This window comes from Lytechinus variegatus, chromosome 1, assembly GCF_018143015.1.
Source record: "Lytechinus variegatus isolate NC3 chromosome 1, Lvar_3.0, whole genome shotgun sequence".
Lineage (NCBI taxonomy): Eukaryota > Metazoa > Echinodermata > Echinoidea > Temnopleuroida > Toxopneustidae > Lytechinus > Lytechinus variegatus.
Window position 1 is genome coordinate 25488512 of NC_054740.1, and position 144179 is coordinate 25632690.

The window sequence follows — 144179 nt, forward strand, 5'->3', positions numbered from 1 at the left end:
ATATGGCTGAAAAAAATTCCGGCCCCCCCTATTGGTGAAGGCTGGATCCGCCCCTGCCTCTTGGTCTAACCACAAATTGTTAAAACAATGGTATAATTCCACATGTCCAGGAGGAATAAAACTTTGTTTATCATGACCATGAGGAGAAAATTGAAATATTTCATATTTCATATAATAAAATACAAAAGAAATAGTGAGTGGGTGATGTCATCAGTCCCCTCATTTGCATACCGATCAGGATGTGCATATAACTGTCAAAAGTTAGGTTCTAAATGGAAAAATAAGTGGTTTACTTCAGGAGCTGAAAGGTTGCTAGGAAAGTTATGTTGCTAGGCAACAATTTCTGAGAAATGCTAAGTTGTTTTTAGTAATTCTTCTTACAATATATAGTGGATCTATCCTTTAAAAATAAGAAATAAAACCTGATAATTTAAATTAATGAGTAAAAATCAGTATGATAAATATTCAATAAGTATTTAAAATGGGCGTGGCTTATTCAAGGCTGGTTTACATGGTGATGCTACACATTACAGCATTTTTAATGCCCAATTCCGAAAAATTCAGAAAATTTCCTTTAATTTGATGTATGATTTTGCTTTGATCCAGCCTGGGGGATTAAAGTCAAGAAATATAGCCACTTTTTGGCTTCTGGCCGCACTCCTATATCTACTGGTGTATATTGCTATTTCATCGGTACGGTATACCCATTTGTTGTGTGTCCGGACAGGTTGTGTTGTCCGGACGATCAATTTTAGAAAGTCATTTGGAAAAAATTACAAGCAAAGTTTCATCAATTTTTAGTACAAAATGTTAGGAAATATTATAGAGAACAAAATAGAAGATGATTAAAACTATTGAATTCATATTTTTAGTGTAATCCAAGGACAAAAAAGGAGGCTTCAAAAATATAAAGTGTCCGGACACCCGACCCCCGTCGTCGTCCTACGGAAAAAAAATATTCGCGCCCGGCGCATGCGCGCACAGACATGCGATATTTTTGCTCGCAATTAAGGCTAAGCGCAGGCGCAGGCTAGCTCCGTCGACTGTTGTGACTTGTTATGATAGCGATATGAATCAGGTGTCTGCTTTCTCAGCTCTCTCCTGGTCGCATAACAACAATATTATTGCCAAAGATACTACAGTTACAGGGATTAAGCAACACAAAGTTTCAGCAAAAGCTCAACTGCATACTCTTCTTACTCTCACCCCAGTACCCACGTGTCCGAGGACAGAGCTACGGCGTAGCACACAGGCCCGAGTGCAAAGCCAAAGGCAGCCGGCAGAGCTCGGAGCCGGCTTAGGCTCCTTATGTTATGAGCTGAGCTGAGTGAGGGGCACTGGGAGTGAGTGGGAGGATCGAGGATTCGATTGGAGCTAGCTGGATCTGGAGCTGGAGATTGGAGAGTGCAGTGGTGGAACTTGGAAGCTTGGCTTTGACTTTGCCTGGCTCAACACAGCACTGACAATTGGCCTAAGCTAGGTATGTGACTAAAAAAATGAAAATCATCAGATATGATTTTTTTTGGTATCATTTGAAAGCTCTTAAAAAGACCTTTCAAATGATACCAAGAACTCTAATTTTCATAAAGAAATTATAAAGTTATTCCAGTTTAAGTCGCACATATTGTGGTCATTGTCTTATAATGTAAAGTCAATGGACGGATAGAACAAATTTTGTGACCATTTTGTGACCATTCTGAACCCATGTCTTCAACAGGCTCTATGTCTTTTTAGCCTTATGAAGTAATTTAGGTATAGGCCTAATGGAAAGGTGAAAGAAGGCTCAATTGATGTGTAATCATTTCATCTTGTAATTTTTCTTCTTATGTGTAAAATAAGTTCTTCTAATTGATTCTAATTAATTATGTAAATTACTCAAAATTCACAATTACTCGCCTCTTTTTTTGCCAAATTATTCCAAGTATCAAGAGGGATAAAAATTAAGCTTTAATATGTTCAATTCAGTTTTCAATGCATTTCTTACATTGTATTACAAAGGCCCTGTTTGAGCTCTCTGTTTTTAAAGAAAAATAAATGAATTCAAATTAATAGTTGAAGCCAAAAGAAAAGGAAAAGTATGGTCTATTTCTTTCAAAACAAAACAAAAAACAACCAGGAAAACAGATATCAAAGCTCCAAACAAAAAACAGACACCAAAGCTCAAAACAAACACTAAAAACAAGAGAAACAAAAGTGATACAAAAACTTGTACCAATCCCATCCCATTTTCCAGTTTAAAACACAACCCCCACCTGCACCCCTAATGAAAAAAAAGAAAAGGAAATTTAAAAAAATAAATTTATAAAATAGAAAAAAAATCATAAATACAGGAGTAAGACCCATCTGGAAATGAAATATTCTTTCCTCTGAGTTTTCATGTATTTTCTTACATGAGTGAAAAAAAATATACAAAAAAATAAACAACATAGTTCGTTAATTTTAATTTTAAAAAAATCAACATTTAAGATATTCCCCTTTCAAAAGCAAATTCAGTCTCCAAATAATGAAGCATGACCAAAACCAAAAAACAATTGAAAAAATAAATACAAAAATCTAAAAAAGAAACAATAAATTTGAAAAAAAAAAATAAACATAATTTTTATATTTTAATTAAAAAGTAAACATTTAAGATATTCCCATTTCAAAAGCAAATCCAGTCTCTGAGCCGGTGCGCCCATGCAAGGGCTCCAGGTGACACTGCACTCGTCATGATGGTTGCGTAGCACACAACTCTCGCGGCAGTTTGCTATTTCTGACAATCAATTTTGAGGAAGTAAAAAACAAATGATGGGATGTTTAGATTCGATTTATATTCACAACACACCTAGAAAAATATATGAACAAGCTGTTAAAATAGGTTTAAAAACTGTCAAAACTTTCCTTCAGGGCCGGTCACGATGGTAAAGACAACATTAGACTTTCACATGATCCAAATCCATCTTCCATGTGTCCGATCTTCAAAATTTGACATCGGGGTGAAGGGGAATTTTCTCAGCTACAGTGCCGCTCACGGTAAACTTGACACTACGGTTTATCGCGGTTTATCGCGGGGGCGCGTACGCGTTTAACTTCGATCACCACAGGCCATCGTACATTTTCATATAGCGCCAGCTACGTTGAAATTTCGTAAATTCTACTGGCGTTTCCTTGCGCGCACGCGGTACCGCAGTGTTGATCGTATGTGACTGTACGTGTTCATGTATGCAAGTGACATTGCATTTTTCGGAAAGTAATGATCTTTTAGCTGTTTTGAATATTACTTTTGATTCTCATGTAACTTTTATTTTTATTGTTGATTAATGATCATAATTATAGATTTTCAATGATTGATTTGGTAATGTGATCGGAGGTGCAAGTTATTGGGGTTTTAAAAATAGTTGCTTCAGCCGTTGTTTTGAGTCATGTTGGGAATGATGCGGGCTTGAAATGTTCATGGTCACTAGAATAATCATTGCGGCACCATGATGATACTGCGAATTCATCTTTTTTTCAAGTTTGACAATGTTTCAATTAATGTTTTACCCATTTTTTTACATTTAGTTTTTAATCATTTTTAAATACATAAAATATCATTTGAGAACAAATACATGATTCATGTTTTTGTCAAAGTCTTAGGCCTACATCGTTTTCTTTCTCAATTATTTCAAGCTCTCTTTATCATCTTTTTTTTGTTTCTTTCGTTCCTTCATCCCTTTTTGTTCTTACTTTCATTCCTTATTTTCCTTTCTTTTCTTATTTCATTTCGTTCCTCCCTCTATTCCATTTTAGCTCTTTCTTGCTTCCTTTCACCCTTTCCTTCCTACATGTAGGTGCCTTTTTGGCTGTCCATCCTACTTTTTATAGTTTTCTTGTCTTCCCTTTTCATTTTTTTGTTTAAATTCTTCCTTTCTTTCTTACTCTCATTTTCCCTTTCTTATTTTTCTTTTCTTTGTTCATTCATTCTTTCTTTCATTCTCCCCTTTTTTTCATGATTGTGTATTGGCTTATTTCGTTCCCCTAGAAGTTTTCAATGATCCTACGTATATACAATAACATGAATTTCCGATCATGACACAAGATTTAACTGTTATTATTATTATTAGAGAGATGTATCATTTCATTTGTCAATTTCATACTGTACATGTATTTATTATTTTTTGACTTCCACTACTTCGTTTATTGCCTGTTTCCAGACTTCGTTCTCCTCGGAGTTTCCAATGATCCCGCGAATTATCAATGCATTCCCGAGAATTCCCGAGTTGGTGACAAACTTCAATTTAAAGAGATAATAATAATCATTACAATTTATACAGAAATTATTATTAATATCATCACACGAGATATGTATTCTTTCGTTCTTCAATGTCTATAGAATTCCATTGCGTCGTTTATTGCGTCTTTGCAAACTTCGTTCAACTCGGAGTTTTCAAATATCCCGCGCTTAATAAATAAATTCCCCAGAATGACAAGATGACTCGGAGACAAACTTTGATTACAAGTTACAATAATCATGATAATCATTATTATCAGATACAATTACAGATATAACTCTTATTTTGATTATTACAAGACAAGGGCCGCGGAACGAGTAGGGAGAAGATGGCTTCAGCCCCCTTTGTTTTTAATAAACCATGTACAAAAACGTAAAAATGTCCATGAAGTTGTGATTTTTTGCATGGTCAGACCCCCCCCCTTTGCCTCGGCCCCCACTTTGATACCCGTCCCGCTGCCCCTGCTAAAGGCATGAATTATTTCGTCTGCCAGTGTCATACATTTATCTATTTTGTTTAATTCCATTTCTTTGTTAGTGGTGTATTAGCAGACTTCGTTCTCCTCGGAAATTTCAATGATCCCGCGCATAAACAATGAATTCCCGAGAATTCCCAAGTTGGTTACAAACTTCGATTAAGAGAGATAATTATCATCATTACAATTACAGGAATTATTACTATTATTATCATCACACGAGATATGTATTGTTTCGTTCTTCAATGTCTATAGCATTCCATTGCTTCGTTTATTGCGTATTTGCAAACTTCGTTCAACTTGGAGTTTTCAATTATATATCCCGCGCATAATAAATTAATTCCCCAGAATAACAAGATTTACTGACTCGGAGTCAAACTTTGATTACAAGTTACGACAATCATTATCATCAGATACAATTACAGTAATTACTCTTATTTTAATTATTACAAGACAAGGGGCGCGGAAGGGGGGGGGCGATGGCTTCAGCCCCTTTTGTTTTTAGTAAACCGTGTACAAAAACGTAAAAATGTCCATTGATTTTTTGCGTGGTCAGACCCCCAGCCCCTTTGCCTCTGCCCCACTTTGATATCCATCCCGCTGCCCCTGCTAAAGGCATGAATTATTTCGTCTGTCAGTGTCATAAGTGTACATTTATCTATTTTTGTTTAATTCCATTTCTTCAGTGGTGTATTAGGGCAAGTCCAAGAAAAGGTCACCCTAGAAGGCAAAATTTCATCTTTAATTTAAGAAGTTATCTTTGGTGGGGTAAGAAAGCCCAAATGTTAAATTTTAAAATTTAATTAAGAAAAATCTGATAATATGCATGTTTATGCTAATTAGGGGCACCTAATTTGCATAATTGGTAAAATGGGCGTTACGTATGGGACAATTATAAAAACTCATAGAAAATAAAAACAAAACTTGTGAGATTTAGTCATAGGTGGGACATGGACCCCCTAACATCTTATTACTTTTGGGGGAAAAATGTGATGTCATCTAATTAATTATGCAAATTAGGTCTTGTCCAAGGATGGAATGTCCCATACGTAACATTTTGAGGATGTTTTTTTAAGTTATTTCTCATAATACAATACTTGCATTGTTGCATCTCTGGGAAGTTCTAATTTATAAAGTATGAAAATGTTATACCCAAAAAAGTTTCAAAAATAGAGTTTACTTTTTAATTAAAAGTTAATTAAAAAATTGTTACGTATGGGACAACATGTTACGTATGGGACATTTACACACAATGTCAATGGGGAGATTTGTGTACAAAGTGAATGGAGAAAAAAAATTCAAGAGTGCTCTAAAAAAGTGATTATTTACCTTTTCTTTAGTTTTTAAAGACTGATTTGTTATGAATACTGATTAATGAAAACAATTGAAGTGAAAAAATTGTGAAAATGGAAAAATATGAATAAAATAAAAAACAATAGAAATACATAAGAAATTCATTAAACCATGAAAAACAAGGGAAAAAAATGTTGAAATGGCTAATTTCCTTTTCAGTCATATCAAATATGTCTCAATAGAACATTTTAAAAGATAGAAACTCTTTTGTTATTTCCATATTTTAAATTATTTCAATTTGTTGAATTATGGGGGAAATTGTGTACGTTCTCTATGGGGACAAAATGTCCCATACGTAACTGTCCCATACGTAACATGTCATTAATTTGTTTAATTAGAGTCTGTAATTAGAGGGATTTGGCTTATGACATGAAACTTGCCTTAGATATACTAGAGTATTGTGACTTCTATCACACTAAGTTACAAGTTGTCAAATGAAATACTTTCAGAGAATTCTCAACTTGAAAAAATTGTTTTAAAAATAGTCTTTTTTCTGCGTCCCATACGTAACGGCCCATCTTTTCTCTCTAAAAGGTCAAGGTCGAGGTCATGTGCCACCATTTTTTCCATGATTATTCTTCTCCTAGATGTCTACCATCATGAGGGTATTCAATCTAATCAAAGTCAAATAACACTATTTTTCAGGTCATTGAAGCCTCTGAAATGTCCCATACGTAACGCGCGCGAATTCTTGGACTTGCCCATTAGCAGACTTCGTTCTCCTCGGAGTTTTCAATGATCCCGCGCATAATCGATGAATTCCCGAGAATTCCCGAGTTGGTGACAAACTTCGATTTAAAGAGATAATTATAATCATTACAATTACAGGAATTATTACTATTATTATCATCACACGAGATATATTGTTTCGTTCTTCAATGTCTATAGAATTCCATTGCGTCGTTTATTGCGTATTTGCAAACTTCGTTCAACTCGGAGTTTTCAAATATCCCGCGCTTAATAAATGAATTCCCCAGAATGACAAGATGACTCGGAGACAAACTTTGATTGCAAGTTACAATAATCATTATCATCAGATACAATTACAGTAATAACTCTTATTTTGATTATTACAAGGGCCGCGGAACGGGTAGGGAGAAGATGGCTTCAGCCCCCTTTGTTTTTAATAAATCGTGTACAAAAACGTAAAAATGTCCATGAAGTTGTGTGATTTTTTGCATGGTCAGACCCCCCCCCTTTGCCTCGGCCACCACTTTGATACCCGTCCCGCTGCCCCTGCTAAAGGCATGAATTATTTCATCTGCCAGTGTCATACATTTATCTATTTTGTTTAATTCCATTTCTTTGTTAGTGGTGTATTAGCAGACTTCGTTCTCCTCGGAAATTTCAATGATCCCGCGCATAAACAATGAATTCCCGAGAATTCCCAAGTTGGTTACAAACTTCGATTAAGAGAGATAATTATCATCATTACAATTACAGGAATTATTACTATCATTATCATCACACGAGATATGTATTCTTTCGTTCTTCAATGTCTATAGCATTCCATTGCTTCGTTTATTGCGTATTTGCAAACTTCGTTCAACTTGGAGTTTTCAATTATCCCGCGCATAATAAACTAATTCCCCAGAATGACAAGATTTACTGACTCGGAGTCAAACTTTGATTACAAGTTACAACAATCATTATCATCAGATACAATTACAGTAATCACTCTTATTTTTAGACAAGGGGCGAGGAAGGGGGGGGGCGATGGCTTAGCCCCCTTTGTTTTTAGTAAACCGTGTACAAAAAACGTAAAAATGTCCTTAAAGTATTGATTTTTTGCGTGGTCAGACCCCCCCACCTCGTTTGCCTCTGCCCCCACTTTGATATCCATCCCGCTGCCCCTGCTAAAGGCATGAATTATTTCGTCTGTCAGTGTCATACGTGTACATTTATCTATTTTGTTTATTTCCATTTCTTCATTAGTGGTGTATTAGCAGACTTCGTTCTCCTCGGAGTTTTCAATGATCCCGCGCATAATCGATGAATTCCCGAGAATTCCCGAGTTGGTGACAAACTTCGATTGAAAGAGATAATTATAATCATTACAATTACAGGAATTATTACTATTAATATCATCACACGAGATATATTGTTTCGTTCTTCAATGTCTATAGAATTCCATGTCGTCGTTTATTGCGTATTTGGAAACTTCGTATAACTCGGAGTTTCAATTATCCCGCGCATAATAAATGAATTCCCCAGAATGACAAGATTTACTGACTCGGAGACAAACTTTAATTACAAGTTACAACAATCATTATCATCAGATACAATTACAGTAATTACTCTGATTTTAATTAGACAAGGGCCGCGAAAGGAGGGGGGGGGGGGCGATGGCTTCAGCCCCCTTTGTTTTTATTAAACCGTGTACAAAAACGTAAAAATGTCCATAAAGTATTGATTCTTTGCGTGGTCAGACCCCCCCCCCTTGCCTCGGCCCCCACTTTGATATCCGTCCCGCTGCCCCTGCTAAAGGCATGTATTATTTCGTCTGTCAGTGTCATTCATTTATCTATTTAAATGAGATCTCACAAAAATCGAAAATAAAATAAAATCAATAACAAGCATACAAATAAAGATAGGGCCTAAATAAGGCAGTATGGAAGACAATTATGTTTCATATTAAGCATTAAATATATCAGCGATAATATTAGTATTATAGCGGGTTTGCCCTTAACCATTTGGCATATTTTCCAAGTATATGCAAAATAGGAGTGATGATGTAGATGGACTGTTTGTGCAACATGCCTGATTAATGGAATATCAATTCAAAATCATTTTTATTCACATGCAAAAAGGCAAACATGAATAAGGTGCAAACATTTGACATAAATGAGGCAAAATGTGTATAGAGTAAAGGAAGTCTAAGAAAATAAATTATTGATCAAGTAGGAAGCCTCCAAGGCGAATTTTTTATGTCATGAAAATAAGGAACATTGAGTAACTCCCCTACCCAAAGATAATAATAGGTTCAAATGAATTAATAATGCGAGCGCGAAGCACTAGCAGAATGCACAAATTAGTGTCAGTTTGTAGGGGTAATCAAACTTGCATTTAGCGAGTTCAATGAATGTTAAGAAGCGAATAAAGGGCGATTATATAAGAAATGTCTTATATAATGAAATGGCACATCTTGGTCATTGCAAAACTAGGAATGTAGTGTACATATACGAGGGTAACAAAATAGAATACATGATTAAATTTAGGGAGAATTCATGCAGCGCAGGCCATGCCCAAATCATGCATGGGCACTAAAATCAAACCCTCGAGCTCCATCTAGCTACATGTACGGTATATCTACGTACGTCTGTGCACTTCAACTGTGTACGTATAGCATGCACGTACACGGTGTGTAGATTCTAATATACGCGCATACGATTTCACCTAATTAGTATTCATATTTTCTATTTATAGATAGAGCGCGTATACACAGCTTCGCATGCTTGATGCATACCAGATGCATACACACACGATACACTCGATAGAAAAAACACTATACGTGTAATACATACTAGTCATGCTAGTAGTAGTATTGCATGTGGAGCACACTCGCGCAGGGTCAAGTTGTTGATACTCGATCCCCCCCCCTCATTATGATCACTCGGGTTTTGTCGCCTTTTGAATATTATTTCAAAGTTTTAGATTCATTTGACAGAATATGATCAATTCTATGACTGACTTTACGACGTATTTCGGACACAACGGAATGGGTATCCCCCCCCCCCCGGCTGCTGCTGTCATATTTGAGTGACGCTTTGTTACTTTTGTTTCATTTGCATGCATTTCTTCGATATGATTTAATATTTTGTTAAAATGTTTGCTATGCTTATTTATGGTCTGATCGATCGGCCGAATAGTCCGAAATGTTGATTTTTGTTTTGTTTCATTCGACACAAACCTACTATGATTGATTCTCTTTTTCATGACGGAATGTGGAATTATATATAGATGGATATTAAGAATTTTGCGTCGATATATATACACACCCCAGCCGTACTCTAGCTGAAAATGTATTAAAGAGAGAGAGAGGGGGGGGGGGGGGTATATAGAGTGACTGTGCAATATCTTGCGTTTTCTAGGAACATTTCTAAATTTTCCTCCTCTCTTTCTTACTATCCTTTTGTTCTCATTTCTTTCTTCATTATTCTCCTTAATTTCCTTCGTTGTTTTCTTTTTCTATCCCTTTCAACTTTTAAACTCGTTTTCTCGTTTCCCTATATTTCTCTGAATCGACCTCTTTCTATCTTTTCGTTATCGTTCCTTTTTCCTTTTCTTTCTCTTCTTCTCCCCTTTTCCATATTTCTCATCCTTCTTTTTCTATCCCACTTTTCCCCTTTCCTATGTGTCTATCCATTATCCAAATTTACTATGAACTATCTCGTTTGACCATTGATCATAAACCATTCATACCTCATAATAGTCTGCTTTTTGATAAAGAAACACGGTTCATGTTGTTTGCCCCCCCCCTCCCCCTCCTGTTTCCTGTATTTTGTCAATTTTTGGAATATATAATCACCGTCATGCAGGTCCTTAGATATTCTATGTACATCAATTTGTATTTTCCCCCTTCCCTGTTTCTTCATATCACCTTTCCCCCTTAATACGTACGGCTTCCTGGTCTTTCTTCTATCATTTCCCTGTTAATCTTGATATGGTAATACGTATTTCCCACTAGTCTTTCAGTATTTATTTGATATATAATTGTGATTTTGATTGTACAATATCTATTATTATATTCTCAATAATCATGATAATCCAACTGTTATGGTTGCAATGAGTTAATAATTCAATTGAAATTCCAAATGAATTATAGGAAAATACATGCAGCAGGCTGAAAAGAACAACATTTAAATACGGAATTAAAGAAAATAAGAAAATCGATGATGATTAGGAAGTCATGGAAGGGGGAAGAGGAGTGCCGGTGCTGAAACAAGATTTTCCTTTGTGTATTATTTGATTTTTTATACACAAATCTCTCTGGTAAGTATAAAGTGAAAGAAATGTGACATTTCGAAAGTCAAATTTACTTCAGCAGCCCCAATAAAAAAAAAAATCGTTCCCAGGGCCCTGGGAAGAGTAAACCATGTCTGCAATCTTTGAGAAAAGTTGAAAGTAATATAAAATGATATCATTTTTAAGGCATTCCAATTAACAAAATAAAAGAAAAACATGACTGAAACTACACACTAGCACAAATGATCGAAAAATTTGCTGAACAAATTAATGTAAATCAATTATACTAGGCGTTTAAAATCCTAAAACACACGCATGTGAAAAAAGCAGAAAAATAACAAAACATGAAGGTGAAAATTGAAACGATGAAAAACTGAGTATGAGTGAAAAATAAACATAAAAATAAAAATAAGCATACGAATTATGAGAGAATATTAAAGTAAAATTAAACAATTTAATTTAAAGCAATTCCAAAATAATGATCGAAAAACGGTACTTGAAATGAGAAAAAAATACTGAAAATGAAAAACAAAGACCTACCTTGTGAATGAAAGAAAAAACACATGCATCGGAAAAGAAAAATAAATTTGCAAATATATTTCTGGGAAATATAGGAGAGGGAATAGTACTATACCAGCGGATTCTGAAAATGATCAAAGAAAAATAAGATACTTCGGTTAAGGTTTTCTAAATTAACGATATAAAAAGGAAAGAAAAATACTGAATTCCGTAATGTAATCAGACATTGGTTCATCCAATTGTAATATTTCTTCAAGATCAATACATTTAAAATAAAGGTATACCAAGTGGTTGTGTGTCCGGACAGGTTGGGTGTCAGGACACATGACTTTTCCTTACAATTTCTAAAAGTTTACAAGCAACGTCTTCGATTTTTTTTAAACACAGAATGTAAGAAAATAATATAGAGAACAAACATTTATGGAGATAAGCACTACTCAACCTTTATTTTTGGCTTATTCTTGAGATAAAAAGAAACAAGTCTTCATTTTTGTCAGGTGTCCGGACACCCAACCTCCCATCCTAATGCAAATCATATTGGGTGAAGGAATTGACATTACGTTAAGAAACAATCATATAATATTCAAGATATGCGAATGTTAACATATTCATAAACAAAAATATCATTGCTATAATAAAACACAAATATGATATTCAATGTTCGGGAAAGAAAATAGCTGAGGGGAAACGAAATTCTATACATGAATAAAATAAAAAGAAAATAACAATTCAAACAAATCACGTATCAGGGTGACCAGACGTCCCGTATTTTCCGGGATTGTCCCGTATTTTGCTCCTGTGTCCCGGCGTCCCGACAAACCCTTCCCGGGACGCCTATTTGTCCCGTATTTCAATATTGAACAAAATGTAGTTAATACATTTAAAAGTGACGAACTTTCATTAAATAACCAGCAGCTGACGAAGCAGGGACAACAATTAAATCGATATTTACTGTAAACTTTTGCAAGTTCTGCGGTGATTTCTTGCTAACCCAATGCATTGCAAACGAACTGGTCTCCTGCCTGTGTGTGGCAGGCTACTAGCTATGACATGTAGGATCGAAGCAAATTCTCAATGGTGAAACAGTCTCACATGATAAACAGTTTTTCCACTAAAATAATCACAAAATCGGGGGAAATTCTTATAATTATGCTATGGATTCTAAGATTAGTGATTTGGAGATGTAATCGGAGGAACAAGTTATTGAGTTTTTATAGATCTAGTTGTTTCAGCTTTCGTTTTGAGTCTTGGTGTGCACGCGATGCCGCGATGTAGTTTTATTTTTAACTATAATGTTTCACTTTGAAATTTTATTCATTTCTAAAACATTTTATTTTTTAAATTTTAAAAATTTAAAAAACACCAAATGAAATTATTATTTTTATTAGATGATTGGATTTTTTGTTTACTTGAAGTTTGAACTTTTCTCTTTTTCTTTTCTGCTTGCCCTTTTTTGTTCCATCTATCTTTATTTCCAATACCATACTTTATCCGTATTATTTATTTTGTAATAATCTGTATATTCATGAAGACATGCCCAGAACTGTTCACCAGAATACCGGGGGGGGGGGGGGGGTAATGCAAATCTTTGAAGTTCAATAACTTAGTTATTTGTTATCCGATTCTAATGAAATTTTCAGCATTTTGCTCTGAACTTTATTCTATTCATCTAAATCTAAATATTTTCAGCCTACCAGCGATAAACAGCTAAGCCTTGTCCATGATTTTATAGCGGATGTTGTTCACTATCCAATGGTAGTGACCTCCGCCAAGTATACTTTTAAGGTAATTTACCAGAACTCTACTTGGCTTGAACTCAGGCCCTACGATGGATCATTACTTTTTTGTCTTAACCGGGACGTGAGACCAGGGACGTCCCTGGTTCGACGATGGGGACTGACCAGGCATGCACAGATTCCACAAAAACTGGATATTATAAGGTAAGCCAAGAAACAACACGAAGGCCTATCATGAAAATCATCGGACAGGCCTTTGCAAGGTCACTTTTATTCTTTCTACACATTCTGTTGCCCTAGATTACAAATTCCATTGCAGGAATGGATCAAAGGGGGGGGGGGCACACCCCTTAATTTTGAAGGAAAAAGTATACTCCCATTCGAGTGCAAAACTGCGTTCACTTGGGACGGAGGACGTTGCCCCTCCCTTCTATCTTTGTTGAGCTTGTCATTTTTTAAGGGATTTTTTCGGGAGACGAAAATAAAAATGATCTTTATCTAAAGGACAAGTCCACCACAACAAAAGTTGATATGAATAAAAAGAGAAAATTTAAACAAGCACAGCACAGAAAATGTCATTGAAGTCGGATGTTAAAGAAAGTTGTGGCATTTTATAGTTTCACTTAATTTTACAAAACAATTATCTTGGTCGATATGCAAATGAGAAGACTGATGACGTCATCCACTCACTATTTTTGTTTATCATTGTATGAAATTTGAAATATTTTACTTTTCCTCATTGTCAACAGAAACAATCAATTCCTCTCTGAAGATGTGGAGTTAGCATTGTTAATACTATAAGGTTGGTCCTTATTTTAAAATCTGCTTTAAAATAAAATATTGTATAATTCAAACAAAAAACAATGATGAACATCATCGACCTGCGTTGCCCGCATATAGGTTAGAATACTTTAATTGGGCATAGCCCGCCGGTATAATGCCTCGCTGCATGACCAAAGGGTCAGCTATTCATAACATGGAAGTTACTTTATAACCCAATTTTAAAAGGGAAAGTGGGTCATAGTAATAAGGAGCATAAGTAATAAGGTCTGATATTCATAATGCAAAATGAATCATTTATAATCGACCATGAGGGCCACCACTCCTAAGAATAATCAATAAAGAGGGTCACTGCTCATAATACTAAAAGAGGGGCGCTATATACGGAATTTTTATTTAGTCCAACTAATTCGTCAAATTACCAACTCGTCTAATAGAAATTTTTCTACCATCGCATGGTATAATTGCCATTTCGTCTAATAACCAGTTGGTCCAAAAGCCATTCAGTCTTTATACCAATTGGTCTAAAGTGTTTAATGGGCAAAATGAATGGAAATCAAACGGGTATTATACCAACTGGTCATGAGACGCAATGGTGATTAGACGAAGTGTTGATAGCACATAATGGTTATTTGACCTATAGGCCTAATGGTTGTTGGAAGTAATATTAATGGACGTTAGTAGATGTGTTGCAGTGGACAGATCGGCAATTTACCTCCTTTGAAAACTCGATTTCATGACCTGACAAACCGGACATTCTAAACACTTAGTTTTGGTCGTAAATTCTTATTTTCAAAGGTTTAGACCCCAAAACAGGAACATTCTATATACTTACTGTAAATATGAATAGGATTGATATCTTGATGCAAGTGGGAAGCCTATAAGCTGACTTTTTTTTAAATGTGATATGAAAATTTGAGAGTTTAAGCGCCTTTAAATAAGGAACACACTGAGTAATCCCCCTCCCCCCCCAAAAAAAAAATATGCTCAAATAAAATGCGAGCGCGAAGCACGAGCAGAAACTATTGATATGTTGACAAGTGTTTCTGAAGAGCAGAATCTTCTGAGGGACGCACCTTAGATACCGGGGGGGGGGGGGGGGCTGGTAGTTTGGGTTTAAGCATTTTTTTCCTTTGAGTAAATTTCTTATTCCGTTGCGACAATTTGTTTTTGCCACTTTCAGATGATTTACCAGTGGACCATTTTTTGTCTCACCTGCGAAGCAGAGTGAGACTATGGGCGCCGCTTTTCCGACGGCGACGGCGTCAGCAACATCAAATCTTAACCTGAGGTTAAGTTTTTAAATGACGTCATAACTTAGAAAGTAGTATATGAACCTAGTTAATAAAACTTGGCCATAAGGTTAATCAAGTATTACTGAACATCCTATTAGAGTTTCATGTCACATGACCAAGGTCAAAGGTCATTTAGGGTCAATGAACTTAGACCATCTGCAGTCAGGTATTTTGGTGCATCAGGGTTTCAGCACAAATTATCTGTTCGAAATAGGTCTGAATTTAGAGACTAATTATATGAAATAATGTATTGTCATTTGCTCCCGTACAATATTGTAAAAGGCCAAGGCCATGTAAAGATTGGCGGCGGAAGCCCATAGGGGGGTTCACCTAAAATTTTGGGATGGACACAGGTAAAAAAAAAATAGGGATAAAGGGTTATCAACAGTTTTTTTTAGGGGGACGCCCCCTCTCCACTTGAGATTATGGGGGGAGGACAGGACCTGCATATAAGCTTGATATCAAACTATCTCTCCTGCAAATTGGTGTTCACATATTCGTAACGTAATGAACCATCTAATGGCCCCAAACTCCTTTGACTTTTTTGAGGGGGAAGGAGAGTAATTTAGACAAATTTCGTCTATTAGAAAGATAGATATTCCATGTTGGAGTAATATTGAGGGCTTCAATTACGTCTTCAAAGGTCAAATAAACGAAATGCATTTTATGGGAAAGCAAAACTAATTTTTGCATATTAGTAGGAGTTGTGGTCGAATGAGTAGTAGTAGTAGTGGTGGTAGTAGTATCGGGAGTAGTTAAGTACACATGCAATTTAAAAATATCTTTGTTTAAAGTACCAGTTTTCCCTGTGACCCCCCCCCCCCCGGCAAATACCAAGATCACAGGGGGTATCAACCCTTCCCCAGCGGGAGACAAGGGCTATTCAAAAATGGCACATCAGAGTAATTAAAATACGGCGCGCAAAGCATGTCGGACAGGCGTATGTAAAGATCACAGGAATTTGTTGATTAAAATTCATTAAAATGTTTGTATATCAAAATATAAATGATAGAAACGATGTCATTGACTTTTTTTTTTGATGAGCAACGGTTTAGCAAGTGAATGAATTTGGGTCTGTAAGGTCAAAAATCCACCGCTGTGACAGCTTACAGCTCATTTGACAGTGTTTGAAAACTGTATATAGCTGAAAATACTATTTTAAGGTATATTCAGCTAATTTTAGATCAATGTCAAGGTCAAAAGATAAAGATGTGATTTTATGTATCATTTGGATATTAAACAACAACCTGAAAGGAACATGAATTACATTTATCAGCTTAAAATCATAAATTTTGTGTTGAAATGACAATTAAGTGAAAGTCGGTGTAAACAACCATTAACGATGAGATACTGGCGTATTAAAGATTGAAGTATCCCATGAAAATATAGGTTTGTCTATCAGTATACAGAAATTGGTGTTGCTCCTCGTTGGGACGAGGGGTGATCCGTGAACTTGAACTTGGCAACTTTTAGAAAAATCCAACACCCTACAAGAAAACAATGCGCACGTTTGGGACAATTTTTTGTATGTCTGTTGAGCAAGTTATAGTCTTCAAATACGCATAATATTGGGCTCTAAGCTAATTGAATTTGGAAAAAAAAATCACTGACTTGGACGCTTAACACCATTTTCGGCGACCTCGTGAGCAATAACGGCTGGTCAGATCCGTGCCGTAATATACTGTGCATGTTAAGACTAAAAAGTTCTTCCACTTTACAGAAAATAAGAACTCTACCTCATCAAACTTGGTTGCAACAGTCAATCAAAAATAGTAATTTTTTTAAACTTGGTTGTTTGGCCACGCATTGGTTTCTAAGGGAGGCCGTATCTTAGCAACCATTTGACCTTGGGGCAAAATATTTCAGATTTTTCCGTCAGACACTTGGGGGAACATTTGGTGCGAGTTTAAAGAAAATCGAAGGGGGTCGGGTGACAAATTGTCTGAAAATTGGTTGATTTGACGTGGATTGACCCATTCATGTAGGAGTCCAGAGTTAGGGGTAAAGGTTAGTCAGTTTTATTGTTAAAAAATACATGTACATGTATGTTAGTAAATGTGAGTTGTACTTTCTTTACATGGTGCAAATAGGTATATAATATATACAGCCAGGGTATACAGTGTATGTATATATTCCATCAAGACCAAAATGGGCAAGGATAATTATGCAGGGAGACAGAAGACTAGAATAAAAAAAAAACACCATTCAACACACAGAAGAAATTAAAAGAAAATACATGTACACTACAGTCATAGACCACCAAACGTTTTTATCACCAACAATGCTCACTGCCTGGGAAATTGTTCAAAGAATGGTACCACTACATATACATGTAAGATCTAGAGATCTACATACATGTACAAGAGCACTAGAACTATACAAATCAGAACATAAAAAATAAAAATACATGGATACATATAATACTAGGCCTAATAGTAATAAGATTGATAATGGCAAAATATTTTTTTCAAGCAGATGCTATAAATAGAAACATACATGTACATGAAGCAAAAGATAAAATACATGTACAATGTAGATGTACATGTAATTAGACCTAGATTATTCAAGTTATTAATATATTAAGAATGGAAATGAAGATTTTTGTTATATAAACCAACGATCTTTGTGCAATTCACGAACAGTTGGACACTGCCTCTGGAGCAGGCAATACCAAACTCAACGGAGCCTCTATAACTCTATGGTCCGCCCGCAGACACGGGGGCGGCATGCACGGCCGGCCGGAGCCTACAAACACTCTCGTAGCGGCACTCAATCACTCAGTCAGCCACTGTCACTCACAGGCCTGCACCGTAAAACTCACCCAAATGCGGCCACAAACAAGTGTCATCACGTTTCAATCTAAAACTGGAGAAAACAAAAATCACAAATCTTCGCAAAGAAACATGAAAGGTTAAATGAATATTACAAAAAAAAATAAAGTCAGAAAATACAAGGTAGAGAAAGGAGTGTAATCGCAGGGAGCTAGCGCCGTCCGCACCCGCAGAATGAATCATGCTTGCATAGCATTGCTTCTTGCCGCGTTGGCCGCGCCGGTGCATGCCGCGCACTGCACCTTGCTTGCTAGCTTAGCGCTTGCATTGGCACGGCGGCGCGGCTGAGGCGCACCGATCAATTTATTGCGCAAAATTAACCACGTAGTAGTACAGCCTGAGCTCGCAAATGTTCAGCGTAGGGGCGCTCTTCCACTTTATGAAATGGACCATTGAAATAATCACCGGCCGTGTGCCTCACGCTCTTACATGTTGAACGCGGTTAGCTCATGACTACCCGCGCTCGTTACACGTTTTCCCGCGACGTAGTGTCAAGTTTACCGTGAGCGGCACTGTACGTCATCAGCGAAAATAAGCCAAATTGGCGAGAAACTGCCAAATCTACACCCATTTAAAGCCACCCCTTACAGAGCAACCCAAACTCGTTCTGAAACCGTTGCCGGGGCCACGGTATTGAGATCACATCGCGCGATAGTCACATACCTACCTAAGCCCTAAGGCTAAGACTAAGTAAGTAGGCCTAAACCTACATCTGCACGGTTTCAGTTTATGTCATGTATGTAGTACCGTAGTCTAGTTTTGGGCAATCCTGTATTTTAGGGGTCTAAATTATTTTAGGTTGCAAACGTCTAACTTCAGTTCAGGCCACTCATTCAATGAACAAGGTTATAATATAACCTTGTTCTCACTTATATCTCCATGTGTGGCAAAATAAGGGTGGCAATGTTTGGCTTATTTTCTCTTTTTCTTTGGGGCAAATGCTTGATTTTTTTACACTGACAGTTTCCATTACACCTATTATTCATACAACTTGACTCTTATTTAAATTTGATTCTTTAAATTATTTTTTTCTTAATTAAAAATAGAGATCAAAAAATGGAAATTTTCTTGCCATATTACTTTCCACCAATAGAGGGCGTACCAAAAAATATGCCAAAAATTCAAGTTTTTAAGCGCTCTGGTGAATACAAAAATTATTCCCAAGTTACTAATGAAAAATAAATTGCAACTGTATGGAAATTAGTAATGTTGGTCACAAAAGTGATTTTTTAATGATTTTTAAAGTGTGTGCTCTGTACAACATTGGCATACCATAGTCCTACCTGTAGATTCCCCACAGGCAGGGTGGTAGCAGTGAACAAGTGGTTCAGGCAACAGCTCCACGACCGTTGTTAACGGTAGTTCAGTAGTGCGTATGTACGTGCCGGGTATGGCGGGCCGTTAATGCCATTATTATCATGATTATAGCCTAGGACTTTATTTAGGCATTATTATTTCTTCATTCTATAACCCCCCCCGCCATAATGCTGGTTACCGTTGGTTTGATATATACTCTTCATCCTTCACCCATAAGTGCTCAGATATATATCCCTAGCTATTATGCCCGAATAATAAAACCAAGGCGTGCTGCATGACATGAAGTTCAGACTTAGAAAAGGCAAAACTTCTTAATGACTTCTTTTCAAGCGTTTTTGTTATTGAAAATTTGTACTGTATGCCGGATGTAAATTGGCATTACTCTGGTCCACCACTATCAGATGTAATTATTACTAGAGAAAAGGTAGAAAAGAAAGTTCTCAAACTGAATGGAAGCAAATCTCCAGGTCCAGACGAAATGCATCCAAGACTGTTGAAGGAAACTGCACGTTCTATTTCTGTTCCACTACAAATTATCTTTGAGAAGTCATTTGATGAAGGCATGCTTCCCGGTAATTGGAAAGTCGGAAACATAACTCCGCTTCACAAAAAGGGAAGCAAGAAGAACATTGAAAACTATAGACCAATAAGTTTAACTTCAGTGGTTGGAAAACTAATGGAAAGTCTAATTAGGGATATTGTGATGCAACATCTGATGGATCATTGTTTACGTTCAAACTGTTAACATGGATTTACTCCCAATTGGTCCTGTATGACACAACTTTTATGTGCAATGGAATAAATAACAGGCAAACATGATGCTGGAATTCCTATTGATGTCATTTATTTAGAGTTTTGTAAAGCATTTGACTCTGTTCCGCATGAGAGACTTCTCAAGAAATTAATGTCATATGGTATAGTTGGAAAATTACATGCTTGGATAAGAGCCTTTGTAACAGGAAGGGAACAGAGAGTGACTATTAACGGTGAGAGTTCTGATTGGAGTCAAGTAAGCAGCAGAATTCCGCAAGGGAGCGTGTTAGGACCCATTCTCTTTGTCATCTTTATAAATGATCTACCTAATATTTTGGACAATTCTGTGTATATTTCTGCTGACGATAACAAAATCATCGGCGATGTTAGCTCTGATGTTAAAAGACTCTTCAAGCAGATCTTACTCATGCTGTCGAATGGAGTGAAACCTGGCAACTTAAATTTAATAAACTAAGAAATGCAAGGTTCTACATATTGGAAAGAACAATTCAAAAAGTGTTTATACTATGAATGGAGATGAATTAGAACCATGTAAGCAGGAGAAAGATCTTGGTGTTATCATGGATGAAGAGCTCAATTTTCACCAACATGTCTCAGCAGCTGTTTTGAAAGCTAACCAAATACTTGGAATAATACACAGGACTTTTTCTCAAATAACCCCTGAAATATTTCCAATTTTGTGTGTATCTCTGGTTCGACCTCATCTGGAATATGGGAACATTTTATGGCATGTGAGATTCAAAATGGATGCAGACAAAGTAGAGAAGGTGCAAAGGAGAGCTACTCGCATGATTCCTGGTCTCCAGAGCTTACCGTATGAACTACGTCTAGAGAGACTAAACCTTCACTCACTGTTTTACAGAAGACGAAGAGGAGATATGATTACTGTGTATAAACTGTTAAATGGAAAGTTTGGGATCTCGAGTGACACATTTTTCACACCAGCAATCCATTCAGCAACTAGAGGTCACTAGTTCAAGCTCTTCACAGGACGATCTCGGTTGGAACTAAGGAGCAAATTTTTTAGTCAAAGAGTAATTTCTGACTGGAACAAACTGCCTACAGAAGTAGTGGAGGCAAAATCAGTGGAAATGTTTAAACATCTGTTGGATAAATTTTGGTGGGGGGAAAGATTTAAAACCTCCCTCCATTTCTCAACGCACGTAAAGTTTCACAAGTTTAAACTGTTTAGACCGTCAATTACTAGAAGTAAAGATCGGAAAATCTACAGAAGTCCTTCATTTCCGTACCTGATGTGATGATGTGATGTGATTATATTTCTTCATATTGCATACCCCCCGGCCCCCAGCCATGACTAGTCCCGGGTCACGTGACACCCCGACGGCTTTAGGTATACCGTTATTCTATTTCTATACCACCCCCCCTATATATCGGATGATGCCCCATTGGTAAATATACAACTTAACATCTACTACATAGGCGTGTAGCTGTATACTAGTAGTCCTATAAGTATAACTGCTCGCCATACCCGGCAGGTACGTACGCACAACTGAACTACCGTTAACAGCGGTCGTGGAGCTGTTGCCTGAAGTTAGCAACCTAAAATAATTTAGACCCCTAAAATACAGGATTGCCAAGTTTTGTACTACTAGTAGGCCTACTACATGTACTTCACTAGAAAGTCTACTAGGCCTAAATTGTAGTAAAGTTAGAGTGAAAAATGATCTGTTTCGCAGGAGTTTTATATATTTTTTTTCTTTTCTTTCAGTCCTGTATTAGACTTATGTTAAATTTAACATGTTTAATTCGTTAGAGAGGTCTAGTCTCAACTAAGAAAAGGCAGGGTTGGCAATTTTTAATTCATTATTGTTTTTAATTAAGAAAATCGGATATACCGGTAATACTTACATGTAGTCTTGAGGACTCCATGATGATGTCTTTTAAAAAAAATGACATATACATGATATACTTCTTCATCATGGAGTCTTGAATCCCTTCCCATGGGTTCAAAGCATCTCGTGTGCGAAGGAATATCAGTCGTATGCACGCGACACACACAACGCTTCTTAAAGATTCTGGGCTTTTGCCCACATAAAAATAAAATATTACCTATGATTTTATATATCACATTCTGCTGTGACACTTACCGAATCATTTAGATCCTTCCGTGACTTCTCCTTGAAGTTTCCTTTAAAAAACATGTATATTTTCTTGATCTTTAGTGAAGATTTTACGGAGGGCGTGCGATTTATATTCATATCAAAGACACGACAAGTGAAAGACTAGACACCTACAGTATTTTACACGCAAATCGACGCAAGGCATTACGCGAAGTCCGTGAAGTGTCCAATCTTTTCATTCTATAGACTTTGGGATTCCGTATACGTTGTGGAGGGGCCGAAACACTAACAGTCATACACACGTATACCGGGAGAAGGTCCTACCTTATTCTTTTGTGTGTTAAGCACTGCTCTATCGCGACACGTCTGCCCTTTTCAGCCGTCGGTCGTGAAGTGAAGATTTAGTGTATATAGCCTATAGACCGAGCTGTATGACGTGACTCCCGCTTGTTTTATCATGTGACCATTGTCACGTGATTACCTGTCGTCTGCTAATATGCCCTGACACTAAAATATTATTGACTTTTGTTAAAGCTTGTACTGCTGGTTTCTTTCCAGGCATGTATATTATTTTCATTTGTTTTATTAGTCATCTTTTTAAATTAATTGCAAATAAGTGTTATCATCACCAATAATAATCTTTAATTATGTTTTTGAAGGTATTTCATTTATTGGTGCCCATAATTAGTAAATTAATCATAAGGATTGCACATTCAAAGAATTTAGATACAGTTATCAAATTACCGAGGAGCTGAATCAAGGTTGTGAAATCATTAGCGCCACCAACGGGCTTCCTTGTATTTCCGTAGAAGAGACAAGCGAAGTCACTTTCGAGGCCGAGGTAAGCGAAATTTGCTTTTTTTAATGATCATTATTTTAAAATTATTTTCATATTTGTTTAATGTATTGCTACTTACCGGCAAGAGCCCCGGTGCGTAGCGAGAAGGAGTTTCGGCAAATATTACTTCAGCAATGAAGCGATGTTTGCCGACTACTTCGAAATCCAGGGTCAAACACAGTCCATTGTACTAACCTCGTACAATGTGTGAGTGTTCCCATATAGCCTTAAGAGAAGCAAGTAAATACAGATGGATTCCCCTTGGAAATCCATCTTTTTTATTAAAAATCAGGTAATTGGTCGTGATTTTATTAATCTCTACACCTTCCTACACCTAATGCGTAGGAAGATTACGATTCATAACAAAATGGCCGATTGAGACTGGGGTAGAAGGAGAGAACTTTTCGTTTTTTTGAGGTTCCAGTTTGTGCCCAGATGTCAGGAAACTGCCACTCGTTAGACCTTCATCCATATAATCATGGTAAGTGCATAATTTCTATTTTCACAATTCATTTGGAGAAATATTTAGACCATAAATCACGCTAGTCCCGTGAGTATGGTCAAATGCACGGTAAGCCCCTGAGCTGGGTTACGTTTTCATCTGTACACTGCCAGTGGTGTTTTGTGTGGTTTGATTTGAGATTTTATCGTGGAAATCATCGAAATGTCTTCTAAATCAGCTCAACCATGCAAACAACATTTCAAGGAGGAATATTGCAAACGATGGGAGTGTATCATTGTGTCAAAGAGGGACCAGTTCAATGCGAGATGAACACTTTGTGAATGTGATTTTTCTGTGAGCCATGGAGGTGCGAAGAATGACATTCAAACACACTTGAAATTAAAAAGCACAAGTCACAGGAGGTAGGGAGTTCTGGTTCACTTTGATGGGTTTAAGTTCATTGTAGAGTGTTCAGTCTTCAACACAAATGTTTACGTGTGGGGCGCAAATGTAAGAAGTGATCGAACTTTGCCATTGTGCATGCAATGCATATTTATTTCACATGGTCAAAATACTTATTTGGGGGATAAGAATACTGAAAATGCAAAATACAACTTGGCAGCTCTGCTTCAGACAAAGATCAAAGGTCAGGGAATAATTTTGCTTTGCAAATTTGAATGGCATTTTTTGGCATTAGAAAAAAGCCCTCAACTATCAATGTACAGTCCTATGTAAAAATGTGCTATGTAAAAGACTTAATGCATACATCAGTCTTTCAAAAATGTGGAGCAAATTGCGATGCGACACCAGAAAAATTAGTCCATGAAGGTCATCTAAAGCAGTGCTTTTCAACCTTTTGTACTCGAGGACCACTTTGGCTCTCAAAATTTTTTCGAGGCCCACATGTACCTGCCAACATTTTAAGAAAGCGATATGACTACTTGTCTCGACTCAAAGATAGACAATAATTATAATGGGCATATTAGTGCATATACTTTCAGTAGCCCGGCCTTTGAGCCCCTCCTCCAAACATACAACCATGACAACATAAATTAATAACAAGAATGCTGAATACCTTCATTTGATTTACATCACTGCCAATCATGATGAATCCAAATTTAATGTATTCAGGGTCATATTTTCTTACAGTTTCAGTCAGAGACTTTTCAATTTGTTTCCTCCCTTGCCCTTTTAAAATCGCTTTTAAAAAAAGGTCCATTTTGATGAAAGTATGTTTTCGTGAAATTTGAACACAACCCTGATGCACGTTCGAAACAAACAGTTCAAGAACTAACTGCATTTGCAAAGTTCTGGTAAATGGGCGACAATTGACTAAATTCTACACAATATGCATACAGTGTACATGATGAGGTTCACATCAAAGTTGGATCGAAACCATCATAATGTGTACATGCATGTTGCAACATGCATAAAGCATGCTTTAACTTTGTTTGACCCACGTAGACCGATCAAACGTAACATATTCGAACTGTCGGACAGGTCCAGGTCTGCGAGCTTCTTGCGGCCCACCGTTTGAGAAGCGCTGATCTAAAGTCTTGCAAGACTATTCTGTTACAACTGTTTTACCGTCTAGTCTTTTCAACAAAAACCATTAGGTTACCATTTCATTATGATGTGTTTTTGGGGTGCCTCCAGATCGAGGTTACATGTTGTCATTTCCAGGCTTATTAACTCTGCAACCGTTAAACACATTTACCGGTAAATAGAACCTCCCTTCACACCAATGTAATACCTGGTACTCAAATGGGAGGATGAAAAGGAGTTATTTTTTTAAGGATTTCAGGAGATATCTGAGATTTTTTGGGATGTTAGTTGTTACATAAGTTACGGCAATTACAACATGTTTGGATACGATTCTGTAACATAGCAATGAAGATCCCAATATTTTCTCTTTTATGGGTGAGACACAGTCAGCAGTATATGACCTATGAAACATTACAAGTTTCACGAGAAAATGAAAGAGTCCTTTTACACATTTTCCGTTAGCGCCCCGGGTGGGTGTTTCATAAAGCTGTTCGTAAGTTAAGAGCGACTTTGAGAACGATTGGTGTTCCTTTCTTAATATGGGCAAAACCCTCGCCAATGAACGTTTTTGTGTACATATTATTTACCCCAAGAAAGGATCACCAGTCATTTTTAAAGTTGCTCTTAATTTACGAACAGCTTTATGAAACGGCCCCCTGGACCATAAAGTGTGACCACAATGCAGACTTTTAATTAATATGCATTTGCTTCTTTTCTTCAGATTGACGAACAAGCAAGAAGATGACGGATTTGTGGTCTGCTGTTCTTATATTCTTCATTGCAGTAGGCCTAAGTCTTTTGCAAGTAAGGTCATTTCACATTTTTTCTTGTGGCAAAACTCAAAATAGAAATAAATGTTCACTGGATTTGATCGGTGCCAAGGTTGGACAGCCAATCTTCAATCTTCTATGTTACTATGACAACATAACTGTTATGAAGTAGAATAAGAGAATAATATTGAGATGTTTCTGTGAGGATATTTGATGTACATGCAATGCAGTCCATGTATATTGGCCTCTCATCATGTCTCATTTAGCAATTTATCATTTCTAACTGCTGATAAAAGAAACACAAATACGAATCCTGCCCTCCCTCTTCCGAAGACAAAAAAAGAAGAAGATAAAAGCAGACATGATCTTTTTCTCCTGCGGATCCGCAGATTTTGAAAACCTGGTAATAAAATTAGGGCTTTATTACAGAGATGCCCACATCCTGGCATTTTGCCTGATTTTAGGCTCTGACAATTTCCCATTTCAGGCATTTTTTTGTTTACTCTGTATTGTACAGTATATATGGAGCTTTATTTGTTTCCTTTTTTAGGCCCACTTAGAAAAATTTACTAGCATCCCTACCAGTGGAGGACTGTGACCCGGAGGAGACAAAGCATTAGAGGGGCACATCATTGCTCACAAACAATATCGTGCCCCTCTTCATATGCCATTGAACTTAATGTCAACCCTTGTTCATGTTCGTATATACTTGTGTGTAAAAGTTTGACATTGTTTTCTTCCCTTCACCCTTCACCTCCTTTTTCATAATTTACAAGTTCCCCCACCCTCAGTTTACATTGAAATCAATCAACATAATACATATCCCAATATTTTTGTGTGTTTTATCGGTCATTCTATTTTCTCTTTATGTAGCATTATCCCCTTAATTATATTTCTGAACCTCGAGTGCAATATTTAATCTTACTTTTATGTTCTTATTATATTTTGTTAATTCGTAGTTATATAATTTAATGTATTTTTCCTTTTTTCTGTTAACTTTGTATGTGTCAGTCTTCGGACTGTTTTACAATGTCTTTCATAATAAACCGAATTGAATTGAATGAATTGAATCATTATCTCCTCTGGGTCACGGTCCGCCACTGAATTGATTTTGTTTGGGAAGGGGAACTCCCCAAAGCCACCGCCAAGCGGTGCTATTAGTGTGATCATGGTGCTATTAACACAGAGCTCTATGGTGTAATCCATCACAAGCAGCTCAGGATGCTGTTTTGTCCTGTATCTCAAAATTTGAACACATTCTTGTGAAAATATTCATCTTTTTATACAGTGTAATAAACAATAAAAAAGGAAAACGTGATGAAAATTTCCATAATCTTAAATGCATTATTCATTTTTTTGGTCAAACCTAAGTAGAGAAAAAGTTCAGCAGTAGTTATGCTTTTTAGTGTTGGTCTATTCAAAGTCTTTGTAGCCATTATTAATTGGTATTTCATTCATACAGTGTATGTGGGAAAATCTTTACATTCTATTAAAAGCAAATGAAAATTTCAACTGTGCACAATGAAAATGCGATAGGTGATTGATTTTGAGATAATATAAAAAAAATATATTCAACCGGGGTAAGGCCACTAGTCATAAGGACCAATAATCATAATACCCTCTGGTCATAAGGACATCTGTTGATAATGTGTAAGTTCCTATACCCGAAGGTTTGCTAGTCTTAATGGGGAAATTGGTTTCATAAATTCAGGACCATAAGTCATGAGGTCCAATATTCATAATGCAAGATGAGGGACATTTAATTAATCCTTTGTATCATTTGAAAATAGTGACCAGGGAGATTAAATTCCAATTGACTTTGAGGTGTGTCCCATATTTTTACTACCCAAATCTGGTCACCCTGGTACAAATATGAATTTCATTTTATGATGCACTGACGGAAACAACCCTCAGTTCATGTATGTGTACAGCGTATCTAAACACCTGCACTGACCACACAGAAACGTTTGTAGCGCTAACAATGCACTAACAGAGGCCCTGTTACAACTGGCAATGTACCAGCGATGCCTGATGTTACAACAATGCATTACTTACACTTTACTGTTTTGACTTCACAATCCAAAAGATGTGACTGGGCTCACTGTTAGCGCTCTGTTAGGCTAACAACATTTCTGTGCGGGCGGCGCTGAATGTTTGGAGTTAATAAGACACTTGAAAAATACAGCCCTGTTTGACTATTAATTTTTTTTTAGTTGACTGAATGTGGTCCTCGCTTTTGGCATATACCAGATCCTAGTCTAGGTGTGGAATGTCCACGAACTCCAAATTTTGGGTAAGTTAGACCTCATAAATATTTTCTATTCTGGAAAGGGCATACTTTGATTATACAAGGCTCCACATTAACTTTTTTTGGTGGTGGCCCGTTCGGGCCACCAAAACCTTCAAATAATTTTTTTTGGTGGCCCAGCAGTAAAGTTTGGTGGCCCGAAAATTATAAAGAAAAACATTAATTAAAATGAATAAAACAAACTTCTGAAATATTCTCCAGTCACTACCACTATTCTTTGTACATCTTGTATGTAAATCATGCTTGCTGTTATTTTACTTTGCTTATTTTGTGGTAATTTATAAATTGTTCTATCATTGTAAATATGAATGAGTGATAGAGAATAAAAGATTTGTATTGTTCCCAGGTTGTGTGGACTTTTAATCTCCATATAGACACACACTCATAATGGTAAATTAAATGAATAGCGCATATAGCAAACTCAGATAGATTTACAAAACAATGATTTTTCCTTTCTTCCTTTTTGACCGTAAAACCTAGATTAAATGCATGCCCCAAATCCAGATTATTTTCTCTTTTCCAGCATATTATAGCAGGTGAAAATCACAGAAAAATATGCTGCAGAATAAAAACAATGTATAAAAGGGGGAAATAAACAAAAATAATTTTTAGAATAGTATATTGAAAAAAAAGAAAACAAAAATTGTAAAATGAATAAGTGAAATGAAACAAAAGAAAAAATTAAGAAAGAAAAAACAAAGAACAGGAAAAAAAAATTGAGAAAAAAAAAGAAAATGTAAGAAAAATGAATACGACAAAATTATAAAAAAATGGGGAAAATTATTATTCGGTAGAAACATATTCTTTAATCAGGCATATTCAATGGGAAGGGGTATAAATGGTTTAATCACTGTAAAAAAAATGAAAGAAAAAAATAAGAAAACGGCAAAAGTTATCTGAAAAAAAACAGTGATAGAATTCCTTCCCTATATTTGACAAAATAATGGAAAAATTCACATTTCATATCAATGAAATGCCTTCCAAAAGTATTTACTTCCTTAAGAGTGGTTTAAGAAGTCATTGAACAAGAAAGAAAGAAAGAAAGAAAGAAGCTGTCTATTTATTTTTGGCTAGAAGAGACAAAGCTTCGAAAGAAACCAAACATCAACATACATACAAATGCACATGTGGGACTATGATGTACTCACCTATGTGTTTTATGTGTATTAATGCATTTACAGTCTTTTTTTAGTCAAAAGAGAGGTCATAATTCCTCTTTTTAATGCTTGCAAATAATCAGGTTTCAGTAATATGGACTGTAGAAGGGCATTTCATTGGTGTAAAATGAAACTTTGACGTAGATTTTCAAAGTTCTGGGGAAGATTTCTTAGCATAACATTTCGTATCGAAGCTCCCTGAGTCTGAATAGTCTGCTAGCGCATAGCTGGCTGCAGTGGTTTCATGCATGCATGCAAAGCTCAGCCAGACAGCCGGCGCGGCCGGCTGAATAATAGTTACTGTATGCTAGCGGTAGGCCTACATACAGTCATGAATATGCAATCTTTTTGTGTGTGTATTTGTGTGTAGATTAACAAAAAAGGCGCATGACGAATTGGCTTGCAAGTTGAACTGTAGAAAGTTGATAAATGCATGCAAAATCGGGAAAAAAATTGCGCCACTTTGAAAATTATTGGTTGCCCGATTCGGGCCACCAAAACTTAACATTTTTCAATAATGGTTGCCAGAGATGAATTTTTGGTGCCCTGGGCAACCGGGCCACCGCTAATGTCGAGCCTTGGATTGAATGGAAATCAAGTATAGGAACTGATTTATAAATTCATATGGCAGATTCTGTCTGTACCATTCATACCATAGGACAGTGCTGTAAAGTTTGGTTTGTTAAATGTCTGTATTAGAAAAGAATTTACAATTTGAGTTCCTTAATTATATGAATAGGTTTTCAGTAGCATTTGTAGCTTAAACTTTAAAGGTGACCCCAAATTTTCTCCTGCGACTGTTCTTCGGTGTCTTCAATTTTTCTCAAGACATGATACACTTTTTGGTAACATGCATGGTAGGAAAATGATTTTGATATTTTAGGGGCTATTATTTTGCTACATTATAGTGATTGCCAAGTTCAAGGGCCATATCTTTCATTTCAAAGGCTACTTTTTTTGCTCAACAAGCAGTTATGTGGTAAAATTAATATTATTTTGAGCATTGTACGTAGGGTATTGATTTCTTTTAATGTTCCCGATTATCATATAAAGCTGATCTTAGGGAAACTTTAGAAAAGATGATCACCCCAAAGCATTCCATTTGTGCAATTTTTTATTGACTAATACATAAGGGCAAAACGTTACCGTGATAACATAATTAGGATTAAGGCGAGTGTCTAGTCTGGGGTCGAGTTTATATTCGGTTTGAAATTAGTAGTAACTTTTTCTAGGATTCAAATTAAAGATCATTGCTAATTCAATCAAAATTGCATAGCAATGGGCAGCTCTAACCTTAAAAAGCTCAGTGGTCAGCTATTCATCATCTCTGAGTTTGAACCACCATAACGTTGAAAATTTTTCTGGCAGGCATGGCCTCTATGTTTCGTACACGCTGCTGCACTGGACCATCTACATGTATACATGCACAGTGTGCTGTTAGATCCCGTACATGTTAAACCTTGGGCATTTGTTATTATTGCCTATCATTTTTTGTAAAAAGTTGAGGTTATCTCGTATTTTATTATACATTTGGAAGAGAAATAATATGTTATACATCTTTTTCCATCAGAAGCACATTTTTCTTGTTTTGGCGAAGTTACATGTAATTCATCCCTAATAATGTGCAGATTTTCAACATGATCAACTTTTACTAGAGCAAGTACATGTACATGTATCATGGAATCCACTTTCTTGTTTCCTATTTTTATTGTTTTACATAATGCATCCTCTCCTATTATTCAGAGAATACTGTGATAAGTTTGGCTCAGGGCGGATTAAAGAATGTTCCCCATGCAGCATTGAACAGTTGAAGGACCAGAGAATATCACACCCTGAGGACTGCGCAAATGTACCATGTCCTTACCGCTGTCCAGAAGAAATCAGCGACAGAAGTGCATCAGCTCCATTCAATAGCTGTGATGTAACAACAGCTTCCCCAACTACCCTCGGTATGCATCTACATTCCTTATATCATTTTTGTAAAGATTTAAGACTTAACATGCAATTCTGTAGAATTGACTGAATGGAATTGAATTGAAATCATGGTTTTCACAACCTGGCATGCAGCGATCCAAACTAACATCCCAAATGATAGAACTTACAAATTAAAATAAATATAAAAGCAAATCATAGTTTATAAATGATTCTATGATGTTTATTTTATAAAGAAGTGTATTATTATTCCTGTGATATTTAGCTGTAAAATGAGACCAAAATCAAAGTTCTGACCTCATGAAAACCAAAGTTATGCATGTTTCAAGTTTCTAATCCTAGATACATAACCATTTTGATAGCTCATTTTCCATTTATGATTTGGATATATCTGATATTTCCAATTCTTTTTAATATCAACCTGGTCTGACACCACGCAGTCTACTCAGAAGAACAGTTATGAAAAAAATTTTCATTTGAAAAAAATAAAAATTACATGTATATGAAGTGAAAATTAAGACCATCGTGGCATTAGACTTTTAATAAAATATAGACAACATATAATTGAGAATTAGACTATAAAGGTATCAGACCAAATGAAATGTAAAATTTGATAATAATTGTAGACGAAATTAATTTAGCCTGTGTAGTAGCTATAGATATACTGCGTACATATAAAGTGAATATAATCCAGAGGGATCAGTTACGTTATATTTTATGAAAAAATAGCCAGCATGACAAGTTTACAAGTGTGCATGTCATGTTAATAAAAATATTGTATTTGATATGTTTAATATTCTTCAGATTTAACTACTGTAGCTCCATCCACAACAACCAAGGGAACATCGACCCAAACGACTGTATCTGGGATTACTACCTCCGTTTCTTCAACAACGCAAAGTCCCACTGGTACGCTGTTATTTTTCACTTGAAAGCATCTTGATGAAATAAAAGAAAACAATCAATTCAAGTTTAAATCAAGTGTATCTTGATTTTGATTATTATATTGGAATTGACAACAAAAAAAATGGCGGAGTGTTTTATGTTCCTCTGAACTTTTTGACTTTCAATTGTTCCCAAATTCTTTCATGTCATAAAAATCATGTTTGTTTCATTCATATCTGATCAAGATAAATTGTATTTTTTTTTTATTAAAACTGAGATAAAAAAAAATTAAACAAATCTACTGTGAGGACTGAGGACTTCTGAGATGAATATTTAAAAAACAAACAAAAACAAAAAATGTTATTTTTAAAGCAACATTGCCAGTAATGGAATCGCCAGAGTAAAATGCAAATTAATGATTTCAAACTGTCATAACTTCATTATTTTGTACTAAATTTTGATTATTTTTGTTGGAATCTTGCTCCAATCTGTCTATCCTCTCGACATTAAAATTGATTTTCCCTTCAGATGAATTAAAAGATTTGTTTATAAATTGGGATTCTCCCTCATTTAAAAAAATTACAAGTACTTTGTTTCACCTTCATCCATGAAATATTAAATTTCAGCTCAACTCTCTGGACTTGAATCATTTCCTTTCTCATAGTCCCTTTCCTAAAGATAACTATTATTCAATGTTCATATATTTTTAAGGATCATTTACAGCTAGCTTGTTTGTTTTTTATTAATATCTTAGCCTTTCCTCATCTTATGTTTATTTATTTTGATTACCTAAGCAGTCTTGCCTTTTTAAGTACCGGTAGACATTTCTTATCTCAGTATAATACAAATGTCACCGTGTTTTACTGTTTGAAATACGTAATTATCAAAACCAACGACCAATTAAGCCATTAGGCTGTGACTCATGTTTTTGATAAACCTTGAATTGATTGATTGAACCAAACAATTTCAATGTCCAAAGTGGCTCATGCATGCATATTGGAGCAAATATGATTCGATTATGTTTGTGATTACAAGGTCAAAGAGGTCATGGCTCATTGCCACTCTAACATTATTGATCCAGGCTATTTACCAAATATACTCACCAATCCTCAAATTGGCAAGAATCCTACCTCGAGTATATCTTGAAAAAATAAAGTGTGATGCAGAATTATAGAATTTCTATAGAGCAAAGGTATGAAGCAACTGGAGCATTTGATTTTGCTGATTATTGCTCATTGTGGGATAAATCTCCATTCTGCACCGCTAGCTTTTAATTCCACTTGGTGGCCATTGTTAAAGAGGGAGCGAACTGTGTGTGGTCTCTCATTCACTGTCTGTTATAAAAAGCTAGTCGTAAAATAATGAATTATTAGGTAATTATTAATACAGAAAAAATGTACATGTACACGGATTAGCTTTCAATTTTACAATTCCAGAGAAGCTTAATTATTTTAACCCTATCTAGGCCGGGGGGGGGGGCCTCGGAGGCCCCCCTCAACAAATCGCGCGATATTTTCGCCGTGCGAAATTTTTTGACCGCGCCACTCGCTGAGTTTTTACTTTCAAGTCTAGCGCAACTTTTGAGACCAATTTTGCGTCACCCGGGTACGTGGTTCCGAAATTATGCAACATTATGTAAGTGCATGTCAGACCGAAAATTGCTCAAAAACGTGATTTCGTGTACAAAGTCAATGCAAATTGTGTTTTCAACCAAAATTCATAAATGTATGATTATTTTTAGTTTTGCTAGTCTAAATGTATTCATTTTATGATTTTTATGATCACAGAAGAGTCCTCAACAAATTTCATTGAAAAAACAATGAAAAACAAAAGGTCAAAAAAACATAGAAATACATAAGAAATTGCAAAAAACAATATAATACATAAGAAAATGATTTGATATCACAATTTTTTTCATGTACTCTTGCTAAGGACACCACAAAGAGTGTCTATACCAAAAATTAGTACATTTGGAGCTTTATTTAGGGAGTTAGAGGAAAAAGTATGATTTTGCATACTAATTACGCATAAATTAGCATAATCACTTAATAGCGATTCGCATGAAATAAATTACTATACAATCTTGTAGATTATGTCCCAGACAACCCGCGTGCCAATTTTCGGCACGATCGCGCGGTCGACGCCCAAGATCTTAGGGGGGGGCCTCCCAGGCCATAGGAACTCCCAAAATACCCCGGCCTAGATAGGGTTAAGGGAAAATGTACCCGTTAACCTACTTGGTAAACAAATAGTTATGGTACATGTATTGCATTATTAAAGGTCAAGTCCACCTCAGAAAAATGGTGATTTGAATCAATAGAGAAAAATCAGTCAAGCACAATGCTGAAAATTTCATCAAAATTGGATGTGAAATAAGAAAGTTATGACATTTCAAAGTTTCACTTATTTTCAACAAAATAGTTATATGAACGAGCCAGTTACATCCAAATGAGAGAGTCGATGAGTCACTCACTCACTATTTCTGTTGTTTTTTATTGTTTGAATTATACAATATTTCAATTTTTACGACTTTGACAATTAGGACCTCCTTGCCTGAAGCACAGAATGTTAAAATAATGGAATTCCACGTGTCCAGGTAGGAATGAAACTTCATTTCACATGACAATGACGAGAAAATAAAAGTATTTCATATTTCATATAATAAAATACAAAAGAAATAGTGAGTGAGCGATGTCATCAGTTCTTCATTTGCATACCGACCGAGATGTGTATATATTAAACTGTTTTGTGAAATGAAGCGATTCAAAATACCATAACTTTCTTATTTTACATCCGATTTTGATGAAATTTTCATTGTTATCCTCGGATTTTTTTCTCTTTTTATTCAAATCAAGTTTTTGTTGGGGTGGATTTGTCCTTTAATGTTTTGATTAGTGAATCAGTGTGTTATCATTCCAATGGGTCTAAATTAAAAGACTACCGGTACACTGCTTAGAATGTTGCATAAGGGGTTAGCAACCTGGCCAGATTTGGGTAATTAAGGGTGTCAGGTTGCTACTGTGTCGTGTCTGCTTTAATAATATTTTGCAGTTATGAATTGATAACAATAGCCTTTATCCGGTTGATATCAGACCAGACAAAAGTGAATTCTGATAATGAAACAATAAAAGTAAATATTCGATCTGGCAGATTTAACAGCATCTAGGCATAATAACAAGTACGGCCAAGATCAAATGGATAAATCATATACCACGGTTCACTCGTGCAGTTTTTAGACACTTTATTGAAAGAATGTGTAATGTATAAATAGCCAAGGAAAAGGCATAACTTCAATCTTGAACCCATCTATGTTTGAAACTCGTTCAGCATTAATTTTTTGTTTGCTGGTCAACGCCAAGCTGGTATAAAACCAGCTACCTAGGAAACATTTTACGTCTAGGTTAATCAGTCATAATGGCTGACCTTATGGACGACAGGTATTACTCTTGGGCCTTTTTTTTTATCAAAGTGGAGACAATGGCAGAGTGGGGATTCGAACTCACAACCTTGCGATTGTGAGTCCAATGTCCTAAACAACTTGACCACACGACCCGTGTGTGTTTAGTAGTGTACATTTACAGAAGTACATGTACATATTGTAAATAAAATGTACTTTATTTATTGTTTTTATTCAGATGACTCTTCATTGTCACCCGGACATATACATGCTATCCTCTGGCCGATACTAATACTATTGTTTGCAGTCTTATTTTCAATCATCTGTGCAGTAATTTGTGTCAGAAAATGCAAGAAGAATCATATTGTTACGTCACCATCAAATGAGCCGATGATAGGTAAGGTGCAGGAATGTTACTGAAGACTGTTTCATTTCATTTTCATTTTATTTCATTCCATTTCCATTTCATTTCATTTCATTTGATTACCGTATATCATTTCATTTCCTTTTCCACTTCCACATCCACAAAGAAAATACAATAAACAGTATGTTATAAAATATTTGTTTTTTATATAATAAAATAAATAGATATGTATATAAATTTTTATATAATAAAATAAACAGTATGTTATAAAATATTTGTTTTTTATATCTTTTAAGAGATATTTGAAAAAAAAGCATCTCTAATTACAAGAAAATCAATGATTAAAGTTGTATTTTCTGTGACAAATCAATTAAAAAGATTACAGAGGTTGCCACTATGAGCATAGCTTGACTGCATGACAACCCTGATCTGATTATCACCCAGGGAATCTACTCCACATTGTCATTTTGAGGTTTCCATAATATTTGTTTGAAAGCCATTACCATGAATACCTCGTTGATTGGCCTTGTTGCCATGGAAATTTCTTGTGTGTTTTTTTTCCATGTGTCATGTGTGAAGAAATATTCAACACCTGAAATGGCACATTTCATAGAACTTGTGAAAAGAATGAAATCATTTTTTTTTGGGTCTCATTTCTCTTATGCTGTTTTCTAATCAGCTGAGATAAGCATTGAGATGACTCCGCCTCACACGCCACTAAGTCCTGAATTTGTACCCGGACCATCATCTGTAACCATTAGGTCAACAGAGCCTGACCTGTTTGCAAAGCTGGATTGTGCCTGTGGAGATGCTGCTGTTCCAGTAGGACCATCAGGGGCTATTCTTCCAGACTTGCTGCCATCCACAAGGTATGGTATCACTGTAGGCACCCAGGATCATGAAGGCTTTCATCAAAAATACCATGAGATGATTAAAACAGCAGACACCGTCAATGATGTTGAGGGGTGCACTTTTACTCTACAAGATCTAAAAACCCATATAGAGAATAATTCTCAGGATTTTCAGACCCTCAGAGTCACTTTTAACCATGTTGAGGATGCAGCTTTTCGTAGAGCGATGAGCAGGCTTCTTAGAGTTGCTAGCCTCCATAATGAAATTGGACTGTCATTTTTGGAGGATATCATCACCATTGACAGTGAGAGGAGAGCAGGGAATAGTTTGAAGTTACATGTGATACTGAGTGAGCTCATAGGATGTCATTCAACTGTTCCTGACTTTGTTGAAGAAATCGTACAAAAAATAAGTTCAATTCATGAGGATTGCTTACCTTGTAGGCATTTAGTGTGTCAAATATCAAAGAATTCTTTGGTGACTACTGTTTGATGCAGATTATCAAGGTTATTGTAATGATATCAACTTCAAATAGCAGTCTCCATAGAATTTGTTATAATACCATATTATAGGGGACGTGTTCAAGCCATTTTTGTCTCGCCCACCAGAGGTGAAGGCGAGACTTAGGGATCCAAATGTTGTCCGTCCATCACAAATTTAATGACACATAACTCCACAACCGTAAGTCGCTTTTCAACCAAACTTGGATGGTAGATGGTCTTGGGGGACCTGCATGTTATGCTGCAGTTGGAGGTCATATGATAAGGTCAAAGGTCATTTTTAGGTCAACGTTAAAGTTTACATGAAAGACTCTCTTATGACAACTGACTCCGCAACCGTGAGTCACTTTTCAACAAAATTTGGATGGTAGATGTACTTAGGCAACCTGCGTCTTTTTCTGCAGTGGGAGGTCACATGGTAAGTTCAAAGGTCATTTTGAGGTCAACATTAAAGTATGCGAGCAAAGCTCTTATGACAAGTGTTATTCCATCCCAGTTATATCACAATGAAGTTTCGATACAATTCTGTTGCGTGCCCTCGCAAATCACGATGTTTCTGGTTATTTTCTTAAGTGGGCGAGACACAAAATTGCTTTCGCCTTGTTCTAATGTAGAAACATTATATATGACAGGGGTGTGAGAGTTCAGTTTTTTGTTTGTTTTGATTTTCAGCTTAATTTCAGCTTTTTTTTTGCTTTCCTCTGTACAAAAAGAAAGGGAGCTCGTTCTAGTTCAGACTTTTTCACCACTCCTTTAGCTGTTCTCAGATCTTTTTATTTGTGACCACTCACACCCCTGATATGATGATTAATAACAGCATTGCAAAACAGTCACTCTTGGAAATGATTTAAAGCATTTTATTAGACCTGATTTCATGCCATGCATGCCAAGTGCTCACCATGGATGCATTTGATAAAAAAGTTTTGTCAGTTATTTTTTCTTAGACTCATTATCGCTCAGCCAATCAGATGGAAGGATTTTCAGTAGCTTGTAACATTGTCTGGTGAAACATGGGATGTATGATTCATTCTCAGTTATTCTCTTCCTATACAAATTTATTTAACCCTATAGCCCGGGCTTTTCAACTTCAGATCACGGCTGTTGATTGCTCAATCGCAACCGAAATTGGCATAGGGTTTTATGCATCATCCATTTTTAATAATGTACATGTAATTCATCTATCTCTGTATTATTGTATTTTGGGTACTGCAGTGTATATAACACACACTTATATAACCATATATAATCATATATAATAAACCATAACCATATATAACACACACTTATATAACCATAAACCTTAACTTGTCTTATGCAATTAACAGCGCTTTGTATCCTCTGGAAAAAGCGCTATATAAATCCAATTATTATTATTATTAATATTATTATATTCATGGAATAAACTTAAATTGAATTAATATCATTCTAAGAATGAAAAAAAAGTATAGTGATCATACACCCTATCATATCCTAATCACTTCCTGCTTTATATCAAAGAGAATTCACCTTTTTTGTCTTTCAATTTTTGTCTCGCCTGCATAGCAGAGAGAGACTATAGGCTCCGCTTTTCCGACGGCGGCGGCGGCGTCAACATCAAATCTTAACCTGAGGTTAAGTTTTTGAAATGACATCATAACTTAGAAAGTATATGGACCTAGTTCATGAAACTTGGCCATAAGGTTAATCAAGTATTACTGAACATCCTATCAGAGTTTCATATCGCATGACCAAGGTCAAAGGTCATTTAGGGTCAATGAACTTAGACCATGTTGCAGGAATCAACATTGAAATGTTAACCTGAGGTTAAGTTTTTGAAATGTCATCATAACTTAGAAAATACATGGACCTAGTTCATGAAACTTTGACATAAGGTTAATCAAGTATCACTGAACATCCTGCGTGAGTTTTACGTCACATGACCAAGGTCAAAGGTCATTTAGGGTCAATGAACTTTGGCCGAATTGGGGGTATCTGTTGAATTCTCATCATAACTTTGAAAGTTTATGGATCTGATTCATAAAACGTGGAAATAACCATGTATCACTGAACATCTTGTGTGAGTTATGGTAGTTTTCAAAGTCAGCACTGCTGCTATGTTGAATCGCGTGATGCAGGCGAGACGGCCAGAGGCATTCCACTTGTTCTATTTATGTGTTTGTATCTCTGTATCGACAAGCTATATGATGTAATAGTGTGTTTACTTTTTATGGGGAGGAAATGTTCATGTTTAATGACTTTTTTAATTGCTTTGTCCAGTGCGATATTGCTTTCATATGAGTTGCATACAGTATGTCTTGCTTAACCAGCTAGTCTTAGTGAAAGTTACTAGTCTTTAATACTTTTTGTGTCTGCTCAAGAAAGGTATAGTACCGACTCTTCATAGTATTACTCCTTTGTTTTTCTCTTTTTTAAAGTAATGGGTCACCTAGGCTTAATGTGCCTCAAAGCAATGGGGGCTAAAAATGTGTTCTCTCTGTACGTTCTTATGTGAAATGCTTTTGTGAGCTTGTTTCAAGGTCGAAGGGAACTTCAGGCTTGAGAAGTCAGTTGCCGAGACTTGGAGCAATCAGCTTGATGTTTTGCACCATGGCGAGATTTAAACTTCAGAAGATAAGTGTATAGCAGTTTTAACAGTCGTAATAGATATATCATGGCAGGGTGCTATATAACTTTTGAGAAGCACTTGCCTCGTCAATTTTTAAATAGTTGTAATATACTTGCCCGAAAAAAAACATGAAAATAGTTTTACCTCTTTAAGAGAATGTACATATATTTCAGTTTTATAAACCATTGACCTTTTACTCTCTTTTGACATGAAATGATCTGCCTTGTTATTGCATTTCTTTTTCCAAAGTGATTTTATCTTGCCTGCCATGACCAAAATTAGGGTCAATGTCATATCGACCCTTTGGTTGTCATTTTACTGTGAATGTTAGGATTTTGCTTACCCATTTCGGGCAAGTAGTTTTGGTCTTTACTTCAAAACACTTGCCCGACTCTAACTTTTACTTGCCCCTGGCAATCGGGCAAGTGCTTATGTAGCACCCTTGTCATGGGATTGGGTGGTAGTAATGATCACCAATTGAAAGCATACAAAATCCAATATTAATTGGGTTTAACAGATAAAAGTATAGGCTGACATTGAAAATCTAAGCTGTAGAGACCCACTTTTCACATATTTCTGTGATATGTTATAAGTGAAGCCCAGCAAAAGAAATTGTGTCCTTAAAGCCTGTGTATAGCTTGGTAAAGGGTCAATAATGTGATTGATAATCGAATATCATCTAATATGACAGTCTTACTGAAGCGTAGAGACCGTTAGATATTTTTCCAACTGCACTTCTCTGAGAAAATTTCAAATATTTAAATCTTGGATATATAGCGCCCTCTCTCGGCGATGCTTGTTTTGAATTTAAAAAATTGGCATTCAAGCACTTATCTTATAAATTTAGTGATTAGATATCCAAAAGTTACAGACAAAGAACATATCTTAAAAGTTTCAGCCCATTCCATGATTTGGAATAGGATTTAATTGAAAGACAAAAACACACAGATATTTTAATTTGATCGGGTGACCCGATCAAGTTAAATTTCCATGTAAAATCGCAAAATCTATCCTGTAAAACACATTTTCATTTTATATCCTCCACATCATAACTGTTATAGGGCATATCCATTCATATTAGCTAGCAATGAATTGGAATAGTGATAGGTGCATTTTGGTGGATTTACCAAAACTATACACAAGCTTTAAATCACTTAGTGCTTAAAGGGGAAGTTCACCCTGAAAAAAACTTTGTTGTAAAAATAGCAGAAAAAATAGTAAAAAATATTGGTAAAGGTTTGAGGAAAATCTGTTAAAGAATAAGAAAGTTATTAGAGTTCAAAGTTTTGGATTTGTGACGTCATAAACGAGCAGCTGCCCCATGTGTTATGTAATATTAAATGCATGAATTTCAAATTTTATACGGTTGCTGATTACTTAATTTTGTTTTCTATTCATGATCGGATGTGAAGTGATTTGTCTATTGATATACAAAAGGTACAATAAAAACCATTTTCAATTTTCTGAGAAAATGACATTTTATTGATTTTTTACCATTTGCTATGTAGGAATGCTGCTCGCATATGACGTCACAAATCAAATAATTGAAATTCTAATAACTTTTTAATTATTTGATGATTTTTTCTCAAACCTTCGTTAATATTTTTCATTATTTTTTCTGCTATTTTTACAATAAACTTTTTGTCAGGGTGAACTTCCCCTTTAAAAAAACTAAAGGTAGTCTATGTATATATCTGGAAATACCATCTTTATTTCCTCACATATGCTATATGTGTTCTAAGACACAAAATGATAAAATTGTGGTTTGCGTTGTACTTGTAGCTTTTCATTTTCAATAATGGTTGTATGTAGGTTTTTTTTTTTAAACCTCTAATACATGTACTCAAACCGGGGTTGGGCTCAATTACAATTGCGTAATTAATTACATTTATTCGAGTAATTGTAATTGAAATTTTTGAAGAAAAAGTAATTGTAATTGAAGAAAGTAATTGAGCCCAAACCCTGACTCAAACACATGTCTCATCTTGGTTGAAAGAATATTTTTAATTGGCTATTCGTAAAGCTAGCCTATTCCTTTAGTTAAGCTGTTCAGCTGATTCTTTAGCTATTTTTGTTTTTTATTTTCAGCTTTACGGGTTCTTTGTAAAAAAAAAAGTATTGCAATATCAGCTATTTTCCCTTGTATTGGTCATTCTTACTGTACCTCTGATAAAATGGTCAGCCAAATATTTCAACATGTATGTACAAATGAGAAGTATCTAAGTAATGTTAATAGAATATGAGCAATTGCCCAGTACTTTGCAAAATACAATGTACTTGTATGCAGCCATGTTATTTTTTCCCAAAGCAACACTTGTACATGCACCATCTATACTTATCTGTTTTGGCGATTTAACAGTGTACTTGGTTCTTAGCTTTACACGTAGATACTTTTAATGTTGGTTTGATATTTATACCTATTTACATGTAGAATTTAGGAGATAATGTAAATCTCATGTATGATAACAATGCAACAGTTTAGTTTGTAGAAAAACACTTTCTCTTGGTATTGTTACCTGCAGTGAATACTTCAGGTTAAGTTTGAAACAAGTCCGTGTTCATTTAAAATACGTCAAAGGCGTAGTACCTAATAATTACCGGTAGGGTTATTACCTAGTGCTCATATATTAGTGCGTTCTCACTTAACTCAAGCTCGTGGATCAGACTGGCCTCGCGAGTCAGCCTTGGTTCATGGGGTCTTCTCCCTCGCGTTCACATTTAGCCCCAGCTTGAGAAGCAGACTCGCCTCGTTTGTCAATTACCCACAATTCTCAGCAATGAATATGTAAACAAACTATGGCGCGCGTTTGCCTTGAAAATTAATCATATACCAGTAGTACAGTGCCATGACTTGCATGCACATAACTTGTGGGAAGCAGTTTCACAATACACAATTCGCAAGGTATGGGACTGTGCATAAACTCAAGTGTACTCTTGACGGATTGCGTGCGTCTAAAATCAAAACTCAAATAAAGGGTGCAAGATACACCGGAAGTTTGCAATCAATTGCCGGGGTAAACTCGGCTTTCTGTCCACACTGCAAAAAATTGCTGTGTCTCCCCCAGCTTGTGGGTCAGATCCTACCTTTTTGCTGGGGCAGAAAAGGCGAGTCACACTCGCCTCGTGGGGCTGATAATTTCCGTTCACTTGGGGAAAAAGGGCGGGTTAGACTCCCCTCTCAGGTCTAAATCGCATGCTGGGGCTAACTGAGAATGCGGTATAAGATAAACGGCTTAGCCAATTCTCGCATACAGGAAAAGGTTTAGACTTGAACATAAATGACATTTTAATGAACTGAAAATGATTTTGAAGAGAATTCAGTTAGATGACCACCATTACGTATAAATGAAAAATATGCCAAATTGTACCAGTAGAAAAGATTTACATGAATAGAGCAAATGATGCACAGTACTGTGGTATCTTTTGTATCAGATACTGCTTCATGATGCCAAATGCTAATTTATTTGTATACGCCTGTCCTAGACTGGGAAGTATTATAACATCACGCTGGGTGTTCGTCTGTCCGCCTGTCCGTCCGTCCGCCTGTCCGTCCGTTAACTTTTTCTTGTAAACGCGATAACTTTAGTTTAACTTAACCTTGGCTTATAATTTGGTTTGTGTGATACTAGCATGGACCTTAGCCTATTCATTTTCAGGTCAAAACGTCAAGGTGACAGTGACGTTTTCATCTTACCCTTCTGAAGACCTTGTAAACGTGATAACTTAAGTTTAACTTAACCAATAATTTGTTTTTTAAAATACTAGTGTGGATCCCAGGAAGCCTATTGATTTTTAAGGTCAAAAGGAAATAACACAGATATTGATTTTGTTATTCGGTCAAGTCGCCACCTTTCACTTTTCTTGCTTGACCAAGAACTCCATTTTCCATGTTACAGGTGGGCGTATTATGTGCTTGCCCTAGCGACACTCTTGTTAATTCATGTATTTAGTAATTAATTCATTTATTTTATTTGTTAATTTTACCTCTTGCATGAAATGCTAGACTTGCTGACATAATACTCATTCATTGATTAACAGTTTTATTCTTTTTACATCAAGCCTTCATTCATTTCTATTCGGATCTACATTGTACTAGTTATCCATTTATTGCCAGGTTAGCATGTTTGTTTGCATATTATTCATTATTATCATTGACTCTTGCCAAACTTTTCTGTGAAATGAGACAAATTACCTTGAACATTTTAGCGAGTCAACTCTATGTATTTGATGCAATAATAGAAATATTTTTTCAGGCATTCTAAAAGTACTTTGTCATAGTAGATGTACCATGTTTGATGTGTGCTTAAAGCCCAGTATTTGTACCCATTAATTGGTGAAAAACCCCAATATACTACTTGGAAGAGCATTTCATGATATCAACAAGAGAATCCCTCATTGGACCAATAAAGGTGTTGTTGAATGATATTTTTCGGTGTAAGAAAACTATAAATGTTTTTTATTTAATTATTTTTATTTTTTACATATAATTGATAATTATTATATTCAAATATTTCAGTAAGCTGATTGTGATGTGACGTACATTTCATTGGTGGTTCACATGTCAGGGGAGTTTTTTTAATTGTAGATTTAAGCAAATATTTTGCACATAATTATAGATAACTGTGTGGTCTATTTTGATAGTAGATTTTATCACCCTTACAAATTATTAATCGATACATTTAACCAGCTTAAAAGCTCAATATTTCATGAAATGAAATAATCTTGAAGTGTAAAGAGGCTTGTAAGAATTTGAAAGGTCAGTGAAGTGATATGTGTGCTAAAACATGTGTGACGCAATACTATCAAGTGCTATTCAGGCGCGGATCCAGGGGGAGGGGGGCAAGCCGGCCCCCCCTATTTTTTACAACCAAAAAAATGTCCTTTTAACTTCGAGAAATGCTGAAAAAGAGAAAGAAAAATACGAAGGAGGTATTACACCCATGTTTAATTAACGGCCTCGTAAAAAAAAATTATATTGAAATCTCATTCTCAGGCCTTGTTTGTAGTACTAGAGTTGTTCCTCAATACTGGTACTTATATTACAGGTATGCTGTGTAATAATGAGGGGAAATCAAATGCTCTTTTTACTTTTTTCTTTAGATAAAAACCTATTTAGGCTTTAAGATACATGTCTGTTTCATTCCAATGACTCGTAGCTTTCACTCCATGCATAAAGGGTTTGAATGATTGAATCTAATAGGGGGGGGGGGGTAGCTATTTGTTCCCTCCACTATCAAACTTCATCTGTCTTGTAAAACGTTGAAGGTTTTGTCTACATCTAGACTCGGAGGAAACCTCCAGAGGGTCAGAAAATTGCCAAGCTGTATGCATGTGCCAGCCATAATATTAGTTTAAAGGTAAATGCTAGTTTTGGTAACGATATCAAAATGAGTTCGTACAGAATCCAATGAAATGACTACCAAAGTGTCTGTTTCTATAAATAAAGCGCATGTGCCAAAGGATTCTTGAAGAAATTGTGTAATTCCTGAGAAATCAGCAAATAAGCACAGGATTCGGGTAGAGCGTCGGGCCCGACGCCCTAATACATTGTCCCATGTGCCCGTATCTGTGTTGGGGATCTTCGGTGTGAACATTTTTCAGCGTAGATTTCAAGATTTCACAAAGTTCAGTTAATGTAACTGTACCAGATCTAGATCCTCGATGATATACTGACAATTAAGCCTTGTTTTACAGACTTTCTCATGAAATCAGTGTTTACTGCAACTACTGGAATTTCTCTTTAACAATCATCTATTATTTAGTTTTTTTAATGTACAGAGTTGAATATGATTATATGGAGTTTTATTGGACAAACTCTGCTTGATTGTCTGTTTGTTTTTTGTACAAGAGTGCATTCTTGAGCTGATGTCCATTCCATGTAACTACGAGTCTTGACAATTTTTGTTGGACTTTTTTTTGCTGCAATACAATGTTAATGTGTGCCATCTATGTAACAATTCTTTTGGCTTTTGTTTAGAGGAGATAAAGTGAATCGGGAATTTAGTCATATTTGTATTTTGAGAGTACTGAGTGGTATTTAAAGTATGTATTTGCTTTATTTTGCTAGCATCATGAGTGAGTTTAATATAGCCAGGGTGTTGGAAGATGAATGTCAGTGATTGACAGTATTCAGTCTCTTTTATGTTCAGTGTTTAGCTTTTTTTTTTTATTCCAGGATTTAGATGTGAAACTTGTTATTATTGTTTCATGACAATTGCTCCTGCGACAATTGCTCCTACTGAAAATGCACACTTTGAGCCAAATAAAAACTTGAGCTTCAAACCTTTGTCAACATTAATCCTAGTCTTAGATGATTCAGAATTAAAAAAAAAAAACCTGATTATAACCATATCCCTCACTTTTATACAGAGAAATTTGTGGAGGAGCAGTTGTCGTAAAAGCAACCCTCTGTTACCCCATGGATTACCCTTAAGCTTGATATTAGACAGTGTGGACTGATTACATATCTTTCAATTCAATTTTTCCTTTCTAATTTTATCTTTCTAATTTCATCTTTTAACTTTGTATATATTAAGATACTGTTACAGTACGTATGTTAATAGAAGAGTTTACATTGTATCTCCATTTGATATTCCTGAAAAGGACTAGATTTTCCACAAGTCTCTGGTAGCTCTGATAAGAACTGTTGTTGACAGTATGCCTATATTGTGTTCATTATGATAAATCTTGAACAAAACATATATGTATATTTCAAGCTGAATGGAATCGATGTCCAATGGATTAGTCAGTTGGTCAGCCAGTAGATGAATGAGAAGTAATGATTGGTCAGCTGGATGGCCATTAGATGAATGAGAAGTTGTGATTGGTCAGCTGGATGACCAGTAGATGAATGAGAAGTTGCGATTGGTCAGCTGGATGGCCATTAGATGAATGAGAAGTTGTGATTGGTCAGCTGGATGGCCAAACATAATAAGATACCTTAAATAAATACCTTAAACTTTAAGCCAGGTTTAGCCTTGAACTTTAGCATTTGGATCTGATTCAGCATCTTATCAATTCTGAACCTCTATCTTTTTTTGCATAGAGTGTAATAATGAGATTAAAGTCATACCAATATTTTGAATGTGTGCATTATTGATTTTAACTGGCTGAAAAAGCAAATTCTATTACAGAACCAAGTTCTTAACACTTATCCAGTTATTAACCTAGACATTAGTATTTCACCAGAACAAATTATTGCAAATCTATTGTGTAGTACATTTTAAGGCACATTTTTATACTCGTAAAGCAATAGAATATTGTAGGATTGAAAACCTGTTTCAGGAATATATTTTTTATGGTGTCGATTCACGGTAGCGATGTGCCCTGCTTCAGGGGAATCTATCTATAGAAAACTATTAGAACAACTGTATTAATTGAAATACAAGAGAAAAATTGTGGTCCTTTCAGCGGCTTCTTAAATGCAAAATTGTAAGATTCAGTAAAACTTAGATTTGTTCAATTAACTTTTTATGTAATTCATGTTAATTTCAGGCTTGAGTACCCATGGGATATCAGGGTCACCGTCTTACAAAGATACGATTGATCCGATCAACCTCAATTATATGGCAATCCATCAGTAGCGTAATTTTTTCTTCAGGAAATTAGCACAATGTCAGTTGTAAAGAAAGAGGAGCCCAGTGATTTTCAGTATAACAATTAATGTAGGAGTATACAGTACATCTTCATCTAGAAAACATCTTGAATAAACAGGCACTTCAAATGTTGGCGTTCTGGCTTTCAATAGTTGATCTGATCAATCATAACTCTTTGTAAGACAGGACCCAAGAATATAAAGTCTCCTGACTAACTACTACTGCAAAGTACTACACTATTTAGACAAATATGAAATAGCTATCTAAAAAACCCTTTATAACTGTATTTCCAAATGTGTGAATATCCTATTAATTGTGATGCATCTTTAATACCGATATTTTATTCCGATATTCCGATTCCCTGTATCTGTTTTCTGTGCTTGATGTATGACATCAAATGTAAATATGTCGTAGTAGTTTTTTATCATAAGTGATATTTTATATCAGAGAAAATCAGTGATGCCTTCAAATTCATTAAAAAGAATATCAATAAATTGTAGTGTAGACTTTAATTTTTACATTAAAGTGTTTGAGTTTTCATTTTAGAGTGAATCAACATTAATTAAAGGGAAGTTCACCCTGAAGAAGAGTTTGTTTTAAAAATATTGGAAAAAATAATAACAATTGGTGATGGTTTTGAAGAAAATCCATTTAAGATGAAGAAAGTTATCAGAATTATAAGTTTTGGATTTGTGGCATCATATACGATCAGCTGCTCCATATGTTATTTAATAGAAGATGCATAAGTTTCAATTCAATTTGTTAATGGCTTGAGATGACTTATCTTTTTCCTTTTTAGGAACGGGTGTGAAATTATTTGTCTATTGATATACGGAAGGTATAGTCAAAACCATTTTCAATTTTTTGAGAAACTGACATTTCATTGAATTGTTTAACCATATGTTACGAAGGGAAATTGCTTGCATATGGCGTCACAAATTAAATAATTAATATTCTATTAATTTTTTAAAAATTCCTTGATGGATTTTTATAAAAACCTTCAGCAATATTTTTTGTATTATTTTTTTTATTTCTATTTTTACAACAAACTTTTTGTCTGGGTGAACTTACCCTTGAAGGACCATATATTTGTCATTTTCCAGTGGGAGGAGTGAATTCAGGGCCATGTACCATGAAGCTTAGCAATCGATCATAGGACGGATATCTACGATTGATTGCATTGATTACGGTGTATGATCAATCATAGATATCAGCCTTATGATCAATTGCAAAGCTTCATGTTACGGGGTCCAGGGCTGAAAATACACGGCCTTGTCTTAATGGAGAAACTTACATCAGGGACCAGTAACATGAAGCTTAGCGATTGATCATGGGATTGATTTCTACAATTGATTGTATTGATTAATGTGTATGATCAATAATAACATCAGCCTTATGATCAATCACTAGAATTTGTATTACAGGGCCAAGGAGTGGGATTGTTGAATGGACGCATGTTGTGGTTTATAGCTTTGAACAAGTTATTTCCATGTTATGTAGACATTTATTACTTCGGTGTTATCAAATCTTCTTGAACCCAAGCCAGCCAGGGGGCAGACCCTAATTGAAACTATTATCAACAAGGGGGTCTTCATACAAGACTAGCACATATATATAAGACTTTCTCTTCCAATTCGGCCTTTCATAAACGGGTCATTGTAGGCTACGCATTCAGACTTCTTTTAACTGCATATTTTTCAAAATGCACATGGGAAACATGAATGCTTTATTACTTTTTACTTTCAAATCTTGGCATATTTTGAGACCAAAATTTGCTTTGTTTTGGCAAGCAGTTCTGAACTGCAACAGCTGGTACTTGCATAGTGGACCACAAATTGATCAAAAATGTGATTTCATGTATAAATCCAACACATAATTTTTTCAGTAACTATTCAAAAGCGTGTCATTTTCCCACTTTTCATTGTTTTGAATCGATCAATGTCATGCGCTTATTGAATCAATGTCCCTGACAAATTTTATTTGAATACAATGAAAACAATAGCTAAAAAAGAAATAAAATAGAAATTGAGATTTAGATCACATTCTCAGAGAGAATTTAAACAAGATAGTGTTATGGCTTTGTTTATGCTTATGTGATGTTAAAACATTAAAATGTATAAACTAGTGTAATTCATTATGAATTAAAAATTGAATGTGTCAGATTATTCTACTAGTCAATAATACATTTAAGGAGGTGTTGCTGTTTTTGTCACGATTGGCACAGTGGCTGGTTCTGTTAGATTAATCAATGATACAATCTTTTTTCAACCTTCCCCCATTTACTTGATTACGTTGAAAAAATATGTAAAAAGGGCACTTAAACAATTTCAGTGAATATAGAGTAAGAGAAATAACAATTGGGAACTGGCTGTCTGCCTCTGTTCAAAGTATCCTAAAGTGCCCTTTCCTATGCTTTATATTATTTTTTAGTATGGGAATTTTCATACAGAAAAAATGGCTTTGTCGGGGGGGGGGGGGGGGGGGGAAGATATTTTAAGGGTTTAAAAAAAAATTACATGAAGGGTATCAGTGCCTTGTAGACTCTTCAACAATGCATGAATATATTCAATAAAAAGAAAATGCACTTTTTAGGTTTTGATACAAGATTTTTATACATTTATTTACATTCATTTATATCAAAATATAATATTACGGGTACTGATTCTTCGTTGAAATAAAAATGACAATCATTCAGCATCCAACTGTTGGTTTTAATATTTGACCAACTTACTTATGTCTACCCAGTATTTATCAGAGCTCTAAATATTATTACAGTGCGCAACAAACGTTCCCACTTCATTTTTAAGAAAGAACAAATGTTTATAATTCCTATTTCTGGCGTAAAATATATGATGCAACATTATGTGCTGTACTAAAGAAACTTATCTATAATAAACATAATGTATTTTGTATCGTGCAGCTTTTATATGAATTTATTCAGCTGTGCTTGTTCAGAGCTCTGTACCTAAATCTACACAGATAATTTTCGTAACTAAAGAGATATGATTTTAATTTTGATTTGAAGAGAGTCATTAATAATAATGTATATATTAATGACAAATATTTGATTTGATTAATCAGTTTATATATTTTTAACTTCTTATGAGTCTCTGATCTGTTTTTTTATTATAATGGAAACTATCAACAGCAAAAACACCAGACTAAAAATAAATTTTGCAGTATCTGAAATCATTTTCCTAGTTGAAAAACACCAGCATTATACTAATACTGTATATCAAAATTGTATGAAACAAATATACATACAGAAGAAAAAGATATACTTTCTAGCAGTCTATCACAAAATGAATGCCCCCCCCCCCCGTTACAGGCTCTGATTTGAATACAATGAATTAGTGAAAAATTGCCGGTGGGGGGGGGGGGTAACAAAGAAAGGAAGGAGAATAAAACATTTCATAATGTTAGAAATATTAAGTTCCCATTTACATGCCAATTAAAGAAAAATCATTCACATATTCTAATATATTTCATCACAAGGATAATCACTGCAAACTTCTTGCACAAGAGCCTCTCTATGAAACAAGAAAACACACATGCATCATCACATACACCTGCTGTCTACCAGTACTCAAGGTGTTTCTTTATATTGTATTGCATATCTATAACCCTGTGGTTTAACTATCACCCTGTCTACATATTTTTGCAATGCATATAAAGCACAAGCTGTTCCCACATTTCATTGGTACCAGACAGCAATTTTATTGTCCTACAACTTTTGGGCCTTTTTATCTTTCTGTACTACAAATAATTCATTTTGGAGTCTTTGAATTATGTTAAAAGACTTTGACTTGTATTTTGTTCAAAGTCTTGCCTCAATTTTTATCACAAAAGAAAATGTTCATGTCAAGTTTACTGCCTACATGTATATTGGAATTTGAACCCGCCATCTTGCCATCATCTCATTGCACACTGCCGACGAAAATGCTCGAGTGGTTACAATATCGTTGCTAAGTAATTAATAGCTTTACGATCTATGTTTATGAATGATCATAATGTGTAGTCTTTGACTAAATAAACTCCTTTCTGACAGGTAAGTAAAATTCTTAGGGGAAAAAATTGCTGCCACGTTACACAAAGACTACTGGAGCGACAATTGGGGAGAATTCACCTTACATTAGATGATATATATATATAAAAATGATTTCAAATAACACTTGTAATATCTAATACCCTGCCACTCTTGATTGTCCATAAAATACTTTGTATTGTGCATCATGGATTGTTTACAGGTCAAGAAACAAAATAAGTCGTCAACCGAAGAACCCAAAGAGAAATATTCCGAATCCTATAGCGATGATGAGATTAGCAAGCATGACACGATACCAGAAGGGGGTCTCCTCGAGTGATGTCATTCGTTTGATCTCTTCCTCACTGGGTTGATCAGCTGCCTTGCCTAAGGTAATCCCACATAGGATACCACAGGCTCGACGTGCACATGAAGGATCATTCACTTTCACTGTATTTAAAAAGATATGTAATAATGATAATAATAATAGGCATTTGTATAGCGCCATCTATCTAGAAATATTCTATTCCGAGGCGCGTTATTATTATTACCCCGGCTTTAGCTCAAGCTGCCTTTCAGCACTCTGGCGTTCAAGGAATTAATCCTGCCGGGTACCCATTCACCTCACCTGGGTCGAGTGCAGCACAATGAGGATAACTTTCTTGCTGAAGGAAATTACGGCATGGCTGGGATTCAAACCCACGACCCTCTGCATCAAAGGCAGAAGACTTATCCACTGGACCATAACAAGGAAATGATGGCTTGTTAATTCCATGAATGTGCAAATTTCAAAAAGTTGAGTTGTTCATTTGAAACAGACCAGTCTTGAAGGAAATTGAAGCAATGGTTCTATAATTTGAAATTGGATCTCTCTCTTTTTAAAGGTCAATTCCATCTCAGAAAAATGTTGATTTGAATCAATAGAGAAAAATCAGAGAAGCATAATGATGAAAACTTCATCCAAATCAGATGAAATCTAAGAAAGTTATGACATTTTAAAGTTTCGCTTATTTTCCACAAAATAGTTATATGCACAATTTAGTCACATGCAAATGAGAGAATTGATGATTTCCTTCACTATTTCTATTTTTTTTATTGTTTAATTTATACAATTGTTCATTTTAACAGATTTGATAATAAGGACCAACTTGACTGAACCATAAAATGTTAAACTGTGGTAATTCAACATGTTCAGGGCAAAATAAAACTTTGTTTCACAGGACATTGAGGAAAGATTAGAATATTTCATATTTCATATAATAAAATACAAAATAGTGAATGAGTGATGTCATCAGTTCCCTCATTTGCATACTGACCAGGATGTGCATATAACTATTTTGTGAAATTAAGCAAAAATTGAAAATGTCATAACTTTCTTATTTTCCATCCGAGTTTTATAAAATTTTCAGTGTTGTGTTTGTTTGATTTTTCTCTTTTTATTCAAATCAACTTTTTGTTGGACTAGACTTGTCCTTTAAGCACACAAGTAGATGATTGGGATTATGTTGAAGACTGTCATACAAGATATAACACAGTGCAATGCACTTCAATTCAAAATAGCTTTAAAGTACATCAAACTTTTTCTCTCCAGTGGAGAATATGAGTATTAGATTTATATCTGGTGAATGTGATTGACTTTTTAAAAAAGCATTCAGTATTAAGTTCCCTTTCTCCGGTGGTTGATGGGAAAACTCAATTTAGATCTTGCAATTGTGATTAACTTTGGAAAAAAGTGCAGTATTGATTTCTTTTTCTCCGGCAGTTAATAGAATAATTAGGTTTTTATCCTTGATTTTTGACAAATCATGTGGAAAGATTATTCACTGTTATATTGTGTTATAACATATTTGGTAGTATATAGCAATAATAGATACAACAAATTTATACAAATAATCATTGATCATTCTAATCAATCATCATTTTAATGATTAAAAACATAAATTTAGAAGTTTTAACTATTTTTCAAAATTACTTTTATAAAAAAAAAAGAAAAAAGAAAGAAGCATGATTACCATCTTCAAGATCTAGTTGATCACGACTTGCTGGTGTGTCTACAGGCTTATAGGAGTCATCCATTGGTTGTCTGGGTAATTTGCTGTGCCTTGTCCACCATGTTAAACGTACCAGCTGTAGGGAGCAGCAAAAATAATACAAGTAATACTTTGATAAGTGTGGGGATAAGTGATAATGAAGAGTATCTAATTAGGAGGATAGAATATTTAACTGTTTTTTACAAAGCATTTTATTTTTTATTTTTACCATACCGGGTATGTTAAAAAAAACAAAATGTGGAAAATGGAATATGGTTATACTTTATACAGTCTTGGAATTATATGTACACCTATATATCTCACTTTTTATTATTCATTATTCACCATTGTTTATTTGACCCTATAAATGTTTATCAATATTCTTTAAGAAAATGTCTTTTTGCTTAGAATTGCTTCAGAAAAAACAGGAGATAACAAAGGCTTGAATACTGATATTTGAATATTAGGTCTATTATTTGTATTATTATTACACTAGGTAGGCCTATATGCGTGTGACTCATTCTTTATATTGTTTCAATATCCAATTGTTTAATCAAGCCTATACATTCTCAGTCTGTTTTCATTTTCAGAAGTTATCTGACCAGACATATCCTAGTAAATTTGTTTTCACTAACGAGAAGCAGATTCAGGATTAGGGGAGGGAGCACTATAAATTAAGGACCAAATTTTTCTTTATAAAACTCCAGCAAAAAAAACATATATATATACAGGAAAAGGTCATCACTACAATCACAAAAAAGGAAACAGCCCATCACTCAAATAATCTCCCTCCTTGACTGGTGGGGGGGGGGGGTCAAATTCATTTTACACCCTTTTCGATTGTCACAAATGTCACAGTTTCCTGCATGCAGGCTAGGAAGGGGCAGGCCCCCAGATCGGTTATTTTGACTATTCAATTCTTTTTAAGACATACCTTTTCACTTCGGATTGGTTCAGTAAAGAGACTAATGATGACAATGACGATGAGTGTGATGGTGAAGAGGACAGTGGCAAAGTAAAGGTAGTGGAAGTTAGAGACGATGCTTGGTCTGTTGTCTGTCTGACCACATCCTGGCGCAGTGAAGGTGTAGTCCAGGATCATACGGATGACACCAACCACTACTCCCGCTAGCAGACCAAAAAATGCACCCTGTCAACAATGATTATTAATATAGAGAAAAATTGAGAATATGATAATTAATATCATAACCAACCACTACTCCCCGGTGCTAGCAGACCAAATTGTAGAATATGATATAAAAGTGGAGAAATGATAGTTGATATAATAACCAGCCCGCTAGCAGAACTGGGGCCCGTTGCAGAAAGAGTCGCAATCGATTGCAACTCTATCATGCGCAACTTGATTTTCAACCAATCAACAGCGCGCATTTGGGACTTGCGATTGATTTTTGGGCTTGTGTTTAAACGCAACTCTTTCTGCAACGGGCCCCAGAAAATGCACCCTGTCAACAATGAAAATAAATATACCCCCAAAAATGAGAATATGATAATTAGTAACACAATCAACCACTACACCCTTTGGCAGACGAAATAATTAAGAGGAAACATTATGATACAAGATGGAGAATATAAGTAGTAATCTATATAATAACTAACCATAACACCTGCTAGGTGAAATTTAAATGATTAAGATAAAATTGATGAGTAAAAAAAAGGAGTTGACATAATAGAAGTAAAGATGAATAAAATACGTAGGTAAGACTTAAAAGACAGAAGAGAATTCTCTTTGCAATCTGTCGTACCTTTTCAGTAACTCGTTCCCAAAACATGCCCCCTACAAAGACTGCAAAGATGGGAGGGGTTAAATATGACGCCATAGCTTGGATGTAGACGAAGAGCTGTCCGGTCCCTGAGGCTTGAATTAGAGGAAGCCACAAGATAGCTATGATGGCCATCACACCTGTACAGGCACTACACAGATAATTGTTTTAAAAGGAAAAAAAAAACAATACAATTTTAAAGCTATCCAAATCAAAGGAAGCATTAAAAAAAGCTGAACAATTTTCAAAGGGTGAATAAGAGGGGGCCATAATATTGCTCTGATAACCACAAATATGATCTTGTTAACATAATAATAATAATAATAATAATGATAATAATAATAATTATAATGATAATAACAATATAATAATAATAATAACAATGATAATAACAATAATAATAATAGTAATAAAAATAATAATAGTAATGATAATAATAATAAAAATATGATGATAGTAATAATAACAACAACAACAATAATAATAATTATAATAATGCTAATGATAATAATAAAACAAAAATAAACCTCTAAGAACAAAGAATATGTGTACTGGGTATAATATAGCTAGAAAACATCCAGTAAAGAACAACTGATACGTGCACTACACATAAAATAATATAAAGACTTCATAAGGATAAACATCAGTGCGACACTGTGATATACACATTATCATTTCAAAATTCAAGTGAATGTAATGCATTTGTTCCCTCCGGAGGAATGCACACAAACTGATTCTACAAGCTATAAGATAGACACGTTATTATAATTCAGAAATCTCCACATTTCCTCCAGATTCAATCTTAGTGCAAATTCTCTCTACATGTCTTTTTATGGAGTTTTAGACATTGTAATAGATTTATCATGAAAAAAAATGTTATTTCAAATGAACAGCATTATCAGAATATTACCGTCCAACGATTAAGAGTTCTGTCTCCTTGGCAACAGGTCTAATCTTGGTCCATATATCCATTGTGAAGAGAGTACTTAAACTATTGAACACTGACGTCAGAGTACTCATCAAGGCAGCAAGCATAGCCCCAAACATTAACCCTTTTAATCCTGACAAGCAAAGAAAGGTAAATGTAAATGGAGAAATATCGTACATGTATCATAGTTGCGGGTCAGTGGTTTCATAAACACAGGGTCCATAAGTGCGCGGGGGTCTAGAAACTGTTCCATTTTGTCAAGCAAATGCATCCAGTATTAATACTATTGTTTTTGTTAATGAGTACCGTTTTACCTATTATGTGTATCTTGAATTGATTTCTCAATTAGGTTTCGAAAATTGATTATAAATCTTATATGTAATGTATTGCAGTATAAAAACTAATCAAATGAAAATTGATATGAAATTCAGAAATAATACAAAGCATCTTTCTTGTGATCGTCAATCTTTAAATGCTTATATCAGAGGAATGCACTCGTTCAGTATAGGCTGTATAGCTGGCTGACATGAGTCAAAACATAGTTTCTTTCATGTTTTTTTTTTATTATTCTTTCAATCCTTATTTATTAGAACGAAATTAATTGACAAAATCCTGAATAATTTTTTTGGGGATTTCTACTGCATCCATTGAAACAAAACTTGTCAAAATGTAATATGAAAATGCGTGTATTTCAAACAAATATCAAAATAGACAACTGAAGTAACATTTATATTGCAACTAAAATATCAAACCACATTGGTAATGGTTCATCCAATGTAGCAAGAGATCATAGACTCATTATCAGAAATAATGATCTTTAAAATATGAGAGTACCAATCCATGGATGATTTACAGTAAGTAAATTCAATTCTCTTCTTAAGAGATTCATTGTTATCCTTGCAATTTTTAGTTCTACGATGCATACTTTATAAAAAAAAAATGATGTCTGCATATGTGTAGGGGAAGGCGGGGTAAGTTGTGACACTTTTTGCATTTTGCATGTTAGAATTAATATGACTAGTAATATTGTAGAAATAAGTACCTCGCTTTTAACCCTAAATCTCCCGGGGTATTTTGATTCTTGTCATTCCCGGGGGGGGGGGGGGGGGCCATTATGGCCCCCCTTAAGATCTCGGCCGCCGATCGCGCGAGCGACGCAAAAATTTGCACGCTGGTAGTGTGCGATGTAATCTACAAGGCTGTATGGTAAAATTTTCCAAAATAATGAGATTTTATTTTATATGAATTAATTATGCTAATTTATGCATAAATCATACTTTTTGCTCTAATTCACTAAATAAAGCTCCTAGAATGCTAATTTTTGGTAAAAATTTTCTTTGTAGCATTCTTAACAATCGTAATTCAAAAAAACTTTGGTTTAGAAATAAATTTCTTATGTATTTTATTGTTTTATGAATTTCTTATGTATTTCTTTGTTTTTTCACTTTTTGTTTTTTATTGTTTTTTCAATGGAAATTGTTCCAGACATAATTCTGATCATAAACAAGGCAAAATTAATTAAGTTTAATCAGTAAAAGTAGAAATAATGAAACATTTATGAATTTTGGCTAAATACGCAATTTGCATTGGATTTGTACATGAAATCACGTTTATGAGCAATTTTGGGTCTGACATGCACTTGCATAATGTTGCGTAATGTCGTAACCGCGTACCCGGGCGTCACAAATTTGGTCTCAAAATTTGCGCGAGACTTGAATGTAAAAAGTCAGTGAGCTGCGAGGTGAAAAAATTTCGCGCAGCAGATATATCGCGAAAATTGTTGAGGGGGGCCATTATGGCCCCCCCCGGGAGTATTAGGGTTAAATTTGATTCTTTGGAAATGTTTTTCACCTACATATAACTTTCTACCCCCACACTGAAAGTCATCGAGGCCTTTGAAAAAAAACGATGTCAAAAGGCTCAACTTGCCCATATAATTCTATACATTTCTTATGCATTCATCATGCAAAAAAACTATGACAAGAATGAGAATCCATGCCTGGGTTAACAATATTGTTCTTATTTCTATAATATATTCAAAGACGTGTTTTGGTAAAAAGCACTTATCTATTTCACACCCTTTTTTACTTTTTTGGCTGAAATTTGTATTTTTCCCTCTAAAAAAGTACTTTTTGTTCAAAGTTGGAAATAAAGTGGTTGAGTTAAGGGTTATGCAATGGGTCATCAAGACATGACCCCACAACAATGTCTGACTCATTCATTATTAGCCTGGGGGTGGTGGCTCAACTTGCCCCTATGCTAAACTTACCCCGCCTTCCCTTATACTATTCCAATTGTATTTTTGGAATCTATAAAATCAATTACCTGTAGGCATGAGCCTTAATACCAGTCGTGGATAAGCAATGTCTGTACATCCATTTGGATTTCCACAAACTTCTATACAAGAGTCAGGGTCAATGCATGCGACTTCATCTAAAAATATAACATAAAAGAAATCGAAAATCTATTCTAAATGGACTTTTTGAACATCTCTTAACTTTATAATCAATAAATTGATAGAATTATTGTGTAAGTAATATTTGTTATGTGTGTTGAAATTAAAAGTTAAGGCTTGACTCATTAAAGACTGCAGTTGTCTTGTTTTGTCTTCACCAAAATTACAAGGGTTGAATACTACCTGTCCTGCAATGTCTCATAATTTCAAGCCATATCTCTCACAGGTAATGTCCCTCTCCTGATTTCTGTCACAATAAATCTATTATTTTTGTATCCATTTGTTTATATTTTCTTTAAAAATTTATTGCAATGTAAGAGAATTTCACTCAAATAAAAAATACATATAAAGAAGACAAATCGTATAATTTTCAACTAAAAATGAGGTATGTTTACATATTCCAAGTGATTTTTTTATAATTCATCTGATCTCTCATACATACCGATATATACTAATTATGATTATCATAATGATCATGATTACAATGAAAGTGGCGCCATAGTGAATATAATATGATGCTCTATTTCTTAAAAATATTTTTGCCATAAAGGATTGAGCAAACAATGAATATAAGTATAATATACATACCAGGCCACAATGCTCGGCTGACCATGCCCGGATAGATCATGAGAAGAAGAGGTAAGACTTTGAGGTAGCTCGCAAACACGGTACCAGCTTTGGTTTGAGTAAAATTCTTGGTAGACATTGATCGCTGTACAAGAAACTGAAAGTCGGAAGAAAGGAGAACAATCAGAATCATGAAAGAACCGGGGGTCGTTTCATAAAGATGTTCGTAAGTTAAGAGCGACTTTTAGAACGACTGGTGATCCTTTCCTGGGGTAAATGATATTCAACATGCTCATTGGTGATTATTTAGTGCCTAGGAAAGGATCTGCGTTCTTGGAGTCGCTCTTAAATGCGATCAGCTTTATGAAACACTGAGGTTTCTCAGTCGATATCAGTACTAATTATGAAGAATTCAATGCTTCACTTTTTTATTTTGATGATTTTCTATCTAACTTTTAAAGGGGAAGTTCACCCTGAAGAAAACTTTGTTGCAAAAATAGCAGAAAAATAGTATAAAATATTGGTGAAGGTTTGAGGAAAATCCGTTAAAGAGTAAGAAAGTTATTAGAGCTCAAAGTTTTTGATTTGTGACGTCATAAACGAGCAGCTGCCCCATGTGTCAGTAATATAAAATGCATGAATTTCAAATTTTGCATGGTTCCTGATGACTTAATTTTGTTTTCTATTCATGATTGGGTGTGAAATGATTTGTCTATTGATATACAAAAGGTACAGTGAAAACCATTTTCAATTTTCTTAGAAAATGACATTTCATTGATTTTTTACCATTCGCTGTGTAGGAATGCTGCTCGCATATGACGTCACAAATCAAATAATTGAAATTCTAATAACTTTTTAATAATTTGATGAATTTTTCTCAAACCTTCGGCAATATTTTTTATTATTTTTTCTGCTATTTTTACAATAAAGTTTTTGTCAGGGTGAACAGCGAACAGCAAAACTTGACAAAGCGTCCACATTTAAATATTATAGCACCCCACGCTCACCATAGCTCACCCACACACTTTTCATTTAAGTGCACTTTTACTTGGTGTAATGGGAGTAATGAAGATGAAATGCACTTTGTGCGAGGGATCGTACCGCACGTACCACCCACCATATACACACTCACGCACATCTCCGCACACACGCTCATATGGATTTTCCTCACATAGGAAAACACACACACCTGATACTTGACTGAAAAAATACACTTGCATGCTTTATCTTCATCAAAACAGTATACCCATCTACACTACACCTATCCTACAGCGACACTCATCACACACCCTCACTCACACCCACAAACATAAGCTTTTTGTTGTGACACTCACAACACCAACGTCCTTCCCATGTAGACTCCAGTCCAGAAAGTAATATGTTTTTATCTATAATAAGTTCTTATTTTGATATCAATACATACATCCCGCCACACGCACACCTCACAACACTCTCACGCACATTAACCCATATATACTCCTTTTCTCTTTCGATTATTACGTCTTCTCTGGCTGGATTAAACGCTTGGAACGATTTAACATTTACAATCAATTTCACAATTCACTTGTCTTTTCGTTCATTTTTATCCTTTCCAGATGATAAAAAAAATCCCACTCCACTATGCTCTAGTCAACATCTCAGTTTCATGAAAAAACACACAAAAACAATCTCTTATCCGGCCCCCTCCCCCGAAAATGCATTTGCACAACTTTTCCTTCGCTATCTTTTATTTCCAGTTGATACTACGACCTCTAAAAATATACGGCCATCCACATTATTTTCATACATATCTCAGGTTGTGGAAAATATTATACCATGAACATAAAAAAAGATACCTACTTGATTAGTACAAAAATACTGAGCCGAGAGTAAGAAGATCCCAATCACGCCAGGCCACGGGTAATCGCCCGCATCAGCAGCTCGGAAGATATGCCATGCATTCTCTGTTGGTATACCACAGCTGCTAGCATTGTGAGGGTTAAGAGCCATTTCTTCAAGGGTAGAATTGGGAATGGCATGCATGTAGGCCTGATAAAGACCCCCAAATCCACCTATTTCCACCATAGCTAAAATGTGAGAATAAAACGCGAGGAAAAGGTATTAAAAGAATGAGACATTCACGAAGAGTAATTTTTAATTTTCTTGAATTTGAAATAGTATAGAGACCAGAATTTACCCCTTCCTCCCCTTTCCTTCTCTTTCTACCATTTAGTAATATATATTTCCTATATTTTATAATTTTATTTTTAGAAATTAAGACGTCAGGTCAGCTCCTTCGTTTGCAAGCGCCTGGATACGCCGTCTTGAATCTATCCTGTTTCTGTAAGAGAACGAAGCAATCGACCTACAAATTATTTTAAGCGATACTTGTCGTAAAATAACAAATCTACAGGTATTACCAGGATATGTCATTCCAAAAATTGTGACTTTAAGGAAGTTCTCGATAGATCCCGAGGTAGACTTTCTGGGACCCTAAACCACTTAAACAGTTTTACCTATAAGTTTACAAGAAAGAAACCCAAAAAGAAGCACTTTGAATTCGTTGTGTTACATGACAGACATGGGAAGGAAACCGTGTTCATCAGACTTTATACATTATCCAACATTGAGCGACGGACATGCTGGAGGTATGTCTACAATTCGTACGATATTCAGTTGGGATATAGAAGTAATAAGTGAGAGCTGAATTTGTTAACTTCAAACAATAATTTTGAGCTTAACATTGTTCAGTCGAATTGCATGAATATTTCTAGCTGAAACCTGATAAATATCAACATGCTAAATTTAGTTTGAGTTGAAACTCACCGATAAAGAAAAGAATGAAGCCTCCAATGATCATGATAAATGATTGTAAAGCATCAGTATAGATGACTGCAGTAAGACCACCAGCCATGGTATAAGCAACGGTCATCGCAAGTAAGAGAATGAGAGATAAGTACAGATTCCAACCAAGTACTTGCTGTATGATCACAATACCAGCATACATCTCAGACTGAAATGAAATATGTAGAGAGCTTATAATCTATTCAATATATCTGGACGATGTCCTTAAAGGAAAAGTCCACCCAAACATAAAATTGAGTTAAATAAAAAGAGAAAAATCAAACAAGCGTAACACTGAAAAGTTCATAAAAATCGGATGTAAAATAAGAAAGTTATGACACTTTAAAGTTTCGCTATTTCACAAAACAGTTATATGCACATCCTGGCTGGTATGTAAATGAGGAGACTATGACGTCATCCACTCACTATTTCTTTTAATTAATTTCATTTAGTGTTTTGGTATACTGACTTCTAAGTGAGATTTTGCACGAGCAGACGATTTCATAAACGTGATGAATAATATAGTTTGACTCTCGCGACTGAACAATTAAAGTTATATGTGCTCCTTCACTCAATATGAATTTAACTGTGGACTGTTTTATGAAACGAATACCATCGATTTTCAATTACTAACACGCTATCATTCAATCACATAAACTGATTTCAATAACTTATTTTACTGCCAATTAAAAACTGTACAAAATCCCTTTATATCTCAAAAGAGTGTGACTTACCGCGAGAGTTGTAACAATTGTGAAGACGATCGATACGACTGATAAACATATTCTCAATCGAGAGCCACCGAATCGAAGCTGAAGATATTCAGGAACAGTGATGACCTGCAAGGGAGCGATACGTCATGTCAAACTTAATAATCAAGTTTGCTATAAAAAAAAAGTTGTAAAAAGTACCTAATTTGTCTTCTATATAGAAAAAATGTCAATAAAAGCTAGTACAGTAATTACTTTGCCTTAATTGGCATGTCAAATTTTCATATTTTAATCTTGCACATCAATGTGCCAAAAAGGGAAACGAAAGGCTATTTTTGTTGCACATTAAGCAGTCTATGCTACCGAATATCCTGAAATTTGAATCATCGTGCTATAGAATTTCTATTGTTCAAGAAGGCAAATTATTTATGAGACGATAATGATCAACGTCATACAATCCCTATTTTTAGCACTACTATCTTCATCATAATGGCCAGACATCATTATCATCATCATCATCATCATGATCATCATCATCATCACCATGATCATCATCATCATCATCATCACCATCATTACCATCATCATCATCATCATCATCATCATCATAATTATCATCATCATCATCATCATCACCATCATCATCATCATCATCACCATCATCATCACCACCATCATCATCATCATCATAATTATCATCATCATCAAATTATCATCATCATCATCATCACCATCATCATCATCATAATTATCATCATCATCATAATTATCATCATCATCATCATCATCATCATCATCATAATTATCATCATCATCATCATCATCATCACCATCATCATCATCATCACCACCATCATCATCACCACCATCATCAAAATTATCATCACCATCATCATCATCATTATCATCACCATCATCATCACCATCATCATCATCATAATTATCATCATCATCATCATCACCATTATCATCATCATCATCATCACCATCATCACCATCATCAACATCTTCATCATCATCACCATCATCATCATCATCATCATCACCATCATCTTCCACATTTTCCTCCTCATCAAAATCATTATCGACCTCATCCTCCTCCTCCTCATCATCGAAAACTTTAATCATCGTCAACTTATCCCGGGGGGGGGGGGGGGCACTTCCATTCACGAGTGGATACCATGCGCGACCATGGGGTCTCAAAAAGCACCCTAAACACGTAATTTCCATATTCTGAAAATGCACCCCTTAACGAGTATTGGCGTGTGAAACCCTACCCTTAATAAGACAGTATTGGAAACAAAACGATACTCTTGGCAAATATTCCCTGAAATTAACCCCTAAACAAGTACAGGAATGTTTTATTGTTACGGTCCTTCGGTCGTTGGCTTTACCTTATTTGGTTTAGTACGACCCCCACCTTTTACACCTCGCGCAAATTCGACCCTAAACACGTAATTTTCCTAGCGAAATAGATACTCCTTTTTTCATTATTTTTGTGTTTTTGACACCCTTATCACGTTACGTACGTAACGTGCCCTATCGTGAAAAGGACATCCTTTTTACGTGTTTTTTTGGTCGCGCATGGTATCCACTCGTCAATGTAAGTGGCCCCCCCCCGGGCAACTTATTCCTCATTACCACCACCATCATCATCATTATCACCGCCACCACCACCACCATCCTCATCCTCCTCTTCATCATCAAAATCATAATAATCTTACTCCTCAGAATAATCATGAACATAAATTTTGTACCTCCTGCTAGTCTCATGTTTCGTGTTTCTCAACGTGTTATCCATAGACACTCAATGCTTACCCCACATGCTATGTAGATCGGCATAAAGATGTATCCCAGTAACAATAAACAGAAAAGACCCTGAAATAAGATTTAAGACCAAAATAACAAAAGAAAAAAGGAATCAATAAAGTGACATGTATAGGGTTTTGGTAGGTCGGTAGGACCTTTATTTAGAATACACGAAGTACTATGAAGCCCCTACATTGATTCACAATAACCGGTGTGTTGGCTCAGTTGGTAGAACGTCCTCCTAGCAGGGAGTTCAAACCTCGGCCGCGTCAGATTGGAGTTGCTGCTACCCTGTTTGGCGTTCAACGATTAAAGGGATAGATCCTCGTCGATCTGGCGGTGCACAGCGGCTGCCGGGCCCACGATCAATTGGGCAAAGCAAATTTTCGGAGTATTTCATGGTTCATTTCATGTCTATTTCGAACAATAAATCATGGATGGATTGGAACGTTCAGAACTTATTAGGCGATCATAATAATATAGCCTAGAGCTATATTTGACAAGGTTACACAAGCCGCTGTGTGGTTATTTACGGAGCCTGAAAAATGCCTACCGAGCCTTTGAAGTGCAATCGACTTGACGACATGGCGAGATATTTTACCACGTCGACTTCGTAGCCTCATTGTGTCGACATGTTGGGATACGTTTTCTTGCCAAGTCGACTTTTATAAAGTACTATGCCAACATGTTGAGATATCATCTCGCCATGTTATTGCTTTTTATAATTCGACTTGGCGAGATAACACATCTCACCATGTCGACATTCAGGTAATAATGCTATATTGTAAGTCGACATAGTAAAATATCTCACCATGTCGTCTAGTCGACTGCACTTCAGAGGCAATAGTTATTGGTGTGTTTATGCGTATATAGATCATCTTGAACGACTATGGGCGGGGGGGGGGGGGGTCGGATGTTTAATCCAATAAAGTATGCTTTAAAAATCAGACGTAATGTGCTTCCCAGCCAATCGCAATCAAGAATAGACGGAAGATCATTCCATTCTGTCAGATGACAAATATTGAAATGCTACCAGGTGTCTTTAGAGACTTTAGGTTAAGTCGAGAAACCTGGTACCTGCAGGCTACTCTTTAAAAAATTGTTGTAAATTTCTGTAAAAATAAAACTCATCTCATATTGTTTTCCCCACACAATGGAAATATTATCTACGAATAGCAAAAGATGGTAGGCCGATACAGAAGAATTTTTTCCCATTTGTAGATTTTGTTTAAAAAAATGTACGGAGTATAAAAAAAAAGACGTTGGCTTTCCTGCATTCTAAGGAAATGTGGATTTTTTGGTCGTATTAAGGAGTTATAAAAAATATAAAAAAAAAATTTCGAAAATGACTCTTCAAAATAATGACGTGGTAAATATCCGAACAAATTGAATATCATCTTGAAACGTAATTTTAATACAGTTTGACTAATTTTGCGGGTCGGACACCTAATCAACAGCACAATCGTTTACTTTACTACTAAACCTTTATTTAAAGTGTAGATTAAAGGGAAATATGAACTTACAGAAAACTCATATGAGATGACAGCTATGCCGTTATTTGCTGCGGTCCCACTGAGTCCAATAAAATGGATGCTACCGATGTTGCTTACGTATAGAGACAGGCCAACCTGAATAAATTTACAATAATTTACAAGACAAATGTCACTTAAACCTATATTAATGTATTAACATAACATCTGGTCAAAGGGATGCGTACATTTATATAATTTATTTTCTCCAGCCAATCACATATTTCATAACCAACTACAATGCCTGTATTGTTGAGTGTCATAGCATGCAACATTTGGCCAGTTTTGAGTGGGATATGACTTGTGTGACTAGAAATTTTGTCATTTTCGAGATATGCGACTCAATCTTTAAATTTGGGACAGCTAGAGTCCTATTTATAGAAATACCGAGGGGATGAAGAGGATGAAGAGAATGAAAATAAAATGGAAGACGAATTGCATCAATGAAACGGAAAAGTGATATTGTTGCTTAATAAATCATGTTAACCTTGTCAGAGAGGGAGAAAGCTCAGTGAATTACACTGCTCCTTCATGTTCATGTCCCTTCTAAAATGAGGACATCCACGAGAGAAGGAATTTAGATTGGGATGACGTACAAGGGGTTTGCGCAATCAATCACAGACAAGCAAGTACTTTGACATGATATACAAGGAAGAGAACGTGTGTGAGGGCGTGTGTGTGAGAGAGAATGAGAAAAACAGAGATAGTATAGTATTTATTTTTCCGATCAAGAATACATTAAAAAAAGACAAATACATACATATATAAGAGAGAAACAAGAAAATGGAATCGGCTGGATAACCCATATCCAGCTGTGACAGGCACGACACTGCTGGTCTTCCATGGGGTCCAGAAAAGAAGCTAATTAGAACTGTTATTTACAAGCAAAAAAAAAATAGAAAGATATGAGTGTACACGAGTAATCTATATAATCTAAGCGACAAAAGACATGATCATAACTATGCTAGCAATATAATGAAAAGGTGATGTTAATAACATTATGATTACACATAATTAATATAAATAAACAAAAATCAGATGAGAAAAATAAGGGGGAACCCTGACAACCCCCCCCCCCCGGGACAGAATGGGCCTATAAACAGAGACAGATACTTGATTACAAATTTTGTTAAAAGCTGCATGAAAAGTTCAAGCTTGTTTCTTTTACAGAAGGAGATTTAGAAGAAGGGGAAGATGATTACAAACAAGGGGGAGCGGAGCAGATAGACAAAGAGGGAGAGAGAGGGAGGGAGAGAGGGAGGGGGGGGGGGAGAAGGGACGGAGAGAGAAAAAATAAGTAGAAAGGAAGATGTCCGTGATTGCTGACCCATTGACGTAGAGCGATGCGCCTCTATATTGCGATATTTTTAGAAATGTAACGGGATACTGTTTTCCAATCTTACTGATCGAGACATGGAGTTTATCGTCATTGGTATGGGTGCTGTGCCGGGTGCTGTGTTGTGATTAATATCTCACATAAATTAGGCTCACTCGAATAGATGCCATAGTCAAGATAGTGCATGTGTTTGGAATTTGAAATGTTCCATACATACTAATATACCAAAGGAGACATAAATCTCCATCGAAAAGTCAGAAATGAAGACGTACGAATGAAACGATATGACAATGTTGTTTGTAGGTTTGTTTTGTATTTGTTGTTTTTGGAGCGGTTGCCATGATGAGAAATAGAGGCCGATTTATGAATATTGATTGATTTTGATTCTCTTTATAGTACTAGAATTCTGCATCTCATCAAAATCAAATGACTCTATTATTATAGTATTCGTTATAATCATCATTATCATCGTCACCATAATCTTTATGATGATAATGATTTATCAATACTACTCTCTTTCTCTCTCTCTCTATATATATAAGTATATAATTACGAAAATCACCATCGACATAATTATGAAACTTACCAGCCACCAGCTCATACTCTTTCCCGCCAGGAAATATCCCGTGGTTGTCCCCCTATTCGCCTTCCATGCTGACTACATTCAGATATTGAAAAGAGAGGGGAAAATACAAAACACGTAAATTAGATTGAAATATCAAAAGGACCAATACTTAGACCAAATTGTTATAGATTAAGGAAATTTAGATGCACAAGACCCAGTGTTAAGACGATAGGGATTTTCACACTAAGATGCATTCAAGAACATATAAAATGCATTTTCAAATGCCTAGCTTTGATGACAAAGATCAGCCGAGAAGTCTTTGTCGAAAATTGGTGAAACAAAACAGCACTTTCTTCTTGAATTCTGGACAAACTACACTTTATCAATTTTCTTAGCTCCGAAACTTAGGACGAAGCTGCTGGTCCGGTTCCGGTAGACCAAGATCTGTCAGCCGTCTTTTTCAATACGTTTTATATAATGTTCTTGAATCTGTTGTGCGTCGCAGTGCTAAATTCCCTAATTATGAGATGTAACCAAAAGGAATATAGGAGCGGATGAAGACCACTCGATCTTTTATCAACCTACCCTGGGAGCACTTATTTGATAAGGACATTCAACAAAATTATGAGACCTCAGGAGTCCCAGGAATATAATAACCATTAAGATTCAACCCTTTGAAAAAAAAAAATTACACCCATAGACGTTGTGAGTTTCTTGCGACGTCCCAGACTAGTGAAGGAAAACGTATTCGTGTTGGTAGATATGATCATTCGCTATATGTATTTCTGAATTCAAAGAGGTATTGTTATCATTGGACAAATAAAAAGAAAGGGTTGATAATTTCACCGGGGAACCTCCCACTTCCCTCGTCCCTGCATGATTTCATCAACCAGATTCGCTACTAAATAAGATGATTTTAAAAATTGTAATATAAATGGGCGTTCAATCTATATAGTCCGGTGTCATATTATTGCTTCCATACTGTAAAATAAAAACAAAATAAATTCGGTCCAAAAAAAGGGAAAATGAAGATTGGGAGGCAAAGAATATCGAATTAAGTGGAGGTGTTCTGGGGAATATTGGAGTTTTACTAGTTCTAGTGTGTATATGACTATGTACGAAGGTGAGGTTCCAAATTCTGGAGTCTTATTCCCGCCAAAGGTCTTTTGCCATTGAGCAGTAATATTATGTACATTGTTCTGATTCTGTGGCGTATATGAGTTTGAGGGGACACGACGTAGTATATGGGGCGATAAAGTTGCGAGCGAGGGAAAATTTTGACCTCTTTAAGAACGAAATCTAATTTTATGTTATGTTTTTACCTAATCATAAAATAATATAATATTTTCTTTTTTTCTCGGTCACTATTAATCTAATCATAGACCAAACGATTATAGACGATCTAGGATTATACAAAGTGGGATGAGAAGTCTTAAATCAAATAGAAAGTGAGCAAAGTTGGTGTAGACTTCACTCGAGATAAGGGTCTGAATGTGCAGCCTACTATGCCTCGTGTACTGAAGGCCCTCACAGCAAGTTTTGTCATGTTTGTATGTGCTAGTCTTTGCATGGAGACACATTTTGCTGATCAAAGTTTCAATCAGGGTCTGTGCCTGCAGACTAGGTGTATAGACCAAGTGGCAATAACTGATGAGGTGTATAATGTGTGCGTGTGGGGGGGGGGAAGAAGTGGGAAGGGCTTACAATCATGTTGTATGTGTGTTAGTGTAGTCTGTGGTCATGAACATGATGATGGTCAGATCGTTCCGTTTGATTGTACATCAATAGGATGCAAGAGCAATTGTATCAAAATTTAGAACCCCCTCTATATTTTGTATGTAATCATTATTATTTAGCAGTGACGTGGAAAAATATTGCCTTCCTTTAGAGGTGTGCGTAGGACAGTGACGTGTGATGTGCGTGTAGAGTTTGTAATAATTATTGTGTATATACGTATACATGTCTAGATTAGCTTCCAGAATAAAGATTTGTTTTCTTTGAGTGTGGTCTGTTTTTGGTGTTTGTGTATTCAAGGGGGGGGGGGGTATAGTGTGGAGAAGGGAAGGGGGTACGTACGCATTCACTAGGGGGGTGGGTTTTAGGTCATAGAATTTGACATATTCTTCTCTTAATTTGCTTTTGGGCTGTTGCATTTGAAAATGCTTTCATTGCCAATAAAGTTTGCCAATATGGTTTTTATTGTTTACTCGAATTTTCGACGGTCCTCCGTCTTCTTCAGGAGATAGATATACATTCTGCATATTCAAAATCATATATATATAGAAACATGTATCCAAGGTTTCCTACATTTGTTTTATGTACAGCACTTTATTCATGTAGAAAATACTTGTATGTCGATCGTTTTTTAATGTATACACACATCACGGATTTTCGGGGATCCAACATAAATGACAATTATTAGTATCATTCATTGTAATGACATAATAGCTTGGAATGAAGTTCAAAAACGATCCCAATGCAGATTATGTTCAGAGCTCCCTGCATCTAATCCTTCGTTCTCTCTCTGTCTGTCCTATTATAGCGTGGGTCTTATTATGAATGCCAAACCACCTGGCACGTAATTGAATTATCATTTTTAATACATGCCACGCATCGGTCTATTTCAATTCACCCTTTACCCTACTACCTGAACTGATCTTTTATCACTAAAAAAAAAAATTGGATATTAATATTTGATACAACCTTCAACAACTGGCGAATTTAATAAGAATAATGGCACACAGCAAAAACTGGTGTTAATCGGTGTACATGGCTAGAGGACCACACCAGTTTTTTTACACCGGTGTTAAGGTGTTAAATTGGTGGTGTTAGTTTTACACACATAGGTGTTGTTTCAACACCATTGGTTGTCAATATAGATACACTATTTGGTGTTATGTTCAATCTCTAGGGTGTAGTTTTAACACCTCAGGGTGTGGTCCTCTATTAACATCAACTGGTGTCAGTTTCAATACCACAGTTTTTACAGTGCACTGTTCGGTGTGACGATCTCGATGTAATATCAAATCATGTAATTTCATATCGATCGCGTCACTGTGATGAAATGATGAACAGAATTGATGAACAGAAAAAAAGGTGGTTATTTCTCAGATTAAACTCGTACAAAACATCATACGTGCTCGATCGCCAAATTCAGCGTATTTGGTTTAATGTATTCTAAATAATTTTCAAGTACCATTAATTATTTCCTACATTATTACAGAAAATCACCAGACACTCATCATTATGGATCTCCATCAAGTACGATTAATGGGGTCGGATTAATCTTGTCATACCTTATGGTAAATCAAAACACAGTCATTCATTTAAATAATAAATCAGTGCGGCATGAATTTACAAATGAACAAATAAAAAACACAGATATTCCACAGGATTTTGTGATAATTATAAGTCGATCATGATCAGCCGGCAAGACCAGACGAGACCGATCAAGGACATTTAATTACGTTATGTTCATACCATCGGTCGGTTTGTTGTTGGTTTCGTTGGTGTAACTCGATCATAACACACCATTCCCAGGAAATAAAGTGAATGGCCAGGCAATTATTAGTTCTAGTAATCACTACAAAATATTCAAAGCCTACTGGCGGTTTCTGCTTTTATAAATCTACAGAAACACTTGACGGCTCGTGGCTAAACTCTTTTGTACAATTGTAGTCATGAGTGGTATTTGGTCTCAATTGAAAGCTCGTATAGGTGTGCAGTGGGCGTTGTCCTGTATGCTAATCCGGGAAGCAAAGAAATGCTTTTAGATTTTGAAGTCAGAGAAAACCGACTTTCTAATGACTTTCACATCGGTCCCAGTACTTTGGGTCTTATTCATGTGGCTGCATATATGTCAGCGAATGAAATGGTTTTAAAGAGTGAAACTATCATGAGTGTTATCTAAATATGTTTCTTATCAAAGAATACGCGGCTATATATACACCATAACTTTGTAGTCTTCTGAGTTTGATCCGCTTTATAAAAAAATTGTCCTTACTCTCTCCATCCTCCTCGAAATCCGTTTCCTCTCTCTTCTTCTTTGCATTGACGCCTACAGGCGACTATGCTATTCTTCCTCGAGATCTTCTTCTCCTTCTTCTTCTTCAAGCTTTTGTATTAGATTTAATTCTTCTTTTTCTTCTCCCTCATCTTCTCATACAACTACTACTACTATACTACTACTACTACTACTACTACTACTACTACTACTACTACTACTACTACTACTACTACTACTACTACTACTTGTGGTAAAATGTACCACAGTCTGGGGCACGCGCGACTGCTCCCTACATACATATAGTACTGTGGGATGGGTTGGAAAATAGAGGATACATGCACATGTACTATGGGTGTGTGCACACAACAATAGACCCAAACCCCCAAGCCCTGTGCATTCATCCATGCTTGGGTGCACAACTCAGCAAGGCTGCATTGTCAGGCCAGCTAAGGGATAAAATCATCACTTGGAGAGTCGACATGAGCGAGACGAGGACGTCTGTTTTACAACACATCAACCTTTGCTTCGCCCGTTCGCTCTTCGAGCCCGGGGGGGCCACTTCCATTCACGAGTGGAAACCATGCGCGACCATGGGGTCTCGAAAAGCACCCTAAACACGTAATTTCCATATTCTGAAAATGCACCCCTTAACAAGTATTGGAAACAAAACGAAACTCTTGGCAAATATTCCCTGAAATGAACCCCTAAACAAGTACAGGAATGTTTTATTCTTACGGGTCCTTCGCTCGTCTGCTTTACCTTATTTGGTTTAGTACGACCCCACCTTCTACACCTCGCGCAAATCGGACTCTAAACACGAAGTGTTGGGGCAAAAAGGACATCCTTTATAAAACATTTTAATTTTGTTTTATCATCCCCGCAAATTCGACCCTAAACACGTAATCTTCCTAGCGAATTAGATACCCTTTTTTCATTATTTTTGAGTTTTTGATACCCTTTTCACGTTACGTACGTAACGTGCCCTGTCGTGAAAAAGACATCCTTTTTACGTGTTTTTTTGGTCGCGCATGGTATCCACTCGTCAATGTAAGTGCCCCCCCCCCCGGGTCTTCGAGTTTATCTACAACATGCTACTTACCTTCATTACAAGCTGCAACGTGCTCTAAAATATACATCAAGAATACTTCACATCTCAGCAAACATCCACATAGTCTACTAGTTTCTTTGGCCTGCTTTTTGGTTTCCTATTATTTTCACCGTGCCTGGCACCAACTTTTGTCTGGTAAGTATATCTATACTTCCCTCCTGTTAACCCCCTTTCCTTCCTTCCCAACAGGTTAATCCCATACCTAATATTCTCATAATTTTACCACAGGCGACTATGCTATTCTTCCTCGAGATCTTCTTCTCCTTCTTCTTCTTCAGGCTTTTGTATTAGATTTAATTCTTCTTTTTCTTCTTCCTCATCTTCTCATACAACTACTACTACTATACTACTACTACTACTACTACTACTACTACTACTACTACTACTACTACTACTACTACTACTACTACTACTACTACTACTACTACTACTACTACTACTACTACTACTACTACTACTACTACTACTACTACTACTACTACTACTACTACTACTACTACTACTACTACTACTGCTACTACTACTACTATATATAGCAACAACAACAACTACTACTATACTACTACTACTACTACTACTACTACTACTACTACTACTACTAATACTAATACTACTACTACTTCTACTACTGCTACTACTATACTACTATAGCAACAACAACTACTACTATACTACTACTACTACTACTACTACTACTACTACTACTACTACTACTACTACTACTACTCTACTACTACTATACTACTACTACTACTACTACTACTACTACTACTACTACTACTACTACTACTATTACTACTACTACTACTACTACTGCTGCTGCTACTACTACTACTACACTACTACTATTACACTACTACTATTACACTACTACTACTACCACTACTACTACTACTACTACTACAACTACGTATACATGCTACTACAAGTTCAAATATACCCAGGATACCGTCGACGACCTTTCTGCTGCTATGTTTACTTACCCAGATACCTAGAGCAAGGACGACAATGAAATGGATAACGATGACGACTATGTCAGCGGTCTTGAGGGCGGCTCCATCGACTTCCATTTCTGATTGAGATAATATATCCAAATCCAAATACTCTTTTCAGTGATAGCAATGAATGAATGAATGAATCCCGGGTAGGCCTAATCCTGGTATAGTCCCGATGATGCCACGTGGATATATATCAACACCAGTATTTTTATTGATGCAGGCGCGAGCAGGCTGGCAAGAAGTCAAGGTCCTAGTTATTGTGCTGGAATTTCCCGCTTTAAAAAAGGAGATTGTTCGGAAAGATGCGATATCAATTTGTCAGTCTACTGCTCGGTGTGAGCGCGATCAATGCCACATGACATGAATTCACATTCCGTCGAGAACTACTAACGACATTCGTACAATAATATCAGTTCATTTTACAGTGAATGGAAACAGAGTCACAGTCGGTATCAAAGCGGGGGATTATTTTCCCCTATCATGCTTGAGCAGCTTCAATTCACCATTCATCTTCGATATTAAAATGCGCAACGATGGGTGTTTCGGAGGAGCATCGATTTCTAGTGCGGTGATTGGTCAGTTCGGGGGGTCATGTGGGGGTATATTACGTCTAGTGGTCTGGCATTCTATATAGGATAGGTCTCCGTGTCTGAAAAATCAGTACAGTATGTCACTTGAGAATAAACAGCGCAATCATAATTCTGCTCACAATGGTGATGCATTTTATGACCAGGAGCCGCGGAACGGTTTTCAAAGTGAGGGGCTGAGCCAAAAGTGTGTGTGTGTGTGTGTGGAAGGGGGGGGGGGCTGACCATGCTAAAATCACAATCATATGATAAATTTTACGTTTTTGTACACGGTTTTGGAAAAAAGTGGGGGGGGGGGGGGCTGAAGCCCCCCAACCCCCCGGTTCCGCGGCGGCCCCTGATAATGACTGACTTTAGCCATGGTTATATTACAAAATTAATGTTTTAGTTAGATCACCGAAAATTAGTCTACCACTATTCCAATACATGGACAATAAATTGAAAGGTATTGTACAGGATTAACTTTGCGCTTTACATGAAAAAAAAATATTCAGTTGTCGGATACAAACAAGATACTAGTAGTCGGCCTGCATTTTTTCCTTCTCTTTTTGATGTATTCACAAAAGCATGAGACAATTAACGGAGCTGAGCATTTCAATCTTTGTCTGTAGCTATCTTTATCCAATAAAATACATTTTTTAACGGAAATAAAAAAAAAATATTTTCTCGAGAGAATGAGCTAAAGATACGAAGTAATGCAAAAAAAAATTGAATTGAACACTACACTTTATGGGATAATCGAGTTTAGCCTGGCTTCATGGGGAAATAGCACAAGTAAAGTTCACAAATATATATAGCGCTAGGGCAGATATGCATTTAAAATATGAAATCGTTCTAAGAAGAGAATGCAAAAGAGAGGTACAAAGTCGTTTAGCTATAATTTATGTTGCCCCTTTAAAACAATTGAGGAATAAATATAAATAGGAAAAGAAGGGGTCGTTATAAAGGCCTAAATAAATAAATTTTTATTTTATATGATTATTATTACTTACATGTACATGTATATCTATGTAAATTATTCTATTATGTAATCGTCACAATTTGTAATTATTTCATTTATTTTCGTATATCTTTATATTCATTATGATTACTGTGTTTGATATATTGAATTTTCAATAAATGCAGAAACACCTGCAAAAAAAAATAATAAAAAATAAATAAATGCAATGACCTATTGAGATGCATGAGATATTGTGCAAAAGAAAAGAAAGTTGCGACGAACCGGTCATGATCAGTACAGGGGCTGCGGAACGGTGGGGAGGGGGTGACCTGTTACTTGTAAAAAAAAACCGGGGCCTGTTGCATAAATAAATTTTAAAGTAATTAAAAAACACTATGGCAAATAAAACAGTACTTTGACAAATTTACGTCATTGACACTTAACAGATAGAAAAACTCAATAAATAAAAATAACAAAATTAAAACAAAAAATGCCAGAGTTTTTCTTTTATGCAATCACTGATTTTAAGATAATCATGCCATTCAGATACGTGTATAGATCAGTGTAAGTGAGAGCGGGGCTAATCTGCCCAGGGGCAAGTCCGCCAACCACGTGATTTTCCACTTTGCTGTGACTGGATGGAGGTTTTTTTTAAATTTTGTAATCTTCATCTGCCCAAAGGTAGCCATATACCTTAACGAGTGGTCATCTGCTTGGGAATTCCAGAAAAATTACGTCGACTCGTCCATTTCGAAGCCATTATGTAGAAAATATTTTTTTTTTCTGCTTGGGAATTCCAGAAAAATTACGTCGACTCGTCCATTTCGAAGCCATTATGTAGAAAATATTTTTTATAGACACTCTTGAATGCTGTTATAATATTTAAATATTTATTTTGTTAGAAAGGTGTGATATTTGCTTACTGAAAATACTTCAAAATATGTTGTACATTTTACGAAAAACAAGAGAAAAGAAGATGGCTAACACCGGGCTAACTCGCTTCTATAGCGATGGAGCAGGTCCGCCAGCGGCATACCGTGGGTCGAGGCAGGGGGGGGGGAGGGGCATCAGCAACATTTTGAGTCACTTATACTGGTATACTGACCTTTCATTTCATTTAGGTTTTATTTCCACAAATCCGTTATGTTACAAAACTTTGATAATTTACATAACTAAGCTGAGCAACCATTACACACGTAGACTATATAAGTATAAATAGCAAGCATTCTTAATAAATACATATTAAAGGGAAGTTCACCCTGACAAAAAGTTTATTGTAAAAATAGCAGAAAAAATAATAAAAAATATTGCCGAAGGTTTGAGAAAAATTCATCAAATAATTAAAAAGTTATTAGAATTTCAATTATTTGATTTGTGACGTCATATGCGAGCAGCATTCCTACATAGCGAATGGTAAAAAATCAATGAAATGTCATTTTCTCAGAAAATTGAAAATGGTTTTCACTGTAACTTTTGTATATCAATAGACAAATCATTTCACACCCGATCATGAAAAGAAACAAAATTAAGTCATCAGGAACCATACAAAATTTGAAATTCATACATTTTATATTACATAACACATGGGGCAGCTGCTCGTTTATGACGTCACAAATCCAAAATTTTGAACTCGAATAACTTTCTTACTCTTTAACGGATTTTCCTCAAACCTTCACCAATATTTTTTACTATTTTTTCTGCTATTTTCACAACAAAGTTTTCTTCAGGGTGAACTTCCCCTTTAATACATGTTTGAGTACATAAAACGGAAAAGTGGAGGAAACCTTAGAAGCAGAATGCTTGTAGATAAGGTTCCCTTTTTTATACATTACTTTTGATATAAATAATAATACACGTGACAACATTTTATAAATCAAATTACACCGACAAAAACAACACAACACAGAAACGTGACAAAAGAAAGAAACGAAGAAATAAAAGAACAAAAGAAATAAAGCAAGCAGCTGCCATCCAACAGAATTTAAAGCCTGTGTATAGCTTTGGTAAAGGGTCAATAATGTGATTGATAATCGAATATCATCTAATATGACAGTCTTACTGAAGCGTAGAGACCGTTAGATATTTTTCCAACTGCACTTCTCTGAGAAAATGTCAAATATTCAAATCTTGGATATATAGCGCCCTCTCTCAGCGATGCTTGTTTTAAATTAAAAAATGGGCATTCAAGCATTTATCTTATAAATTTAGTGATTAGATATCCAAAAGTTACAGACAAAGAACATATCTTGAAAGTTTCAGCCCAATCCATGATTTGGAATAGGATTTAATTGAAAGACAAAAACACACAGATATTTTAATTTGATCGGGTGACCCGATCAAGTTAAATTTCCATGTAAAATCGCAAAATTTATCCTGTAAAACACATTTTCATTTCATATCCTCCACATCATAACTGTTATAGGGCATATCCATTCATATTAGCTAGCAATGAATTGGAATAGTGATAGGTGCATTTTGGTGGATTTTACCAAAACTATACACAAGCTTTAAGAAAGTTCTTGATAAGCTCTGTGGACAAAAAAAAACTATAGAGCATGCCAATAAAAAGCAATTTCAGTTTGTTTCATTATATGGAAGAAGAAGGTTTGCTTTCAAGTGATGTTTGAAAATATTATAATTTTGTAGTTGCTTAAGTCATATCCAAGGAATTCCAATAAAACTGGACCAGTATATACTATCGTCCTTTTCCTAAGTACTGTTCTCAACCTATGCAAGTGAAAGAATGACGACTGTCGGGTAGGATAAGTATGCAAATGTTGATTCGTTAATATTATTAGTATCCAACACCTCTGACCAACTTGAAGTTTTGAGTTTCTCTTTTAAATTATCAATTTTAGGAACCGTAAATTTCCTTATCATTTTTAAAGGAGGAGGCAGTTTTATAATAATAATCAACATTTATAAAGCGCTTAATACGCGTTGTTTCTAAGCGCTGGATACATAGACAAAAATTGCAAGTAACAGAATACAGAATAATATACACTTAAAGACTACAAAAACTTAAGGAAAATGCATGAAAAATACATGGAATAACAAAACAGATTACTGATTAAAAAGGTATGTTTTCAAGCTAATCTTAAATGTGGAAATTGTTGGAGAGTCACGAACGTAGACCGGGAGAGCATTCCAAAGCCTAGGAGCACATACGGCGAAGGCACGATCACCGTAGCGGGTGCGGGTTCGAGGACCATGAGAAAGTTGAAGATGGATAGATGAGGATGAGCGAAGTCGGATAGAAGTAGGGGTTTTAGGTGAGATGAGTGCTTTGATGTACGCTGGAGAGAGTCCATGAAGAGCCTTGTAAGTGATGAGTAAAACCTTGAATTTGATGCGTTGAGGGATGGAGAGCCAATGAAGAGAGCGAAGAATCGGTGTAATGTGTTCACGCTTTCTGGTGCATGTGATAAGACGGGCTGAAGCATTCTGGATACGTTGGAGTTTGTTCAGCTGTGATGAAGGTAAGTCCACTAATAAACTATTACAATAGTCGATGTGAGATGTGACGAAAGCGTTTACAAGGCGCTTAGTGGAACTTATGTCTAAGTACTTACGCAGCTTCCCAATTCTATGAATTCCATATGCAGCATTCTTACATGTTTTCTGGATGTGCTGCTTCATAGAAAGGGCATTATCTATAGTCACCCCAAGATCCCTGGAAGACTTCGAAGGCACAATAGCAGTTCCGTCAATCACCAAGTCGGGAAGCTCACTAGATCTTCGGAACGCAGACGTCACGTGTAGAAGTTCAGTCTTAGCCCCATTCAACTTGAGATTGTTGCCGTTTGCCCAGTCCTTCACATCGTTAATACATTGCTCTAGTGTCACAATCCCAGAGGCTGTTTCGTCCTTCTTGAGAACAACATACAACTGTGTGTCGTCTGCATACAGCATATGGTCAACTCCTCTATGTGAGTTTATTACATCACTCAGTGGACTTGTGTAGAGGATAAAGTCTAGCGGTCCCATAACAGATCCCTGTGGGACTCCCCATTCCAGTGGAAAAGCATCAGACTCAACTCTGTTAATAATTGTAACTTGAGTACGGCCCTTCAAATATGACGTAAGCCACTGTAAGACGACTCCATCAAAGCCATACCTATCATGGAAACGGCGAATCATCTTTCCATGGTCGATGGCATCAAAGGCGGACGAGAAGTCCAGCAAAATTAGAATAGCTTCACATCCTTCATCTACAGCAAGCAATAAGTCATTAGTGACCTTCAAAAGAGCAGACTCAGTCGAATGGTACTGACGATAAGCAGACTGCATCCTCGGATATAAGCCATGATCGTCTAGATAAGTTCTTATCTGGGAAGCAACGATCTTCTCAAGAATCTTTGCTATGAAGGCCTGGTTTGCAATAGGTCTATAGTTATTGAAATCCTGTCTATCCAGTGATTCCTTTTTCAACAGAGGAATTACGTGAGATACCTTGAATGCTGATGGTACTTCACCTGAAGACAAGGAAAGGTTGATTAGTTCAGTAACAAAAGACAGAAGCTCATCTGTGCACGTTTTCATAAGCCACGTCGGTAATGGGTCTAGTTGACATGATTTGGAAGGACTCTCACGAATGACCTTTAACACATCACTTTCTGATACAGGAACAAAGGTTGTGAAGGTATGTGCCGTTTCACGATCATCACAATCCAAATGATGACAAGTAACACCTTGGAAATTCTCGACTATAGTCTTAATCTTTTTATGAAAAAATCGACCAAATGCATTAGCCAATTTTTCATCTGACTCGTAGTCTGGTAAGAGTTGCTGTGATCTAGGGCAGGTGAGTTTCTGTACAAACTGAAAAAGGTGCTTGGTATCACACTTAGCAATTTCATCCGTCAGATACTGCGATTTCGACTTTGACAAGATATCATTGTAGGATGAACATTTCTCTTTGTACAGTTGTCGATCCGCTTCTAGACCAGAAGCTCTCAGTTTTCGCTCAGCTCGCCGCTTTACTCGTTTCGCTTCATCAACTTCACTGGTGTACCAAGGTGCTTTAGGTCTTACTGTGATTAGAGTAGATTGCTCAGGTGCATACTCGTCAATCAGCTCCTTTAGAACAGTGTTATATTGTTCAGCCATTTCTGATGCATCTTTAGCTTCTGAAAGGGTAGATAGAGAAGCATGTAGATCCATCTTGAACTTACTCAAGTCAATGTCTCGAAGTTTCCGACAAGTAATACGCTTTTTCACATGCTTAGGACGTGCAAAACGTAGAGTGGTCACAACAGCAGAATGGTCAGAGGGCAGTCCTGAAACAATGTCAGTGTCCTGAATAGGATGGTCAGACTTCTTGGAAATCAAGAGATCGAGAGTATGACCAGCCTCATGGGTTGCTACTCCAACATGCTGATGAAGATCCCAGACATCCATAATATCGAAGAATGTTTTCGTGTCCTTGCCATCTCTGTCGTCAACATGTATATTGAAATCTCCCATGAAGATGACTTGGCGTTGATCAATCATAACAGATTCCAATAATGAAGAAAACTCGGTCACGAAGTCGTCATACGAATTTCTGTTTCTTGACGATGAGGGTGGCCTATAAATTGCCAGCGTCCTAAACGTTACCGACGATGAGATGCGAACCAAAATGTCCATATGCTCAAAAGACGGGAATTTCTCTGAGGTGATTTCAGTGATTTCCAAAGATGAACGGTAGACTATACATATCCCACCACCACGGGAACTGCGATGTTCATGTACGACATTAAAGTCTGGGAGAGTAGTGGTGATATCAGCGATTATGCTGTTATCGCGTGCGTCGCCTCTTAACCAAGACTCTGTCACAATAAGGAGGTCCAACTGGCTGTTTATGATCAAATCACAGATCATCGTTGTCTTATTATTCATGGATCGAGCATTCCAGTGTCCAATTCTTAGACCATTTGATAGACTGGTTCGAGAAGTAACCTCTTTCCGTGGTACCTCCTGTGGCTGAGTCAGGTAAATCAGATTTGGATTTAGACGAGAACCATTTACTCTTCGTACCGAGCGATGGCATGATTGATGGTAGTCTGGACTTGAGACTAAGACTGGAATTGAGTGAGGATTACTCAGAAGTCTCAAATCATCATCATAATGGGGAAGCACCGGAGCGGTTCTTTGAGCTTTTGTAGTACCTTAAAAAACTATCAATTTCGCAGTAAACTGGACAATTGTCCGAAATATCAGAGAGTATAATTCCTGATTCTACCTTAACGTGATCAATATTTACAAATATATTATCAATAAGAGAACAAGAGTGTGACGATAACCGTGGAGGTTTTGATATTGCAGAAATAAATGAGTATGAAAGCAATGTGTCCAAAAAGTCACGAGCGAATTGATTGTCTTTACATTTTACCATGTCAACATTATAATCACACATTAAGATACAATATTTATTTTGAAGGAGAGGATGAACAAGTAAGTGCTGGATTTCAAGTAGAAATTCGGGGTGACTAGAAGATGGTGGGCGATAAATGGTTCCAACAATAATGTTCTTCTTGTTTTCAAGAACTATTTCAATGAAGACTGTTTCCATAGTTTCATTCATGATATTGAGGTCACTAAGTTCATTAAAGTTAAAATGATCAGGAACGTACATTGCAACACCCCCTCCCCTCTTATTGACACGATTATTAAAGTATGAGATTATGATGTGATAGAGAGTATAATGAGTGAGGCTTGTCATGCAACCATGTTTCCGTAAGGCCGATAATGAAATTACTGGCATCAATGTTGTCCAGCAGTAAGGTTAAATATTCAAAGTTTTTACTTAAACTTCGGATATTCAAATTCAAGAAATGCATATCGTCTTTTATAATACTTTTATGCATACGGGTAAATTGATTTTGAGTATAGTATTTAGACTCATTTATAGCGTGAATATCATTGGGATCAAAATCAAACAGCATTTCATCAAATTTCTTATTAATGTTTTCAGAGATCTAATTTTCATATGCAGTATCACATAAAGGATTATGACCTTAAATAGAGTCATGTTAAAGATTGTGCCATTCATATGTATCTAACTGATCAATAATGCGAGCGCTGAGCGCGAGCTGAAAATCTGTGATATTCATGCAGACCTAATAAGGGACATTATAAGCAAATTTTTGTAATCATAATACGTACCTGTTTCGCTACACAAACAATGCGAGCACGAAGCGCGATAAGAGCTGAATTTTTTGTATTTATTTACCCAAACAGGGAAATTTTGGCTCGGTGTAAAAATGGCAGAGGTAAAAATGGCAGAGGTAAAAATGGCAAAGGTAAAAATGGCAGAGGTAAAAATGGCAGAGGTAAAAATGGCAAAGGTAAAAATGGCAAAGGTAAAAATGGCAGAGGTAAAAATGGCAGAGGTAAAAATGGCAAAGGTAAAAATGGCAGAGGTAAAAATGGGAGAGGTATGACAGAGGTATAAATGACCAGTGTTAAACCCCCATGCAAAAAAATCCAAAAGCCTCTCCATGTACAGTATATTTAATAAGAAATGTTTTGAGAAGAAAATTAGAATGCTAATGTTGAACTAATGGAAAGGGTAACATTTTAAAATCATACTGTAGATCTTCTGCACCAAATCGAGTTGAGTTGAGTTCTTATTTGTTTCCTCGACTTTCATGCACGGCCTTCATGTCAAATCGCTCCTCTGATATTCAAATTTGAAGCACACTTTGGATCTCAATTATTGTACTTGTCTTAATTCATTAAAGGAAAAAATCACCCTGACATAAACTTAAATTTATTGTAAAAATAATAGAAAATAATTAAAACAATATTGGTGAGGGTTTTAGGGAATGCATGAAAAGCTATTAGAATTTTATATTTTAATGGTGGCGTCATTTGCGAGCAGTCTATCTCCACATATGGTGTAATGAAAAATATCAATAAAATGTCATTAAAAAAAATGAAAATGGTTTTATCGTACCTTAAGTATATCAACATAAAAAATCATTTCACATCCGCCCCTGAAAGATTTTTTTAGCAATCAGGACCGACTGATTAAAAAATTGAGAAGTATACATTTTGGTGCATACGGGGCAGCTGTTTGTATATGACGTCACAGATAAAAGAATAAGATTTATAATAACTTTCTTAATCTTCGATGGGTTTTCCTCAAACGTTCACCAATATATTTTTCTCCTATTTTTACAGTAAACCATTTGTCAGGGTGAACTTCTCCTTCAAAACAGGTCGATAGAATGATACCTCTGCCTCTGCCATTTTAACCTCTGCCATTATTACCTGTTATTATTACCTCTGCCATTTTTACCTCTGCCATTTTTACCTCTGCCATTTTTACCTCTGCCATTATTACCTCTGCCATTTTTACCTCTGCCATTTTTACCTCTGCCATTATTACCTCTGCCATTTTTACCTCTGCCATTATTACCTCTGCCATTTTTACCTCTGCCATTTTTACCTCTGCCATTATTACCTCTGCCATTTTTACCTCTGCCATTTTTACCTCTGCCATTATTACCTCTGCCATTTTTACCTCTGCCATTATTACCTCTACCATTTTTACCTCTGCCATTTTTACCTGGCACCGAAACTTTAAGGACTATTTTTAGTAATCAAATAAGAGTATACATAATCTCACCACAGTCATCTAACTTGAATGCCAAACGCTAGCTGATTTTATTAGAATTACATCTACACACATGATCAGAGCACTTATTTGTAGTAATTGTAATCATGATTATCATATGCATCTCACTAATCACATATTGCGAGCGCGAAGCGCGAGATGAACATTTAGGAAATTAAGGCCTGAAGAGGGGGATTCTAAGGCTTGTAGGAATTCATTAAGATCATACTTATTTCACTAACTGAACGATGCGAGCGCAAAGCGCGAGCTGAATTTTTTATATTTAGATCAGAAAAAGAGACATTTTAGGGACTGATTTTAGGAATTCATGAAGAGCAGACATAATCTCACAAATCCACTAATGCGAACGTAAGCACAAACAGGAACTGTTTTTTATGCAGACCTTAAAATAGGGCAATCACTTTAATAGTCATGTAAAAGAAGCATACGTCACTACATAAAACAATAACAACTCGAAGTGCGATTAAATATATTTGGTGTATATTGACTTGAAAACTGGGGGGCGTTTCATCAACATTTTCGTCCGACAAGTTGTCAGATCTGACATCTTTCCTTGATTCTGATTGGCTGAGAAGCACTGTTACTATGGTAACTGTCGGATAAAACACGACTTGTTGGATAAAACGTCCGACAAGTCCTTTCATGAAACGCTCCCCAGTACATCAGGGGAGCGTTTCATGAAAGGACTTGTCGGACGTTTCATCCGACAAGTCCCATTTTATCCGACAGTTACCATAGGAACAGTGCCTCTCGGCCAATACATCAGGGGAGCGTTTCATGAAAGGACTTGTCGGACGTTTCATCCGACAAGTCCCATTTTATCCGACAGTTACCATAGGAACAGTGCCTCTCGGCCAATACATCAGGGGAGCGTTTCATGAAAGGACTTGTCGGACGTTTCATCCGACAAGTCCCATTTTATCCTACAGTTACCATAGGAACAGTGCCTCTCGGCCAATCATAATCAAGGAAAGATGTCAGATCTGCCAACTTGTCAGACAAAAATGTTGATGAAACGGTCCCCTGGATACATCTCGTTAAACAGACAATGCAAGCACTAGGAATGATAAACACATAGGTCCAGTCTGAGCCAATTATGTTTCATAAAGTTATGAATTTTTTTTATGTCAACATAACATAATATAACATAATTATCATAATTTACAATAATTTCTCTTCCCACCACCAGACTGCGTTTCTCTCCCTTTCTCCCTCTTATTCTCCGTTTTTTTTTTTTGGGGGGGCAGCCGATGGGGGGGGGGCACGTGCTCCCAATGCCCCCGTTGTTACACCACTGAGGACCGCCCCACTTATATCTACATAATAGACCCAGGTAAGGCTACAAAAATATCCTCATAAACATGACATGGAATTAGTATGATAAAATAAGGATAACTTCTCATAGATTATCGAACTAGAAGTCGTTGTTGTTCCAATTTGAAAAAAAAAAGTTTGATGTCTTCGAACACATCAGTTTATTTCATATATCACTGTTTTTCCCTAAGGGTGAACCTGGCCCAGGGTGAGGCAAGTTCGCCCTGGCCCAGGATTGGGCAGGTTCGCCCTGCAGCGAAAATTTTCTGAAGGCCCATTTTTGCCAAAACCGTATATTGTCTTCGTCGAAAATATCTTCATACATCCTATATAGCCCGACCTTCCTCGGGCCTAAAAAAATGACGCCATAGAGATGTATACTAATTGCGTTATTAGTATATATCTCTATGTGACGATTCTAGAAGAGCGCAAAAAAGGGGGCGGACTCGCCCCGCTCTCCCCTACATGCATCAGGCCTCGGGTTTTCATTTTTAAAATTTTTGTACACGTTTATTGAAAAGTGGGAAGGGGGGGGGGGGTCCGCATCCCCACATCCCCGGGTCCACAGGCCCAGGGGCGGATCCAGCGTTCGCCAATAGGGGGGGGGGCCCGGAATTTTTTCAGCCATATTTTCCCCAATCGGCCGCTCGAATATGATTTTTGCCGGGATTTTTTGTTTCTTTGAAGGGGTAGTCCTAATGGTCATTTTTTAAGCTTTAATCTTATGAAACATAAATATGTAATACCATAACCCTTATTTATATAATGCGAGCGCGAAGCGCGAGCTAAATTTTTTAGAAATCTTATGTACTTTTTCATAAAATTTTGAACATTCTCGGAAATGTTTGTTTTCCTGAAAAAAAAAGATGTGTATGCAAGTTTATGCGAACGTAAAGAGCGAGCAGAAATGAAGTGATGGAAAAGGTACTGTTAAATACTTGCTTGCAATTAGCCATTAAGACGTTACATATTTTTAAAAATCAAATAATGCGAGCGCGAAGTGCGAGCCGAAAGTTTTTGACATTTTTACCTAAGGAATGGAAATTCTTAGCACTTTTTGTAACTTAACAGAATAGGTATATAATCAAACATGCGAGCACAAAGCGTGAGCAAAAATGTCGATATTTAGACCTACTGAACAAGACACTCTTAAATTAGTTTTGTAAATTATGAGTAAGTGGGGATCTTCCTTACATTAATAATGCAAGCGCAGAGCGCGAGCAGAAAATTTTTGTATATATACGTTTTGAACTGCTCGAAATTGTACCTGTTATGGACTGCTTGCTTTTAACCCTGAAGACGTTACATATTTTAACATTCAAATATTGCGAGCGCGAAGTGCGAGCTGAACATTTTTGACCTTTTTTTACCTGAATAATGTAAATTCTAAGCACTTTTTGTAATCTTGGAAGGACTCTATGTATATAAGCTAAACATTATTGATGCGAGCGCGAAGGAGCGGAAAAATTCTGGAAACTCTAATCATGTTTTGTAAAATCATGAAAAGGATAAGTTATTATCAATTTTCATACATTAATAATCCGAGCGCAAAGCGCGAGCATACACTTTTTGATATTGTGATCTGAAACTGGATAATGATTTAAATAGAGAACAATCTGCGTATCTGAATAAACGTGTGTTTTAGATTTCCACCCAGAATTTGGGTGTTCTAAGTACCTTTCTTATCATGAAAATCAAAAAAGCGAGCGCAAAGCGCGAGCTAAAAATATATGATATTCCGATCTAACAAAGGGTCAATTTAAGCTCTGTATTGCAAACACTTTGTGGGAAAATTGTGATGGATCACAGTTTAAAAAGTGCTGATGTATTTTATTATTATTACTTTGAGTTTTTACATAGGACCGGGACATATTCTATAAGGGCATTATGTCATCATATGAAAATGATGACTATATCTTCCTATTTCTCTTCCTAAGCATGAGAGCGCGAAATCTGTCAATATTATGGCCTGAAAACTGGACATTTAAAGCACTTTTGTAATTATGCATAAGATGCATGACAATATCTGTCAATGCGAGCGGATATCGCGAGCCGAAATTTTTGATAAACTGTCATGTAGTTTGATTTAGAATTAATATTGGGATGTACATAACTCACTAATCAAAATGCTAGCGTGCAGCGCTAGCTGATACGTTTTGACAATCTGACCTTTATAGGGATATTTTGAGAACTTTATGGAATACAGGAAAATAATAGGGACCTGACAAATCAAATTTTGCGAGCGCGCAGCGCAAGCAGAAATGATAATATTCAGACCATGACACAGACATTTTTACAGAGCACTTTTCTAAAAATCAATCAACAAAATAATGAAAGTTCAAAATTTTACATCCTAACAAATAGATTTTTCAAAAAAATATTTTCAAAGTCTTCCCCTCATGTTATTTTATTCATTCATGTTTCTCCTTTTATGTTTGCCTTTCTTCTTTTCCTTTCCTTTTCTTTTTTTGCTTTCTTTTTCCCTTTTTTTCTTTTTTTTTTGCTCCGCCAATGGGGGGGGGGCGGGCCCCTCGGCCCCCTGGATATGCACAGGCCCATGTAGTCCTTACGATGATGATGAATCATCATCACCATTAAAGGACAAGTCCATCCCAGCAAAAAGTTGATATGAATAAAAAGAGAAAAATCTAATAAGCACAACACTGAAAACTTCATCAAAATCGAATGTAATTTCGGTATGCAAAGTAAAGAACTAATGACATCACCCATTCACTATTTCTTTTGCATCTTATTATATTAGATATTCTAATTTTGGCATTGTCCTGTGGAACAAAGTTTCTTTTCGCTGAGCATGTGGAATTACCATTGTTTAACATTTTATGGTTCAGTCAAGTTGGTCTTTATTGTCAAATCTGTCAATATTTATAATTCTAACAATACAAAAACAAGAGCGAGTTAGGGACATCATCGATGTATGTGATTAAATTGTGCGTATAACTATTATGTGAAAAATAAGTAAAATTTAAAATGTCATAATCTTCTTATTTTACATCTGATTTGATGAAGTTTTCAGCATTTTGATTGTCTGATTTTTCTCTATTGATTTAAATCAACATAATAATTATTTCTGAGGACCACAGCTCGACTTCAAAATAATGCTTGGCGCCAACTGCGTTCTGTAATTGTAAGTTGGCGCGCTCTCAATTTTATTTACAAAACAACAAAGCATTCGATGCCAGGCGTGACATAGCGGGGAATACCCGGGCCGGGACTGAAATCATCTTTTCACTCCAGAAGATACTTTGTCTTTGAGTCCTCAAATCAAGATAAACACGAGGAGAAAGGCCTGCATTCATTTTTTTGAATAAGCTAGAATAATCGTGCGACGAAGGTGATGGAGACCGAATTCAAGAGAGATTTATGTGGCGCTGAAGATCTGCTTCAATCGTTTCCTCTTCACCGTGCATGTCGTGATGGGGATCTCTGTGCTCTGGCGGGCCTGCTCGGCGAGGCAGTGATGTCTGTGTGCGATGCTTCCATTCAGGATCCTCTCTTCGGTTGGACACCCGCACACTGGGCTGCTCACAACGGAAAGGTACTCATCGTTTGCTATTAAACAAAGGAATGGAAATTCAACTGTATTAATTACACAACGATCTGATGTTAAATTAAAGGTCTAAAGGACAAGTCCACCCCAACATTCAACAAAATGTTTATTTATTTGAATTAAAAAGAGAAAAATCCAACATTGTGTACTAACACTGAAAATGTTATCAAATTTCAAAATCAAATTCAAAAGTCAACATGGAAAAATAAGAAAGTTATGACATTTTAAAGTTTCGCTTAATTTTACAAAACAGTTTTCATGGTTTTATTCGCATCCTGCTTGGTATGCAAATGAGCTAGGATACTGATGATGTCGTTCACTCACTATTTCTTTTTATAATTAGGGCCTATATGAAATTTAATTTAAATTTCTCATTGTCATTGTCAAGTGAAACTGAAGGTCCAGTTAAGACCTTTACCAAGATTTGGCTCTATAATACTTCAATTACCATACTGGTAACAGTTACACTGTACAATTATTCCATTTTTTTCGATTGAAATTACCAATTTTGTCAATTACAATTTTAATTACTTTCTATGAAATAGATGAAATAGATTTGTATTCTGTATGTACTAGCAACACCAATTTCAACATAAATCTAAGTGAAAGAGAAAATGACAAGATGAAGGTATTATATTAAGAGCATGGATTCTGCCTATTACACTCTTTGCTGCTGAAGCAGTTGACAGGAAAAAGGTGATGAAATTAAATAATAAATGAAGTAAGTTTACTTAGTATTTTAAAGTAATTGAATTTGATAAAAGTAATTAACAGTACTTGTACTTGAGTTGTAGATTTCCTTCCTCCATTCTTCGGAGATTGGCAGCAACTAATTGAAGTCAAATTATATTTTTTTCAATTGCAATTACAATTACTTTTCCTTTCAAAATTTCAAATACAATTACTAAAAAAATGTAATTGATTACATAATTGATTAATTACCTTGCAATTGAGCCCGACCCTGACATTTGCATTGCATAGTGTTGATATTACTGAACCTAAAGTAAGAGTGAAGAGAAAAGTGTGGTTGTGCAAGTTTTATCTGATGAAATGGACTATTATCAGGGACCCATCTCTATACGGAGAGTTGCAATTGACCAAATCAACCACAACTATGGACAGCCAGCAATGGGAACATCTTAGCTGCATGTTTATTCAAAATATAAATTCAAAAATGAAATAGAGCCTTTGCTGTACAAGTATATTCATAGATCCATCTCTTCTTGAAAATTTGGTGTGCTCTTTGTTTGCAAAGGCCTTTGTGCAAATTTCCTGTACAAAAATTTATGACATTGATTACCATCAAGTTGAGGTTAATCCGATCAATTGTAACTCTTTGTAAGATGGGGTCTATCAAGTATTGTCTAATGTACATTCAGACTGAATGATTCAGTACACATCCACTGTTTTTATGTCAACTCTTGTCTCTCATGCAACTAAACAATACTAACAATAATGGTAAATTTTCTTGCTACTTATTGTTTTAGGTCGAGTGTTTAGAGATGTTGGTGAAAGCTGGTCTACCCTGTGATATTGCTACCCATGGAACTGGTCTAACTCTAGCTCATGTAGCGGCTTTAGAGGGACAAATGGCTTGCCTGACATGGCTCACTCGAAATGGCATCTCCATCAATGCACAGGTATAACTCCCTGCCAACCAGTTACGGTACATGTTGCTGGCTATCAATGAATCAAATATTATGTACATGTAGGCTCGCATTTTTGAAAGTTATAATGCAGTGTTGCATTTACATTTCATTTTAAAATTAGTTTTGTTAAAGACTTTATACATTTTAGGTATTAGATTTGTCTTGATTTACAATGTGAGTGCTGTCAAGATTTACAATTGATAAAGACTTTTTAGTAAGTTTACTCAAAAATTGAAGCTGTACTTGGCACTTATATACGTTTGTAGAATTCCCATTTCTCATTATTGATGAATTTAAGGATTTTAAAAGCAACATGTCCTTTTATTCATTATGAAAAATATTACACCATACATGTATGTGTAATATATTTTTCAGTTGAAAGTTTGAATAGGAATTTTATTTTAAGAATTTTCCTTGGAGGTTTTGAAATACTAGTATAGTGAAAGACATGTTTTGAGTTTGAGGAATGATTTAGTGTTCAAGAAGAATGTGATGGTTTGTGGAAGAATTTGAAGTGTTGTTTTGTTTGATATAGGATCATATGGGAGAGACAGCAGCTCATAAGGCTGTACGATGTGGTAGTGTTGAATGTCTACATATACTCAGGCAACATGGTGCTGATTTAAGGTAATTATAATCTTCCTCTATAAAAGGCTTTAATCCCTTCTTTTATCTGATTTTGTGAGCTGATACTGAACATGATTATACATGTACTTCATGCAAGTTACAAAGACCTTTTTCAAAACTAAACTAAAAACCTACCTTTTCAAGAGAGTATCAAAGAAGTCACTTTTTTGTTATATAATTTGTAGAGATAGTAGGCTTCCCTTTTCCACTAATTATTAGAACTTAATCATACTTTTGTGTATTTATTCTAATTATTTTATCTATTTTTACTGTAATGCACAGTTGAGTATATACAAATAGAAATTGCACAATATGAATTCTTAGCGGTTGTCAAAATAGTAGGAGTATTAATAATTGCATCAATGTATGTAGTAGAAGCAGCAATAGCAGCAGCAGCAGCAGTAGCAGTAGTCGTAGTAGTAGTAGTAGTAGTAGTAGGAGTAGTAAGAGTAGTAGTAGTAGTAGTAGTAGTAGTAGAAGTACACTATAGTAGTTTTAGTACTTAGTAGTAGTAGTAATAGTAATACATGTATTAGTACTTGTAGTAGAAGTAGTTTTGTAAGGAGTAGAAACAACAAGACAGCTTTTGAGCCCCACCCATAAGAATATGAAGGTACACTGTAGCATCTTTTGCCTCTTAACTGTTTGCCTTTCCATTATTTTCCTGTATTGTGTTGGTTTCTGCACAATCACTACCTCTTTTTATACCACTTTTTTATTGATTCGGTAAATTGTATTCGTAACACTTTTCTTTGTGGGTGTAATTATGATACAGTTCAAATTTGAATTCAGACTTTGATCCACTCTCTCATATGTGGCATAAACGGATTGTAAAATTGAGCAAATTAAGAAGTAAGATAATAAAATATACTATTTTAATATGCATGATCAACACCAAAACGATGTATTCAGTTTATTTTTGAATAGGTAGTGGAATTTTAGTGGAGTATAATGGATTACATGTAATTAATATAAATGGAGCATTAAACTGGATAAAAGATGCAACACGGTTTCAGAAGGCAGGCACATTCAGCAATATTGATCCATCATTGATCCATTAATCCGCAAGAAATCTGCATTTTCATGTGAATATGCTAGCCATATATTGAACTCATCAATTTGATCTAAATTTACACTTTTCTAAGTACTATTGACTGGATTTGTGTCTTTCAATTTAGTGCATCAAGTTAAAATAATGTTAGTTTTCTGTGGGGACTTTTTTGGGGCACTACTTTTCAAAACCTGTATGAATTTGTATCATTTAAAGCTTTAAAATTGCAGTGAAAGGAGATTTTTGAGGGCTTTTTTTTCTAGAATTTTGGTTGCAAAATCACCCTGATCTCTTGTGTAATTTTCCCCCTGGAATGAATAGATCTGATTTGATGGATTCTGTATGTTATACATTTCTTCCAGCTTAAAGTATACAACTAGTGATAATTGGTGAAATGACAAAGTGGTCCTATTTTCTTTTTTCTCTATAATGTCTGTGAAGTCTTCGAAGTAGTATAGGAGCTACCGTCATGGACCTAGCCATCCAGAATCAGCAATCTCGGTGTATAGAGTACTTCAGTGCTGGTGGTGACAGTCACCTGACCAATCATATGACTGATCACATGACCTGTATGAATGGAAGACGTAAGAGAATGCAACCCGGTGAGGAATCGGAGCCAGACATGGACTCAGCCAAGAGACCGAAGGTTGAAAATGGTGGGTATAATATGCATTCAGAAACGATATGTAGTCGAGGCCTGATGGTATCGAGTCATGTAGCTGCTTGAGAAGACTTTTTCCCATAGAAAGTTTTTTACACATGACTTGGGACAAGGTAGTCCTCGACAACATCCCTTTTAACCCTTTGAACCTGAAAAGCCAAAAACGGCTTCACCATGAACGTGCATATACCCTAAAAGCTGGCATACTGGCTTCAAATCATGTGACTCAAAAAAGCTAGGGTTTTGGATGTCGGGTGACCTTTTTAAGAATGACACCATCTTGGAGATATTTGGTCGATAACTTCAGTTTATAATTTCTTTGATAAATGGCTTTCAGTTGTGAGGTTTTAGCCTTTGATAATGGGCAAAATATACCAAGGAGGCTCATGCGATAATACACTGATACGGACTATGCGTAAACTATTGGCGAATTTTACCTCCTTCAAAGCATTGATTTTGAGACAAAATTTGAGATTATTGCTAGTTCGGGAAGCTACACAACATCAGCCAAGCCAGGCTGGGTACCAGTGGCCTAAGGTGCCGCTTGAATGGCTGTGGTCGAATCATGAGAATAGGAGATCATTTATTTCAAATGTCCTGTATTATTTCATTGTGCTGATTAGCTTGACATCTGTAAATAATTCAGGGTGAGGGTCATGACCGTCCAAATTAATTCAGGGTTCAAAGGGTTAAGAAACCTACATGTATCAGTTACTGTGTTCAGTCTTGTCATGAAATATACGTGTAATTAGATGATCTTAAACACATAGGAGTAATGCCGAAAATTTGTTCACAAATTGTAAATTGATTGTTTCCATACATGTAAGTAATAGCAGAATTAGGGGCTAATTATAAAAGGGTCTCATATTTGAAATAAGAGGGGGTCTCTGTCCCCTTAACTCCGATTAGGGCCCTTGAACTGCTGTTTGGATCACTATTAGAGTGTGGTGTATTTCAGATAAGAAATAACACTTTGTTTAGCCTGTTATACTGACGGGTTAAAATTGATTTACAACCTATTTAGAGATCCAGATGACCTCCACCACAATCTCTCTCTCTCTTTCTGTTTTACCTTGCAGAAGTAGTTGTTTTATCTTGCAGAAGCCTCCCCTCCCCAAAAAAATATCTTGTAATTTTTCTCTTTTTGAAATGTGAATAGGGAAATTTGTAGTGTGTTTAATCTTATTCTTGGAGACAGTGGTAGAAAGTAAGAAAAGACAATAATTCAGACTTGGATTTTTCAGATGAATGAAAGTGTTTTTATTTTTAAGTGAAGACAAGTTTTAGAGTAGGTTTGACTGTTCCTGTATGTACAGCACATTGGAGTTCTGCAATATTACATTTGCAAAGGAGTTAAAGGTTCAATCTTGCTCCTCCCTTATTTCTTCAATCTGCCTGCCAACTACGGACACAGCTGCCCAGTCACACAGCGACGTCACAGCACCCTTAATGCAGTACGATCCAACCCCAACTCAAACCCGACCTGATCTGACCAAGCTTCATGGCGATGAAAGTCTTGCCATCAAAACACTGGAAGAAGATGAGATGGAAGCAGAAGACTTCACCAAGTTTGCTTCATGTGAGATGGCTGAAGATAAAGCTCTGCTGCCCTCTGTTGCTGTACTTCCAAAAAGAATCCCCAAAGAAGACCACTGGAAGTTTCAACCATTCTGTATATGACTGCGTGTGGGCAGGATCGTTTTGAATTATTTATCCGCACGTCCCCTCTGGAATGGAACACACATGTAGAGTTGCCACTTATAAATGTGATCAAATTGATCGTGAGAGCAATGATCATTAGATTCGATTTTGTTTTAGCAAGTGATCAGCATGTAAGACTGTCTCCTCCTTTTCATCTTCACTTTCTACTATTTATCTTCTACTCCTCCCTTCTTTTATTAGTATTATCATTTTCCTCCCTATTATTTTTACTATATTCCTCCTCATTTTTTCTATATTCTGAAGAAAAGTGAAATAATTCCAGGAATTCATTTATTATAGAATCAAACTTTATTTACTGCATTTCATAAACCAAATATGTTCTCATGTCACCAAGATTCCAAAGAGATAACTCACAGCTATGCACTTATATTTTGCAGCTGTTTAGTAGTCAAATCTACATTTAGATCATGCAGATGAAAGATTTTGTATTCACTTTCACATAACAACAAGTTAACAGTGTTTTATAAGCCAAATTATATTATAAGAAAAAAAATGGAAATCTGTTTGTTTTATTGTCTGCTTGTGGCACATTACACTGTTGTTTGGGCTACTGTCAAGTACAGGGATAATGAATTTTTTTTTACTCTTCAGCTTGGATGTGATGAAAACAATATTTTGTTAGGAGTACATGAATAGTTATGAATTCACAAATGCCTATGTCAGTGACTTGAAGAACCACCTTCATGGTTTATCTCAAATGACCTTTTACTGTTCCTGTGCAGTTTACTACTGTGAACAGGCTTATATTACTCATTTAAATCAAGTCTCAATTAAGTCTTATAGGACTCCAAGTCCAAGCAATTCTTCAAGGAAAAGATTTAAGAATTGTACAAACACTACTATATTTTTCTGTCAATCAACCCTGCCATGATTTTCCTACATGATTTCTATCAACTGTGCTTGTAAATTATCATCTTTCTTTCTATCTCACACATTCCTTGTTTCTTTTTCTATAAGGCTGACACGGCCCATCACAACTTGTGCAATATCTGTACTAAATTTTGTATGTTTTTATTAGAAGTGTATTATGCATATTTATTTTTTGAGTATTTATTACACCAATAGTCATTTGTTGTTGGCAGATGTGACAGTATTATTTGATTTATATGGAATTTTATATTCCAATTATTTGAATGTGCCTGAACTTAATGTACATGTATGGCAACATAAGGTTTTATAATTGCAATGCACAATTCACTTACGTGGTGTGTATATCATGAACCTTTCACCTACTTACACTGTGAAACAATTGCACATCTCGCAGCTTTAGAGGACCAACATGCATCTTGATTAAGGAATTTCAATCCAGCATGCCGCAATGGGTGATGTCAAGACTGATGTTGGCTTAGCAAGTGCTGATGCTGGATTTGGAATCACATTTTTTATTTCCTTCCAGCACCTAATCTGAGTTCAAAGAATATTCCAAATCAGAATATTGATAGCTTGACATCAATACTGTCCTCACAGCTGCCTAAAACACCGCTTTAGTCCCGCAACTGTCCCAAGACTGTAGCAGTGTTGCCCTCAGTATGGATGCTCGGGTACATGACAATCTATCACGGAAAACCTTGCCTTGCTATAAACTTGCAACAAACTATTACTCTCAGACCATAGAAAGAGCTCGTGACAGTCCCGCGGCTGCCATGGTTTGCCTTCAGTATGAACGCACAACACCTGGATAGACCACTTTTGGGTTTCTTTACGTTCCCTGCAAAGGGTTGTATAAATTGGACCAGAAAAAAGGCTACCAATTGATTCAAGTCAATTTTGTTGTTATGTGGATTATAAATTTGATGAAATTTGAATATTTTGCATATCAATTGATGTTGCAATTCTGACTAGAAGCAATAAACAAAAAAATGAAAATAATGTTTTGGTGGAGTATCTATCAAGCAGACATGCGTTTCAGGCACTGATCTGTAGGGGAAGGCAGGGTAAGTTGTGACAGTTTTTGCTTTTTGCATGTTAGAATTGATATGATTAATAATCTTGTCGAAATAAGTACCTTGCCTTGAAATTTGATTCTTCTGAAATATTTTCCACCTATATATAACTTTCTATCCCCACACTGAAAGTCATCGTGACCTTCGAAAAAAACGATGTCAAATGGCTCAACTTGCCCCATATATGGGGTAAGTTTGAGCCACCTTCTGGGGTAAGTTGAGCCACAAAAACTATGTACAAAATGTATGAGGGGAGAACCAGCATGTCAATTTTTTGTTTAAAGTCTTTCACTTGCTAATTCTCTATAAATACTAACATCCTTTAAAAGGAAAAGAGCAGTCATGTAAATTTGCTCCTTTCAGCCAGCATTTCAATAGATTTTTATGGTTTGTTTGTTTTTCAAGATACATTACCATAAGAATTACCATGGCTCAACTTGCCCCATGCTGTTTGGCTCAACTTACCCCAGTCCGAACTTAGTGCGATAATTTTGTATCCACACATTTATTATGCATCCATCATATAAAAGACTATGACAAGAATGAAGATCCATACCTGGACTAATAATGTTGTTATCATGTCTTTATTATATTCAAAGACGTGTGTGTTTATAAAGCACTTATCTATTTCACACTCTTTTTTACTTTTTTGGCTGAAATTCATATTTTTCCCTCTAAAAAAATACTTTTTGTTTCAAAGTTGAAAACAATGTGATGGGGTTAGAGGTTATGCTATGGGTCTTCAATACATGACACCACCACAATTTCTGACTCATTCATTATTGGCCTGGGGCTGGTGGCTCAACTTGCCCCTATGCTCAACTTACCCCGCCTTCCCCTATATTAAGATGAGTGGTTTCTGGTTATATCGGGTTCAATCACTGGGTGACAATCCGGCATGTATTTTTTTGAAGGGAGGTAATACAAATGACCCACTACAGTGTGAATGGATATGTGTAATTCATCTCAGGACTGTGCCGAGGTAACTCTTACTGTGACTGCATTTATACAATAGCTGGTTTATGGCGGTGACGCCATCTCACGACAAGCACTGGGATAAATTTGAAAACCACTGTGAAGACATACTGAAGGCAAACCACGGCAGCCGCAGGACTGTCACGATGCTATTACTATGGTCTGAGAGCAAGTGGGACTTGTCTTTGTCTATAGACCAGCCTTATCTTTGTTTTGATGCTGTGCTGATAAAAAAATTGGTCCAACGAGAATAATGAAAGGTCAACTTGAAACCACCAAATACCAGCTAGCTAGCATCTAATTTAACATTGAATCTTCTGTGTTGACCCAATTCATCATTATCATCAATTGCATGCAAACATTGTGTATTTGTTTAGCTACATGTATATCTAATACCGGTACTCCATCTGCATTTGCTTATAAGTATAGGTGAAGGTTATTATTGCAGTGATGACTGCTCAAATTTGTCTTTTTACAGCTGTGCACAGCTACATGTGTTGATATTTATTCTCAACTTGTCTGTTTCATAAAGCTGTCTATGCATGAGTTTATGAACACTTGGAATGTGTTCTTGTGCAAATGAAGATTCCTTGAATTTTCCCAGCTATTTTAACCAGGTTGGCATGAATTCCAAACCTTTGGACAAAGGGTAGCCCTGAAATGTTCTTTAAGTGCCTGTTGCATTTTGGCTTTAAACATTTCTTTTAAGGCCACCTACATTGTAATTGTCCACAATCGATTTGTGGTCATATCATTTGATAGAGTGTTTTCTTCTCATGTCATTTTGAATGGAAAATTGGTCTGTATATAGTCACATGCAGAAGTCTTATTGTTGTCAGGATGTACTTTGTATTTGTATTCAGATTCATAAAGAGCCAGCGAGGGATATGATGTTTGAGATGTTCATGTAAATTAAAATACTGCTGTTCTGTTTTTAACCATACTTGAGTGTAACGACCGTCACCACTACACTTGTGGTGAGAGTCGTACAATCTACATGTAGATGTATTTTCTTGAAGTGTGTCCAACTGTCCATGTACAAGTAATAATGCAGTTTGGACAATTTTACTTGGCTTGCATGTTTTACACACCATATATGCTGAAATTATGTTTGGTAAAGACTGCACCATATAAGTAAAATCAATTCACTTATTATGATTTATCATTCTATCCATGGAGAGTAGATTATAAGTCTAGATTTGTTTTTTTCATGCGCTGCACTCTAGAACAAAGCTGAATAACTTCCAGTTACCCAACCTAGAGACATTCTTTGGTTTACTATGCTATGCAAATGAAATAATGCCTGTACCACTTGAGAAGGGGAATATACCAAACTTTGTATGTGGTCTGGTGGTCTTAAAAATATTCCATTCGGGCTGATTTACAACACCTGTAATATATAGACACCCAAATAGTGTTGAATAGTCTATGAAAGCCAACTAGTCTCTGACTTTGACAGGAGACCTTTTTTATACTGGGTTTCCAATGTACTCTCACAGGAGTATCACATGCTGGAAGCAACCATTCTGCAAGACAACTAGACCAGATGATGGGCACCGACGGTCCTGACATCACTCAGGTGGCAGCGGTGGGATCATCAACTTTACACCATCATATGAACAGTTATTCTATTCATCCTGAGACCGTTGAAGACATGGCGGTTGAAAAGGACTCCAGCCTTCCATCTTGTCTTCAGGATACCCAGTCTGTAACAAGAGATAAGTCAGATGAACATACTGAGAACATGTGTTCTGAAGCGGTTGAAGGTCAGCAAAGACTTGGTCATCAACTTCCTGTCAGATCTTGTGGCAGGGACTCAAGTGTTACTCCAACAACTCATCCAGATCACAGGAATAGGGATTATTGGATGGAATGCTATGTACCAACACCAGTTCCGAAGTGTAGGGCTCTTAGTGGCCACTATCTCTAACAAACTGTACTCCCAGATTCTTTAAAATTTATTACCTCTTTATTTGAAAATTCTATTTCTGATTTAATCTCAGAACGTTTTACCCTGTTAAATACAGTTTCAAATGTATATTAAGATTACAATAGATTTCCAGCAATTCTAGGACCTGTAAAATATTCCACTGTATTTTTTTATGCTCTTATTTTGATAGTTGACATGATATTTGCTCCTGTGACAGATTGCTTTTTGGCTTTATTTTGTCTAAGATGTAGGGTTAGGGTTGCAGTAGGGCAGTTTTAGGGTAGGATGTGTTATGTACTACATCCAGGGTTTTGATAAGTGTGTGGAATTTATAGGCCCGAATTCACAAAGGTGGTTTTGAAAACCCATGGTTGAGTCCATGGTTTATGCAGATTTACTGAATTAAAGGAAACCAAAACCCAAGACGAGAAGCAATCTTACTGGAAAGAGTAAAATGAGAGGAACAATTTAAAAAAAGTTTCATCAAAATTGGTTATGAAATAAGCAAGTTATGTGAGTTTGAAAATTCTTGTACTTTCTATGGGGTTGTCCACAAAATCAGCCATTTTGAAGCACGTTTGCCAATTTGAGGATCCCCATAGAAAGTACAACAAGACTTTTTAAATGTCCATAACTTGCTTATTTCATAACCGATTTTGATCAAACTTTTTAAAAATTGTTCCTGTCATTTTACTCTTTACAATAAGATTGCTTCTCTTCTCAGGTTTTGGTTTCCTTTAATTACGCTTAATTTAGCGCGTATCGGGCGCGTGTATAAAACATGTCCAATGCTGATGCGCGCATTTGTTACAGTGCGCCAAATTGACGCCTATTACCATGTATAGATACGCTATTTTATTCACGAGTCCACTGCTTTTAATTTTATTCATGAGTCCACTCTTCAAACAGTGGACTCATAAATAAATAGCTCATCTAACCATGGTAACATGCGTCAATTTGGCGCACTATAACAAATGCGCGCATCAGCATTGGACATGTTTTATACACGCGCCCGATACGCGCTAAATTAAGCGTAATTTATACAGGAAATCTGCATAACCATGGACTCAACCGTGGGTTTTCAAAACCACCTTTGTGAATTCGGGCCATAAAGGAGCAGTATCGCGGGAGCAAATGTCGTGGAATCATTTTCTGTACCTGACATTTGTAATGTATGGTCCTAAAATGGACTGCTCTTTGATTTCTGCAACAGTGTGCAAAGTGTTGGTAGTGTGTGACAAAGTATTCTGTTCATTTGGACACCTACTGCCCTTCTTTACTATGGGTGTGTTTGTTTATCAAATTTCTTAGGTTAGAAAAAGAATCATAAATTCAGGTGGAAGAAACAAATAATGGGAACTGGTGTGTAGTTTTCCCTTATGCTGTCCCCCTCAATTTTAAGCTCACCCACCATGCATTATTTGCAGAATTTAAACCGGGGGGGGGGGCACTTTTATTGACAAGTGGAAAATACGGTTTCTCTTAACCACCTCTGGGAGGTGGTTATTGCTGTGTTTGCCATGTTGAAATTTTCTGTAGAAACACAGCGAAAAAGCGTATCGTGTTTAGCAAAAGTGCGTGAACCCAAAAGGCCATTTCATGGTGTATTTTGCCTTTTCGATCTCGAAAGCTGACTTAACACAATGCATTGCGAGGTCATACATAAGTTGAATTTTTAGATTTGCGTTTGACACAATATTTGCGACACAGAATGTGAGTTCATTATTCGCTCTGTAGAAACAGGTTGGTTTATAAAGGATGATACCGTTTTCAAAACCACTTTTAATGATTCTCTGTAGAAACACGCCAAATGTACAGTATATATTTGATAAGGGCTCTTGTCTTATAGATCTACATAGCACATTCCTACACCACAGCATGATGGGAATAATACTAAAAGGGCACACAAATATCCATGGCCAATAAGAGGGTTGATGCCATGGCCTTCGGTTACTAGCAATTAAAGCCCTCTTTCACTTTTGATATTTTTTTCTAAAGTGGGACAGGGAGTACCACAAGGCACTATTATTCATGCCTACATGTTCACATTTATTCTGTATGCCTTTCAGACAAACAATTATTTTTTTATTTTTGGCGGCTACTTTTCACAGCTTACTGCCTATATCTGCCACATTGGATAAAACATGGCATTGGATGGGGATCTTCTACGGCTCATTTTTGAGTTCCCAGGGCTCTTTTTCCCCTTTTGCCTTTGATGTACAACCTTTCGTATTTTAACATGAACTCAAAAAGTTGTACCATTTTTTTAAAGTAATATTTATTACCCATTTTTGTGCATGCATGTTGTCTTGTAATTCCTGTGATTTGCATGTCATTCTTGTTATGTTATTTTGAACCGGTCTGTGGTTTGTTTTTCCCGTGTCTTGTGATTTTTGTTTGCACAGAGCATGAACATCCACCGTCATCCCTTATGTGTAACCCTATGACAAGCCTTGGAGTGGGAACCTGTAGTACTGTTGCAGGACATCATATACAAAATGGCGTGAACGGTACCTATTCTAATGGTGGTTCCGTGAATGGATCTAAAGAGCTGGACCAGGAACTGGCACAGGACTATGGTACCGTGGTACCGTGCTGCCAACCCGTGTACTCTAGAAAGCCTATGCAATCAGGATACGAGGAATCTAGCTCCATAGAAATGGTCACTGAGGAATCTAGCGAATACCGTAACGCTCATGGTGTGAATGGATATTCAGAAAACGATGATAGACGTGCTGTAAGATTGAGCGAAAACTGCATTCACACAATGTCTACGGGTGTCATGGAGCATAATGCCATGGTAGAACAGAGTGTAGGGTATGATACCACCTTGGAGACTATGTATAATAGTTACGACTCCTACCTGTGTGGACATGCCTATTGATGAATGTGAACGCATCTTGACTTCAATAAGCAGACACCCATTCATTATGGATAGTTGTGCATCTTAAGGGTAATTTTGAACTAAAATGGTTTGGATGAATCTTATTTGTAAGGAATTATGGAGTCCCTTGAAGATAACGCTGGTACTGGTATCAAAACATACTATTAAGGGGAGGGGGGGGGGGGTGCAGTACTGTATGTAATTTGGGCAAATTGCTCCGAAGTGGTTGTTTGACTTAAATGAAAGTTGGCTAAAGAAGGATTTACCTTGTAGACCTTGTAGAATTGTTTTATTTGTACATTTGGTTTTAAGAAGTCTAACTTATTGTTTAGGGTAAACTGCTGCAATTTTTAATCTACCTTGTTTTTTTTATGATATAAATATGGACGGCTCTTTTGAATCAAAAGTAACTCCTACTTTTTGCAACATTTGTACTTAATTTTTTTTTTTAGCAAAATGGGGACATTCTAGCTTGTTTTTCTACTTTTTAGAATCCATTTCTAACTGATATCCTTGTGGAAAATACTTATGTTCTGTAAAAGAATGTGTACATTGCAGTGTGTTTTGTAAATGAGTAGGTTTTCTTTTTAGTGTCTATGCATTATACTATTATTGCATAAACTTAAGGATTGTTGAATACTGGTGCTTGCTGTGCTTATATTTTTATATGTTTTCTAGCCTTTCATACTCTAGGCTTATCCAAAGAATGAAGTGTTCTTATTGTTCCATATGCAGTATCTCAAAGGCAATGAACAATAAATTTATGATTAGTCTTTTGAAGATGAATGTTTATTTTAACTGTTCACAATGTACTGCAAGTTCGTTTATCACAGTCAATTCTTAATGTGTAGAAATATGTCCAGGGGGCTGTTTTATAACCTTTCTTGAGTTAAGAGCGACATCAAGAACGACTGGTGAACTTTTCTTATGCGAATAACCATCGCCAATGAATATACCATTTACTACAAGAAAGGATCACCAGCCGTTCTTAAAGTCGATCTTGACTTACGAACAGCTTTATGAAACACCCATCAGAGAAAGTATTATGGGGGATCGAATTGCCTCATGTTGATGTGTTCTATATTTTGTTTGAGTGCACCACTTCTGTTCTGCTCGGTGCACAAATCATTAATTTCAAAAAATTATTTCTTTATATCACTAACCAACCTTATTGGCAAGCTTTTATCAACTGATAATTAGCGCTTGGTTATGGGGCAGATCTTCATGATTAATTGTATACAATAGAGTACCGAAGCGATAACGTCACAAAAAACTTTTTTTTTGCATTTCAGCATTTTTTTTATACCATACCTCAGCAGGGCATGATGAGAAACACCCACTTCCAAAATTCGATGGGAATCGGTCTATGGGGGACTTACTTAGACCTCATGAACACCCATTGAAGTCAACTTGTATAGAACCTGGCAAATAATACACTGATTTCAATGGGGCTTATGTATTCATAAGGTCATATCTATTAGAGCCCCCATGTACCGATTCCTACCAAATTTGGGTTGTGGGGGTATTTGATCATGCTCTACAAAAATATCAGAGGCCGCGGAATAGTTTTGAAAGTGCAGGGGCTGAGCCGAAAGTGGGGGAGGGTGCTGACCGTGCAAAAAATCATAATTGGGTCCGTTGCATTTTGCCATAAAATATGGCAAATAAACAAAAACTCTGGCAAACAAAATTATGTCATTGAAAAACCAGCTTTTTTCATCGCAAAGTTTTATACAACGGGCCCCAGATGGTGATTTTTTACGTTTTGTAAAGCCCCCGCTGCCCCTGAATGTGGTATCTAAAACACTGAAATGCAAAAATGTTTTTTGTGACATCACTTTGGTACTCTTTACTATCATTGAATTGTTCAGCTCTATGTTACAGTATTTTATCTCCGTGGATACAGGATTTAGACTTGTTATCAGACCCCTGTCTTACCAAGAGTTACGATTGATCCAATCGACCACAACTATGGAAACCAGCAACGTCAACATCGAAAACACATGTTTGTTCAAAATATTTACTATATATGATGTATACATCATAATTTTATTAAAAAGTCAGTGTGCTTCTCTTTGTTTACAAAGGATATTGTGCTAATTTCCAGTAGAAAAAAACTATTACATTAATGGATTTCCACATAGTTGAGGTTGATCGGATCAATCGTAACTATAAGATTGAGCCCTGATCTGTAGGCCTATTTATTGTCTCAAAATTGAAGGTTGGTGAAAGCCTAAAAGTATGATCACCCTCAAACAAAGTTAACTGTATGAGTTTCAAAAGTTGTCTTTATACTGTCCTTTTTCTTTTCAAGCACTGGTCTATTAGAAGTTGGCAGAAAGGGGCAACTGATTACTTTGTATAGCTTACATGCAGAGTGATGATCAAATTGTGTATAATATGTGCATGTACTTAAAATTACTAGAAATAATTTAGTAAGACTTCTGAATGGATTTGGAAATGCAGCCATCTGAACATATGTAAAAAAGTGTGTGACATCTGATCTCCAAACAAACTCTTGACTTTTCAAAAAGAAATAATTCCTCAAATTTTAATGTGAAAGAGATACATGTAAATAACGCATGCTAAGCACAAGCTAGGTGTTTCATAAAGCTATTTGTATAGTTATGAGCGACTTTACAAACGACTGGTGATCCTCTCTTTGGTGCTAAATCAACGTCAATGAAAATGCGTTGTTTATCGTTTACTACAAGATATGATCACTAGTCTTTCGTAGTCTAAAGTTGCTTGTAATTATGACTTTTTACAAATGCATACTGACGTATTTTTACAAGTAGAATTACAAATACCTGTGTAGCACCTATATTTGTATTTTCCAGTAAGACAATCTTTTTTAAAGTCCACCTTGCCCTGTAGTCTTTATGAGTGCTTTTACAAACATTCCATGTTGCAATATTTGCCTTTTTTATGTATCACTAACATACATGTATTGATTTTAAAGTTTAACCTTGGTTTTACACATAGATGAGATCATAGCCAAATCCCCCTTTTCTCAGATTTTGATCAAATGTGACCAGCCACTCCAAAACCAGCAGTAAATCGCCAAAATGAATTTTGAGATTACCATTGAGCTTCAAAAAGCACATCCCACTCTTTTATATAACTCGTCAAAATTGATCAATAGTAACTCACTTCAGTACCTGATTGAATGCAGAAGAATTTCAGCAAGAGCTTAAAAAAAATAAAGAGAAATTAAAAGAAGTTTTGCAGTTTAGATTCACTCCTACATTAGATATGCACACTATGCAAGCTCAGACAAAACTTTCAAACAGTCCGAAAAATGGTGTCAAAAAGGTCTTTTTATTTTTTGTTGAACTTTACAACTTCCAATTGGTCAGTATGAAGAACAGTAATGATCCTTCAGATAAACCTATTTTCTAATTTTTGTTTCTCGAAGACCAAATTATTTTTTTGCCATTTATACTTTGGTCGCATTTGCTCAATGGCGGCCGTACGGTGAGTCAAAAACAGCCGTTTTATTCAATTTTATTCAAACCACCTATATTTCGCTGGTACAAAAATGTTACAAAAAAAAAACAAAAAATGTTCTGGTGCCATCTTTAAAGTAAAGTTATATGAAATAGTTAATTATTTATTTTTAATGTTTGCTGCTCAACGCATAATGACTTAAAAAGATGCATATAAATGAATGGATTTAATAGTGGAATTTTCAGGAAATTCTGTCACATTTGAGAACTATTTTCCCCCATTATTTTGAGCCCATGTACAGTACATTCACATTTTACATGTATGTTTATTGGTTTTTCCGGGGGAGAGGGGGGGGGGGGGGTTCCAATTCCAAGTGAAAGACAATCACTGAATTAGCAATGTATATCAATAAAAAAGGGACTTTGATATATGTCTGGAATAGTATTCTAGAATTTTGAAATATTAGTGCATCTCTATTGAAATATTGAATGTCTTTTACATTATTCTCAATCTTTACAGTAATGTAAAGTTTGACAGTAAGATCTGATGGTATAAAAAACATTTTAAATTATTTACCTTATTTTGGGCCCCATAGAAGACCACTTTGTATTGGTAAATGTATATATTCTGACATATCTTCTGAAATGATGTAATGAATAAGTAGATTGGTACTGTTTATATGTTACCATACATGACTAAAGGATGAATAGATTGATACATTATTGGTTCAATTAAATTCATAAGTAATTTCTTTATAGATGACTCTATTGGTAAATTGAAAAATGAATTAAAATGAAATTATATGGGTTGGAGTGAAAATTAGAAAATGTGAATGGATGGCAGAAATTATTTGAAATAAAATAATGAACAATTTAAAGGCAGTGTTTTAGTTCCCTTTCTGATCCCCTTCTCCCTACGGTTACACTTTGTAATTCGGAAGGTTCGTAAATCAGAAAACGAAATAAGGTTCGTTGTTCCGAAGGTTGTTAGTCCGAAAACGAAACTAGGTTCATTAATCATTTCGCTTTCGGACTAACGAACCTTCGGAATTACGAACCTTCGGATATACGAACCTTCGGAATAACGAACCTTTGGAATATCTGAAGCTTCGGAATAACGAAGCTTCGGAATTACGAATGTGTGCGTCTCCCTACACCCTCATAATGAACTGGCAGGGGGGGGGGTATTGGGAGCTGAAGGTGTGGTTGCACTCCGTAATTAAAAAAAGAGATCTTGGGGGGAGGGGCTTGCTTGTTGAATATTTTGGGGAAATGTATCCCCTTCGAAAGGTACTGTATCTGCTGCTCAAGGAGTAATCTTGAATACTTGTCATGTCATTGAATTGATTGCATTTTAAGGGGAAGGGGTGGGAAACGTATGTAGATTTTACACCTTTCATACTTGAGGTATATCTTGCAATTTGAATTTCTATGTTAGCATATTTTTGTTCACATTTTTTAGAATATGTGAGGTACTGAATTGCTGGGCTAAAACCCACTGCTATGTGGAGTTTGAGATGAGTTATATGATTTTTAATTTAAAAGGAAATTTTCATTTTTTTTATAATCTCTATGTGTAACATAATAAGTAAGATATGCATCCTACTTGGAGAATGAAATTAATATTGTCGATAAATTATAGGTAAATAAAATATATTGTCTCTTTCAATTATCATCAGTTGATTTAAACAGCTTCGAAGAGGTTGAAAAAAAGAAGCTTATTTGCAATAAATTGCAAATTTTAATTGCAAATTGACAATTAACGCAGTCTACATATCAGTTTAGAGTGCAACAAATAATATACTTTCTGCAGGACATTGATTTATTGCAAAACTTTTGATTGGTTTACAGCCAAAAATTGATTACAAGTTTTTTTTATGGCTCTACAGTAAACCAGACAAAAGTATTTCTGCAGCTAATTAACAGAAGTCACTTCTCCTTATCACATATTTTGGTTTATGTTGCATGGATCAAAGTTTTATGTTGTTTAATGAAAAAAAAACGATGATATAGCTCAATATTATAGTCCAAAATAAACAATGACCTCTGTATCACTCTACAGGAAGACTGTACTAATTATTCCAGGCAGGGGCGGATCCAGGATTATCCAAAAGGGGGAAGGGCACATTTTCCTGATGAAAATTTTACAGCCCCCCAAAGGTTCTCATTGTTAAAGGGGGGGGGGCACACTTGAGTAAAATCAGTATGTTTATATTACAAATTTTGATTATGGCTCTCAAGGGGGGGGGGGGAGGGGCATATGCTATGTCCACAGAAGGATTATTTTATTGTTACTGTGGGTGCTTAGCATTGTCAGAGCTGCTAACCAGTACGTTTTTGAAACAAAAATACAGCAGTACGTTTTCTCTTTAAAAATATGATTTTGTAGATATACGCATGTTTCATTTTTTGATCTGCACGGGCATGCAGCTTGAGCGCCGCGATGAGCATGCGCGCCACGCATTTTATTATGAAATACAGTTTGGGAAAAATACATTTTTTTTAATCACAGAATACACTTTTTCATTCCCAGAGGTTGGCAGGTCTGCATTGTTACAGGTACAGCACCCCAGTAGCTATAGATAATCATCCGTGGACAGTTCTGAATTCTTTGATCAGCCCAAAAGTTAAAAGCACGATGGTCTGTCAGACTCTGTTAGATTTTGTTGCACATCAAAACAACATCCATTGAATGTCTGGTTATAGTGGTACGTTCTACATTGTTTTTATACTGAAAATACATGTAAATTCACTGCAACAACTTAGATAAATTGGGAATGAGCTTGAATAATATCAGGTACGGGCCGGCTGTACCCCCCTTCCTGGATCATCCACTGATTCCAAGCATGAAGGTGCAAAAGAGAGTTCTTTAATTTTATAACTTTCATGACGTATTGAATTGAAATTATAAATTGCGATTGCTCTCAAAGGTGAAGTCTTCCTTTTTCTCCTTATTTCAAAGTTCAGTTGGTGTTATTGCTGCGCCTACCCGGGTTCCCAGCCCATCAGAGACATCAGGGGAAATTATTTTACCTCTTTCCAGTTACAAGGGAAAAAATCAGGGAATTTGATAGAAAAAGAATACATCAAATTAGGGAAAAACGCCTCAAATGAGGGAAATATCAGGGGAAATTTAATCAGCCCAAAAGTCAAAAGCACGGTAGTCAGACTCTTGTTAGATTTTGTTGCATATCAAAACAACATTCATTGAATGAGTGGTTATAGTAGGTACACGTAGTATTTTCAGTTTTACATTTTTGTTTTTATACTGAAAATACATGTAAATTCACTGCAACAACTTCGATAACAATGCAAATTTGGAATGGGCTTAAATAATCATCAGGGAATTTTTAAACTTCATCAGGGAAAAATCAGGGAATTTCGTTTTCTTGAAAAGCTGGGAGCCCTGGCCTCGGGACATGACTGAAAATTACAGGGTGAAAAAACCCATGGCCGCCAAAATAGTACAAAGAAATGCAGAAAGAGTGAGAGAGGGGATTGACATGGTTGTAGATCCACATGTGGTGATAGGAAGATTGGAGTGGGGTGGGGCAACTGTGTAACCAGGATTTGATTTTGGAGGGGGCGGAAAGTGCACGAGGAAAGTATTCAGAAAGAGCTTCTATTGATTTTGATTGTAATCACACGTTATTATACAATACAAACATTTCTATTATTGTATCCCCCGAACAGAGTTCGAAGGATACTATGAATTTGGCCTCGTTGCGCCGCGCCGCCGCAGAGATTTCCTTGTGAGCGCTCTATCAGCTGCATTTGTTCTCTGATCATCTTCAGATTTGGCATGAAGGTTGAGTATGGTGTAGCAAAGAAACCTATCGATTTTGTTGTGGGCGGAGACATCGTTGCCATGGCAACAAGAGTTTTTGTGGACATAGCAGAGATGTCCTTGTGAGCGCTCTACCAGCTGCATTTCTTCTCCGATCATTTTCAAATGTGGCATGAAGGCCCATTATGGTAAAGCAAAGCCACCTATTGATTTTGGTGTGGGCGGAGACAAGTTGCCATGGTAACAATAGTTTTTGAGGAAGTAGCAGAAATTTCCTTGTGAGTGCTCTACTGACTGTATTTCTTCAATTATCTTCTGATTTGTCATGAAGGTCCATTATGGTAAATCAAAGCCGCCTAATGGCTTTGGATTCATGGGTGGAGACTTCGTTGCCATGGTAGCCATATTTTTGTGGAAAATTTGGTAAAACCTGTAGCTTCTGCTTTTTTTCCAGTTTGTCATAACAGTTGGCACCCAGAGGCAATATTAAAAGGTGAAGCGAAGGTGCCTATAATTTTTGGTGGAGGGTCTTAGGGTTATGTTTATAAAATATATCCAGATTGCTCTGCATTCCCCAACTGGTGATACTGGACAATATTTTAGGATTTGCAGAGTCATGCTGCTACATCATATTATTGTCATCAAATTTGGTAAGCACAGGCAAAATGTGGGCAGGGTCATTGTCGCCATGACAAGTATTTATTTGTCAAATATCTGTGTGAGCTCTATATATCGCAATGACGGATGACGCGGTGGGTTCGGGGGTGTTACATCTAAGAATAATTGTAAAATAATTTTAAAAGCAATTACATTCATCTATGATTTATTTCCCTTTAAGGATAGCCAAGAATTGTAAAGAACTTTCCAGAATGTCTTTTTATTATGCAGGCCTTGCCTATTTAAAAGGCCAAGGAGTTTTATTGTTATTTCTGAATAGAGATTAGGAACAATAGGCTTAGCTATGTTATTGACACTGTTGATTTCAATGAGGTCATTCAAGAGTCTTCTGGATTTTGACTGCTCCTGAAAGGAGAATGTTCTTTTGGAAGAAGGTGCTAGAACCTTCCATGGTGGTGAAATTTTTGAGAATGATCTAGAATACTTGTAATTAGTATATAAGGCTGGCAGATTTTCCAAGGAACATCACATCATATGAGAGCAGGAGATCACATCAGATCACATCATATTAGATCACTTGATCACCACATCATATGAGATCACTTCACCAGATCAGAGCAGTGTATTTCCACCTGGAATATCTATATTGTGTGGAATTATTTGCCCACCATCAATGAACTGTTTGCAGTTATTTTTAGAGTTCTAATCGAGATCATCAACATCATCAACCTGTTCAATGAACACTCTTCAACCCATGTATTGCTGAATTTGACTGTTAATCATCATCAACATCGTCTTCACGGACATTTCAACTCGTTACAGTGACTTTTATTATTCATTGGACTTCAACATCAGTTTCATCATCGCCATCGTCAATAAGGAATCTTCCCAGCCTACCTGGAATATATATTTTACTATAACAGTGAACTATAACCCTGGATTGTACATCAGACACTTCAAGAGATTAATGTAAGATTATTTGGTTTTATTTTGTTTAAGTACATGATTTATTTCCTGTAATAAAAAAAGGGAAATTTAAATTAAATCTTGTTTGTTATTTGTTGCAGTATCGTAACAAATAATTTTGAGGGCTTGTCCGGGAAACGAAAACCAAATTTGTACAGGCCAATTTGAAACTAAAAACAGTTGTTCGGGAAACGAAAACCAAATTTGTATAAGCTAATTTGAAACTAAAAACACTTTTTCAGGAAACGAAAGCCAATTTGAGACGAAAGTCAATTTGAAACAAAAGCCAATTTGAATTGGAAACATTTTGGAAAGTTCTAGAATATACTGTACTGTGTTATTACTTGCTTGTATTTGTGTATATTCACTATGGCTACATTTGATGTTGAAGAATTTCTTGCAATGACAGAATTGTCATATGATCATTTGAAGTCACTGAAGAAAGATGATTTGATAACAGTTTGTGATCATTTGGGTGTATCTCTAGCCCCAGGATTAAAGAAGGCGGAGATAATTGACTTGTTAGCTAGTCACATGAAGCTTACAGAGGAGTCTGAAACTTCTGTTATTGTTTCAGATGATGCTCAGATTCAACTTGCAAAGTTTGAAATAGAAATGAAAATGAAAGAAAACCTTGAAAAGGAGGAAATGAAAATCAAAGAAAATCTTGAGAAAGAGAGAATCAAAGAAAACCTTTGAAATGGAGAAAATAAACATTGAAAAGGAGAGAATGAGATTGGAGTACCAGTTAAAGTTGAAAGAAATGGAGTTAGCTCATGCAAATACTAACTCTGCTAAAGATAAATCTCCCCAAGGCTTTGATGTGGCGAAAAACATTCGCCTTGTGCCAAAATTTGATGAAGAGGGAGTTGATACATATTTTGTGTCATTTGAAAAAGTTGCCAAGAGACTAAATTGGCCTGAGGAATACTGGACTCTTTTCCTCCAAAGTGTTTTTGTTAGAAAGGCTGCAAAGGTCTATTCTTCGCTCTCTGAAACGCAATCATGTGACTATGCTACAGTAAAAGAAACAATTCTTAATGCATATGAGTTAGTACCAGAAGCGTACAGACATAAATTTAGGAACATGCAAAGACAATCAGGCCAGACTTATGTTGAATTTGCTAGGGAACAAAAAAATGATGTTCGATAAGTGGTACAGATCACTGAAAGTTGACAAAGATTTTGTTCACCTTAGGGAAGTTGTCCTCCTAGAAGAATTCAAAAAGAGTCTTCCTTTTGGCATTAAATCTCATAAATCGGGACATTTGAAAGAATCATGTTGGAAATTGGTTGGAATGCCAACCAAAGTTAAGAAAGACATGGGTTTTGTCAAGCAAACAAGTGTTCCCTCGATGGAGTTGTTCTATCAGAGCCCAATCGAGATGTTGAGAGTGTCTCTCTGGTGTTTGCTGATAAAGTCAAACAGGTTGATGAAACTTTTAGAAGTTTTTTGCATGATGGTGAAGTATCCCCTTGTTCGACTGGTGCTGCTGGTAGGTCAGTGGTGATCCTTAGGGATACAGGGGCTGCACAGTCCCTGATGGTGCCAGGGGATTCGGCTCTTCCTCCGGAGAGTTCAGAGAATGCCAACGTCTTAGTTCAAGGTATTGGCCCAAATTTCATGTCGGTTCCTTTGCATAAGGTCGACTTAAAGTGTGACCTAGTTAGTGGTCCTGTGACTATTGGTGTCGTTCCAGAATTACCCATGGAAGGTGTTGATTTCTTGTTAGGTAACGACTTGGCTGGAGATAGAGTTGTTGCATCTCCAGTGGTTTCGGAGAAGCCCGTTGAGGTAGCTGAAACTGAATTGTTGCAGGAAGATTTTCCTGGATTGTGTTGTTACTAGGTCTCAGACTCGTAGAGCTGAAAAGGATGATGCGGAATCTGCTGATGTAGAGGAGAGTACTGATGTCTGGTTAGCTGAAACCTTTTTCAAGGATTTGAATGGGGATAGTGTTGAAGGCTCTGTTGCTAACAATGATAGTTTGTTTAGTAAATCCTCCCTTGTACAGGCACAACAGGCAGACCCAGAATTAAAAAGCTTGTCACAAAAAGCATGTTCTGAGGCTGAGGCTGATAAGGTTCCTGAGTGCTTTTATGTCAAAGATGACATTTTGATGAGGAAATGGAGACCTCCCCGGAGACCAGCTGATGAAGATTGGTGTATAATTCACCAGGTTGTAGTTCCTCCTTGGTACCGCACAGATATTCTGAAAATGGCTCATGAGTTACCTATGGCAGGTCATGTCGGTATTCGGAAGACAGAAGATAGAATTATGAGGCATTTCTATTGGCCTAAGATGCACAAAGATGTTGTGCATTTCTGTAAGACATGTCACACATGTCAGATTATTGGTAAGGCACAGCCTTCTATCAAGCCTGCTCCATTGATACCCATTCCTGCATTTGATGAACCTTTTACTAGGGTTCTTGTTGATTGTGTCGGACCCTTACCCAGAACGAGGTCAGGTCACAGATTTCTCCTGACGATTATGGACTTGTCTACACGGTTTCCAGAGACGATACCTTTGAGGAGTATCACTGCAAAGACAGTGGTGCAGGCGTTAGTGCAGTTTTTCACGAGGTACGGTCTGCCGAAGGAAATTCAATCTGATCAAGGGTCAAATTTCATGTCAGGAATATTTCAGCTAGTTATGAAGAAGTTGGGAATAAAGCAGATCAAGTCCTCTGCTTATCACCCACAGTCCCAAGGAGCGTTAGAACGCTATAATCAGACTTTGAAGACCATGATTAGGGCTTATTGTGAAGACTATCCCGATGCCTGGGATAAAGGGATCTCATTCCTACTGTTTGCAACTAGGGATTCCCCAAATGAGTCCACGGGTTTCAGTCCATTTGAATTGGTCTATGGTCATGAGGTTAGGGGTCCCCTAAAGCTGATCAAAGAGAGGTTTATGGTTCAGGATGATGATGTAAACCTTCTAGACTATGTGTCGAAGTTTAGAGAAAGGCTCTCAAAAGCTTGTGATGTGGCGAAGGAACACTTGAAAGTGTCGCAGGGAAAAATGAAAGCTCACGCTGACAAAAATGCAAAAGAGCGAAGTTTCAAGCCTGGAGACAAAGTGTTAGTGTTGTTGCCTTTGCAAGGTGAGCCCTTGAAAGCTAGGTTTAGTGGTCCCTACATAGTCAAAAAGAAATTGAATGATGTCAACTATGTGATCAGTACCCCTGATCGAAGAAAGTCTCAAAGAGTTTGTCATGTAAACATGTTAAAAGAATACTTTGAGCGAGAGGCTAGTCAGCCAATTGGTACAACGCAGGTCAAAGAAGAAAAGCATGTAGATGTACATGAAGAAGAATGCTATGGAAAGACAGATAATGAATTGTCTTATACAGATGTATCGAAGAACGAACCATGTGGTGTAAAGTTATCTAACTCAGAGATGTTAAGAAATATGGATGAGGCATTAAAACACCTGCCTGAAGATCAGAGAAATGATATATCTGGCCTGTTAAGAGAATATGAGAATGTATGTAAAGACAAACCAGGTCGTACACCTTTAACTGTACATGTTGTGGACGTAGGTGATGTAAGATCCAAAGCCAGACGGCTCTCAGAGATTTTGCATTGATTACCGAAAGGTAAATGCAGTAACTAAGACTGACTCGTATCCAATTCCTAGGTTAGAAGTTTGTATTGATAGAGTTGGAAATTCTGCCTATTTCACAAAGATAGACTTGCTTAAAGGATATTGGCAAGTGCCACTGACTGACCGAGCCAAAGAGATATCAGCCTTTGTTACACCTGAAGGCTTGTTTGATTGCAAAGTCATGCCTTTTGGAATGAAAAATTCACCAGCAACCTTCCAAAGGTTGACAAATCAAGTGATTGCCGGACTTGACAATTGTGTCGTATACATAGACGACATCCTAGTATACAGTGATACTTGGAATGATCATCTGAATCATTTGCGAGCACTGTTTGACAGGCTGGACAAAGCCAATCTAGTAGTGAATCTGATGAAAAGTGAATTTGCCAAGGCAAAGGTCACATATCTTGGTCATGTGGTTGGTCAAGGGCAAGTGCTACCAAGAGAAGCCAAGATACAAGCTATCTTAGACTTCCCAATTCCCACAACTAAGAAAGAATTGCTCATATTCTTAGGTATGAGTGGCTTCTACAGGAAATTCGTTCCAAATTACAGTACAGTGGTTAGTCCTCTGACAAACCTGCTGAAGGCAAAAGTGAAGTATGTTTGGTCTGACGAATGTCAAAGATCATTTGAGAAATTAAAGGCCATTTTGGTGAATGAGCCTGTTTTGGCAGCTCCAAACTTCACAAAGCCATTCAAAGTAGCTATTGATGCATGTGATGTTGGAGTAGGAGCAGTATTGCTCCAAGAAGATGAAGCAGGCATCGAAAAACCAGTGTGCTACTTCTCTAAGAAACTCAATCGGTTTCAAAAGAAGTATTCAACTATTGAAAAAGAGGCACTGAGTCTCGTACTAGCCCTTCAGCAGTTTGAGGTGTATCTAACCAACGAAGAGATTACAGTCTATACAGATCACAATCCTCTTGTGTTTTTGGAGAAATTCAAAACAAAGAATCAAAGACTGTACAGATGGAGCCTAATGCTCCAACCATTCCCTTTGAAAATTGTACACGTAAAGGGAAAGAATAATGTAATTGCTGATGCTCTGTCAAGAGTATAAAAAGTGAAATTATTCATGATTTTGACCAAGTGTGTCATTTGAAGAAAACATCTTTGATGTTCATTTATTTTAACATGTTCGTTAAGTACTATACCTTTGTACACGATAACTGTAAACAATTTATCAAGATGACTTTGAACAGTTAAAAGAAAAAGTATTCTGAAAGAAACCTTTACTACGGTAAAGCTTTCGTTTCCCCGGTGGGGGAGGTGTTACATATAAGAATAATTGTAAAAGAATTTTAAAAGCAATTACATTCATCTATGAGTTATTTCCCTTTAAGGATAGCCAAGAATTGTAAAGAACTTTCCAGAATGTCTTTTTATTATGCAGGCCTTGCCTATTTAAAAGGCCAAGGAGTTTTATTGTTATTTCTGAATAGAGATTAGGAACAATAGGCTTAGCTATGTTATTGACACTGTTGATTTCAATGAGGTCATTCAAGAGTCTTCTGGATTTTGACTGCTCCTGAAAGGAGAATGTTCTTTTGGAAGAAGGTGCTAGAACCTTCCATGGTGGTGAAATTTTTGAGAATGATCTAGAATACTTGTAATTAGTATATAAGGCTGGCAGATTTTCCAAGGAACATCACATCATATGAGAGCAGGAGATCACATCAGATCACATCATATTAGATCACTTGATCACCACATCATATGAGATCACTTCACCAGATCAGAGCAGTGTATTTCCACCTGGAATATCTATATTGTGTGGAATTATTTGCCCACCATCAATGAACTGTTTGCAGTTATTTTGAGAGTTCTAATCGAGATCATCAACATCATCAACCTGTTCAATGAACACTCTTCAACCCATGTATTTGCTGAATTTGACTGTTAATCATCATCAACATCGTCTTCACGGACATTTCAACTCGTTACAGTGACTTTTATTATTCATCGGACTTCAACATCAATTTCATCATCGCCATCATCAATAAGGGTTCTTCCCAGCCTACCTGGAATATATATTGGACTATAACAGTGAACTATAACCCTGGATTGTACATCAGACACTTCAAGAGATTAATGTAAGATTATTTGGTTTTATTTTGTTTAAGTACATGATTTATTTCCTGTAATAAAAAAAAGGGAAATTTAAATTAAATCTTGTTTGTTATTTGTTGCAGTATCGTAACAGGGGATACATGTGCTCGGCCGCGCGACCCGCCAGCATCTCTAGTTTTAGACTGCTGAGAATGTCCAAACTACAGAACTACTTTTGACATAGAGTAAGGATATAACTGAGTGAAACGTCACACTAGAATGCTGCACGGGCCTAATCACAAATGACAGGCCAAAGATATTCATTCGAGCCAACCTCAATTTTTCAATTTGACTATATTGCTGATTGACAAAAATGTATGAATATGACTGACAATCCAACACTGATTCTAGGGAGGGTACCTACTGAACTTACTTTTTTTAAATTTGAAAGATATTTCACCACTATGGAACTATATTTCTACTGGCGGAAGAATTAGGGTCATTTTGCTCTCTCAAGTGATAAATTTGGTCCCGTCAGGTGTAGTCTTCGTAAATGCTGATTTATTTTTTAAATGAGCCGGACGAGGTACCCGTTTCTGGTCAGATATGGAATGTCAGATATTTATCCTATCCACTGGTAGTAAACATTCAACCCTCGAATTTTCTCCTTATTTTTTATGAATTCTTTTTAAGTGCCACTTTAACACACGAGTCTATGGGGAATGAATTAGGCCTGTGAACCCGGCTGCCCAAGTGATTGTCAATCTACAGGGGCGGATCCAGGATTTTGAAATAGGGGGGGGGGGCGCCAGCGGCGAGGGAGCGAAGCGACCGAGCGGGGGGAGGGTGTGGGAGGGGGATACCCCCCTGCCACGGCAAGGACTTTTTCAAAAAATCATGTCCAAAAGTCGTATTTTGAGAGCACCTTTGAGAGCACAAAGTCTCTCATCGCGTTGCCATCTTAACTTATGACCAGCCAGGATGAAATTGTATTTATATTTATTTTAACATAAGATAATCGATTTTTACGAAGCACTTGTTAAAACTATACCACAAATAATTAAATAAGGTCAATGATAAAATACTAGAAAATACATGTAAGGAGCTTTGATATCCAGTCCATAATTTAATAAGTTATAACTATCAGTGGCAGAAAATGTAAAATAAACCGAGGCTCGTCTTCGGTATACAGAGTTCAGAAGGCATTTTGTAAGCTTTTCATTATGAAATTACAACTTGTTTAGACCATGAATTCATATAGGCTTCCAATTTGATGTTTTTTCTACATGTTGAATCAATGTATACTAGCTTTCCAACCAACAAAGTAAATGTTGTAAACTGTATTGATTGCCTTCTGTTGGGCAAAGCTATTCCTGTCAAGTTTGAGCTCAATCATGACTTTTATTTTTTTAAGATGAAAATATGTAAAGTTTATTTATGCAAGACAAACGAAGAACAGACGAAAAAGTGGAATTTAATTACTCACACTATAATATATAAGGGATATACTTTTAAAGCTCTGCACTATATCGATCCCGTTTGCTGCCTGTGCAAGTCTCGAGGTTTTGTGGGCATAGCCACAAAATATTATATACGTTTTTCGTATGTGAAATACTTCAGTAAATAATATTTAATAACGAATATCACACCCAAATGTATTTCTTTGACATGCATGATTAATTCAAGGAAGTTTTGCCGTACAATGCATTATCACGTAAGCGCGATTGGAGGAATGTTATGAGAATGTCCCGCTTTAGATTTAATACCATATCCTCCCATTTTGTCATAATTATATTGTGTTAAGATACTGCATACTTAACTAGTTCATCATCATTACAATGTTGTGATTGCTTTCAGCTAGGTTTGTGTCTGTTCAGTGGTGTTGATCTTTTTTTTTTTGCGTAATCGCTGGTACAAATTTAGTTTCTGAAAAAGAGATAATGATTTTTTTTCATATGGTGGAGCGGTAAATAGTTATTTAGTCTGCAGACTTCTATTTCATTTTTTCATACCATCTTAGAGAAAATTGTGACTTTTTTTGGTCTGGGTTGCAAGATAATGGTTTTGCATTAGGGTTACGGAATAGGAATAATGTTTAGGACTTACAAATTGGCCCGTGGGGGGGGGGTTAATGTCACAATTTCTACTTTTTAACAATACACAATGTGTCCTCGGGACGTTTTTCCCCAGCACGAAAGTATTTTTATTCTCCAACAACCCCCCCCCGTCACATTAAATCTTCGCTCCTTACGCTGACATATAGCTGCCTATACACAGCAAACGCGGAGTGGGGTCGACTGGTGATTGAGAATATACAATTTTGCTCCTTGATAATTCGTTGGAATGATTGCTTCGGCGAAACTTAGTTGGGGCGCCCTGGATAATATGCCTCTGAATCTACCAGAAAGTGTAAAAGTTAGTTTACATTAAATACAAATATGTCTGACCTATACATTTCAGTGAAAACGTACATGACCAAGGCAGAATGATAATGCTGCGCACGTGGCGCCCGATATAGGGCTTCATCTTTGAGTGAAGAATAATCTCGGGGATAGACATTATCATTCGCATCGTTGACACTTTCTCTCGCGATCTTTTACTTACAATTTACATGTATTTGCCATAAAAACGGACAAACGCATGTTACAAAAAACACAAAATTTCGGGAAAAAATTATATCCAATCCAACATCTTCACACTGGTCACTGCACTGCAACTCCCGATTACAAGTGGTGCAACTTTCCAACCAATCGACTTGCGCGCCCTGGAATTCCGGAATTTACATATTGCAATACAGTATGACAGAGGTGCATTTGTGCGAACACAAAGGCCATGAGCGTAAGTTAAAATATAGTTTTGACTAGATCTAGCCCTTGAAATTTACTACATTGTACCAATGCAGTAAATATAACCATCCAAAAACCAAAAAAAAAAAAAATCCGGCGAAAATAGGGGGGGGGGGGGCGCGGGGGGGGCGCCCCCCTCTGGATCCGCCACTGATCTACATGTTAAACACTTGCACCTGTTCTAAAGACACGACACTCAGAGAACCATTAAGTTAACACAAATGAATCCCTGCACTGTATTATTGTTGTTTTGCATAGCTATCTCAAGAATCTTGTAATAAACGATCAACTTTAAAGTGCACTGCAGTCTAAAAGCAATTAAAATATAGTTCTGTAATCACAAGCAAACATAACTCCGACCCCGACAGTAGCTTATTCCATATGTGACAGGCCCGTTATAATGAATTGGATTTAGAAAATGGATAACAAACATAGAACATATAACTTATTTGAATTTCTCGTATATAACGATTTATACTTCTTTTGAATATGAAATAAATATTAAAGGAACATGGCAAAGTAAAAAAACTGATAAACTTATAATTCGAGTTTCATGAATTTCATTTAGTGTTCAAATTTTAAGCTTGAAAAATCAAATCCGTTTAAAAGCTTACAAAAAAAATAATTCTTTTAGTTACCACCCATATTGCACGTTTTTTATTCGGATCCTTTTGGAGTATGATACACCCCAAATAATCAAAGAAGTTTGAATGTGGAGATTATTATTTGAATTTACAAGGATTCTTAATGGCAAAATCTTTCTTTACTATTTCCAACACTCCAATAATAATATGAATAATAACAAATGACCGCATAACTGAGAAAATATATTAGTAGAGCGGATAAATTAAAAAAAATCACATTGTGCAAATTTCGACTAAAGCATGAAACTTTCACAGGTATTAGTATATGCCGTAAGATTTATTTTAAAGATGGGAGGTAACTTTGTAAATGCCATTTTCGGTTGTTGCCATGGCAACGCATTAATTTTTCCAAAATAACATATATTCCCATGTAAATGTTGAATAAACATGGTATAGATGACCAAAAAAGATAATTTTCAAGCATCCAATATTAACATATATATATATGATTACATATTAAAATTTAGAAATACTCAAGATCACCTAGATCGTTCTAATTGGACCATTGCCATGGCAACGGCTTGTTTTTCCCCAGAAAAAAAATTGATAAAGAAAACGTAGAATCTGATTTATCTTTAATTTTCTCTAATTTTACAGTATTTAATAAATATGTTCTGGTTGCTAAATGTATAACATATCAAGCCATTGCCATGGCAACCAAATAACATCTAATGCGAAAATAACATGGTTGACAAGACAATGGGCAGGTGGAAAATACAATTAGAATAGACCCCTTCATTTGAACAAAAAATACAGAAAGTGTTCTGCACGAGTTCTTTAAAAAAGATAAAAATTCATGTCTTGGTGATGCTTGAATTACATAAAAAGAAATATCAATATAGCGAGGGTCCCTTGCCATGGCAACTGCAAACAGCTTATTTCCCTCCATTAAAATAAAAATATTAATAAACAGGTCTGTTTAAAAAGGGGAAAAGGATGTTTTATTCAAGGAAATTTGTAAGATTCCATACTCCAAATACCAATTTCTTGTAAGATTACGCAAATCGGTAAGATTACAGGTGTTCTCGAGACTCTGCTGCAGGAACTTCTTTTATTTTTAAGGATAAAATCATCATTCCATTTTCCTAATTTAACGGTGATAAACGAAAATATTTTTGTGGCTAAATGTTAAATATAACTTCTCAAGCCATTACCATGGCAACCGAATAACATCGAATTAAAAAAATAACATGGATGACAAGATTTTAGACAGGTGGAAATACAAAAAAATTACCTAATCTACATGCATAAGGTTTGACCAACTCATTTAGACAAAAATTGCACTAAATGTTGTGCAAGAGTTCTTTAAAAAGATACGAAAATCATGTTGCCTTGGTAATGCCTGAATTAAGTAAAACGATTTTTTTTTTGGGGTTGGGGGGGGGGATTAAAATTGAAATGAAAGGGCCGAACCTTACGCATATTTAGTTGTTATTTTATCCATATAAAATGTTCATAGGGTTGTCATCCAAATTATTATTTTTTGTAAATTTGGTTGCCATGGCAATAGCTTAAGATGTTTTATATTTCAAGAAAGGAAATGCAAGAAAAAAGGTTCTACATTCTTTTTAAAAATCAAAACTGGCTTTTTTCTTTGGTAAATTAGCTATTGACATGGCAACAGGCCATTTGCAACATTGATATTTATATTGATGTCGTTGAATTAAAGTATTACCAAGGCAACATCAATGTTAATGAGTTCATGCACTCACTATATTTTTCCCAAAAATTAAATGAGTAGGTTTAACCTTAAGCATGTAGATTAAAATTAGTTTTATTGTATTTTCGACCTGTCCATAACCTTGTCATCCATGTTTTTTAACTAGATGATATCTGGTTGCCGTGGCGACTTGAATCGTGCCAATGCGTGACACAAAATCGTGCAAGTGTCAGGCTGGCATAACTCGGAGAGATTTAAACGGGAGATTTTCGTAATGACTACCGTTCTAAATAGGCGTACGCGTCCTCAAACGAAAGGTCGGGAATGTCGCAGTCAACGCATAATGTCGTAGTTTTTCTAACGAATAACGTCGCATGTCGCAATAATGTCGCAACAAATTTCTAACGCATAACGTCACATGTCGCAACGCATAATGTCACAGCGGTATTTTCTTCAGGACTCGAGCTACAAATAAGATATAAATATGCTTTCACTTAGTATTTTGAGACACGAGAAAGAGAATGAAGTTATTTGAAAATCAGGATTACTCTTTGTATGGATATTTATCGGTTTATTAACAGAGGGTCGTGGGTTCAAATCCCAGCCAGGGTGTAATTTCCTTCAGCAAGAAATTGATCCACAACGTGCTGCACTCAACCCAGGTGAGTTGGTTCCTAGCAGGAATTTATTCCTTGAAACGCAGCGCGCGTAACAGCTGCACTGCTTAAGCCAGGGTCTTTATGCTGCATATACTGTAGAGCGCTAAGAGACTTCTGACAAAGTAAGTATTAGTAGACTTGTTAAGAGGTTGAACGCTGCATTTTTGAGTACAAATGTCCCACTTGGCACAAATGTTCCTTGAGTCAAAAGAAAAAGATTCATCCAAAGAGACACGCTGTATCTATGCAAATAAGCAAGTAATTTGCATAAATTTGCATATTATGTCGATATAGGAAAAACAAGTAATTCAGAATAAATATTTCACCAGAACTGCCCTAAAATTGGAAATAAAGACTTAGGGTAAGACAGGGAAGAAAACTGTCATAAAATAATTGGGCTATCCTTGTTTATTATTACCTAATTTACATAAATTATGCAAATTATAATTTAAAAAAGAGTATTTTTTTCAAGAATCCTGAACTGTTTTATAAATAACGGCAATTAATACGAAATGTCAACATTCTACATGAAAGAGAATATATTAGCGAAAACATCGATATGTTTCATGACAGTATTAGTGTCTTAATTTGCTTAGAAAGAGGGCAAATATGTCAAAATGTATGACGTGATTTTGCGCTAAAACGAGACCAAAACAACCTCTATGTCACAGTCACACTCACGAATCGGACAATAAAGCGATCAATGGTATGTCATTCGAGATAACACAATCTCAACACAATAGCTTCCATCGGCTTCTCGTATCGCTTTTGTTGGTGTGTCTGCCACATCGTAATCTGTGATACATACGGGCAAAATGCATTTCGGTATCGGTAAAACACTATTAATTTTGATTTATTTGTTTCAAATTGGTTTCTCTTGGAAAATTTACAGGAGACATTGCTTTGCAGGATACTGCTTAAATGAAGCTCTGGCACATGAATCATGACGAATGTACCCTACCTCAATCCATATTTTAACTTTGTTAAAATATATATCTTTTGGAGACCCCAAAGTGGCAAAACTGCATCTCCCCGGCATTCCCGCTACTTTACAAAACCAGTTTGACTTGTATTATCTACTTGGAAAACACAGATGTATAAGACATCAGACAACATGATTCCTGAAAAAAAAATATTTTTGTTTATTTAAGCCAACGGGAGTCTTTCGAATTTACCCCATCCCCTCTCCGTATTTCGACTTTAAATACAAAAAATATCTTGTTTTAAAGCCATCGGCAAGACAAATTGCGTTTTTTTTTGTTATAATAAAGCAACTTTTATATCTATATCTTCATATTTACATTCATCATTATTGATATTATTATAATTATTATTAATATTATTATTGTTATTATTACTATTATTGTTCGGCCGTTTGTAATAGTGCTCTAGCACAGTAAAGGCTATAACCCAACAGGAGCATGCCTAGGATACCCTTTCCCTTTTTGGTTTTATGTATTAAAAAATAGTTTATTGTCTTTAGAACTCTTAAAAGATTACTTTTGTTTGTATTGATACCTTGGAATAGATTGAGGAGAAAATACTCTTCAACTGACATGTAGAGGAGCTGTGCATGGTAAATTGAAGAACAGCCACACGGCCCTTTATTGATTCCATTATATGTTGAATTTAAATATTTTGAGAGCCCAATCGGAAGAAAGATACATTTCTACTCAGTGGCGTACCGTGGGCCACTGCATTGGGGGGGCACCAGCAAAAAAATCGAGTCACTTAGGGAGCGCGCGAAGCGCGCTAAGTTTTTAGGTATACTGACCTAATAGAAACATTTTAAGGACATGCAGTGCTATTAAACGGATATGTATCTCACTGATTGAATAATGCGAGCGCGAAGCGCGAGCTGAAAATTTTTGATATTCAGACCTAAAAAGGGACATTATAAGCATTTTTTTTGTAATCATGATATGTACCTGCCTCGCTATACAATGCGAAGCGCGAGCTGAAATTTTTGTATATATTGACCCAAAATGGGGAATATATTTTAGGAATCCATTAAGATTATACATATCTCAGCAAAGTCATCTAATGCTAGTACCAACCTTTGCTGATTTTGTTAGAATTACATATAAACACATTAAGCATTTTTTTGGAGACATGGTAATCATGATTATCATACGCATCTCACTAATCAAATACTGCGAGCGCGAAGCGCGAGCTGAAAATTTCGGAAATTCAGACCTAAAGAGAGGCATTCTAAGTCTTGTTTGTTTGCAGGAATTCACTAAGACTGTACGTATTTCATTAACCAAATGATGCGAGCGCGAAGCGCGAGCTGAAAATTTTTGATATTGAGATCAGAAAACTAGACATTTTAAGGACTGATTTTAGAAATTCATTGAAGAGTAGACATCTCACCAAACAACTAATGCGAACGTTAGCACGGACAGGAAATGTTTTATATTAGACCTTAAATAGGGCAATCAATTTAAGTAGTCATAAAAAAGAGCAAATGTCACTACATGAAAAAATTATGACTCGAATTGCGAGGTAATGTATTTGGTGTACAGTATTGATTTGAAAACAGGAGGTTTTAGTACATCAGGATTATTTATCTCTTTAAACGGTCTATGCGAGCACCAGGAACAATAAAGTCATAGGCCCTGTGAGCAAATAATGTTTCATAAAGTTCGAAAAAAAATGCTTTTTCATGTAATATAACATAATTATAATATAATATAACATTTATAATGAACATAATTTCTTCTTTCCCCACTACGTTTCTCTTCCTTTCTCCCGCTTTTTCGCCCTTTCCCTTTTTTTTTGGCCAGCCGATTGGGGGGCACGTGCCCCCCATGCCCCCCGTAGTTACGCCACTGTTTCTACTACACACAGTAAAGCCTCTTTGCTTTCTCCTGTTGAAAAAAAAAACAAACATAGAAGGCATTGTTTTATTTCTCATAATATAAGTTCGTGTACGTGACGGTGGCCTGTCGAAGTTGCCAAAAACCGTTTATTTTGTTTTGACAATATATATTTAGAATATCGTCTAAATGAAGCCCTCATCTGGAAAAGGGCACTTATTAAAGACAGCATCTACATTATATAGAGGAGGCCTTGGCACTTGGAAGAGGGGGCTGAAGCTTGTTTGATTTCTTGGGACCAAAATTTTACTTTGAACCTTTTTCGTTTTTCAAATTTACATCAATAAATTTTACAGGAAATAAACAAAAAGGATTGCACTACAAAATGAATTTTTCGGGTAACGTTTCTTTTTTTTCGTTTTGTCACATCTGCCGGAATTCCAGGGGGTGCTATCTATCGAGAATAACACACGCAGCACCCCCCCTCGTCCGGAAAATCTTGCGTTGTGCTTCAGCCCCCGCTTCCAAGTACCAGGGCCTCCTCTATGTAATGTAGATGCTGCCTTTAATAAGTGCCCTTTTCCAGATGAGGGCTTCATTTAGACGATATTCTAAATATATATTGTCAAAACAAAATAAAGGGTTGGGCAACTTTGACAGGCCACCGTCATGTACACGAACTTATTTCATGAGATATAAAACAATGCCTTCTATGTTTGTTTTTTTCAAGAGGAGAAAGTAAAGAGGCTTTACTGTGTGTAGTAGAAATGTATCTTTCTCCCGAATGGGCTCTGAAAATATTTAAATTTAACATAGAGTGGAAGCAATAAAGGGGTTTGAGTATTTTAGAGCTTACGTGTGGCTTTTTTTTCAATGTACTACAGCTCTTCTACATGTCAATTGTAGAGTATTTTCTCCTCAATCTATTCCAAGATACCAATACAAACCATGGGCGGAAATCCCAGGGGGGACAGGGGGGACGTGTCCCCCCTACTCAAAATAGTAGGGGGGACACAATATCTGTGTCCCCCCTACTTTTTTGGGTCTTTGGTGATGCTAAGAAATATATCACTCAAAATGGGAATAAAATGTACGTTTTGGGACGAGATGACCTTTTTTTTATTAATTTTTTTTTTGCTTGTCAAATATATTTTCGTCAAAATGACCTTTAATTTTAGGTAATACCGTTTTATTTTTTTGCTTGTCAAATTTTCCAGACCCTTGTCCCCCCTACCTTTTGGGAGAAATTTCCGCCCCTGATACAAACAAAAGTAATCTTTTAAGAGTTCTAGACAATAAACTATTTTTGAATACATAAAACCAAAAGGGAAAAGGGTATCCTAGGCATGCTCCTGTTGGGTTATAGCCTTTACTGTGCTAGAACATTATTACAAACTGCAGAACAATAATAATAATAATATCAATAATATTAATATAGATAAATATGAAATATAGATATAAAAGTTGCTTTATTATACCAAAAACGCAACTTGCCTTGCCGGTGGTTTTTAAACACGATATTTTTTATTTAGTGTCGAAATACAGAGAGAGGATGGAGTAAATTCGGAGGGCTCCCGTGGACGTATAGGCTTAAATAATAATAATAAAAAAACTATCTTTAGGAAACATGTTCACTGATGTCTCATACATCTGTCTTTTCCAAGTCGATAATACAAGTCAAACTGGTTTTGTAAAGTAGCGAGAATGTCGCGGGGGAATGCAGTTTTGCCACTTCGGGGTCTCCAAAAGACATATATTTTAACAAAGTTAAAATATGGATTGATGTGGGGGTACATTCGTCATGATTCATGTGCCAGAGCTTCATTTAAGCAGTAACCTGCAAAGCAATGTCTCCTGTAAATTTTCCAAGAGAAACCAATTAGAAACAAATAAAACAAAATTAATAGTGTTGTACCGATACCGAAATGCATTTTGCCCGTATGTATCACAGATTACGGTGTGGCAGACACACCAACAAAAGCGATACGAGAAGCCGATGGAAGCTATTGTGTTGAGATTGTGTTATCTCGAATGACATACCATTGATCGCTTTATTGTCCGATTCGTGAGTGTGACTGTGACATAGTGGTTGTTTTGGTCTCGTTTTAGCGCAATATCACGTCATACATTTTGACATATTTGCCCTCTTTCTAAGCAAATTAAGACACTAATACTGTCATGAAGCATATCGATGTTTTCGCTAATATATTCTCTTTCATGTAGAATGTTGACATTTTGTATTAATTGCTGTTATTTATAAAAACAGTTCAGGATTCTTGAAAGAATACTCTGTTTTAAATTATAATTTGCATAATTTATGTAAATTAGGTAATAATAAACAAGGATATCCCAATTATTTTATGACAGTTTTCTTCCCTGTCTTACCCTAAGTCTTTATTTCAAATTTTTGGGCAGTTCTGTTGAAATATTTATTCTGAATTACTTGTTTTTCCTATATCGACATAATATGCAAATTCATGCAAATTACTTGCTTATTTGCATAGATACAGCGTGTCTCTTTGGATGAATCTTTTTCTTTTGACTCAAGGAACATTTGTGCCAAGTGGGACATTTGTACTCAAAAATGCAGCGGTAAGCCCTTTTTTGCAGTTAACAAGTCTACTATATTAGGCGCTACATAAGCAAGTATAATTATTATTAATTATTGCCATTTCGTCTACTGCCCTTTTCCTCACTATCGCATGGTCTGATATCATTTCGTCTACCGTTAGTTAGTCAACTATCAACATAGTCCAATAACCATTTCGTCTAATTCCCATCTCGTCTAATTGCCAGTTGGTCTAATAGCCGTAAATTTTGTTTATAATTATTTTGTCTAATTGAATTTTTTAATTGATCCAATATCATTACGCCTACTACCTTATGGCCTAATAGCCAATTGGTCTAATAACCACTTGGTCTACTCTCATTTCGTCCAAGTTCCATTTGGTCTAACTTCAGTTGGTTCGCTATCAATTTGTCTAAACCCATTTCGGCTAATAATCATTTGGTATCGTTGCCATGGGTCCAATCACCAATAGATCCAATCACCGGTTCTAGGACAATTACCCCCGAGAACAATTTTGCCCCGGACAACTACCCCCGGACAAATACCACAGGGAACAATAATTATCCTCCCCCGGGGACAATAGACCCCTAGACAAAGGGAGTGCACAGTCATACGACGGCCGTACGTTTGACGTAAGAAGTACTCAAGGCATTCTCGAGTATCTTGGAATCAAATGAACGCAGTATAGACAAGACCAATATTGGGAGAATTTGAATTCAAAGAGCATTTTGGGGTAAAAGTTGGAAACCGGTCTATTTCACCTAATTTGAAGGTGCTGAATCTGATAAGACCGATTCCCAAGCCAATTTTTAATGTCTTGACCACCCAATTTGCATAAACAAAATGGCTGCCAAATTGACCATTTAAAATCTTATTTCTACAATATTCTTTTATAATACTCGCTTTCATCGACATGGATACTGCAAAATCCTGCATACATACCATTCGGGAAAATTTGTTATTTCTGTTTGCGGCTAATTAATTATGCAAATTTATGCATATTTTGCAATATTATGCTATAATTTGATAATTACACCTAAAACGTTTATCATTTTGGGTACAAATAGCATTTGTATCATTATGATAATTGTTTGGCCCTTTAATATAACATTTAGGTCAATTTTTCTATGTATTTTATCGTTCTTTGATATTTCGTTATGTTCCTTATTTTCTGCCATTTGCTTTGGATTTGTTCGATATGAGATCTTTTCAAAACTAATATCAATGGCAGACAAATATTAAGCTTCAATGATTGAATCATTTGATAAACTTCTTTTGCCACAAATGTTAATTGTACTCAGGAACAAATACACACACACACACATGCTCCCACACCCACACCTGTATATAGAAAGTAATATACTTGCAAGGTATAGTAGACATGCCCAATATAAATCACACTGATGCCTATCCGATCATGCCAATTAATAGTTTAGGAGTTGGAAAACCTGTAATCATGCTAAAATTAAATTTCTTGAAAAAGAAATATCATAATGTCTTATAACAGATCTAATAATCAAATAAATGTATGATTTAAGCAGTGTAGTTTAGCAATCTGATATAAGTATCAGTACATTGTTAACATACTTGTATCAAAATTATATCATTTGATTCAGTTCCATTAGAACTACCATCATGGCAGTTAACCAAAGAACAATTCGTGACAAATGCAAAGGGTCTGTTTTACTGGATCACCTACTAATTTGTTGGTCATTACCGATTTATTCATTTATTTGGCAACGATACATTTTCCCCAAGTCAACCATCAAAGTGATAACTGAAAACCACAGCTTCTACCCAATCCTTGCCTTGGAAGATTCTTTGACAAACGATACTCAATACAGAAGAGGAAGTGATAAAAACATGGAGCTAAACACAGATTAGCTCCATGGTAAAAACATGGGCGAAACGAGGAGACTTCCAGCCCAGTCACTGCCCAATGCAGAACAAATTTTCACACTCCATCCTATGGTTAAAAAGTGCTCGGGATGCCTGAAGAAGGTAAACCAGCATGTAGACAGTTGCAGAATTCCAGTCTAGAGGTCATCCGGTCATGGATGATATTTTCTGCACCATCTCATGTAAGACAATGTCTGATCTCAGCAATATTGTGGAGCTGGTAATATGCAGATTGGCAGACATCTGATGTGCATTTCTTCATGCTTATTGTTCTATCAAAGACTACGCCAAGAGATCTAGCCTTGCATACTGGAGATATGTAGCTTCCTCAACTATTAAGACTGGAGTTGTAATCATAATAATTACGTATATATGGAGATGACAGAACAAGATACTTCGCTTTTTATCGTTAAGGTCCAGGAAGTTGACCTTCATCCAAAATCGGATCCTCAATGGCAGCACCAACAACAGCAGCTGCACGAACCTCTGTATCTTTAACTTTTGGATCAAAAGTGAGGTATACAGCTGGATAACATCAGAATAGAAGTGTATACCAAGACCATGAAGCCACATTATAGAGCCAAGAGGAGTGATGTACAGTTTGAAGAGTAAGGGACCAAGGACAGACTCCCAAGGAACTCCATAGCAAAGGGTAGTCACAGGATACTGCACGCCAGTGATGAATACAGCTTCGTAAAGCTCTGTTGGCAAGGTAAGAGGAAAGCCATTGGAGTGCAGAATCATCAATTCCAAAACAGACTGTCAGTCTTCCAAAAAGAATGACATGTTCAGTGGTATCAAAACCGGTTGTCAAGTTAAAAATAACTTAGGCAACTATTTTCCTCATAGAATGAGATATCCTGGCTCTACAATCGAAGAAAATTCTCGACCTAGACTTTGATGGTGAAATATCAGACTCGCATGCCTATCAGAGCTTTGTAAGCTATTGGATGCTGTTGAGTTTAATACCGATCAAAAGAAGTGGATTAATAATAACCTACATGAGCGCCAAACATGTCAGGTACCCAGCATCCTCTGAAAGATATCCTCGTTATCAATTAGAAATAGTCTATCTTATGAAGATATGAAGATGTGTGAATATAAGAAGTTTGATAAGTGGCCAAAGGGACATTACATGATTCACTGCGGTATTAAAAAGGTGCACTCCGAGCATTTTAACACCTGAAAAAAGATCTGGTCAGACAGCAGATTCCCTCTCAAGACAAAAGTTTATGTTTCTCTATGGATCTGTGACATGAGAATCGGACATATCTCAAGAACACAAACACGATGACTTTGATACGAACTGCCTCCGCAGAATACTTGTACTAAATTGGTTTGATTTCAACAATTAGAGATGACTTTTATAATATGAGGCGGCCCTAATGAAATATGGAACACCAAATCGAGCTGACATTGATCATTCAACACCACGAAGGTAAAGGTGTATATCAAGCTGGGGGAAGCTGGATGCAAAGCTGGAATGAAGCAACAAACCGTGATAGGACAGGTGCAGTACTGCATTGGAAAAGATATATTATGGAGATGCACAAGTAATCTGTTAATGAAGTCCAATGATCAAAATTTGTTATTGAAAGGATATGCAGTGACTTATTCGTTGTGGAACTTTAGGAAATCACAGTATGGCTTTTAAAACATGGCAAACTGTATAAATGATAGGTAGAATGAGATATTAGATGGTTTATATGCGGGTTCAGTTCTGATTTTTTTTTAATTGGGACTATTTGACAAGCATAATGGAGAAACACACAGGACATCTTATTTCGGCAGGCTGTTTTCACTTCATTTTTCTATAGAAAAACACACTAAATATATATACATGTATGTGTGATCAGATTCTGTTGGTAGGGGAACTTAACTACTCCAAAGGATATTAAATGCAACTGATTGACTATTAGGAGTTGAGAATTACAGTACTGTCATGATTCAAATCTAATAATTCAACATCTAAAATTGTAAATATGAATAAATTGATTGATATCATACTTCAAGATACAATTTTATAATAAAAATTTAAGCAATTAATAGTGACATTCGCTTGAATACTGATCGGTTCCTTAAATTCGTTGGATCTCCACCAGTGTGCTTTTAAACGGGAAGGCACTCCCTGCACGAATTTATCTTTGCAGATGTGGGTGCATCTGTTCATGCCCATGGATATATACGAATAAAAAATGTAAAAAAGTGATTACATAATTAAATCATTGAAGCTGATTATTTTCTTCCAGTGATAATCAATACCTTGACAAATCCCATAGCAAACATGTACAAAAAGGTACAAAATACAAAGAATTACATGAGAAATAAAAAAACAATAAAATACATTATTATTCACTGTGATATTATATTCTAAGGGTCGTACAATTATTTGTAATGATGCAAATGCTATTTGTCCCCAAAATATAAACATTTGAGCTGAAATTATCAAATTATAGCACAATGATCCAAAATATGCATAAATTTGCATAATTAATTAGCCACAAGCAAAAGTAACAAATTTTCCAGAAAGGTTCACTATGTATGCACGGTTTTGCAGTATTTATGTCTGTGAAAGCAAATATAATTAGAGAACATTATCGAAATAATATTCTGAATTGTCAATTTGGCAGCCATTTTTGTTTATGCAAATTAGGTGGTCAAAACATGAGAAATCAGCTTGAGAACCGATCTTATCTGATTCAGCATATTCGAATTGTGTGAAATAGTCCAGTTCAAAACTTTAACCACAAAATTCTTCTTAAAGATTATAGGCCTCTTTTTCCAGAATGGCTCTAGTCTATGCATAAATTTGCATAATTAATTAGCCGCAAAGCGAAATAGCCAATTTTCCCAAATGGTACATGTTATGTATTCAAGATTTTGCAGTATCCATGTCTGTGAAAGCGAATATAATAACAGAACACTGTAAAAATAATATTCTGAATGGTAAGATTGGCAGCCATTTTGTTTATGCAAATTAGGTGGTCAAAACATGAGAAATCAGCTTGGGAACCGATCCTATCAGATGCAGCATATTTGAATTGTGTTAAAAAGTCCGGTTCCCAACTTTTACCCCAAAATGCTTCTTAAAGTTTACATAAGCCTCTTTTTCCAGAATGTTTCTAGTCTAGTAAGAAAGCCGTAAAAAGTGAACTCCATCCGCAAATCTTTACGAAACCCGAATTCTATCATACTTTTATTTCAAGGTAGCACAAGATCATTCATTTTGGCAGTCTTTGCAGTGGCGTAGCTACGGGGGGCCAGGGGGCACGTACGTAGGTATGAGATTCATATCTTGCTTTAATACAGAGCTTAAAATATCAAGTTAATATACAAACTATAATTCAGCTCGGATATCGAGCTTTCATTATTTTTTTTCATAGAAAATGATTTTTTTCAAGAGCTCTGTACAATTTCCGATTTTTGTCTAAATATTAATATTTTCAGCTCACACTGCGCGGTCGCATTATTTGATTTGCGAAATTCTGATTGTTTAGTATAATTATGTATAGGCCTACTTCTTTATAAATTCTCACAAACTGTCCTTAAAATGCTCCTTAAACTAAGTGTATATGCTTAACACTATCATGATTGCCAGTTTGTATGAAAAACACAGTATTTTTACAATTTAGCTATTTTGGTACTTAATTTCCTACTTTAACATTTAGTTGCTCTCAATCTAAATAATACATACATGAACACCTTGTAAATTTACCATTTTAGAAAATTGTCATTGCTGTGCGGTCATTTTGCCGAAACCCGGTGTTCACATTGCTGGTGGCCGACAAAAATCAATGCCACGTACTTCTGTTTTGGTGTCATATATTATGTAAAATCCAAGGAAATTATTTTGGTATAATATGGTTTTTCATGGCAGCCATCTTGCCGCTTAACTGATGGTCAGATCACTCGTGGTCGCCAATTTAAGAAATCAGCACCCCAAAATAGGTCTATTTGCCAAAGTTTAGAGCACAATTATGTAAAATTCAAGAAAATGAATTTTAATGAGTTTTCATGGGGCCATCTTGGATTTCGAGATGACGGCTGAGCTGGAGGTAAGACTATTTGAAATAAGTGCCCGAACTTCATCTATACTGTATATGCTTAATTTCAATACCATAGTTCATACAAAACTTAAGAAAATTATTGCAATGACATGTAAAACTCAAGAATTATTTTTGTATTATTTTTTGGCCATCTTGGATTTTAAAATGGCGGCCGATCAGATGGTCATATCGCTTGGGCCCGGCAATATTTGAAATCAGCGCCCCAAATGAAGCCTATATATATGCCAAATTTAATTGATACCGCAGTTCATGTAAAACCTGAGAAATTGATTGCAATAATATATCATGGCGGCCAACTTGGATTTCAAGATGGCCATTTTGCCGCCGACTGAATAGTCAAAGTGCTGGGGACCGGCAATATTTGAAATCAGCGCCTCAAAATACCCCTATATGCCAAATTTCAGTGTCACATGCAATGTAAAACTCATAAAACGGTATTTAATTATTATGCAGAAACTGGGTTTTTATGTAAGAATGTTTATTTTTTCAAGTCAAAATATCCCAAATTTTTCAGCTTGCATTAATTTTTATTGAAATAACACTTTGTTCAATTACAGATGCAATAACTAAGTCTGTGTTAATGTAGAAACATGTAAAAACGTTTAGTTTTCAAGTCAAAATGTCCTAACTTTTCAGCTCGCAATCGAATTAATGTTTATTGAGATACACAGCTTGTTCAATTACAGATGTAAAAACTGAGATTGGTTTAATGTAAACACATGTAAAATATTAAGTTTAAAAGTAAAAATATCCTCAAATTTTTAACTCTCCTTTTGTGCTATTACAGATGCAGAAACCGAGTTTGTTTTAAAGTAGAAATTTGTAAAAAGTTTAGTTTCAAGCAAAATTTCTAATCACTTTAGCTTGCATTAAATTAATTGAGATACACAGCGTGTTCAATTACGAGTGCAGAAACTGAGTTTGTTCTAATGTAAAAACAAGTAAACATATTTATTTTTCAAGTCAGAATATCCAAAAATTTCAGCTCGCGCTTCGTGCTCGCATAATTCTGTGATACCCTTCCTTTTATGATTAGAAAAACTGCATGGAATGTCCGAATTCAGATCTAAGTTCGATTAAATAATCATCATGTTCATAATTGCAATAAATGTTGAAAAACTCAAATTTTCAGGTTGTACAAAAAAAACCTCAATCAGTTCACTTTCGTAACAGTTGCCTATTTCTATGCCGACATTCTTCATGGTTGCATTGCTTCAAATATTCGGTTTTAGTTACACATCTGAAGAAAACTTGTTTACTGTGTTCTTTATTGAAAATATGTTTAACCAGTGGCTTATGTCGAAAGGGTGGGTGCTGTCGCGTTAGGGTGCGTCAACGCGAACGCGAAGATTCGTCCAAAGCCCCCCCCCCGGTTTGGCCGAAAGAGTGCGTTGGGAGCACCACGTCGCGTTCACTGGAACGCGCCCTTTCGTCCAAAGCCCCCCCGGTTTGGACGAAAGGGTGTGTTTAATAATAATGAATAAATAAATACAAATATTTATAAGAAAGCTGAATATAAGGTATTCTGTCAAACATTGCCAATTTGCACGTAAAATAGTGGATTTTCAATCATTTAAAGCATTGACAATTTGAGGAAAAGAAAGAAAAGTTCAACTAAGAATTAAAATGATAATAATAATAATAATAATAATGATAATAAAATCAGATACCCACCCTTGCAATAAGCCACTTGGCGCCAATTTTTCGCTCCAAATTCATTTCCATAAATTCACTCTTTGGGTGAAAATTATTATTATTATCATTATTATAAGTATTATTATTATTATTTTTATTATTATAAGTATTATTATTATTATTTTTATTATTATAAGTATTATTATTATTATTATACAAACAACACGCACATATTATTATTATACACACAACACGCACACATACACAACAGATACATCTCACAAAATATACCGAGGCAGGGTCTCAAGTGTAAAATATAGTAAGGTAGGGTCTGAAGAGTTAAACGTTGTGAATGCTGACCCGACATCAATTTTGGCCTTGCCCTTCCAGGACACATCTGCCGTAAGTTTTATAATTTGGGGGACACCAAATATCTCCAGGTATACGAATGTTTTCCTTTGTAATAAATACACACCTGCAAAGTATAAAATTGAAGGTAAGTTACTTTTTTTTATTTGAAAGAATCTTGAAATCAGTCATAATTTTTACATGTATCAATATTACACCATAAAACATTTCCACCGAAAAATCCTCATGCAGCATGCCGTCATTGTTTTTTTTTTACCTTAAAAAGAATGTTTGTGCCATATGATGATTTATGTTCCTATGCAAATTTCACATATCACTCGTCTTTTTTGTTTGCTCAGCTTTCTTATAAATATTTGTATTTTAATTTATTTATTTATTCATTATTATTAAACACACCCTTTCGTCCAAACCGGGGGGGCTTTGGACGAAAGGGCGCGTTCGAGTGAACGTGACGCACCCTAACGCGACAGCACCCACCCTTTCGAAATAAGCCTTAACCAGTCCAGTTTTCGGGCCAAATAATTCCAGCTTGCACTTTGCGCTCGGTCTATTTGATTAGTGAGAAATGTATTATATTCATGAGTGACCTAGCCTGTCTTCTTGACGCACTGACAAGCAGACTCGGCATGGTGCATCGTATTGTGAATGACCTTGCTGCAATACCCCAAGACAAAAATTCTTTTCCTTAAGCACCACTGTCACTAGGAAAATCACAACAAGTGTTTTCAGATATATCGTCCAAGAGGCAATATTGACAAATTTGCCTTTGCCCAACGATCTGTACCTGAATGGAATAAACTCCCTGTTCAAACATGTCAAATACATGTAGTTAATGCCCGAGTTAATGCAGTTTCGCTTGATAGCTTCCAAAAGCTTCCGCAAAATCACCTTGAAAATATCCCTCACTCCTCCTCATAACGTGCGTCCAAGTTTAATTTCATCTCCGAGAAAAGCTGCAGAGCCCTCTGAAGACTACAGCAGATGATGATGATAATAAGTCACTGCAAAAAGTTCATAAACATATCCTTTTCAGAAAGATTAATTAAACGTATCAGCTCTCGCTCGCATGAATGACTATAAATGCATGATATTCATTTTGTCCTGTCTCAGAGTGGGAATAATAGATTTTACTGAACTTAATAAAGACGCTGTCACACTTTGGCGTTTTAGACAGCGTATGCCCGACGTATGAGGAATTTGGCGAATACACTGGAGTACGTCGAATACGTTACGGGTAAGTTTTGCATACGTTAAGAGTACGCTAAAACACGCTGGTATACGTCGTCATACGGCGAGGTCGTGCGAGCACAAAATTTATCGACGTATGCCAGCGTATGGCTCATACGTCCCGCATATGCGGGCCATAAGTTGTAGGCAAGTTACGCGATCGTTGATACACGTTGACACACGTTACTCGTACGTAAGTTACTCATAAGTCGATGTACGTCGAGATAATGTCCAGCGTACTCTAAAACTTACTTCTAACCTATGAGTAACGTGCTTTGAACGTATGTGTAACTTAACTCCAACGTATATTGACGTATGAAGACGTGCTCCGGACGACCACAAAACTTACTGAACATGTTTATAACTTATAGCTACCGTATAATGGCGTATTGACAACATTTATAGGAATTGGTATATAAAGGTGGGGTTCACAGATTTCTCCGGCATGGCGGTGGTGTTGATACGGTGATGTATCGTGCGGTTATGATTTGAATAGTCGAGGACAGCCTTTTTATAGGCTACGACACGTGTTCGTCAGCGATACGCTGCCGCGCGCTATGCGTAAGTTAGGCTATCGTAGGGCATAAGTTGTGTACGCCAGCAATACGCTAAGCATTCGTTGGAATACGTTACTTATAAGTTAACGAAGCGTTCGATATAAGTTACTTATACGTTATGTATACGTCCAACTCGTTATGAATACGCTAAGTATACGCCCAGAGTTGAGTAAAAAAAGTCAAAGTTCAGCGTATGCCGACGTTTTAGAGAAATTTTGATACGTCGGGCATACGCTGTCTAAAACGCCAAGGTGTGACACCACCTTTAAGGAGGTAAAATAAGTTATTCTCAATCTGAGCAGAGATGTAAGAGGGGGTATGTTATTCAGATCGAACATTAGAACATGCCACGTACCCCGATATCATCCTGTTGTTAGGGGGAGGGGACTGCGAAAGTGTTTGGTCAGCAAGAAAATAGGGAAATCACGCCAGAACATTTCGCAGGTCCCTCGAATCTCCTCATTCTTTCCATGATCTTCGTTTGAGTTAGTTGTTCAAGAAATTTTTACCACCGTCCCACCTCTGGCAGCCTTTCCTTGGGTGGTCAGTGGGGGTCAGACACTGTCAAATTCCATAACAACACATGGCATACTATTTCACATTTGGGTTTTCTTAGCCATGTTCCTGTTTCCTTTTTTTCTTTTTTTCATGCAGTGGTTCATCTCGTTTTTCTAAATACATGTACTGCACAAGTATTGCACATCTAACAAGCCTCGTAGTTTAGTTTAAACGTTGCTTCGACATTATTTTCTTGAGAAAATTCTCAAGTGTTATGCTATAATGGTGTTTTAATTTTTTTCGCTGAGGGAAAGGAACGTGATATAATGATTGAATGCAATGTAACTACATGCCAGGAGATATTGTTCCCTCAGCCATATTTAAAATCATATATTTCAAAATGTTTTGAAACTTCAATAGTATTCTAATTATTTTACAATGTTTTTTGTGTAAAGAGGTATTAGCTACTCAATTCACGAATACACTATAGCTCAAAGGTTACACGAGCTGCAATAGAAGCATTGATATGAACTGAGAATCATGTTGTTTTAAATTTTAGAATCATGTTTACAAGTGTTTGGGTAGTTCAATTTACATAGCTTATCAGGCTAAGATATTATCGGTGCCAGATTATCACATGTACTGTATTTATCACATGTACTGTATTCTAACGAATTTGGCCGCATACTATCGCATACACTGTTGTTATCATTGTTTTTTCAAAGCTGAACCACAGCAAGTGGTCTGCTAGGAAGGGGATTTGATGGGGAATATGAGGGGAAATTTTATTATCAGAGGAATGTTTCGCGCCAATTTTTAGCTATGCGACGCTGGCTTGCTCGCTAGCTGGGGATTGTATGGGGTGAGGGGAGGTGGGCGGGTTTTTTTTTCGTAAGCTGAGGTTGCATTTTTGGCATCTGCCGAGTGCAACGCTCAGGGAATTGTTAGCCGAAAAGGAATAGCAAATGACCGCCCACCTGTGAATTACGAAATTCGTTACTCTTGTCTGCAGCAAGAGGTCTCTTGCCTGTGTACAACACACGAGGGACTGCATATCAGTTCGCTCGTCGCAAGCAGGGAGGGATGGGGGAACTTTCGTTCTTTTCTCATAAAATCTTATTTTAGGCGTTTACGGCGCGGCTCTGAATGATTCCTAGCAGATCGCTCGAAATATTCCTCATGCTAACAAGCATGCTTGAAATCATGTAAAATTTGTTATTCGTTTATCAAGCTGTTGAAAAAGAAGAGAATTATAAGCCTCAAAAGAGAATGAGAATCGACTCTCAATATTAAAGACCATGGACAAACGTACATGAAGATTGCCTTTTAGTCTTATTTTAAATTTGTCCTGTCTCAGAGTGGGAATAAATACATGATATTCATGCAATAAATGCTGACAATGTCCAGTTTTGTGGTCGGAAATCAAATTTTCACCTCGCACTTCTCGCTCGCATCAGTTCTTTGGTAGATATATCCACCCTCTACATGGTAACAATCGAGTTTTCAGGTTGAAATATAAAATTATGTAGCTAGCGCTCAGGAGCGTCGATCCATTTTTCAGATGGGGGGGGGGGCAAAATCATAAAGTGAATCAACGTTCCATAGGCGCTCGATTACGACAACCCCCACACACATACATATGCCTATATATATATATATATATATATATATATATATATATATATATATACCCATGGTTTTAAGAATATTAAATTTTTATAAAAATGATGATATAAGTATCGTATTTTGTTTCTATAATTGCCCAATCTTTGCAAATGTAAAGTCGTTACTTTTGTTCATTTTTGTAATTGTATTTATGTATTTTTGACTTGTATGTGAAAAATGGAAAGAAAAGAAATGAAATAAATCAATAAATCATAACAAATCATATATATATATATATACATATGTATATATATATATATATATATATATATATATATATATTCTCTTCATCCATTTCTTTACAATTATTCAAATAAAAGAGTTGCCAAAGCTGTTGTACATGTATAGCTTCACACATTTATATATATATATATATATAATATATATATATATATATATATATATGTTAGTCTGCTATGTGCTATGCAGACTCTGAATGGCTCGTGAGGTGGGATCTGCTACTGGTTTGCGAAGCAAACCAGCCTGAAAGGGCGAGCGAAGCGAGCCATTTCTGCAGCCTCAGTACACCTAGTCTGCTATGCAGACTCGTTAAATCAGCTGAGGTACACACACTGCAGATGTGGGTCTACATTTGTAGACTATATATATGTATGTATGTATGTATGTATATATATATATATATATACATAGCCGAAAATTTTGATGTTTCGATCTGAAAAAAATTGAGATAAATGGACGTTTTTAATAAAGAACAAGATATATAGATTATTGCAAATTGAAGCGGGAGTTCTTTTGAGGTTTAGAACTGAAAACAGGACATTCTATTTACATTCATATTTCTTCTGGACAATGGGCTGCCATTTGTTCGTGCGTGTAGGCCTATACCCCACTGACCTCAGTGCTGTACATATACTATTACTTTATATCACGCGTAACATGTACTGTCAAAAGGATAAGTATTATTATGGTTGTTATTTTGTCATTTTTGTGTAACTTACTTGTGTTTAGGTGATTTGCAATCACCTAATAATCATTCGTAAATTTTGTGATTTATTTCAATTTGTTATTCATATCGAATCATATGGGACACTAACTGCGCGTGCTTTCCGCGCGTGTCTACCACCCTATGGAAATACCATTGGAAATTTAATGTTTTGTTAACAATTTTTTCATTCCTGGAAAAAGTTCCCACTTTTATCCCTAGTTCCAATGATAGAATGCTGATGATATCATATTATTTCCATTAAATTATTGAAATTTTGCAAAGATGTTAATTACATTCGCGTTTTGGGGTCAAAAACATCCCTTTCATATAAAAAATAGAATGAAACTCAACGTAAAATCCTACTTAATGTCACCACAAACGATTTCCCACTCGTTCCAATTTAGCTTGATGGTATCGTACAGCTTAGTTCCCATGGGGTCATTGTGCACTTTTTTCTAAGCTTTACGATGATGTAAGAATGATGTTCATAGGTCAAACTATGCGTGCGCGTTTTAGCTTTAAATAAACATGTGTCAGACCACAAGCCAATGGCAAAAGTTGTCATATTCGGACCGGGCGCGTACTGTACCTAATATGCAGTGCAGCAGGCAGGGGGCCACGACCGCCGTGCCCTAGCGTATAGCCCTAGCGCTAGCCGGGCCGCGCGTTTCCGTTTTACACCCTGGCGAAGGCATTTTCCGGAAAAGTAGCCAAAAAGCGACTAGTGAAGAGTCTACACACGTCGCTGGTTGCATGCAGCGTGCGACACAGGCGAGTCCACCACCGCATGCAATTTGCACAGTTACTGATCAGAGCACAGAGTTCCTCGGCACTTCATGTACAGAGAGAGCGGCAGTCAGGAGTGAAATCAATATACATCTCTATGAGTGAAATCCGAACATGCTTTTGCAGTCGCGTTGTTTATGATAGTTTTTTTTTCTAAAAATAAATTAAACTAAATAGAATGACAGACAAAATCAAAATAAACAGATACTTATAATGGAAAGACAAAGTGAAGTTTGATGGATTGATACACGTCTTAGAAGCTGCCGAAAGATAGATATAGAAGACTGATAAATAGATAGAGACAAGATATACAGATAGATAGAAATAGAGAGAGAGAGAGAGAGGTGGATAGATAGATAGAAAGAGAGAGAAAGAGGGAGAGATGGAGATAGAGAATTTGAGAGACAGATAGATAGATGTTAGATAGATAGAAAGATAAAGAATGAGAGAGACAGGATATAGACAAATTAACAGATAGATAGATACATAGATAGAGAGAAATATAGAAAGACAGACAGATGGATAGATAGAGGGAGGGAGATAGAGAATTTGAGAGATAAATAGATGTTAGATAGATAAAGAATGAGAGAAACAGAAGAAATTAACCGATACTGTAGTTTCATAGATAGATAGATAAATAGATGGAAGAAAGACAGACAGATGGATAGAGAGAGAGAGCTGGAGAATTTGAGAGATAGATAGATGTCAGATAGATCAAGAATGAGAGAGAAGAGCGACAAATTAACAGATAGATACTGTAGTTACATAGGTAGGTAGAGAGAGAGAGAAATAGAGAAAGACAGACAGATGGATGGATAGATAGAGATAGAGAATTTGAGATAGATAGATGTTAGATAAAGAATGAGAGAGACAGAGAAGATTATTAGATAGATAGATACTGCAGTTACATAGATAGAGATAGAATTTGAGAGATAGATACATAGACAGATAGAGAGAAAGACAGACATCAGCAAATCGGCAAGGCAAATGATCAAGGCATACATTCGTATTGAACCTGGAAAGTATAAGCTCAGCTGCATTTGCAAGTACGGTATGTTCTGCGGATAACTTCGGTGCGGACTTTGGATCGCGCGCCCAGCTGATAATGTAAACAAACGTAGACGTAGACTCTTCACTAGTCGCTTTTTGGCTACTTTTCCGGAAAATGCCTTCGCCAGGGTGTAAAACGGAAACGCGCAGCCGGGCCGGGCTGCGACTGTGCGTGCGCCGCTTAGCATTGGCACGCGCAAGGGGTCCAAAAGGCGCAAAAGGACTTGATATGATAAAAACAGAATTATCATAGGCATTATTATAGGCCGCATACATTCGTAATTCCGAAGCTTCGTATTTCCGAAGGTTCGGTTATTCCGAAGGTTCGTATTTCCGAAGGTTCGTAATTCCGAAGGTTCGTAATTCCGAAGGTTCGTCAATCCGAAAACGAAATAAGGTTCGTAATTCCGAAGGTTCGTTAATCCGAAAACGAAATAAGGTTCGCAATTCCGAAGGTTCGTTAATCCGATAACAAAATAAGGTTCGTAATTCCGAAGGTTCGTTAATCCGAAAACGAAATAAGGTTCGTAATTCCGAAGGTTCGTTAATCCGAAAACGAAATAAGGTTCGTTAATCCGAAAATTAAATAAGGTTCGTATTTCCGAAAATGAAAATAATTCATTTTGGTAACAAAAACGATGTTGTCATTACAAGATTACACGATATTATGCAATGATAGTAATAACGATCGATGATACATGCGTGTGTTGGGGCCAAAGCATGTATTTCATTAAGAATATAGGCGCCCTGATCAAGCATAGGCTAATTTCGATTTTATCTGAGCAATTGCTGCCTATAAGCAAATGGTTTAATTAAAGATGCAGGGGATCAAGTGTGTTGGAAGCGTGCGAGCAACCTCTAGATAATAGGATTTGTATTGGAGGGGATGTCATTTTTAATAACAGCTTCTGCTGGTAATAAAAATAAAAAGAATACTAATAATGATCCTTGTGAGATGTTGAAAGCGAATCGAAAGCTCAAACTAGTAGACATTTCATGTAACAAGACGTGAAGTGAGCATTCGGAGCATTTTTTGTAATCGTGAGAAAGATGTGTATCTTTCTAAAGAATTAATGCGAGGGCGAGCT

General features: G+C 36.1%; 3 protein-coding genes across 6 annotated transcripts; 2 read left to right on the forward strand and 1 right to left on the reverse strand.

Moving 5' to 3' along the window:
- The first annotated feature begins 1012 nt into the window (after positions 1–1012).
- LOC121410110 lies at positions 1013–37525 on the forward strand. 2 transcript variants are annotated; one of them, XM_041601992.1, is made up of 7 exons: positions 1013–1480; positions 25923–26005; positions 28185–28264; positions 31180–31385; positions 32173–32277; positions 35889–36047; positions 36694–37525. In XM_041601992.1, the coding sequence occupies exons 2-7, from the start codon at positions 25943–25945 to the stop codon at positions 37356–37358; spliced, it is 1278 nt and encodes a 425-aa protein (XP_041457926.1). In that variant the 5' UTR covers positions 1013–1480; positions 25923–25942; the 3' UTR covers positions 37359–37525. The 2 variants fall into 2 exon arrangements, with proteins under 2 accessions (XP_041457926.1, XP_041457933.1); XM_041601999.1 differs by lacking the exon at positions 1013–1480 and adding an exon at positions 23774–24078.
- Positions 37526–50160: 12635 nt separating this feature from the next.
- LOC121410124 (sodium/glucose cotransporter 4-like) lies at positions 50161–74700 on the reverse strand. Its single transcript, XM_041602011.1, has 14 exons — positions 74221–74700; positions 68145–68216; positions 66217–66321; positions 64703–64762; positions 62909–63013; positions 62157–62343; positions 61191–61417; positions 59373–59508; positions 58655–58762; positions 56312–56462; positions 55384–55552; positions 54555–54770; positions 53603–53717; positions 50161–52040 (listed from the first exon to the last, which is right to left on the reverse strand). Exons 1-14 carry the CDS (start codon positions 74305–74307, stop codon positions 51835–51837), a joined length of 1944 nt encoding a protein of 647 aa, XP_041457945.1. The 5' UTR covers positions 74308–74700; the 3' UTR covers positions 50161–51834.
- A 14193-nt stretch (positions 74701–88893) lies between these two features.
- On the forward strand, positions 88894–104513 carry LOC121410133 (ankyrin repeat domain-containing protein 10-like). Of its 3 annotated transcripts, none has more exons than XM_041602023.1 (5): positions 88894–89255; positions 90755–90907; positions 91452–91543; positions 93036–93250; positions 102231–104513. In XM_041602023.1, exons 1-5 carry the CDS (start codon positions 89055–89057, stop codon positions 102707–102709), a joined length of 1140 nt encoding a protein of 379 aa, XP_041457957.1. In that variant the 5' UTR covers positions 88894–89054; the 3' UTR covers positions 102710–104513. The 3 variants fall into 3 exon arrangements, with proteins under 3 accessions (XP_041457957.1, XP_041457965.1, XP_041457973.1); XM_041602031.1 differs by lacking the exon at positions 102231–104513 and adding an exon at positions 99395–100214; XM_041602039.1 differs by lacking the exon at positions 102231–104513 and adding an exon at positions 94670–95136.
- Positions 104514–144179: the final 39666 nt, after the last annotated feature.

Coding starts and splice junctions, on each gene's coding strand:
- LOC121410110 (XM_041601992.1), top strand. CDS start 25,943: ATGACGGATTTGTGGTCTGCTGTTCTTATATTCTTCATTGCAGTAGGC. Junction 31,386..32,172: donor AGCTTCCCCAACTACCCTCG/GTATGCATCTAC, acceptor AATATTCTTCAG/ATTTAACTACTGTAGCTCCA. Junction 36,048..36,693: donor ATCAAATGAGCCGATGATAG/GTAAGGTGCAGG, acceptor TTTTCTAATCAG/CTGAGATAAGCATTGAGATG.
- LOC121410124 (XM_041602011.1), bottom strand. CDS start 74,307: ATGGAAGTCGATGGAGCCGCCCTCAAGACCGCTGACATAGTCGTCATC. Junction 54,771..55,383: donor GGGAACGAGTTACTGAAAAG/GTACGACAGATT, acceptor CATTGTTGACAG/GGTGCATTTTTTGGTCTGCT. Junction 53,718..54,554: donor AACCAATCCGAAGTGAAAAG/GTATGTCTTAAA, acceptor TGCTCCCTACAG/CTGGTACGTTTAACATGGTG.
- LOC121410133 (XM_041602023.1), top strand. CDS start 89,055: ATGGAGACCGAATTCAAGAGAGATTTATGTGGCGCTGAAGATCTGCTT. Junction 89,256..90,754: donor GGGCTGCTCACAACGGAAAG/GTACTCATCGTT, acceptor TTATTGTTTTAG/GTCGAGTGTTTAGAGATGTT. Junction 91,544..93,035: donor CAACATGGTGCTGATTTAAG/GTAATTATAATC, acceptor ATGTCTGTGAAG/TCTTCGAAGTAGTATAGGAG.